Below are 144,179 nucleotides of genomic sequence, written 5' to 3' on the forward strand. Positions count from 1 at the left end.
GTTAGAATCTTGGTTCCTTGTGGGTTCCGACCCATCTTCAACCTGCAGCAGTTTGTGATGATTGGGATGCAGTTTAAAATCTACCTTCGCCACTGAAAACCCTAATAAGTTGACTGAACTAAATTAATGGAGTAAACTCGTTCCGTCAATTTAATTGAGTAATGGAGTCTCCCAAAACTTGCATATTTAAGTTTATTTAGTTACCAGTTTTGTAGACTATACTTAAATTGTTCAGTTTACCAAACTTAGTACTTAAGTAGATTATACTTAAATTGTTCAGTGCACCAAACTTAGTACTAAGTTACCAATACATTTTCCAAACATTCAGTTATCTGGACAATAAGGAAGTCCTTAGGCTGAGCTTAAAATGCAAGGTTTCCCAACTAGGACTTCACAATACAAACAGTTTGAAGTAGCTCCAAGTTACCATGCTTTCCCTCTACCACAACTGAATCTCTTCTTCATTCACCCGCTCACCTATTATACATTCCAGGTGTCTGATCAGCGCCCTCTAGTGCCCTGTAGATCCTAGTGTAATAATACACTATGAAAAAATGTTTAAATTAATTTTAAACGAAAAATAAGTAGCCATTTATTCACAGTATGATGAATAATTATACCTGAATTATACCTGAATTTATTATGATTTTGAGCTCACTGCACTTGAAATCTTAAGTTAATGCATTTTCATGGTACATAAGTTAAATTAACTCATATTTCTTAAGTGATAGGACCAAAATGCAAAATTTTAAGTGATGTTCAGTCAACTTCACTTAATTGTTTAAGTAAAGACAACATTAGGGTTTACAGTGTGCCACATTTCTAAATGATCAACTAGAAGTCAAGTTATTATTTGTTGCTCTTACAACTGGGATCGGTGACAAGACCTTTGTCAGGTAGTGTGTAACTCTTTTGTTACGGTTCGTTTTGGCTCCTAAACATCTTTGAGTTGCCATTGTTCTGTGGCAATTACACAATCAATGGGTGTTTTCTGAAACTCCGCCTTCTTTAATATGCATTTGTTTAATCATTTGTCAATCCTCGGATGTCAGAAAGGAGAGCAACATCCAAAACGACAACAGCAAGTTTTCAAGCTTCTTTTTCAAATGAAGAACGAAAAATAACTTTATTTAAAGTTAATCGTTGGTCTTAAAGGTTCAAGAAACCCTGGAGTACTTTTTTAAAAAATGTAATAGATTTAAGTTGAGCATCATTTAAGACAACGTTAGCACCTGTCAACTTTAATTGTGGACAAAACTGGATAATTTTGAGCTTTTGTCAGCTAATTTCATCTTAAATAAATTTTTGGTGCAGGATCAAAATCGGTGACATAGCATGAATCTGCTGGTGGAGTGATGATGCATCTGTTTCTCATTATTATTCATAGTGGAGTTTTCTAAGAAGACCCTGCTTCTTAATTATTCATGAGAGCATGTGCTTTCCAAAGGCAAGACAGACCAAGCTGTGCGACCCAATGACTGGGTGAGACCGGGTGTCTGCACACAACATGGGTCGTATGTACTTATTTTCATGACCCATGGGGTTTGTTGCATGTTTTTCCCTGCGATTCTGTCAGGGCCGATACAACAAATCTGTTGGTTAGCAGCAAGCATTTTTGTCAAGAGAGTTGTACGAGAATTGTAGAATGCCGGACTTTGTCTTTTATCAGTTGAGTTCGTTACCATTCAGACACATCGCCTATCAGTGCTTCTGTTTGCCCATGTTTAAAATCCTCCAGATTACTGGCAGGGCTAATGGCTGAAAGAGACCTGCTGCACTGCTATCCACTGTGTCTGCCTTCAGGCCCGGGCATTGAGGACAAGAGAAGTCCTCCTCATTTATAGTGTTTATATAAACACGATTATATTTATGATTATATAACAAATTGTGGTTCTGTAAAATTACGAATAACAAATGTAGCAGGACATTAAACTACTGTTTTTTTTTCTTTGCATTTTAACTTTGTAAGTTCTTTGTAAACTGTTAATTTTGGGTCTCCTCATGATTTGTGTCTGACAACAGTTGTTTGCTCCCCTCTTTTTCCCCTGCTCTGCCGGCCACACCCACTCCTCCCTCTGCTCGCAGATTCTTTGAAAAAATTCTGAGGTAGATTTGAACTGAAAGAGGGAGGTTTCATGGCTCTTTAATGGTGGGTAAACAAACTATCGATGAACTATCCCTTTAAGGGTCAAATTCAGACAGTCATCTGAGTGTCAGAATGTGACCCATCTCATATTCTAGCCTTCATAATGCATTTCATAAAAACCAATGCAGAATTGTTTATCATCTGCAATGTCATATTTAACAAAGACCAGCAGGAATATTTAACGTAAAGGATTTTAAATACAAGCGAGGTGTGCATCTGAGGGATTATTCAACGATCCTCATTTAGAACCAAATCAGTCCAATTAGGTTTGCTCCAAAGTGACTTTCCCAGTCATCCATCCAGGGAATTCTGCTGTTATCAATTAGAATTGTCGCTTCTAATCTGTGACAGCCTCCCAGACACTGGTCATTTCCCATTAGAGTCATTTTCCCCAAGATCCCGCTGGCCGATAGACATCTCTGACACTCAATAGAGGGGACGTAGAGGAGACAATAATTAAAGAGGTGGCATTTACTCCCAGTCAGGCTCTCTCAGAGATCTGAATCTGCAATTACCTTCCAGAAAATAGCATTGTCAGGACAGGGCCGGCGTTAATAATGGCTCCCATCTCAGGCTGGGATACTGGCCGCAATCGTTTCTACTGAAGCTGCACTTTGATTGTTTATCGCTTCACCCCAGGTTATCGTGCCACAGTACTGGAGTAAACGCTCCAAAAGAGAGAGCAAAAAAAAGGGACGAGGAGAACCTGTTTATTGCAGGATGCATATCGCACGTGTTATACCCCATATTTCTCGGAGCAAATACTAAAATGCTAGTAGTCTGGATAAAAAGTTCATTCTTTCCATTCTTATAAACTGTGTGAGAAAAGAGAGAGAGAGGGAGGGCGACTTCAGGCATGCCCAAGTTCCACGACACTTGATAAAATACAAAAGGAGCATTTGCACAGAAGGCAATTAAAAGCTTTAGTGCTTCCTGCAGGCAGAGCGGTGCTTTTGGAGCCCCAGTTGACACATGAGCCAGTACCTTATTGGAAAGGGCTGCCTTGTGCACTGAAATGGCACCAGTAATTTTCGCCAAAATAGGCTCCAGGTAGTAAATATGGGCCAAAAAGAAGGCATCTGCATTAATCAATATGAAATTAGCCCACATGTAATTTGCAGAGGGCACCCGTGCACCTGCCCATAAATGTGATAGGCTGGATGTGGAGAATGGCTTTCGGCGCAGGGCAAGACTTCACCTGGTAAAAACTTGATAGCACTGAAAGATAACTTGCTGAAAGTAAAATTTTGGAGCTGTTGCATTACATTTGTCCATTTTTGGATGAAATCATGTTTTTGTCTGTTTGTTAATGAGGACAACATTGATTTAGATTTGAAGGATCTAAGAAAATTTTTTGTTTTCAATCATTTAGATGCCACAGACCCCTAAATATGACCATCCACACACAAGGCACCACATCTTCAAAACTAAAAGGCATTGATATTGATGCTTGTTCTAAGATCTAACTCATACTGTAAAATAACATAAATGAATATAAAATATTACTATGGAATATATTTAGTTTCTATTAAGTCACATTGTTTTCAGTTTATTATAGCATTGAATTAATTAATTTACAATGAATTACTTATTTTACTTAATTGTTAGTATTTATTTTTAGCTTTTTTTATTGTTTAATTTTATCTATCTATCTATCTATCTATCTATCTATCTATCTATCTATCTATCTATCTATCTATCTATCTATCTATCTATCTAACTATCTATCTATCTATCTATCTATCTATCTATCTATCTGTCTATCTATCTATCTATCTATATATATTATCTATCTATCTATCTATCTATATATATATATTTATATATATACTCAGGGTTCCCAGACTCCTCACTGTTCATTTTGATGATTATTATGATGATTATTTTACCTGTTAACACTAAAATGGTCCACCAACAGACACTCTGTGACTATAAGTAACTTTGAATATGAATATTGTTATCCATTTCTCAGTGAATATAGGCAATGTATTTTAGTGCACTTAAACAAAACAGATTTATTAAACAGAAATATTTATTCAAATAATATTTTAGTCACCAAACATATTTAATAATTGAAAGAAAATACAATTAAATTCAAGCAAAAAATTGGAAAAACAATTACAACCTGCACAATTTTAATAAATTTTTCCTTTTTTTGCTTCTCTTGATTTTTCCTCTTTTTGAAATTTTAATTTAACATTTTTCTATAACATATAAACTTGGGGGTAGTTTTTGGACTGTTAACATAAGTTATTTTGTTAGATAAGCTCCAGATTTGGCTTCACTACTGGCTAATCTACTGTATATGCACAAATATAATATTGTATAGCTTCCTATTAAAAATATGAATTTAAAATAAAGATGTGTGAGGGCTGTACCTGTATATGCTGAGCACTGTACATGTCAGCTTATTGACCTTAACCTGACAGTCAGCTAATGCCCTTTTAACAGAGTTAGTGTGCATGTCAATTATAGTCAACAGATTGTCTAGAGGAAGACCATCACAATACAGTCTGTATTTATTATCTTTCAATATTATGCATACTCTCTAGTATATAATAGAATTCAAGTGTAGTTCAGCTGAGTCCTATTAAATATCTGATTTCTCTATCATTATTCAGTTACTCAACTAAAATTAAATTCATGCTCAAATGCATAAATTGACATAGAATAATTAATATTTTAGATGGAGTATTTTGCATTAATGGCACCTTTTTTTTAAATGAAGAGAAAGAGTTTTAAAGGATGATCTATTTTGCAAAAAATCAGATGATAGCCGAAGTAGGTGTTATCCACATGGGATGTTGCAAGCAGTAAAAGCACATTTTTCTTCAAAGGAACATCATCCCCCATTTATCTCTGTATATCAGGTCAAAGAGTTTTTGACTTCTACTCTAAGCCCATCCTTGATAAAAACAGCTATCCAGCGGAGATATATAGGGTTGTCCCTGAATGTCTGTACAGTATAAAGGCCGGATGATGAAGATGTAATGTGGATAATTGATTTGCATTGTCTCTTGATCATTACACTTGTTTGTTTGATTCACAAATGATCTCTGCTTGGCTTAAGCAAGCTTCATCCACACTATGATCATTAAACGCCACCAGCAGTTCTGTCTAGACAGTTGGTCATTACCACTAAATAAACACATACAGGATGATCAACATCCAAGTCAACAAATTTTATATCACTTTTTTGTGACAATGACAAGCTAACAGCACATTATTCCATCTGTGATCTGTAAATTACCATGATGAGGAAATAAATGTGGAAAATGGTTTTAGAATAAGGTGACACGGTAGCTCAGGTGTTAGCACTGTCGCCTCACAGCAAGAAGTTCGCTGGTTCGAGTCCCAGCTGGGTGAGTTCGCATTTATGTGTGGAGTTTTATATGTTCACCCCGTGCTGACTTGGGTTACGTCCGGGTGCTCCAGTTTCACCCACAGTCCAAAGATATGGGCTATGGGAGAATTGAATAAAATAGGCCATATTGTGTGTGTGTGTGTGTATGCAAGAGTGTGTGGGTGTTTCCCAGTGCTGGGTTGCAGCTGGAAAGGCATCTGCTGTGTAAAACATGTGCTGGATAAGTTGGCGATTCAATCCACTGTGGCGACTCCTGATTAATAAAAGGACTGAGCCAAAAAGAAAATGAATGAATGAGTTTTAGAATAATTGCACTATTTGAAGAGGAAACAGTTACTAGTGAATAGTTTTCAGCGTCTAACATCTTAAATGATCCTCCACCTCTGAAAGGGCCATGAGTTTGAATCATGTGTGCTTGAAAATTCAATAAATGCCAAAAAATACTTGCAAATTTGAAATTAGAAGCATTTATCAATCGGTTTTTCACTGTGATGCCATATTTTCCATTGAATTACAGAACCTTTGTTCCATGGTAATATAAAATGTAATGTTCCATGGACATTGAAAGTTTTTCAAGGATACCATTAAGGAACCTTGATTTTTAAAGTGTCTTAAAGTTAAACATTAAGGCCTCCCTTTAGTTTTCTGCCAAAATAAAAGCTCTGTGCATTACCGTTTATGAGCAAAGAATTGAAGACGAACATTAATGTAAGTATTTGAATTTTACTGTCGTAATGAATGTGTTATTTGTAGTATGACTATAATAATTTAAGAAATGTAATTCTTTATTGAATTGTTTGCTTTTTACTTGAAATAATGAAAAAATAAACATTATTGTTACGATTCACCGGGCGGATGGGAGACAAAAAGTGTCACAGAAGCCGCTGATAAAAGTGAAGAGTGATTTTATTTGGCACAAAGTGAAAAAAAAATCCAGCAAGCAGTAACAATAAAGAAAAACAAACTATACAATATTTACAAAGTATTTAAAGCCTTGTTCAGCTAAATCAAGAAAGAGATCTGAAAAAAATCTGCCAATAATACAATCTCTCTAATGATACCTACTCCTATGACTACCCACCAAGCAGCAACCTACCACTCTCCCTCGTGAAGCAAATACGGAAGTAACTGAAACTGCAATTCATCAAAATTCTGCTAGTCCTGGCTCCATATAGAGCTAATTTCTATTGAGCCTACTGTTAAAATGGCCAACTTTACAGCAGAAAAAATGGTGTTTACAGCCTGGTACAAAAAAACAGATTTTGGTTCTAATAGCTATTATTACCCTTCATGACAACTGTGAGGGAGGGTGAATTTTTTTCTCATCCGTTTCATTTATATTAAGCTATATTAAGTCTGCATAATTAAGGGCGTGGCCACTTGAGTGTAAGCTAGGTCTTGCTGATTGCCGTCACTTCACCTCAGTTGATTCCGCCTGGTTAGCCACTGAACTCGGCATATACATCGTATTTTTGTGTTGTTTTATGTGGCTTTACACAGTCAGTTGCTTTTTGGAATTATTTCTTACAATTATCAGATGATATGGCATGCTGTGTGTACTTAATTGTGCTCACAAACCATTCACGTGGCCTCCATTTCCCAGGTGAGTGAAATTATATACTTATATACCATTTCTATAAATGTATTTGTTTTATTTAAGATTATTTATAATTTGCTTTAGACCCATAAAGCACTCCAGAATCTGACAGCTTGATTAGCTGTAGGCTCTAGAACAGTCATCTGAAATGTTGTCATACAGTGTTATGACTGGATTTCATCAATAGTCTTGCATTTACTAACACAGACAATATTTGAAGTGTTTGGAAATAATTTGCGTTTTCCTCCTGTAGACAAACGTCATAGGAACAGTGTTTGGTGGCTCAGTGTATTACAACAGTGTTTTTAAAAGACTAAACACTTTATTGATATAATATACAACCAAGCACATGTGGTCAGAACACAAATGAGTTGCAGGTAATGAAGTATTAAGCATTTCTCTCAAAGAAAATCCTGTCTAAGCAAGATGCTATCAGGCGTCTGTAGCTCCGCTCACGCTCCCCCTCTTTGCCCTTGTTTGGTATCGGTGCGATGATGTCGGTGCGATGATGCGTGAACAAATGGCGCCGGTTGGACACACCTACTTGTAGCTTCTTTTGTGTTCTTTAGAAACCTATGGATACTACATCCATATCTTTTACAGTCTATGCTACCCACCCAGAGTGACGGTTTGGGGCCATTTTATATCATTGGCCCCGCCCATGGGTTATACCATTCTACTGTTTGTAGGGTAACCTGTAGACCAAAAAAAAAAAAAAAACAGAAGCCATTAAAAAAAACAGTATAAATGAATGCAGGTAAATCAATATGCATGCAAAACTCAAAATACAACACAACAAACAGCCAATACAAATATAAACAACAGAACAGTGATTTTTATCACTGACCAAGGGGTCGTGACCCTGATGATGTCATCCAAAATTGCCGCTCTGAAGTGAAGGTGGGAAAAGACTGTATAAATGCCTTTGTTTGAAATTTAAGGTCTGGTGTTGAGTAATGAAAACCAGTAAGTGTATGTAATCTGTCTCTGTTTTGTTAATAAATGATGTTTAAAAGAACAAGTCTGTGGTTAATTTAGTGTGTATGGGAAGATGATATGGGCTATTGTTTGACATGTTTTTTTAATTGAGATGTTACATAAACACAGCGTCAACCTTAGACAATAAAACAAGTTATTCAAATTACACATACTTGAACAGTACAGTGATAACACTACAAAGATCTGTGTATACATTTTGTTTGCCGGCAATCGGACCATGTTTAGATGTGTATGTATGAGTGTAATATGTGTATGTCAGTCACAGTGTCTTTTCGCAGTTCTACGCTGTGACAATTATTATTATGCTTATTATAATGTGTATATGAAAAATGTTTCCATGTTATTAATGAGAAAATGGGTATGTGAAATCCATAGTAAGTATACTAGTAAGTCAATGGCTGCTTTTATTTTACAAAATGTCCTCTATTGTGTTCAACAGAAGGAAGAAACTACAGAAAAAAAAAAATCAAGGGTTAGTAAATAGCGAGAGAATTTCTCCCTATCGCTTTTAAAGTCTGCACTTTGACAAGTAGAAAAATGTCTAGTCCACTCCAGTCCTTAAATTTGTATGGTATTCTTTTTATAATGCTTAAAAAAAATCTTGTGATAAGCAAACCCAAACTTTTATGTCCAAAATCTGTTGTTATTTCAGTTTGTCCTCAGAATAACTTTGTTTGCTTTAAAATGCCATTGGCCGGCGTGGTCTGCTATCAGGAGCGGGTGCAGTGTCTGACCTCTCTCTGCAGACAGTGTCCTCCAGATCCGTCTCCTGCGTTATTCAGCTCTGCAGTCGGCTCCTGCTCTTTATCACCCTCCAGCATCAGCAATCGCTCACTGACCACTCTCACATTAATGCAGGCCGTCTGAAGAGCTGTCCACGCTCCTCCCAAAGCGCTGGGAATACAATAGGAAAAGTCCAATACTGTAGCTGTTGTGAAAAGGGAGGAGGAATGTTTTATAAGAGACCGTCTTTCTCTGATAAGGCCAGTCCTCGGCAAATTCACTAAATGTGAATCTGGAATTGAAGGGTAATTTTTGAAAGCTAGCGGTTGAGAGCATTTCTAAAATGAATAGTTGTATTTATGGATGATGATTGTTAGATGCTGTATAAAAGCCATGCCTAAATGCAATATAAAAAAATGCAATATAAGAAAACAGCTGTTTACCATATCAGATAGACAATACTATTTGATGTTTTCCTAAAGAGAGTTTGATCAAACTGAAAAATTCCCTCACCCTAAAATGGTAAATCTTTGAGGGTTTTTTTTCTGTTCAAAACAGAATTCTACAATATAATGTGTATTTTTTTTTTTTAAAGCGCATTTATTGTGTATGCCCATACACCCAAAGCACTTTACATTCTTTGGGGGGAGGGGGCTCGCTCCACACCACCACCAGGATACTTTGCATTATATGCTATAGAAAAAAATACTACAGTATAAAAATACTATAATACTACTAAAAGTGTAATGATAATACCATAGTACTCTATAAAAATACACAAAATAATGTTTTTTTTTTAAAGAATTTGGGAAACTGGTAGGCATTGATTTACATGTATTGTATTTAGATATTTTTTAAGTGACAGCAATTGTAGGAAAAAAATACTATAGTATAAAAATACGATTATAGTAATAAAACTGTAAAAAAAATACTATGTTACTATAAAAATACACAAAATAATGTTGTTTTTAAACAAATTTCAGAAACTGGTAGGCATTGATTTACATATATTGTATTTAGATTTTTTTTAAAGCGACAGCCAGAAGTAAAAAATAGTATAGTATAAAAATACTATAATACTCATAAAAGCGTAAAAAATACCAAAGTATAAAAATACACGAAATAATGTTTTTTTAAAAGAATTAGGCATTGATTTACATATATAGTATTTTTTAAGCGACAGCCATTGAAGGAAAAAAATACTACAATACTAATAAAAGGGTAAAAAAAATACCATGGTAGTATAAAAATTTATAAAATAATGTTGTTTTTAAAGAATTTCAGAAACTGGTAGGCAATGATTTACACGTATTGTATTTGATTTTTTTTTATTTATTTTTTTATTTTTTTAAAGCGACAGCCATTGTAGGAAAAAATACTACATATTTTTATATATGTATAGAATTCTATAATAGTAACAAAACTAAAAAATATTCTATATTACTATTAAAATACACTAAATAATGTTTTTTTTTTTCCTTAAAAAATTGTGGAAACTATAGGCATTGATTTACCTGTATTTTTTACATATAAATTACATTCATTTTTTATATCTTTTTTAAGTGACAGCCATTGAAGGAAAAAATACTAAAGTATAAAAATACTATATTAGTAATAAAATTGTAAAAAAATACCACAGTACTATAAAATACACAAAGTAGAGTAGTTTTTTTTTTTAAAGAATTTGGGAAACTGGTAGGCGTTGACTTAAATATATGTAAATCAACGCCTACCAGCTTCCTAAATTCTTTAAAGAAAACAAAAACATTACTTTGTATTTCAGCGTATGAAAACCTATTTTGATCTGTTATAACTATTTTTTAAAAGATTTTTGAGACTCACCAAAGCTGCATTTAAACTACAAAAAAATCTGTGATATTGTGAAATATGACAATTACAGTATACAATATTATTACACATGCTTTGTTTAAAGGTGTAGTAGGTGATCTGCCAAAATGCTAACCGGTTAGCATAATATCTGAAACACAGTCCCACCCCTGCTGTACAAAGCCACGCCTCCTGAAATCACGAACGTGCACAACCCACTACTAGATCATATCATTTGTCAGTTAGAAAAATCTTACAGTACTTTATAATACTACAATTCTGAACGAAAAACTGTACTACATCTATCTCGTTTTCAGTTGTGTAGCAAGCAAATCTTGTCATAATGTGCAATATTTCATGCATGCATGGATCACTGGTCTCACTCTCTCATGCGCTTTGTCCTAAAGTGACTACTGTATGCTAGTGCTTGGCTGGCGGGGTGCAGGAATTACATGTTGTTTCAGACTGAATATTCAAAGTAGCATGATAAACAATATAGGGAGCGCGTCACAGGTTGTCATTGTTAAAAAATGAACCAATGTGATGTGAATATAAAATCAACTTCACCTCAGTAAAGGAGGCTATAAGTGGAATAGTGCTATTTACTTCTGTTTTGTTGTTAAACTAAACAAAAATCTACATTATCGATGTTGTAAAAGGCCTTATGAAATTGAATATAGTCACATCAATCTTTCACCGGAAGATTTCAGTGGCTGAACAACACTTCTGTGAATATAACCCATTCATAACAACAAAATCTACATAAGCTTTGTGTACCTGTCTGAAAGAAATACGTCAGCCATGTTGTCGTCCTTCCTCCAGTAAAACCTCCTCCAAAAGTAACTCCAGTAATCATTCAGGATTTTAAAAGATTTTGATATAGCATTTGTTTTTACCGGTTGCTTTCTCTTTCATGTGCACGCGCAAACGGCAGATCTGCGTGAACGGCTGCGCAGATGTACAAATCTACATGAGTTGACAGACAGTTGGGGCTACTTAACAGAATTATGGGAATTGTCAGCCTGACAAATTTTAATTGGATGAACTTCTTTTTTGTCTTATGCATAATATAAATACATATAAATCATTTAGTTTAATTATTACTATAGGAATGTGAAGATACTTTTAAACAGCACAACCAAAAATGTTTCTGAAGACAATCACCTACTGCACCTTTAAATATACATTTAATAGAGCAGGGGAGATCTACAGTAAGATGGAGGCTTAAGAACGGTCGCGTTTATCAGTGCATGCTTTGGCATTTAATTACTATTATTTTTGACTGAGGAGTTTATTATAATCTGTGTTACTTGCAGCACACTTTGAGTATAGATGCATACTTCTTGAAGCAATCAATCGACATGCTTCAACAGAACACTAAAAAAACGAACAAATCACAGAGAGAAAGTAACAATAATGAGTGACTATAATGTTACTATCACCTTGGATGCTAACACCAGTGTTCCCGAGTCTTTCGTGAGACAGGTTATTACGGAAATCACGGAAAACATTCAAAACATCCAAAATAATCGATGAAAAGTTGAGTCCACTGTCTCAACCAATGCAACACCAAAATGAAAAACTCGATGACTATGAAACATTTAATAGAGTAGAATTTATTTGAAATCAATCAAAATGTAATGCAAACTGGCTGATTAAAATGTTTGTATTTATTTGTTCACTGACCCCACCCCTGGAAATTATTTATTGAAAAAGAAAGGAACATTTAAAAAAAAGGAAAGTTGTAATATGTGTAATTTGTTCATTTATTTTCCATTTGTTTTGCTTATGAATTTTAGAATGCAGCACAAATTATTTTACTTAAACATTTAAAGGGTTTTAAGTCATAAAATGAAAGATTCAATGAAGAATCTACAAATAGCAACCACATTTGGTTTAAAAAAAAGTATATTCCATTTCCTTTCGTTATATTCTCTACCTTCATTTTTCTCCTCAAATCAAATTGAGGATAGAAGTGATTCTTACCTGCACAACATCGAAGAGCAGCAAATGATAAACAGTATTGTGGCACATACGGTACACTTTAAGCTACCCCTGTTCACCTCGCTCCAGGGTGGAAATACAGATTTAGACACAAATAAAATACAGGCACTGAGCTAACCTGTCATAGTGTGAGATTAGAGGCAGAGAGGAGCCGACAGGAGCTTGTCAGAGTGTAGTCAGCCTAGCAGAAAGCAGCTACATGAGTCAGGCCAGAAGAAAGGCGTGTTATCTCTCGCTTCCTCCTTAAGTAATAAGATGTACACCTGCCACGGCTCTGATTTACCATCTTCTCCTCTCCAACCGCTCCCATTCCTGATTCTGAAGAGCTAGTGTGTGACTCTCAATTTTCATTTTACTTTGGCGGGGTAACTACCTACCACCACAAGAGGAAATATTCCCATGTGAAACATTGAATTTCATGATTTAATTCTTTTTGAATTCATCAACAGGATGGTTGAATTTAATTCCAAACCGTAATAGAACTACATTCATGATGAACTAAGTATACCAATACCAAACGGTCAGAATTAGGTTCAATGAGGTTAGAATTCTGGTAATTCCAGTGTTAACAAAACCACAGTATTAAATTAAAAAAAATTAAAAGAGTGTGACAGAAGGTGCATCAAAGCAGACACATTTGCTGTCTTGCAAGTGTTTTCGTTTGTTTTGATTCATTTAATCGAGTCGTTTTACCACAGTGAGTTCAGGTACATTTTGTTTCCACTGATCATTCTTGAGATGTTCAGCAGCTTAATTGGAGATCACCTGTGGTAAATTCAGTTGATTGGACATGATTTGAAAAGACATACACCTGTCTATATAAGGTGATGTATATAAAAGGATGTGTTTTGGCAGCAGGAACTGGAAGACTAGTCAGGATAGAGGGAAAGATGAATGCAGCAATGTACAGAATGAAAACCTGCTTCAGAGTGCTCTTGACCTCAGACTGGGGCGACGGTTTATTTTCCAGCAGAACAATGACCCAAAGCACACCACCAAAATATCAATGGAGTGGCTTCACAACAACTCGGTGACTGTTCTTGAGTGGCCCAGCCAGAGCCCAGACCTAAATCCTATTGAACATCTCTGGAGAGATCTGAAAATGACTGTACAGAATGAGCAATGAGCAAAAAATCCCAAAGACAGGTGTGCCAAGCTTGTGGCATCACATGTGATTTAATTTTTATTTATTTTTTTCAGGTTTTTTAATTTTAATAAATATGCAACAATTTAAAAAAATTCACATTGTCATTATGGGTTAATTGTGTGTAGAATTTTGAGGAAATAAATGAATTTAATCCATTTTGGAATAAGGCTGTAACATAAAAAAATGTGGAAAAAGTGAAGCGATATGAATACTTTCCGGATGCACTGTAACTAGCACTACCACTAATACCATCTTTATTACAAATTTCATTGCATTTACTACCACTATCTAACATCATGCATACTAACTATTATCACAGACAATTAAAGGTGCCATAGATGCATTGATTCAATATGTTAAGCCATTCTCTGATATCTACATTTTAGGTATGAGGCTTAAGTAATTAAAAAATTCTTTAGAAATGGTTTTAAATGCTCATTTATAATCAAAGGAATTACCACAAGAATCAAAAGCTTCGTTTGACTATGTGAAACGTTCATGAATAATAATGCTCCCTGCTCATGTCGGCACACAAAGACACATACACACATGATGTACTCTGAAATATCCCTACTGAAAAATCCAGCTTAAACCAGCCTAGGCTGGTTGGCTGGTTTTAGCTGGTTGACCAGCCTGGTTTTAGAGGGGTTTTGGCCATTTCCAGGCTGGTTACCAGCCTTTTCCAGCCTGGTCGTAGCTGGTCAGGCTGGAAAATGACCAGCTAAAACCAGCTTGACCACCTAGCCAGGCTGGGAGCCCAGCCAAAACCAGCTATGTCCATCTTAAACCAGGCTGGTCAAGCTGGTTTTAGCTGGATTTAGCTGGTCATTTTCTAGCCTGACCAGCTAAGACCAGGCTGGAAAAGGCTGGTAACCAGCCTGGAAATGGCCAAAACCCCTCTAAAACCAGGCTGGTCAACCAGCTAAAACCAGCCAACCAGCCTAGGCTGGTTTAAGCTGGATTTTTCAGCAGGGATACTCGTGAAGTAAATGTAAATAATCATATTTCGGTCGTCAACAAAATATTTGAACAAATCGAGTAAATCCCTTGTTAAATCTTTGCAACTGTAGTAGTATTGAAGCTTATTTTAGCTCGAAGGAGTGAGTGAACTATGTTTAAGCCACCAGAGAAACCTAGCTTGCTTCTGAGTTCTGTTTTGGATAAAATATAGAGCAGAAAAGGGAAAAAAGAGGTGAATTTAGAGTTGTATTTTGAAACTTTAATGTATTTGAAAACAGAGGCATGAATAAATATCAGCTTCTGAATAAACAGCAAATTTCACAATATACTTTCTCTTCCTTAAAGCCTCTCTCGTTTTTAAAATAAGAGTCCCATTGTAAGTTTAACACAAGTAAACATTGTGGCCAATCAAATGCTGCCTGAGGCGTATTATTGATCCCATTTGCAACATAACAGTCTGTGTTTTATTCTAGTTAGCTTGTTTTTCATTTGTTCTGATTGGCTTGTTTTTCATTTGTAATTTCCATTTACTGAACTCTTATTATTCAACTATGCATATGTATATATGATTTTTGATTCAATGGCACCAGTGTAATTTAAAATCTGTTTGTGTAGATCTCACTGCCTTACCAAAAATCCTGTACTGAGCATTTGTAAATCAATTTTCATTCATTTAAACTAATTTGACAAAAAATGTGCAGATGAGTCTACTAAATATGGGTAAATGGTTTCAGAAGCACATCCTTCTCTGATATTATCATCTGGGAAAACAGTCTTTATTCTGCATTCTAGTAAAATTAGCAGCTAATTTCCATATGAAGCAGCTCTATTAATAATAGGGAGCAATATGTGCAATTTCTCTCATCATTCTATGGGAAATGAGCTATGAAGAATGATTGTAATTGTCAGTGGACATCTCATCGTGATAGAGCATCTGCTCCGGTTCTTCATGCTACATAATCAGCCCTGTTATAGCCCAAAAGAGCTAAAGGTTGACAGGGGAGAAATGCAGAAAAAAAGGTTTGTGACGCGCCAGCAGACAGCAAAATGTGTTTCACTATTTTTAAATGTAATAATATAAGCTTCTCTCCTAACATTTAATTTTACAGTTTAAACAATTGGGAAAATTGTCCTATTTCTGAAAGTTGCTGAATTTTTTTTCAGCAGTCTTTGCCCTAGTTTTCACAGTCACTCAATCCTTCAGAAATCAATAAATATTTTTATTATACATGTTGTATTATTGTACTGTTTTGGTGCTAACATTTTGGTGTAAACAAATACATTTTAATTCACAAATCCTAAAAATAATAACAATTAACAAGTTTTATTCATTATTAATAATATTTTACACAGTGTAAAATTATTGTAATGCATCCTTGCTCAATAAATGTATTTAAAACAATTGTGAAATGAAAGGACATACTGATTTCTTTTAATTAAAAATGTCTGTTTTTATGAAACTTTAGTAACACATTACAATAACAGTACATGAATGATGATGTGTTCATATGTAAACTAAACATTACTTTGTTATGAATTAATGATCAGTTAATGCATGCGCTAATCATGAACTAGCCTGAACTACAACATACGAGTCACATGAGTTCATGTGTGACTAATGACTACCTTAAATACCTGTTAGTACATGTGTGTACTAGTTGTTAGTTAATGTATTAATTTACATTTAAGTTTAAGCTAAATGTAACCAACACAAACTCATGAGCTGTAATGTATAATTATGTCATGACTTTACTTGGAGGGGCACATTACCATTAACTCATCCTTCATGAACTCCTGTGTTTAAACTGTTGATGTTGACAGAACACTTTTCTGCTATTCAGTGTAAACGCACTAGATGAAAGTGCATAAGGAGTTCATGAGTAGTTAAGATTGGGTTCATGATGTGCCTCTCCAAGTGAAGTCACAATATAATCATACATTAACATATTATGAGTTCATGATGGTTAAATTAAGCATTAACTAATGTGGTAATTAATTCATTAATTAACAAACAATTATGTACTAACAAGTACGGTAGCCGTTATTCACACATGAACTCATGTAACTCATGTTGTAGTTAAAGTTAGTTCATGATTAGTGCAACTCATCATTGGTTTATAATAAAGCATTGTTTAGTTTACTTATTAACACATCATTATTTATGTACTGTTGTAAAGTGTTTCCTTTAATATTGTATTAACATTTAATAAAAGCTATAAGACACTATGGATTTTGTGAAAATTTGCTTATATATACATATATATATATATATATATATATATATATATATATATATATATATAGAAGCAATATAGACACACACACATACACACATGCATACATACATACATACATACATACATACATACATATATATATATATATATATATATATATATATATATATATATATATATATATATATATATATATATATAACACATTCCATTTACATAGTATTATTATTGTATCTTTATTTTCTGCTTTTGAGTCAACAGATTTGTACCAGCAAGGAAATAAGCACTAAATGCATAATCCCTGCAACCCTTGTTTACATTGAAGTCAAATTCTTCTTTAACACACAACAGGATGAGGTGCAATATGTAAATTAATCCAGTCAAGTCAACATTTCAAGATTGGTGTACACGAAAGTGTGCATTTTTTGAGCCCATCACTTAAAATAGTGTCAAAATAATGTCTAATGTTTATTCTGTGGCTTAAACCGTTGATTTGGTGGAATCTGTAAATGTCTCTAATGCTGAGTTGGTCGGTGGATTAAGCAGAGAAGGAGCGCTCAGATGATCTGAACACTGGGCCAGTCTCTGCCGTGCTTCTACACAGCCAACACAGTTGTTAAAGAGATTAAAGGGGCTGCATGCACGGACTCTGGGAATGATAGATTTAGCAGGATCAAGCTCATTATACATGCAGAGAGCTGTTAGCGTGTGTGTGTGTGTGTGCGTGTGTGTGCGTGTGAAGCTCTGCTAACTCGGGTGTGAAATGTTCTGTGTGGCTCCCACTGATCCAGCTGTGCACATCACTGCCTGTCCACACTGAAAAGGAAACATATTGCTGCTTTATTTGCATATAATGATGGATGCACGGAGACTACGTCTAAATTAGATGTGTGTGTATTGGATAAATATATCAGCTGCCTCATTTTTTTTTGTCTCACCTCAGACAGAAGGCTATTTTTTTTATCTAGCCAAGACTGAACTGCATGTCCTTCATCTTTAGTCTTTCTTACCAAACTCCAATTGAATGCATTTCAATTAGATTCGACTTAGACTTTGAAAGGGACATTGCTGGATTGAGGGACAATTAAATGCTCCGTCCAATAAGAAGAACAACTCATTTTCCTGTAAGGTTACACTGTACCTGTCACAAAATCTGCAGTCTGGAGTCTGTTTTTACACAAATTTGTGAATTTTACTTCAAGAGAGCAAGACTGCAGTAGACACTATGGGTGTTTTAATGCATATCTCATAGGCATAATCTGGATGCAGCTTTGCATAAGCTGAGACTGCATATCTCAGACTTACGTTGTCAGACACAGTACACTCAATGGAGCTAGTGATGTCACTGTGAGGGGCAGGCATGGGCCGGTATAATATTCTGACGGTATGATAACCCTTGATAAAAATACTCCTTTATACAGTTTTCTCAGCTTTGGTGCATTTCTCACAACACTATTTACATTTGCACAACAGTTAATGCATTTATCAAAACACTTAGTCATTTGTGCACATCACAATAGCAGTTTCTCATTCCTTCCAACAAATTGCAAATGCTTTTGGACATCCATCATTTGCTTTCATACAACTCTCTGCTGTTTTATAACATTATCATTTTTTTATGTCATGTCAGTCAAAATTAACTAAACTTGTGAATGCTGAATAGTCATTCCATATAAAACTAATAGTCCTCATTTCATTACTTGAGTCATTACATACAAACATGTTGAACTAGTTGTCAAAATCTGTCTAGCAAATTTTATAAAACATTTTAAATCTTTATTTTCCTGAAAATGTCTTAAAAATGTAACAATTTCATGAATGATTTACAGACCTACTGTATGTATTTTGTAGGTTTAGTTCCAATATGTACAGCAATATTGTTAACAGTATGCACAGTTCTACCCAAAGGAAGTTTGTTTGTTGTAAATAAGGGTGTATTTATTCTTTTGCACAATGCTGTGAATAAATTAGAATTGCAAAGAGCAAATGCAGTAAAACTGTGAAACACATATTCAGTGTCTTGTACTCAGATACCTCACTAAATGCAGTGATGTCTAACTGTACTGTAGTTTTCAAACGGCTGTGCAAATAGTATATAGTGCTTTCTTGAGCATTTTCAGGAATTGTCATCAAAATCTGACTTTTTTTGCATTGGAAACAAATGTACAGAGTAAACTGTCATAATGAAAACAGGACAAATCCATTTGACTATCTTGCATAAACAATGGTGTCAGGACTTTTCATCTCGATGACACTGACACTTTCATTGACATGAATACTTGCTTTTGAGGAACGAGCTTTCCATTTTGAGCAAGTGATATGCTTTTGCAGGTTATCAGCTAGGTTTTACAGTTAGTACTAATTGTTTTGAGAAATGCATTAACTGTTGTGCAAATGTAAATAGTGTTGTGAGAAATGCATCAAAGCCACTGAGAAAAACTGTAAGATCTTAAGCAATTTTTTTCCACTTTGAACACAATGACTACATTTACATGGACATTAGTAATCAAATTATTTATCTTAATCTGATTAAAACAATAATTTGATTAAGGTGTTTACATGAGTTACTTTTTGAACAATCCTTCCATGATCCCGTTTTACATGTTATAGCAAATAATTTGATTAATGTCATTGCTATTCAAGTTTCCTCCGGAGTTTCATGTAAATTCAGTAATTTCATTTTTTTTTTTTTTACTTTAACTGCAATTTCACAGTTTCACTTTCATTCAGGAACATTTCATTCATGCCCCCGCGTAGTCATGGGAAATTCAGATCATTTTACTGAATTGGACCTTTGAGCCTCGTTCATCGAGATGAATTAATCTTTTTTTCGAGTCATTTCGTTCAGTTTGCCAAAATAACATTAAAATGTTACGAGATGGGCAACGCGGTGGTGCAGTGGGTAGCACTGTCACCTCACAGCAAGAAGGTTGCTGGTTCGAGCCTCGGCTGGGTCAGTTGGCGTTTCTATGTGGAGTTTGCATGTACTCCCTGTGTTTGCGTGGATTTCCTCTGGGTGCTTCGGTTTCTCCCACAAGTCCAAAGACATGCGGTATAGGTGAATTGGGTAAGCTAAAATTGTCCATAGTGTATGTGTGAATGACAGTGTATGTGTGTTTCCCAGTGATGGGTTGTGGCTGGAAGGGCATCCGCTGCGTAAAAAACATATTCTTTATATTCATATTCATAGTTGGCGGTTCATTCCACTGTGGCAACCCCAGATTAATATTCAATTCACCTTTATTTGTATAGCACTTTTACAATGTAGATTGTGTCAAAGCAGCTTCACATAGAAGATCATAGTAAATTGAAACAGTGTGAGTTCAGTTTGTAGTGTTTAAGTTCAATTCAGTTGAGCTCAGTTCAGTGTGGTTTAATAATCACTACTGAGAATCCAAACACTGAAGAGCAAATCCATCGATGCGCAGCTCTACAGATCCCAAACCATGCAAGCCAGTGGCGACAGCGGCGAGGAAAAAACTTCACCAATTGGCGAAAGTAAAGAATTAAAAAACGTCAAGAGAAACCAGACTCAGTTTGGCATGACCATTTCTCCACTGGCCAAACGTCTTGTGCAGAACTGCAGTCTAAGTGCCGGAGGCTGTAAGCTGGACCTCAGCGAAGACTCGTCTGTCCCTGGAGCATCACAGGAATTAGTCTCATGCTCTCCACTCCTCCATGACCACCACAGCAGCTGCTCAGGATACGGCCTGGTCCAGGATATGGATACCTTGGAATCATCTCATCACTGGTCTTGGATCGAATCAGTGGCGCTGCTTAGTCTGAGGGCCTCAGGAAGAGTATCCCCAAGTGGAAATAGAGAATAAAGAGAATAATTAGCATAGCTGCTGTTCATAGTGTATATAAACGAGATGCAGAATCCTGTGTGGAGCACGTTCATGTTTCATACAGCTAAGTGATGCATTGAGTGTATGCTTTACCAAAAAGATAGGTTACTGTGAGAGTGCGTCTGAGCCTCGGATATTATCAGGAAGGCTATTCCAGAGTTTAGGAGCCATAAATGAGAAGGCTCGACCTACTTTACTTGACTTTGCTGTTCGAGGTACTACCAGAAGCCCTAAGTTTAGAGACCTTAGAGAGCGAGTTGGATTGTAGCGAGACAGAAGATTGGTTAGATAAACAGGAGCTAGATTATTTAAAGCTTTATAGGTAAGAAGCACTATTTTAAAATCAATACAAAATTGAACAGGCAGCCATTGTAAGGAGGATAAAATTGGGGGGATGTGATCAAATTTTCTAGACCTGGTAAGTACTCTGGCAGCTGCATTTTGTACTAGTTTGTTTGTTAATAGAGGATGCTGGGCAGCCAGCAAACAGAGCATTACAGTTGTCCAGCCTAGAAGTCATAAAAGCATGGACTAGCTTTTTTGCATCTGAGTTGGATAGCATACTTTGTAACTTAGCAATATTTCTCAGATGAAAGAAAGCAGTTTTTGTGACATGGGATATATGATTTTCAAAAGTTAAATTGTTGTCTAATATGACACCCAGATCTTTTATAGTAGAGCTAACGCTAACTTTGTATCCCTCTAGGTCGAGTTGTGAGATCTGTTGTGTATAGGATTTAGGCCCAATAAGTAATAATTCTCGAGTTTAAGAGAAGAAAATTGCTGGTCATCCAGTCTTTAATAAACTCACTTAGCTTAGGCAGTTCAGACATCTCATCAGGTTTAGTTGAAATATACAATTGAGTATCATCTGCATAGTGAAAGCTGATCCCATGTCTTCTAATAATGTCTCCCAGGGGTAGCATGTATATTGTAAACAGCAAAGGGCCTAAAACTGATCCTTGAGGCACCCCATACTTTACTGGGCTGACTTGTGGAGGCTGACCATTAATATTCACAAACTGGTAGCGGTCAGCTAAGTATGACTTAAACCATTGTAGAGTCTGTCCCTGGACACCTGTAGAATTTAAGCGATTTATGAGGATATTGTGGTCAATGATGTCAAATGCGGCACTAAGATTGAGTAAAACTAATAGCGAGATGCACCCTTGGTCAGCAGCTAAGAGTAAATCGTTGGTTATTTTCACTAATGCAGTTTCTGTACTGTGTTGAGCTCTGAAACCTGACTGAAACACTTCAAAAACATTGTTCGTCTGCAGAAAGGAGTATAATTGGGCAGAAACAACTTTTTCTAGTATTTTAGACATAAATAGAAGATTTGAAATAGGCCTATAATTAGCTAAGATGCTGGAGTCTAGCTGTGGTTTCTTAATAATAGGCTTAATAACAGCTAGCTTGTAAGGATTTGGAACATGGCCTAAAGATAAAGAAGACTTGATAACACTAAGAAGAGGTTGTCCTATAACAGGTAGCAATTCTTTCAGTAATTTTGATGGAATTGGGTCCAACATACACATAGTTGGTTTAGAACTATTCATAGTTTTATCTAGCTCTTCCTGTTCTATGATTTTGAAGCACTGTAGGTTATTTTGATTCAGTGGAATGTTTACTGGATCTGAAGTATAAGGCGGTGCAGAAAGTTTAATATCTCCTATTTTCTGTCTAAAGCCTTCTATTTTATCACTGAAAAAATCATCAACTACTAATTTGCGGTGGAACATTTTGTTCTAAAGATGATCGATTATTTGTTAATTTAGCAATGGTGGTAAATAAAAATCTAGGATTGTTATGATTATTGCCTTCCAGTTTGCGTAGGTGCTCAAGCCTGGCAGATTTTAGAGCCCTCCTATAGCTGGACATACTGTCTTTGTACGCAATTCTAAAAACTTCTAAATTAGTTTTTTTCCATTTACGTTCCAGGGCATGGGTTGCTGTTTTGAGAGCGTGAGTATGACTATTATACCATGGTGTAGTTTTATTCTCTCTAGCCTTTTTTAATTTGATGGGTGCCACAGTATTTAGTGTGCTAGTAAAGATGGCATCCATACCAAGGCTAAATAATTCAAATGAATCCTTGACTTCTGCTGTCTTCATTAGTTTCAAAAACCCAGATTTCTTTACAATTTAAAACGGCATCTTTGGATATCTTTTCTACTGGAGATACTGCTGTCCTAAAAAAACTAAAGAAAAAAAAAACATACACATACAGTACAGGAATGTAGGATATAGGAATGGTATAGCAGAACATTTTGCCGGTTTTAAAACCTTGACTTTTCCAAACTCCAGTATCCCTTAAAAACGGTTATCGCCCCATGCCTAGTGAGGGGTAAGGTTAGGGGTGGGGTTAGGTGTGGGCATTAAAAGCATTGCATCTACAGTAGATGCAGATAAGTCTGCATATAGACCTCTCAAAATATTGAGAATACAATTAATGTGTTCGTGTTATCTTGTGTTCTAAGGTCTGATTCTGAATGATGAACATTGGATTGGGCATTTAAGAATGAATGAAGCAACATCAAAACTTGTGGCAAAAACAGTCAATTGTCATTCCCAGAAGATCCTGCATATCATATTTATGGACTATTAAATATTTATACAATATATAGTTTTAAAAAAATAAAGGAAATTTCCACACATAATATTCTAGGATTGGGAATGAAATATTTTAGTTTATGAATACAATATAATTTGTGGTGAAACACTGAAAAAAGAAATATCTATATATCATATTTATACTTTTTTTAAAGTAAAGAATTATATTTAAAAGATATATATAGTACAAACAGTAAATTTACATTAAAGTACCTCCATATAATACAGTTTGCAAATTGCTGGGTTATTGTAACTCAAAGTTGAGTGAAAATGGACAAAAATGGGATAAAAGTGTAGTTTATATTGAATTGAAGAAAAAAAAAGCACTTTACACTTTGTAACACTTCACAATATGGAACATAGGGTACCATTTTATTTTGATGGTCAATTTGGGTATAGTAGACTGTCTGTTCAATATCTGTTGATACTGCTCCTTCAACAGACATTTAACTGACTATAAGAAACTTTGTAACTACATCTCAATTTACACTAACCCTAACCCCCAACCCTAACCCCAACCTAACAGTCTATTTATAATCTAATGAGAATTAGTTGGCATGTAGATGCAATGTAACTTAATTCAACAAACGGTCCATCAAAATAAAGTATGACCAAACTGATGTATTTATTTACTAACATGAACAAATAATGAACACAACATTTATTACAGGGTTTATTTAACTGTGTTAATGAAAGTTAATGGAAATAGTAATACAGTTGTTGCATGTTAGTTCAACATTGGGTTACAGCAATCTAGAAAGCTTAAACTCTAAACTTTAGAGTGTACCATTAGATTTTTAAAAAAAATACAGGCAGATGAATTGATTTTTCTCTGTTTTGAATATAATTTAACACAATCGCATAATACTCTGGCTCATCCTGTTTTCTTTACCTTTAGGTAGTTGCCAAGCAAGTCTAAATTGCTCTGAATTATCCTGACTAAGGTCCAAACAGGTCAAGGCAAGAAAGACTGTCTAAATCAAAGCATTAGCTAAAATTACAGTATGTCTTTTTTTCTTTTTTTATGGCGGCTTTAATGAATAACATATTGATAGGGATAGGGACAGTATTGCTCACTGTGACTCACGGAGAAAGGACAAAGACGAAAACTGAGAAAGCAAGCATTCAGAATTCATCAATGTTCATTCACTTGGCTTAAAAAACTGATAGAAAGTCTGTGTTTTGCTGTCATCTGACGTCTGATTAGGTCAGTCCCGGGTCAGATGGCTCACAGTACTCTTGTTTTCCATGGTCATCATTACACATGTCCTGCCATTCAGCTTGAGGGAGCTTTTTGCTACATATCAAAAATAACAATAGCAATGTCTTTATAGCACTGATGCCTAGATGTGGCACAGATGGTAGATGCACTTTCTATATAGAGCTGTCATTCTATATATCTTTCAGTAAATGCTTTTCTGAGTGAGACTGACAGTCTGCCATACTGGTGAGTTTTGATAAATAGCTTATTTTATCAAGTAATTAATGAAATATTTAGATTTACACTGTAAATATATCAATTTAACAGTTTTGTGATTCGTATTTTTTTATTTATTTATTCATTTTTTTGCTTATGTATCCATGAAGAATTGCAATATGGAACTTTGATCTCTGTTTTAACCCTTTAACTCCAGCTAGAAAAAACTCTTAACTCCTAATGTCACTAGTTAAAACACTCAATGCATTTTTTCAACACATCCCATAATTTCTAAAATATCAACCTCGATTAAATGGTTGATATGTCGGTTCATGAAAAGTACCGCACTTAATACATATTTTATGAAAAATCTGAAAATATTAAGTGTAAGACCAATTAAATTTTAAAGATATTCAAAATAAAACATTTTTGAATACTAAATCACCTTTTTTAAGTATGCCATAAAATATTTCCGATTCTAATTTAACATGTTTTCTTGTGTTTTTATTTATATTTTACAATAAAACCTAATTCAAGTGTAGTAGTGTAACAGGGTTATGTTTGATTTTTGATTTTTTTTTTTTTTTTTGTAAACCAACAATGCTGTTTGTGTAAGCCATTATTTAAAACCGTCAACCGTTTGGTAGAGGGGCAGCCAAAGGGTTAATGTTGCAAAGTTTAACAAAGTGACTTTTTTAAAATAGCTATTTGTATTTTATATAATTTCTTATGTAACATAATTGTTTTAAACAAGTAAAAATATTGAAATATTCCATAAAAGTCACCTTAGTTAAACTATTGTTATTGTTCTACTTTACATAAAAAAGTTGACAGAACAAAGATAAAGTTCCCATAATAATAATAATAATAATAATAATAATAATAATAATAATAATAATAATAATAATAATAATAATAATAATAATAATGATAATAATAATAATAATAATAATAATAATAATAATAATGATTAATAATAATAATTAGAATAATAATGATAATGATAATAAAAATAATAATTAAAGCTGCAAGCAGAAATGAAAGGGACCTCGCACCCAGGTTCACTGCCATTCGGTGGCCTTGATGTGAGAGAAGAGTGGACAATAATTTAACAATATGAAAATATGAAAAAAAACTGAGAAAATCACTGATTTATTTCAAACTTCTTTCTGTCAGCAGGTGGCGCTATATCTGTAACTGTGTATTGGCATGTGGATGTCTTCAGGAGAGGAATCTCATTAAACCTGTGATTTTTCAGGCAGATCGGACATTGTTTGTCAGAATTATAAGTATTTTCTCACTGATTTACTGAACTTTGTTAATCCGCCACAGACACGCCCTTCTGCCAAAACTCTTCACAATTTCACATCACAAAGACCTTTGTATTAGAATGACAAAACATTAATTCGATCGGATAAAATTTCTTGTAGTAAAACATGTCATTTCCTGTTGACAGCAGGTGGCGCTATAACTGTAACAGGATATTGGCATGTAAACGTGTATACAGTAGTAGTAGTAGTAGTTGTTAAAGTAAAAAAAAAATTTGCTTTTAAAGTGATTAATGGACTTAAGACATATCTATTAAGCAAATCTTTCACAGCATTATAAATGTCTTGCCCTTACTCTGTAAATGTAATAGTCAGTTCTCAGAAAAATCTTAGTTTCTGGGTTTACCAATGTTTAGGTAAAATGTTTTTGAGAATTTTTTATTTCTTTACAAGGTCTGATGACATGTATTCCCAATTTTAGTAAGAAATAAATGTCATTTTGATTAGAGTTTTTTCCATAAAATGACAATTGGTCAATAGTTTTTGATCAGCATAATTTTGATAATTGATAATCAGGGCTATTATACCAAATTTTGCTTTCTTGACTCTTCAGAAGTTGGAAGATATATATATAGAAAGCAACCAAATCTGACCTCAAACTTTTAAAGCTTGCTTCCAATGTTGTACTAAATATAAATGTTTTAGAAACCTACATCCCACCTTAGTTGACCAGTAATCTGAATATTAGGGGGACATGTAGCCCTCCTGCTGAATGGTCCATTCAAAACCACAGTTAACTGTAGATAGCAGCTCCAGTACACAGATTACTTCCCTTGTCTTAGGCTATAATTACTATAGAACAAGTTTAAAGCAGCAGCCAAGAAAAATACACACAATTAGACACTTTGATGCCTGTCAAAATGTATAATGATCATTTAACTGTATTCACATCCATTGTGACCTTGGCCCTTGTCAGCAGCAGATCTTCGTTTCAAACTCCCGAGTGTTAAAAAAAAGAATGGCTGATCTGTGCAATTAAGACATTATTCTTCATCTCCATTGCTCTGATTTGCACTTGTTTTCAGTCTGCAACTTTACAGTATTTGTGAATATAGAGTAGCCATCATTCTGGAGGTGTTGATGAATGCAAAATGCTTTTCTCTACTCCATCTGTTGAGAATCATTTTAACTCACTGCGCAAAAAATAAATAAAAGATGTAACGTTAGTTAAGGTTCTGGTTTACACAAAGGCAACATGTACACAGGCAAAGCAAATGGCTAATGTGCTAATGTTTTAGATGAGAAAGCATAGTGCGGAATGAATTTTCAAAGACTTTGCTAGTAATTTTATTAAAGAACATTGTTCAGCATGTGATGAAACCAAGAACAGACGCCTCACTCAAAATGTAATGCCTTTACTATTCTCTGTTAACAAAGAAGTCAACCTCATGATCAAGCCATATTAACCGTGAAACACTAGCTCTGGAAACCATGGGGCCAATGTGAAAATGGTGTATCATTTCAGCAGTGCTGATGTGAATGGGAATTAGTTATCACAGGCCTCCAGGGTATAATCACAGCACATTGTTTCGGAGTGGCTTACCCAAAGCTCTTTTTTGTTTGTCAGGAGAATGACATGAGAGCAGTGCGGAGGACAGCGTGAGGGAAGAGTCATCTGCACTCAACTGCTGAAGCTCACTGCACAGGCTGCCACACAAGCACAGACTATAATCATGACGCTTGTTTTGCTTTTTAAAAAGATTGTAGGTGTTCTGAAGGACATTAAATAAAACTATTTATGTATCACAAAATATGTACAAACTAATGAAATAAATTCTAGTATAGTTATCGGGTAATTGCATAAGCATGGCTGATTTTAATGAGAGGCTGTATATTTTTTTTTCAAGGGAATAATATTTTTTCATAAACTGTCTCATGTTTAAGTGTTGTGCTACTAACGTTTTTACATTTTGATTAATTATTCATTCATTTGCTTTGGGTAGTCTCTGATTTATCACAGTGGAATGAACCGCCAACTATACCAGCATATGTTTTACACAGCGGATGCCCTTCCAGCCGCACCCCAGTACTGGGAAACTCTCATACATTCTCACATTCAAACACATACACTACTGCCAATTTTGTTTACCCAATTCACCTATAGTGCATGTCTTTGAATTGTGGGGGGAACCAGAGCACCCGGAGGAAACCCAAACACAGGGAGAACATGCTAAATCCACACTGAAATGCCAATTGACTCAGCCGGGACTCAAAATATCAACCTTCTTGCTGTGAGGCAACAGTGCTAACCACTAAGCCACCGTGCTGCCTCATATTAATTATTTTTGCATTATATTTGTTTAGCTTTTTTATACCTTGTTGTACATCAAAATGACAACTTCCACTAGTTGTGATTTACCCCACATGGCAATAACAACATACTGTGCCATTAAGGAATAAACACACATAGAATTATTATGCTACTTCTGTCAACTGAATTTAGTCTTCCTAAATGTATGTATTGGGGAAATAAGCCTTTCTTCTTCATTTTAAAGGCGGAAGTTCAAATAAACCGAAAAACAGCATTAGGTTTGTGAAATAATAAAGCTGTAGAATGTGCTAGTTTTCATTAAAATATATGAAGAGTTCAAAAAATGCAAAAAAAAGATGCAAAAAAAACTCTAGTCTACGGCATCTGAAATGTTCACCTAAAATGAGCATTTTATCAGCCTTCCATGTTTATGTTCAAGTATTTCACTTTAAACGCAATGAAAAGAACTTACTTGTCACTATAAAAGTTAAATTTCTGAGCCTACACACAAGTGGGAAAAAAAAGCTGATTGCAGAAGAAAATATCAAAAGCCACATAGAGGTTTTTGCATCTAGACTCTTCATATTTAATTTTTTCAATAATTTAATGAATCATTAAAATAATTTTTAAAACAATTTAATGTTATTTTTTATTTTTTAAACAATTAACATAATTAAAAATTTTAATTAAGAAAGTATGCTGTTAATACTCACCATCAGGTTTTCAAGATGTCTATTTTTCTTCAGGTGAGCTTTAAGATAAAAAAAAAAACAGTGGTCCTTGTTGATTTGCATAATGCAGTGTAAAAAAACAAATAGGGAAAAAAGACAACAAATACCCGTGAACTCCTGGCTACATTTACAGCATTATCCCTATAATTTGCGAGCCTGAATTGATAAAATGGATTAAGTAGATATGAATCGTAGCTGTGAAGAAGTGTTACATTTCTCAACGCTTGCCAGTTATGCCCAATCAAACTGGACCACTGGTAAGCGCTGATAGATTTCTAAACTGTACAAACGCTGCATTTTCTCATTATTTTAACATTAATTTTAGCGTTCATAATATTTAGTTACATGAGACAAATATGTAGACAATGCATTCGCAACGTCTTGCTCGCTATCTTGTAAATCCGTTTATCTTTAACCGACACAAATGTGTTGTTGGGCCGAGGCGCGCCCCCGGCCGGCGGGAACCCGTACAGCCGCGAGAACGTGTTGTGCTCGTTGATGTGTGGTCACGCTCCTGGATTTTCGCTTCCTTCATTGGCAGGATAAGCAGCACACACTGCAAGCTACTGTGATGGGCTGTTTTTGAAAAGACACAAATACACTTCAGTCTTAAATAGTGCCGATTAAACTTAGCACATCCACAAGGACCGTCCGAACCTTGACTTTAACATTATTGACAGAATGGCGAGGAAAGGTTTGTGCTTTAACTGATCTACTTTTGTCAGTGTTGAGGATATAGTTTAGCTTGCTAACCACATAGCCAACTAGCCGACAAGAATCTGACTAGCTCAAACAAAAGGCTTGAAACCTTTTTGTCCATATAAGACTAGGTGGTTTCACTTATATACCGGGCTTTTAGTTAATGATATTTATCCGAAATTAAACCATAGAAGACCGCAGATCTTTTAATTAGATTAGGTGTTTGCATCAAGGCTAACCAGATTCTTTTGCCATATTGACCAAGCCCAGAAAACAATCTGATCTAAACAAATGTACAAAACTCCGCAAAAGGATTTGGATTTAGTGTAGCAAATATTTTTATGTAAGTTACTTTAGTTGAATTGGTTGTCAGCTCTATTTTAGCGAGGTCAATCCGGATTTGAACTCGCTGAACTGAAGTTGAAATGTAAATAGCCTAATAGTGTTTATATGTAGTCTGGTACAACTCAATTAACGCTGTTCAGAAATCATACTAGTATATGTATTGTATTAAAAGTGTGGTATCAGTAATTATCAGACCGCATAATGCAATGCTGTTTTAATCTTATTTCAATTAATGACTGATTATTTAAGAGGACTGAAAGTTTATTGAATGAAATATATGTATTTATATTTGCAGGTTGGGATGAGAAGCCCTTGGATCATGCTGTAATGTCACAGTAAAACACAAGCTAGTTTCTTCAGTGTTTACCTGATACAGTGGCACCAAGAAATGAAAGTCGAGATATTTATTGAAGTTTAGGTGAGTTGCAGGCTGGTGTGCATCATCATTTTTACTCATATTTGCCTCTGTGAAGTCAAAGTAGTTGAGAGTGAAATGTTGTTGGGTGATTTTGTCTGTTGGTTTACCTAAATTCAACTAAATGTGCCCTTGACTACACCTTCTCAACAAGGGCAAGTTCAGACCTGCCTATCAGGCCTGTGCCAACAAGCCGTTTTAGTCACTACATCAGACTTAACTCGTTCTGGTGTGTTTTTGCCATCATCAAGCACAGCTATTTTTAGACCGACAGTTTCTTGTAAGCATTTTCATGGATTTGGAACACATTTTTGTGGTGATGTTTTGTCACACCACAGACTGGATTGTCATATTGCATGCTTCCGGTGTCACAGGTTTCATAAAGCTTATATTCTTTCATTTCCTTCCTCCACTTTGACACCTAAATGTGTTTTGATAGATTCTGTGCCCTGAGAAGGAGTTGGCGATGGCTCTCATTTGACCATAAAATGGCTTGCTGATGGCAAAGTCGAAGATTTGATATTTTCAGGTCAAGAGGAGAGGCAGAAATTGCTGCCGTTTATTTTTCTTATACGATGCCTTTGCTCTATGTTTCCATAAAGGTTAAGTGGTGAACGCTTTGGGACAGTCAGCGCTTCTGATAGTAAGGAGAGAGCTGGCGATGTCGGGGGTCCCAACCCCTCCTCCTCCAGGGGAGATGTCCAGCGGGCCTGTGGCTGAGAGCTGGTGCTATACCCAGGTGAGATGGACTGAAGCCACCGTTTGCAGACTTTGCTGAAGTGTTTGTGAAGAATTTAAATGTCAGTTCTCATCTGTTTGTTTACATATTTGCACAATGGAAACTGTATTAGCACATAGATTTAGTGATGTAGAAAAATTCTGATCCTAAACGGAAAATTCAGCACACACTTAGCCAAGAACTGAAACAATTTATTTTGAATTCATGTAACCATGACATTAATCAGATTTATTTATTTTTTGGTTGTTGTTATTCTGTTGTTCTGGTCGTTGTTGTTGTTGTGCAAAAAGTACCAGGGTGACAACATTGCTTATATGGTATGTCCAGTATACATTAGTAATACACATATTCATGTTATACAGTGCTCAGCGTATAGGAGTACAACCCCCACAAATCTCTCATTTAAATTAATATTTTCTATGCTTTACAATATTATATTTGTGCTATACATTAGTTTAGTCGGTACTGGAGCTAATCTAACAAAATAACTTAAAATATAATGGTTTAATAATTAGTTGCACAAATTTATATGTTAGGCAATATATTAATTAAAGTTCAAAAATAACAAAAATCAAGAGAAACAAAAAATATATAAAATTTGGTTGAAATGTTGTAGTTTGTAATTTTGTTTGCAATATTTTGCATGAATTTAAATGTATTCGTTCCATTTCTAAAGACTAAAATATTATTTTAATAAATATATCTGTTTAATAAATCTGTTTTGTTCAAATGCACCAATATATATTACCCATATTCACTGAGAAATGGATAAAAAATTTCAAAATGGGGTGTGCTCATATATGCTAAGCACTGTATATAGAATGTACTTTTTTAGTGTTTGTGAAGTCATTTGAAATGAATACCTGCTCGAGAGTATGCTCCTTTTGACACAACCAACATCTTTGTGGGTAATTTAGGGTTAAGCGATATATTGAAGGCAATTTTCATGCATATTTTGTCATGTGTTCAGATAGAGCAGCTTTTAATACACTGTAGAGTAAAAGTACATTGATAAACTACACAAAAATGGTTTTAGAATTTGATTTTATCTGTAGATAATGATGGAAATAATCATTCTTTGACAATTCTCAATGAACTACTGCTCTGTGTAGTAAATGCTGCATGTAAAAATTATCGCATAATAAACAATGGTTTTAGTCCAAATTCACATTTCACAAAGCTCCTTTGGCCTTCGGAGGAGATTTACTACAGAACACATCGTGCTTCCCTGACAAGATGTGCATGACAATCGCTGCTTTGCTCAATTGCATTTACAATTTGAATTTGATTAATTGCTCAGCCCTGGGGTAAATTAATAAAACATAGACTCAAATGAGTTGTTTGAAAAAGTTAAATGAAATGAAATGATTGAGAAGGAAAACAGAGCTGCTCTGACATGTACAAATGTTCTAGTCTCTCTTTTGTTTGTAATTATTTCTGTCGGCAAACAAAAAAGATAATAATATTTTTGATATGTAACTTAAACTTTGCACAGGTTCATCATGCAGTGAATGATTTTGTATTGTCATGATGTTTTTGTTCATTACACATTGTTTAACATTTAAAAGGTTGCACATTATGCCCTATATGTCATATGTCAACTTTTTAATAACGTAATAATGCCTATACTTATATTTGTTGACCACTGTGAAAAGCTTACTATTCTTAAACCAGATTTTTTATAAGTAAACAAAAAACTCTATAAATACTATATATACTAAATGCTATATTTTAGTGATGGGACGTTCGTATCTTTTCTGTGAGCCAGATCTTTTGGTTTAGTTCGTTTCAATAAACCGGTTAAAAAACAAAAAACAATCGCCTATTCTTTTATGCTACAACGTAATGATGGCATCTGCGTTTGGACTCAACATATTAAAAATATATAGACAGCAATCATAATTTCAGTCAATTATACATCACCATGATCTGAAAAGTTTCTTACAAGTAAGTTTTGCAACCCAAATGAACCATGATTCATTTACTATTCAAATTCCATTAAGATTTTCTGTTAAACTTAAGTTTTGGCAGATCCTCTTATTTAAGCCCCCTGTTTACCCGCAAGCAGCATTATTTTAGGATCATCAGAGCCTTATTTTACATCTTTTTAAAAGGAGCATTATACTGTAGGTCGCTTTTTAAGTTAATATATAATATACTGTATACATTTATTGGCATACATGGAGTAATATTCTGTATAGCATTTCCCAGTTCTTAGTTACTTGTTGTAAAATCTGAACTATTATCATCCAGCTCTAATATGGTAAATGTGACCTGTAAGGTTCACTGACAAGCTATGCAAATTTATATTCATAATCGCAGATGATTTAATCAGGAAATTATTCAATCAAAGAAAATACCACATTTGATTACATGTTTTTGCTCAACTAACTTAACTTGGAGTGTTTGAAATAAATCCTTTTGTGAAATGATTCCATAGCCGTATGATCAATAGTCACTCTGAATCAATGAAACCAGGTAAATCTACTGTTTATTCAAAAACTGCTATAGGGATTTCCTAGGTGTTTGGCTTTTATGTGTATGAGAGTGCCCTCTGGGCTTTGGATTACGATAACTACTGATCTCACAACCATGCTTTCCTGACAAGATGTGCATGACAATCACAGCTTTTGATTAATTGCAATTGGGATTTCATTTCAATTGATCATGTTTGGTCTTAAGACTTTAATGCCAATCATAACTTTTCGAGAGAAAAAAGTGGACAATGGAACTTTCATGTAAACGTCTTTCTAATGTTGTGTCACTGTTATCACCGGGTTGTGCCATATTTTCACAAAAAAAACTAAATCTGCTGCATGCTGCTCTGTGAAACTGCAAATGTTTTTCAGTTGTGGTTGAAAACTACTGAAATGTAGTATACTTTAAACGACTGCATTTTAAAACATTAATTTTGTGCTCACTATACGAACAATGCATGGAGATACTAAGGTATTTTAAACATTAACATCCTGATTTTCTGTAAAGCTGCTTGTTGAGAATGAAAAGAGATGAATTTTTATAAATATGAGTTGAATTTTGACTTATTTTAATTCATCTTTTTTTAATGTAGCTCAAGGAAATGATAAGTGTAGCTTGAGCAAATGCATATGTTTTGATCTTTTGCTTGTTACGGCACTGTGCACAGTTTGATCTAATGAAGGGTAATCAGAGCATTAAAGTAGATAGGGTGACACGTTATTGTGCAAGTGATAATGAAACTCAAGCAGTCATCATAATGTGGTCATGCTGGTTTATCAGATATGGTAAAATGATACTGAGACAAATTTCCGATGGGTAGGTTTTAACCCCAGGCAAACGCAATGCAAAATTGATCAGGAGCTGCTTGGTTGTTTAAGAAGTGAATTCAGATGTTGATAAAACTAGAGGAAGTGTGTGTTTTCAGACCGTTTGTTTTGTTGCTGACTAGGAATGACTGCATGTTATTGTGTGCTGGCAGTGATCAGCTTTCACTGATGGTAATCTTTGGTGATTTTATAGGTCAAGGTAGTGAAATTTTCCTACATGTGGACCATAAACAACTTCAGCTTCTGTCGAGAAGAGATGGGTGAAGTATTGAAGAGCTCTACCTTCTCCTCAGGGCCTAATGATAAGATGAAATGGTGAGCAGTCATATTCATATGTGTTATAATGCTTTTATGCTCATGAGCGATAAGGTGTTTTCATCTCTCTTCATCTTTAGGTGCCTGCGGGTAAATCCTAAAGGACTTGATGATGAAAGTAAAGATTATCTATCACTGTATTTGCTACTAGTTAGTTGTCCAAAAAGTGAAGTCAGAGCCAAGTTCAAATTTTCTTTACTGAACGCTAAACGGGAGGAGACTAAAGCTATGGGTAAGTCTAGGGAAATAAATCTTTATTTAGAATATATTTACATCTTTATCAGTGTTTTAAATTCTACGTTGGTTTGTAATGAGGAGTGTCTTGAACCAAAATCTTACTTAAACCCTTACTTCCCTTCCAAACATAGAAAGCCAAAGAGCCTATCGCTTTGTCCAAGGCAAAGACTGGGGCTTCAAAAAATTTATTAGGAGAGATTTTCTGCTTGATGAAGCAAATGGGCTGCTACCAGATGATAAACTCACGTTATTTTGTGAGGTGAGTATGCATTTACTTCATAATCTGCTCATTACCTCAGACTCTAACCTTCCACACATGACAGTATTGGTTTAAGTCAACTTCACTTGATTAATCATTCTAAAATTAGTTATTTCCCCTAAAATGAGCTTGTATTTGGTTATGCACTGTTATGTGCAGATTTTTTCTCAGTTTATTAGATTATTAATTCAAGATTCTGGCATAACATTATTTGAATATGCATCCTGTATGTTTAATTATTTCATAATAAAATGTATATGATAATACACGGATAATACAGCGACTTTATTAGGTCTATTTTTCCTACTGTATATCCATGGTGTGAATCTCCTGCACCACCACATCTCAAAGCTGCTATTCAATTAGGATATGGGTCCTCATGTATGCAAATTTGCACACATTTTATGTGAAAACTTTCACACAAGCACGCACAGTAGTTTTAAGATCTGTAAAATAAAATGTATGCCTGAATTTCCCTAAAGAAATACATGCATCAACACCTCTTCTAATTTCCAAAAAAACATATATGGACGTTATAACTAGTAGGTTTACATTGTGTAAACCTAATCTGCATATTGTTGTGTATGTATTCAGACTAGGTATAAGACAGCATATAGACTTTATTGGTTTGTGCCATGATTTTACATATTACATTGGTAAAACAGTTCAATATCTTAGTTTAGTTTTAGAAAAGTAATATCCTTACAAAATATATCCACCAAAATACATTTCTGAGAAAGTTTTCGGAGATCTCATTTAAACCAAAATGTAAGTGGTTTTGTTTTGAATCAGAAGTAGACAGTTTTGTTAGTTTAATGCACTTGTCTGACATTAGCACATCACTGACAGAACATTTAAAAAAAAAAATTCACACCAGCCCATCTGGCACCAGCAACCATGCCACCATGCCACGCTCAAAATCGCCTAAATCACCTTTTTTCTCTCTCCATTCTGATGCCTGGTTTGAATTTATCATATCATCACTAAGTCTGCATGCCTAAATATGTGGAGTTACTGTCATGTGATTGGCTAATTAGATATTTGCATTGTGTTGTGCACCCTCAGTTTTATTCTAGGTGCAAAGGTAGTATTTTACTTCAGTATTTTTCCTTTGTGCAGCACTTGCCATTTTAATCAAACAATTAATTTGAATGGAAGATGTTTTTTTCAATCATCAGCAAAGAGTTCATGGATTGAAATATTTCCTTCTAAATTAGGCTTCTTCCCTCTATGCAACACCTATTTGCAGGGCAAAGCTTTTGTCATTTGCTTGAGTCAAAGTTGCTGCTGTCCTTTAGTTACACTGACATGGTCATTGGGGTGATTTATTATTGATTTTTCCTACAAAACATGAAAATGTGGCACCTCTGAAATCAGTGACTTTCGACTTCTCTCCTGAAGTAGTCCGCAGATTGAATTTCCTGCACGTAGCACTGATCCATTTGTATGAATATGCTAGTAGCCGTTTGACAGATCACCCTTCTCTTCAGAACGTAGCAGGATAGAGACGTCACCTAGAGCGGCAAATGAAATGGGTTGTCAAATGAATTTACTGTAACACAATTATGAGTCTTGCTTGAAAAATAGCCTACATGCCTGTTGAGATCTGCTGCAGGGCTTAATATTTGCAGGGAAATTGGCAATATCACAAGGCAAAGTTGGAACTAAATGTAAATTGCAGATAATATGTTTTCCCTCATTAATTGGACAAGTTTTGTAGATGATTATTGCCAAAAAAACTATTAAACAACTGCAGGATGCTTTCATCAGCAGCGTTTCTGATAGCTGCATTTATTTTTCATTTTGCTTTTTTATTTTTTCTTGCATAGAAAACGAGCCAGATTGCTAGCACTCTAAATGAGTTTAGAGTCAACAGAACATATTAATAGTAGTGCTTAGCACTTACTTAATAATAGGACCTCTCTTTTCCCTTCCCAATCTTCATTGTTGTTTGAAACTGTTAAATAATTAATGGAATAGTTGCTTTAAAGAAGTTTTGTAGCATATGAGGTCATTCATGACATCATAGATTTAATTTGGTTGCATTCAAATTCAAATAGTCTTTAAATAAAAAGGATTTAAACACCCTCATGACCTTTTTCCTAAATGACAATGGTTTGCATGTATATCTATTAAAGCTTTGACAAGTACCTTCACAGCAGAACATTCAAATCTGAAATCACACTGACGCAGATACAGAGCATGTAGTTATGAAATGCCTTCAGTTTTCAGCAAATCAAAGCACGGAATGTTATTTTTGAATTTCAAAAGTTAAATTATCACAACTTCTAGGTTTAAAAATTTATATTTCAGTCATGAACACTGATGATAGTTTTTCAAAATGAAGTAAATCACCTTTTGAAAGTAATGTGATGCTTCACATTAGAAGTTTTATACTAGCTACATTGTGTTTTATGTCAATATGTGACAACAAGTTCAATTAGTACGTCATTGAAATGTAAATTGTAAAATGAACCTTTATGATCGGGTCATCAAATCATTTGCTAAGGTGATCTTTTTTTATTTTTTAAATGGACAGCACTGCAGCATTATCATTTTTTTTCTAATCAAAGTAAATTGCATAATTTTTTGTTGTTGTCTATTGACAATATTCTCTTGCTTTTATAAAAAATTATAAAAGTAACCAAATATTGCAAAGTACCATACATGAGAATTCTTAAAGTTCGCACAAACTTTTTTTTTTTACGTATTGTGGTGTAGTTCCTACAAAAACAGAATATTAAATGAGAAGATGGTGGGCGTTGCTTTTTTTCTACTGTAAGCTGATTAGATGTAGTAAAGTAGACATTTCATCTGTAAAGATTGGGAAAGGTTTTCAGGAGAGTTATTACAATCTAACAGACTGTCAAACTGACAGTTGGAGTGGTGTGGCTAAGTATATTAATCATGCCCAGTACCTCGGATGTAATCTGAGAATTTAACAGTGAATAAACAGAGTGCCATTTCAGATTTATTAAAGATTACAAGGGCAAACTATTTTAATGACATTTTGATGAATTTTGATGAATTTTTCACCTCAAAACTGTGTGAATTAACAAAATCAGTATGGTTAGTTTTAGTTTCATGTGTCCTTTATTGCTTGTTTCCACTGACTGGTACAGTACGGGTCGGTACGGTTCACCTTTATCAGCCTTGCGTTTCCACTGCTAAAAGGGTACCAATGGTACTCTTTTGGTGGGCGTGGTGTATGACAGTTTCAGTCAACGTCATTTTCGCTCAAGAAAATGTCTACAGTAAAGCTGTACAGGTCGTTCACATATCATATGAGAAACACTTCTCACAAAACAGATGCTTCATACACATTAATACTTCTGTATAAATGTTTATTACTAACTTTTCTATGAACATGAGTTGATTATAACTGCAGATCAATGAATGCGAAATGGCCTACTGTAACGTCTGTAATTATATAAAATAAATTAATAAATGAACATATATGAACACCTAAAGCCCCTTACAGTCTCCGATGTTACCACTTACAGAAAAACTACACACAGCATACGTTGAGTCCTTATTTAGGTTCAAAAATACACACAAAATGTAGCCCACAGTCAGAGCAGACCTCTCATCTGTGTCTGTAATCTTCAGCAGCACATGTAAGCTCTTGTTAGAGAATAATTCCATCATACCTAGTTTATAATAGTCCAAAAGGTGATGATAATAGTTAAACATGGCAGTTTGTTCACGTTTGCTTAAATAATGTGCTCCTTTTTCCGGCTTCTCCTTTGTTTTTTCACGTCACTCTCGCGTTTGTCAGTTTCTGACAGGTTCGGGTTTCAAAAACACGTCAATAATCAAGTGCACGTTATTATCATCAGCTTAAGAAGGTTATTTCAAATATAGACACTCTGTAAGTGCAAGCAGGAAAGCGAAACCGCTCGCGCTTCAGACTGGCTTGTAAAAAACTACGGGGCACAGGGTGAAATCTGCTTTTCTTCTTGGCTTTGTGCCTGTTCATCAAGACGACGACAAGGTTTGTTTGAGCCCAGGTCGACCATGGCTCGTTATTATATGTATAAAAAATTTGTTTTTATTCTGGCTTGTTGCGTGAGCGAATGACGTATATCTGTAAACCTATAGCGTTCAGCTGCGCGTCTAGCTTCACCTTTTGGTACCCTTTCGAAAGGGTGCTGAAAAAGTGGTGCTTTTGACAGTGGAAATGGCCATAAAAGCGTATCGGATCGTACCGTACCACTCAGTGGAAACCAGCCATTAAATGTATTACTAAATGCCAAATTTTCCTTATCCCCTTACTGCTCCATCAAGAATTTAAATTTTTTGGGGGATTTCATTTTTTAACTCACTAGTTAACACTCAATGCATTTTTTTCCATCACATCCCAGAATATCTAAAAAATCAGTCTCTACCAAATAGTACATATGTCAGTTTATGTACCGGAATTAATACACATATCATGAAAAACAGAAAAATATGAAGACCAATTTATTTGAAAAAATAATTAAAATAAATCAGGTAGCATGAAGCAAGAAGGTCGCTGGTTCGAGCCTCGGCTGGGTCAGGAGGCGTTTCTGTGTGGAGTTTGCATGTTCTCCGCGGGTTCGCGTGGGCTTCCTCCAGGTGCTCCGGTCTCCCCCACAGTCCAAAGACATGTGGTACAGATGAATTGAATAAGCTAAGTTGGCCATAGTGTATGTGTGTTAATGCAAGATTGTGTGGGTGTTTCCCAGTGTTGGGTTGCAGCTGGAAGGGCATCCGCTGCGTAAAACATATGCTGGATGAGTTGGCGGTTCATTCCGCTGTGGCGACCCTTGATTAATCAAGGGACTAAGCTGAAAAGAAAATGAATGAATTAGTGAGTATTCCATAAAATATTTCAGATTCTCATTTAACGTTTTCTTTTCTTTTTTTTTAACAATAAAACCAAAATCAAGGGTAGTGCAACACGATTATGTTTTTGAATTTTTTTTTTTTTGTAAATCAGAAATGTTGTGTGTGTAAACCATTATTTAAAATAGTCCTTATTTAAAACGGTCAAAATATGGTCAATCATTTGTTAGAGTAGGCAGTTAAAGGTTATTTTATTCATTATTATTACAACTTCAATGCTCATCATCGTTTCAGCCTAATATTGTCATCAACTAACTGTAAATGTTTTATTTTCTTAATATTGATGTTATTTCCACTAATTTCTCTACTTGAGTATGTATGCACTAAATGAATCCGCTTCATCTATATATACACTAGGCATGGGCCGGTATACGTCAGACAGTATGATAACCTTAGATGAAAATATCACGGTTTTACTGTATCACGGTATTGAGATTGCTGCTCTAAAATATTTTGGATCAGTAAACATGTCACATTTGTTTCAAAAACACTGATTGTTTTTACAACTTAAAACGGCATCTTTGGAGATGTTTTCTGCTGGAGATACTGCTGTCCTAAAAAACAAACAAAAAATGTAAATAAAAAATCTTACTCGTACCTTAGGAACGGTATAGCAGAAAATGTTGACGGTTTTAAAACCTTGACTCTTCCAAACCGCAGTATACCTTGAACACTTCTCCCATGCCTAATATACACACACACACATGGAGAACATTCTGATTTAAATATTCACATACATTAGTCCACGTGATGATTTGAAATGTTGAATAGGTGTGCAATACTATATTTATTATTTGCCAAATTTGGTCACATTCCACAACTGCATAAAAAAATGTTGCTATAATAAAAATACGACCATGTTTTGAAAGGTTTTCAGCATGTCACACTGCCTATCCAGACCTAGTGGTGGTTTGATTGGTGATTGATTTTCTTGTATGTTAATTAGGTAAGTGTTGTCCAAGACTCTGTGAACATCTCTGGGCAGTCCAACATGAACATGCTGAAGGTCCCGGAGTGCCAGCTGTCTGATGACCTGGGGAACCTGTGGGAATGTTCACGCTTCACGGACTGCTCTCTATATGTGGGGGGGCAGGAGTTCAAAGCCCACAAATCCATCCTGGCAGGTGAGTCTAATCCAGACCCCCAGCCCTGCTGACCACACCAGCTCCATGTCCTCCTCTCATCCCGGCGACGCAAGCTCAGCATCCACCGTTCTGAGAGCTTGTGTGTGTGCGAGCTTGTGTTTGTGTGTCTGTGTGTGTGGTGGGGGAGACAGTTTGTGTGACCTTGGCGGTAGTTTTGTTTTCGTTTTTCTTTCTGAGGTCGTAATTCTTCAATTTGACAGATCTAGATTCATCACTGGAAATCTGTAGTGTGATCCACCGCTAATGTCCTCTAAGGACGACTGGGTTTGATCAGGAGTGTGACACTTTTTCTTGTTTACCATTGTGGATTGGCTCATGGGTCAGGAATCATGTAATGAAAACTGGACACTTGTCATTTGCTTTTTGATTGTTTCCATGTATCCAGAGATGCTCATATGATGTGACTGACAGATTTATTGCTTTCTTGACAGCGAGATCTCCGGTCTTTAATGCCATGTTTGAACATGAAATGGAGGAGAGTAAAAAGGTATGCATTTGATGCTGTTTTTATATTGCAATATTGTTGCAGATATCTTTGCCGTTATAAACAACGCATGAGTTCATAAGCTGATTTCTTTTTTCATTGCAGAACCGAGTGGATATCAGTGATGTTGAACCAGAGGTTTTTAAAGAAATGATGGGCTTCATATACACAGGAAAAGCACCAAATTTAGAGAAAATGGCTGATAGTTTATTAGCCGCAGCTGACAAAGTAAGTCTGAAATTTTTTTAGTAAACTTAAAATAACGTTTTGTTTATTTTTTTTTGTAGAAGATACTTTTTTGCTATCTACACATACACTGTTCGTAAGTTTGGGTCTGTACGATTTTTCCAGAACAGCTACTTTTAAAATGTTGCTTAAGATTTTTATTTATTTATTTATTGCAAATTAATGCATTTTTTTGTCTTAATTTCTAAAATATTTTTTGTCTTTTCCACAAAAGTATTAAGCAGAATGTGTTTTCAACATGAAAATAAATGAGCATAAATAATGCATAATTCTTAAGCACCATATTAGAATGATTTCTGATTTGTCATTTAGTAATGGCTAGTGTAAAAAAAAAAAGTGCAGGGGGATGTCTCCATCAAAGCAGACTACCTGCTGCTTTCCGGACACCATTCAGGGATGTAATTGTAGACCTACCAAAGCTACTGTGTATATAACAGAATGATATTATATAGTCCTATAATGTGACAAAGCTGCTGACAATATGCAAGATCATAAAATCGCTTTGAATGCGTGCGCTGCTGTGCACTTTTTCCGGCTTTTTCCCACTTTTTGCATGTCACGACCATGTGCACTCTATGTACATTATAAATTCAGCTGCAGGGCGCACATTTGTTTTTATCCTTCGCAAGTCATTTGCCATTATGTCTTCATTAATTCAGTGCTACAGTCGGGCACCTCAAATTTAATACCTGACAGTGTCACAAGTTTAGATGATATTACAAATTTATAAAAATTAATTTTATAATTAATTAAAACTTGGCTATTAAAAACAGGGACTATGCCAAAGGAAAGGGAAAGTAAAAGTGATAAATTCTTATTATCGATGTATGATTTTTTTTTCAGGGTGGAATGGTAAAGTAAATTAGGCCACTCAATTCAACTGGACTTAATATTTTTACAGTTCGAATTGTTGACTGACTAGTAGTTTATCATGATGGAATAAAGAATCAACTAAATTACAGGGAAAGTTCTATTCTGTGGACACAAGAGAACTAGTTAGTGGCGCCATCTAGAAGTGGTGTGTGGATCTGTCCCAACATTGAGGTACAAAGTATAAACCTATTAAATATTACTTAGGTCACTATTAAACTGCTAAACATTAAAACTGATAAAGTTGTGTGGCCAATCACAAATATTTACATAAACAATATTATTTATTGTTGTTTTTAGAATTATTATTATATTTTTAGAATTGTATGGTATTAATTTATTTAAAAACACACATGCAAATGATGCTTTGAGCAGCTCTTTTTATAAAGATTTCATTAATTTAAATCCACTAATGTGATCAAGTATTTTTCTATGCCAGGGGTGTCCACACTCGGTCCTGGAGAGTTTAGCTCCAACCCTAATCAAACACACCTGAACCAGCTAATCAAGCTCTTACTAGATATACTAGAAACTTCCTGGCAGGTGTGTTGAAGCAAGTTGGAAATAAACTCAGCAGGACACCGGCCCTCCAGGACCGAGTTTGGACACCCCTGTTCTATGCAGTATACCTGCATAAATTATAATAAATAACTAGCAAAAATAAATAAACAGTGTTTTATGGTTTTCTGAAGAGTCCATCATATTCAAGTATAGAATTCGAACAGTCAAATATAAAATTACATGGTCATCGTTATATAAATAATAATAAAAATATATATTTGGTAATATCTTTATATAATATCTTTATATTTAATCTTAAATAATGTAATCCTGCGATTATTGCAGGTTCACACATTGCGATATTAATGCTCAAACGATATGGTGTTCAGCCCTAGTGCAAGACGCTTATTTAAAGGCCTTTTTAAAAAAATCTTACCAACCCCAAACTTCTGACAGTGTTTAATTACCTTTTTGGAAACTGCAGTAGAGTTACTGTTACTGAATGTTCACCCAAAACTGCAACTGTCATCATTTACTCACCCGTGTTTTGAACCTGTATGACTGACTTGTGGGAAGAAGCACTGATGAAGAGTTCACAATTTAAATCTTTACTACTTTCATTTAAATGTAACCTTTTCTTTATTGATATAGTCTGTCTTAGTGATGCTTTATCCTTTTTGAAGCTCAAAAGCTTAAGAAGATTGCCCAGTCAATGATTACTCAAGTATTATTTATGTTTTCATGGAGGAAAGCGCATCATACAGGTTTGGATAAACAATCGCTGACAGTCTTGTCATTTTTTTGTCCACACTAATGCTTTAAATGTGGTTTGAGTGTTGTTCAGTATGAGTCTTGTGTGTCTTTCTCTCAGTACGCTCTGGAGCGCTTAAAGGTCATGTGTGAGGAAGCCCTTTGCAACAGCCTCTCGGTGGAGAACGTTGCAGACACCCTCATCCTCGCCGACTTGCACAGCGCCGAGCAGCTCAAAGCACAGGCCATAGATTTTATCAACAGGCAAGCGCCGCCAAAGAAACTCTGCTTGATAAATTCCTGCTGCCATGGCTGTTTACCAGCCTGAGAATGAGAGTGTTTTTCTTCTATCTTATCCATAGGTGCAGTGTCCTCCGACAGCTGGGCTGTAAAGATGGGAAAAACTGGAATAGCAAGTATGTAATTAGCTGATATGTGTGACACAAGATTAATACCGAGCTCTTATCTGCTCTACTAGATGCATTAGAATTCATTGTTTTAGGTTCTGGGCAGCCCGAGCTGCTCGGCTGGTACCAGCGGTTTGCGCATCTCCTGATACTGGTTATTAATAGACTCTGACTGTCTGAAATGTCGAAGAAGGGAACATTTCTGCATTATAAACATATAAAAAAGTCTCTTATAGATCCCCGGCACCCTGCTGATCGTACTCTTCAGTACAGCATTAACTTCTGCATCAGTGCTGGCTCATTCAATGAAAATAGTCTTTCGTATAAATAGAATTGCTTAAATCTGTCAGAAGAAAACTCGCTACTGTATTTTTATTTTAAGAGTTAAATGGTGTTCTCAATGGTTTACATATGGTCAGACTTTAGCATGTGTCTTTATATTAACATTCCAGCAGATGGAGTTTAGGCTTTGTCCGGAAAACAGCCTTTTTGTTGTTTCCATCATTAGAATGGCTGCCTCCTGAAGCATCACATTACGTTTTCATCTGCATACAGGTTATAGTGTTTATTCTAGCCATGTGGGGTTTATGTCCTTGCTTATATTTGCTAAACGTCATGCTGTAAAAGTCAATATAGGCTATGAAAACAGGGTGAGGCTTGATTAAATGCTTTTGGATTTAGCAGTCTGAATAGTATGTGAGTACTGTACACATTCACTTCCAGATTTTTGTATCCTCGCATGTATGCTTTAAACACAAGACTTAAAAAACAGATGGAAGAACAGCAAACTGTTTATAAACACTTGTTTGGGGAATTTCACTTTCTAAATGTTAGTTAAATTAATACAAATACATTGGTTATTGCTAATCATACATTTTGGAGAAAAATAGAGATGATACTGGATCAGTTATGACCTATTGAATGCGTGTGTCGATTGCCTGCATTCACGTGTTATCAAATTCACATGAGTTTACTATGAAAGGCTGTGTACACGTATGCTAACATGCTTAAAATAAAGGGAACAAAAAGGATGCTCCGATCGATCAGCCGGAGATCGGTATCGGCTGATAATCACATTTTTTGACTCGATCGGTACTCGCCGATCTTATGAACCAATCATATGTGTTTGTTTACGAGTTTACACACAGAGTTGGAAAGCAGAATATTAGAATGGCCTTGCATGTGTTTTGGCCTTTTTACATGTATAAAGGTGTTTTTGACAGTATTGCAAGCTCACTAAAACCTGGCTTAACATTTTAATGAAATAAGAAACGTTCAAATTATTTTTTTAATATTTAATAATATACCTTTTGTAATATCCTGACGGCAATAAACAAATATTCATTTATAGGTGTGTATTTTAACTTCTTATGCATCAAATATACGCTCCAAACGTTTTCTTCATTGAGACCTGTTAAATTCTTCTTCCATCATTTTCATACCAATTTTTAATCTGTTTTATCTATTATTTTCTGTAAAGCTGCTTCTGGCCATGACATATTCACACATAATAGTTATAAGAGACCTGTTTAAGGGATTACATACAACATCCTTTATTTATTCTAGTAAGTAAGGAGAGATCTTCACTTAAGTATCATACTTGAAGGGAAAATGTGCTTAATGCATTATAAAGCTTGAAGCATCAGAATCGGTACTCCGTATCGGCCAAACACCATGACAAGGAATCGTTACTTTGTATCGGCTGCAAAAATCCAGATCGGAGCATACCTAGAAAAAAAACTTAGAGCTTGAGCACTTTTTCCCTGCTGCTCAATTGAATGAAACATTAGCATTTATAAAGACCATTGTACTTTATTCAAATGATAAATTCCTGATTTACCCTTGTAAAACATGGTCCAAACCGTGCACCACTTCATTCAAAATTAAGTTATGAGGTTTCAGGATTAAGATATAAGACCTAATCATGAGCTTTTTTTTGTTTCCATTGGCTATAAATGTGGAAAACCCACAGACATGCATAAAGACTGACTAATAGTATTGATTTCTTTTTTTTTTTTAAGTCCTAATCTGTAAATACAAGGTTTTAATCTGACAGTGATGACATTCACCATTGAATTGAGCTTCTCTTCTTTTATTTCTTGTAGCCATTAGACTGGATTAATCCACATTGTCATTATCGATTTTAATGTGTCTTGTGCTAATACTGAAACGTCTTCGCTCTTTCCTGACAGTCATGCCACGGACATAATGGAGACCGCGGGCTGGAAGTCAATGATCCAGTCTCATCCTCACTTAGTGGCGGAGGCCTTCCGTGCTCTGGCATCGGCGCAGTGTCCCCACTTCGGCCTGCCCAGGAAACGCCTAAAACAGTCGTGACGCCGTTCCTGCTGCTCTAATGGGCCTGTCCCTGGGCAAAAGCCAGAAAACTGCAGAGTTTGGGCTCTATCCCATTGTCATCCGACCCGACGGCACGTGACTGCGACAGGCTGACTAAACGGCAACCTTCTCGAGCGACGGGTTCGGCATCTGAGCTTTATTTTGCGAATCTTTCTGTCACTTCAAACAGCCTTAAACGATCTGCCATGACTCTTGTGTGGAGTATTTTGAATTCTCTCAGTTCTACTCTGTGCCTGCCTTGTCCCGTGAGACCAGGCCTCTTCCTTGTTGCACTAGTTCCCAAAGTCTCGCTGTTTTGATATGGAGCTCTCTAGGAATGCGCCAGGAGTTCCATCCACACAGGAAATACTAGATTATATTCCTAATGTTTAGTTGTGCGACTAGACATCAAATAAACATTAACACGATGAACGCAAGGTCATTTATTTACACTTTTTGAAAAGCTAGCTATGCCCCATATTGATGGCACGATTTTTATGTAAAGACACCGTTTAACCGTGTGGGCAGGTGAGAATACTAGTACTATTCCATATTGTGAAAATATGCATTTCAGATATTTGTATTGATGTACGTAACAAGAGGAGTTACTGTTTGTGTCCTGCCCCTTGACCTGTGAAAACACTTAAAAGTGTCATCTAGTCATGATTTTACAATGGTTTTTAGACCCAGTGTTCCCCTTGAATTGGTCTGAGATATACAGATGCTGTCTGGCCCATTAATGCATTTGTGTAACCTGATTGAACTAGTCAAGACAATCCATGTCCGAACACGCTGGAATATTTGGATGCTAAGCATGTCATGTGGATGGATTGATGAAAGTGTGATTGGGAGATACAGATGAACTGATTGTTTTGTTTTGTGCAACTGTGCTGTTTCAGTTGAACTGACGGTGATTTGGAGGAGTTTGTACATTGCGTCAATCTATACGGACTTGTTCTGTTAAAGGACATGTTTTGTGAAGATTCTGGAATTTGTTCCATCTTTAAAAAAAAAAAAAACCTATTGTCTCCGAGAATGCCCGCATTAACTCATTAAAACAGTTTTTCAGCACTCACTGGTGTTTTGTAAATGATTTGTTATATACTTTTAAAGGTTTGGGCTTGGTATAGTTTTTGGTTGCTTGGTTTTAACATTTTTAAATTGACTGCTTTTTTGCATATTTTTCATAAATTAAACTGTTTGGACATACAATTTCTAGTCAAATGTACATTTAAAGGGCACCTATGGTGAAAATCAACTTGGTACGCTGTTTGGACAGAACTGTGTGTAGGTATTAGGCAGGGACCAGTATAAGATTCTGACGATAACCTTGAATAAAAATGTCGCAGTTTCATGGTATTGTGATTACTACTCTAAAATGTATTCTTTTAAAATGTCTGTGGAAAAAACAAACAAAAAATTCACATTGAACATAATTTTATTTTGCGAAACATTTAAAATATTTTGGAACAGTAAACATCCTAGCAGGCACAGGACGTCAACATGATGTCAGATTGATGTTGTACACCAACATTGTGGGACATTGCATTTTGTTGTTGGAAATTGGGTTGATTGAGAACCCAACGTCAGGCCGACGTCAATGTCCAACGTCCAACCAAAAAATCAACAAAATATCAATGTCTAATGATGTGACAGCTTGGATGTTACCACTATGACGTCTATCAGACGTTGGATTTTGGTTGCCATACCTGACATATAAATGTCAGTATTTGATGTCAATATGACGTTGGTTTAAGATGTTGGCTCTTTGTTGGATTTTGGTCACTTTCCAACACAACCTAAAATCAATCAAATATCAGTATCATTTGATGTCGTTATTAGACATCAAATTAACATTGTGCTTAGATGCTGGCTAGACATTGAATTCTGGTCACCTGACGTCACGACCTACATCTAACCTAAGATTAACGTCTTATGATGTTGTGTGCCTGCTAGGATGTCAGGCGAAATAATTCAAATAAATTATTCAATCAATCATTCTGCTGTCTTCATTAGTTTCAAAAACACAGGTTTCTGTACAATTTAAAATGGAATCTTTGGATATCTTTTCTGCTGGAGATAAAGTAAATAAAAAAATCGTACAGATCCCGTAGGAATGGAATAACAAAAAATTATGGCGGTGTTAAAACCTTGACTTTTCCAAACCGCGTTATACCTTGAAAACGGTTATCGTCCCATGTCTAGTAGGTATTTTTATTTTACTTTCGGTCTCATTCACTTCCATTCATTTTCAGGCATTAAAGACAGCGCGTTGTGCTGATCGATGTTGCAAACTGATATTTTCTTATTATATAATTCTACTTTTTACGTATAGTCATGCACACACTTGGTTGTAGAGCAAGTAGTTTGACCGTTTCCTGCGGTTTATTATTCCTAGTCATTTCTCCCATAGGCAGCTGAATCAGAAGTTCTATAACAATCGCAAAAAAACTAGCGCACTTCCACATTGCAAAATAAGGTCAATAGTGTGTCCGCAGTCATATTGGAGTGCTATAAACCCAACAAGTCTCTTTTTAAAAAAAATTCCTGATGTAAAAAAAAGGACCCAAATCCCAGTGATTTTGAGGCCCACAGCAGGAGTGCGGTTTTCCCCGCCCACCGAATTGATTGGCAGGCCCCATGTTTCTATAATAATATGTATACACGTGTCCACAGAATTTTTTTTGCCATTAAACTGGGATTAAAATATATGTTCTAACTGTGATTAAAAAAAAATAATAAAGTTTAAAACATTTTTAAAACAGAGCATGTTTGTAATAAAGACAGTAAAATTGCTATGTAATTCTTAATTGCTATAATCCCCATGGCAGCCTGTTGTCAGTAAACGCGCACGTGTGTGTGTGTACTGCAAACAGTGTGTGTCTCATTTCAGAAAGGCTTGAATAATCTTCACCACAAATACATCAAATAAACTTACTTGGGATTTTTGACTAATAAGCTGTATTTCAGCTTCATCTGAGGCTGTCTCTATCACTGTGCTGTTTATCTGACATAACACATGACGTGAAGCAGACACGCACGTGGGAATGGTGAAAACCCTTCATAATCTCATATTGGTCTGGGTTCATTAGAGGTTTAAATTGTGAAAAGGTATGGTCGTTGCATAAATTTTTTTTATTACAAACGAATTTAAAGAGGTCTCATTTAAAATTCTGCACATTTTACCGTGTCAAACATTTTCTTTCCAGGTTAGAACACAGCCCGAAACTGCCTCATATCTTTTGGAATTGTCACTCTCAAAGAAACATGATACGAGATCTGTAACAAAAAAATAGAGAAGGAAACTTATTAATCTTTTGAGAATATAAACAAAGTACCATATTCACAGATGCAAATTTAGTAACCAAAAACCATTTTATCCTGCTATACTAAAAGAATTATACCAACATCATAAAGCAAAGCACTAATAAAAAAAAATCGTTTTTTGTAGATCCTGAAATCCCACAAAGCCCTTACCCTTTCCTGGTCTGTTTACTTGCACATATATTTGTTTGGCTTATTTATATTTCATTTTTTGTACAACCCCTGGCCTTTTTTTTTTCTTTTCTTTCTTTCTTTTGTATTGTTTCTGTACTTTATTCTTTAAGCATTAATTTAAAAAAAAAGTATTAAATGTGGGAACGGTGAATGCGGAGAACTAGCTCATTTTCATTTAAAGCCACAGGCTAAAACACCAAAATACGCAAATTGGAAGGCCATAATAAATAATCTGATGGTTATTTCGAGCTGAAACTTTACAGACACATTCTGGAGACACCAAAGGCTTATACATCTTGTAAAAGGAGTAAAATAGGTGCCCTTTAAAGGCCATCCATATAAAACAATGTTTTAATCATAAATGAAAATAATATCTATCAGAATTAACTAGAAATCTTTAAAATTTGAAATAATTTTTAAGACACTATTGTAAATGTATCGCATCTTTGCTAAATAAAATATCTCTCTGTGTTTGTATAACACCCACTGCCTAAGGACACACACGACTTTTGAAAGCTAGAGATCTTACATTATTACAGCAATATAGCTTTGTGATTAAGCCATTTCTTCACTGGCAGCAGCAGTTTCTTTCCGACAGTCAGCTAAACTGATTTTTCTTTTATGTTTATGTATAAGAAATAAGATTTCCGTCAATAAGGGCAGTCTATTATTTCATGTTCTCATCCTGAGCAGCTTGTTACAGTTATTATATTTAGCAGGAAGTGAAATGCCATCTGCAAAATGACTAATGTTTTGACATTTTGGTTTGGTTGTTTGCGAATAACCCTTTAAAAAGGTGAAAAGAGGTGATGCGGTGGCCAAAAAGAACAATATTAAGAAAACCAGGCATCGAGCTGAATTTAAGATTACAATTTGCTAAACATAATAGTTGTTTGTTTGGTCACACTTTATTTTGATGGTCCGTTTGTTGAACTAATTCCATTAGATTATATGTAGACTGTTAGGTTGGGGTTAGGGTGTAAATTGACATGTACTTGCAAAGTTTATTATAGTCAGTTAAATGTCTGTTGAAGGAGCAGTATCAACAGATATTAAGCAAACAGTCTACTAATACTCAAATGGACCATCAAAATAAAGGGTTACCATAGTTTTTATTTTTAACATTGCTAAATATTAAACAGCATTAACACAGTTAAAAGTTTTGGTGCCGTGACCACTGTGATTTCTGCAGCAGCTTCAGCGTATTGTTCTCGCACCCTACATAATGGGGAAATCAGGGCTAATTAAAGCGAACAGCATGCAGTCCGTAATCTGAGCTATCAAACACACATCTTTTTTTCCCGGTGCCAACATGCCGCTTCATGCCAAGCGCTTCCGCGGCTCCTAGGGAACTCAGCGATTACATCGCACTATTAGAAAACCTCTCCCCCACTCCTGTCTGTCTGGAAGACAATCTTTAAGTGCACCACTGAGCTAATGAGACGTTGCGGATTCATACACTTGTTTCTTTTTTCTGTCATAGGACAATTCGGTTTGTCTTTTGTTCCATTCATTTCTTTGCAAATCAGATGGTGGGAGGCCGTCTACTGTATGCTCAAAGTCAAAAACATGACAATCCTTTCTGAAAGAAACAACAAAGATGAACGCTTCGGTCGTTTCCATACGCATATAAACTAATGTAACACAGGTCTATACATCAGAAAGCTTTTTATTGAATATGCTCATGTTTTAGAGCTGGATGAAATGAAGCACATATCACAGGATGTAATGTTTTCATCCAGAGGTAATGTGATATTTTACTGATAGAAGAATCGGTGTTTTATGTGATCGTAAAAATGACGGAGGATATGCAGATGTTTCACTGCAAATCTCACACTGCCTATATTCTCTGGATATGTGTGTGTGTTTTTTTTCTTTGTGGCAGTCATATTGAGTAAAGATATAAATTAACCCTCTATGGTACAATTTCGCTATTTACTAGCATCTTTTTCAACAGAAACCAAACTGTTACACATATTCTTGTAATGTAATGCCCTATTTTTAATGTTTCAGACAACAATTTTCATCTGGAGAGACTTTTAATGAGATATTTTTAAATGTGAACCTTCTAAAATTGTAGTTTTTATCAAAAGCAAACTTTAAAAAATGTTTTAGATCTTATATATTATTATTATTATTTATGTATTCTTATCTTGTGTATTTATTGCTGTTGATGACTTTTAATGGTAACACTTTATTTTGATGGTCCATTTGAGTATTAGTAGACTGTCTGCTTAATATCTGTTGATACTGCTCCTTCAACAGACATTTAACTGACTATAAGAAACTTTGCAAGTACATGTCAATTTACACTAACCCTAACTCCAATCTAACAGTCTATATATAATCTAATGAGAATTAGTTGCAATGTAACTTAAGTTCAGCAAAGGAACCATCAAAATAAAGTGTGACCTTTTTAATTGTTAGAATATTTTTATAATTATAGAAGTGTTATTTATAAAATGTGGTAAACTTGATCCTTTTTTTTTTGCCATGATATAGCCATAGAAGAGAATAGGGCAATAAACTCAAAATTCTCTCTCTCTCTCTGCATCTTTTTATTCATCAGTCATTGTAAAGAAGTAGCCTGTTATAATGTTGGAAATAAAAGGACCTTTAAAAATTCACAACCAGTATTTTGAAAAAATAGGATTTGATTTGATTTGTTGAAATTAGTTAACTACATTAGTTAATGTAAATCGGCCATGAAAAACAGCATTTGTATGTTTATTTAGGGTTAGTTTCAGTATTTACTCATGTATTCAAATCCAGAGTTGTTTACATACAGTTGAATTCAGAATTATTAAACCCCCTTTGAATTTTTTTAAATATTTCCCAAACGATGTTTAACAGAGCAAGGAAATTTTCACAGTATGTCTGATAATATTTTTTTTTCTTCTGGAGAAAGTCTATTTGTGTTATTTTGGCTATAATAAAAGCAGTTTAAATTGTTTTAAACACCATTTTTAGGTCAAAATTATTAGCCCCTTTAAGCGATATTTTTTTTCGATAGTCTACAGAACAAACCATCGTTATACAATAACTTGCCTAATTACCCTAACCTGCCTAGTTAGGCTAATTAACCTAGTTATGTCTGTAAATGTCACTTTAAGCTGTATAGAAGTGTCTTGAAAAATATTTAGTGAGATATTATTCACTGTCATCATGCCAAAGATAAAATAAGTCAGTTATTACAGATGAGTTATTAAACCTATTATGTTTAGAAATGTGTTGAAAAAAGTCTTCTCTCCATTAAACAGAAACTGGGGGAAAAATTAACAGAGGGCTAATAATTCTGACTTCAACTGTATGTTAATGCACTGTGAAACACGTACAGTTTATTTTTTACTACTAATAAATGATGTTAAAAATGTATCAACTTAAGTAAAATGTTATCTGGAATTAATTCTGGTCACACTTTATTATTATGATTATAAGTAGACTGTTAGGTTAGGGTTAGGGTTAGTGTAAGTTGACATGTACTTGGAAAGTTTCTTATAGTCAGTTAAATGTCTGTTGAAGCAGCAGTATCAACAGATATTAAGCAGACAGTCTACTAATACTAATACCTACTGCCTATGTTAAGGGTCTCATTAAATAGTAAATTGAGGGGGGAAAGTAGATGTAATTTTGCTGGATATTTCTGTCATTAGTCAGATCTACGTAAATATTGTAAAATAATTCTCAAAAAGTATATTTTTTTATGTTAAACTGACGAACCTCTGGGCTTCAATTTGTATGCCTTGTGACCCGTAAACCCCACCTACTTTGATTTGATTGGTCATTTCAGATGCCTGAGGTAAACCAGCATTAACTAACTTGTTTTTATATTTAATAGTTTTTCTATTTTTAAATAATTTAGCCACATGACATTTTCTTTTCTCTCCAAAACTCAATTTCTCGGTGTTTTGTTGCTCTGTTTACTTAATCAATATAGGGTATATGCACAGCTACTGTTTTTCCCTTACTGTTAAACTTCTGGTGAATGGTTAATGTGACTTTCTTCAATCTTATACTGTTCGCTGTACAGCGTCGATGTTGTTATGTAAATAAAAAAAAATCGAATAAATAGACTTCAGCATTCATTTACTCTAGTTGTTTAAATGTAAAACGAGATGAAAAGTCGTTTACACGCTTGCACCCATCAGGATCAGCAGACTAGCACAGAAATTGAAAATACTAGAGTAAAATAAATGTTTCATATTTTAAAGACATGGCGTGGATCAATGTAATTTAGTGCAGTGCTTCTTTTACATTCAGACACCAACTTTATATCGTATATAGATCAGGCAGTGAAGATGGTTGATTTTTAAAGAAAATTGACCTTAGACATGCCGATTTTGTAACAGCATACAGTTCACCGGAAGCGCTTAACTCAGCTTACTGAAAATTAAAAGTCCTTCTGCATACTTCTGCATATACCCTATTATGAATTCATTTTAGAAAACATATCATCTTCAAACCATTTGTACTCACCACAAATCATTTCTTTCCAACTGAAATTCGTTTCATCCATCTATAATGCAAATATGTACTATAGAGGGTAAAAATACTGACTTGTTTTCTCCATGTTTTACAGATATTGAGGACAAACATAAAGCGTACAGTTTGAAACTGTGAAAAAATCAAACCATGACAAGTGATTCATTGTACATCTACTTGATTTAACTGGCAAACACCAAAAATGTAGAAATGTGTACGCTGTATTGAGAGGTTCAAGAAACTAAGTAATCCTTGAAAGGCAAAATACACACGGTTTTATAGTCACATTTATACACTATCCACAAAATTGCACACAGGATCATAAACTAATACAATTATAAACAGCTATCCTTGTGTCAACATGTACTTGATGATAATGCTTGTGTGTCGAGACAATCAGAGCAGTGTTTCCCAACCCTGTCCCTGGAGGCACACCAACAGTACATATTTTGGATGTCTCCCTTTTCTGACCCAGTAACTTCAGGTGTTGGAGTCTCTTCTGATGTTATGATAAGTTGATTCAGGTGTGTTTGATTAGGGAGAGGTTGAAAATGTGTACTGTTGGTGTGCCTTCAGGAACAGAGTTGGGAAACACTGAATTACAGTATCAGTACAATTAATTATCCACTTCGAGCAGAACTGTGATCCAAATCGCTTGCTCCTGATATGATAAGAATTAAATCAGTGGTCATAATCTGTTTGGCAATCACACACACACACACACACATGGAACCTGAGAATTCCAGTTCTGATTATCAGACTATGGCATTTCAACTGGTTCAACTGACACACTGACATACTATAAAATGTGCAAACAATAGTGAATCCTTCAGTTGATCTCTAGGTACAGTTTTTGCAGTACAACAAGTTCGACTCACACAATGTGCGTTTGCATAAACGTATATTTACTCCTGAAACATCTTTACTTTGCGAGCACACAAAAGAGTTTGATTCCACTCCAAAGTCACTGGCATGAATAGAGGTTTTGCTACATGACTGACATGCTAAATTTCAGTTTTTGGCTTCGGTCCCCTCTGTCATGGTTTGTAAGTGAAATTTCCCACTATAATTAATGTTAATTAGAGCCTGGAAATGTGGATCTCTGTGGCGAGACCATGACAAAGGGTTGTTAACCGGCTGCCAGATTCACTAAATCCACCTGTCCAATGAATTGTGCTCTCGTGAGACATCACAAATTACTCTTTGAAATTATACACAGATCTCAATTCACACATAGGGCTTTTGTGAAACGCGAGATGAGTCATTTGTGTGTGATGTCTTTGCCCGATGATTTAACCCATTCGCACTTATCTTGACAACTGCTCAGTAAAACACACACACTAACACACACATAAACCTTACAATAAAAAGGTGTTTCACATTTATATTCTATCCTCTGTAGGTCTCGGAATTTATTAGCTTGACAATTAGCGAAAAAGATGGAAAAATTCCCAGTCTAACTTCTTGGATGTGGGATGTTTAAAGCCACGAGAGAGAAAAAAAACGAACCCAAATCAGTTTTGCCATCAAACGAACGTCACGACTGCCGTATCGCAAAAGGCAAAGGCAGAGGTTGAAGCACATGCCAGTAGTGTAGCCTAATGCGAAACATCTGGATTTATTTTAATTGCTTCTAAATCAGATGAAACACATGGTGAAGATGAGATTAGGCGTTCTCACTGTTTTAACCTGTGGACGCGTACGGCGTGTCGCTGTGATAGTTGTAATCTGGACAGATTTTCTGCACCAGTTTATAGTCAGTGCTGTAGAAGGCGATGTAGATGCATATGACTTTGAAGGGCTTGGAGCACAGCCAGGACACGTGGCTTTGGGTGGACTCTTGGTAGCACACGTTGGACGGGTCGTAGCTGCAGTGTGAAGTCTTTTTGCTGCGGTCCGTCTTCTGGTACTCGATGCGGCAGTTGAACGATTTCGTGTCTTTCGTCTCTAGGGTGGACTGCTGGGCGATCTCAAACTCCACCACCTTGGAAGGTGGCACCAGACTGACCGAGACGTTGCCTAAGCCTGTGGAGTTGTGGCGGAAGTAAACGCTGAACGTGCCATTACCGTGGTCTACGATCTTGCCTGTTATGAGGAGATTCAGTTTGACAGTCTTGATGTTGGAGTTGAAGTCTCCCCAGCCGAACATTTTTTTAAACTTGCCCGTTTTCACGATGGGTCTGCGTTTAGTCCTGCTCTGCGTCTCTCGGACATCTGTCTGGTTAGATAACCAGTCCCAGGAGTCCTCGATGTTTTCTAAATATGTAATCTCCTCCTGTTGCTCTTGAACCCAGGGGATCCACGGGCGAATAGGCGCAGGGGGTTGAGAATGCGAGGACTGGCGCTTTTGGGGGAGGGGTGCTCCTCGTTTTCTGCCTCACCCCAGTCCACAAGACCCACCTCTGGAATATGGACCCGTCTGCATGTGACCTTCCAGCAACACTGGACAAAAACACAAATACACAAATATGAGAATTCCTAATATTGCTTGTTTATAAGTAATAATAACCTATAATTAAATAGTTCTATTCGATTATTTTTCAACAGCTGAGTCGGCTTTGATTTCAGCGGCCATTGTTTACTTTTCCACATTCGTTTTTCGAATATACGTTTAAGATTTTAACCAAAAAATTTAAATGACCTCATAGTTCAGTCACCCTCAAGCCATAATTGGTGTATATGACTTTCTTCTGTCAGACAAACACAGTCTGACCCATTTTGAATTTTATCCTGGCTCTTCCATGTTGTATTATGGTGTTTGGTAATGACCAAAAGCAAGTTTCCAAAAGCAAATAAATCCATCTTAAAACTAACCCTCCAGCTACCAGGCGGTTAACTCATGTCCTATGAAGAAGATTGAAGTGGATAATACGTCTTATGTCGAATCAGAGGTCAGCCAATAAGTTGTTGACAATGCGCATTCGGCAGCCACCGTAAGTCAATCTTTAAAAATGTAAAATATTTATGTTACAAAAACATTGATCCACTTAATGGCGGCGTATGTGATTTATGTGCTTTTGGGAGCTTCAAAAAGGAGCCAACACTATTATAGAACATGGATACAATTTTAAAATACTCAAACACACCAAGGTAAGTTAAGGGTGAGTAAATTATGGGGTAATTATCATTTTTGGTCAGCTTTTCATTAAACACGTTCACATTTGTAGTTCTGTTCTCTTGGTTTACTAGGTCCAGACCAAAAAAGAAAATGATACATTTGGTACAGATTCACACATTTTTGACATAATATCATTTTTAAAAAGGAACAAAAACAATAAACAAACAAAAAAGGATTTTAGTTTTAGCAAGAAATGTTTAGTGATGGAACTTCAAACATCAAACTATGCTGTATAGTATTTTTAACAGTTGAAAACTCTTATAAAGATCTTATAAAATGTGTAAAGGAGTCAAAACAGAACCAGATTTCTCCACCACATGCACACCACGTTTCCAAAACCAGTAGTGAACTAGTAATGTAATAGACAACATTACAACTATAACAAGATAAAATAAATATGTTTAAACATATCAATGTTTTTTTCTTGTAACTGAATTGTCTTTGATCTGAGTTTAACTCGTTTTTCAATCTGCTGAGTGTGAACACTAGTTTTAGTTTAAGAGGTATTATGAACCAACCAGCTACAATGTCAAAATACAATATCGCAATAAATAATATATATATATATATATATATATATATATATATATATATATATATATATATATATATATATATATATATATTAATAAAAATAAATAAATTAAAAGACCAGGAACTACAATCTTGTTAAGCATATCTAATGACATAACAAAAATGACTATATTTTATTTTATTATATCCCTGCAAAGGTCTTACGCCAGCTCCAGTTCTTGATATCTTAGTTTGGTTCAAATATTTTGCTTATGTCTGGTTTGTTTACCTGGTGAAGGTGTGGTTTATGACCTGTAGTGCATCCAGCCACCAGGGGGCGATCAAACGACTATATAGTAAGTAAAAATGAGTAAATAAAAAAGAAGCATGTCCTACTCAAACGAGTAAACGAGAAGTACAACTTCCAGCAAGATTCTGAAACGAGGATATAATGGATGTTTTACCACCCCATCCCATGAGATCCACAAGCATTTATGAACGGCAATGAAACGATGCAACTAAAGCTGGTATGTCAGCTGATAGGACTTCCCGTCTGTAGGCTATGTAGTTTATTTACAACATTCAAGTAATGATGTAAACACATTGGATTTATAGCAAATAATAAGTAAGGTCCATCCCTAAAGTTTACTACAATATTGAATTTTCAGTATTGTCACTGGCAGCAAAATCAATGTTATGGTTTATGCTCTTGTCAAAAGAGAAGGTGTACAGACCAATTAAAAAAATTAAGAATTTAACATGAAATATGACATATTTAAACAATAAACTCCACAGAAGTAAAAGAAAAAAAACTTTTAAATTAATAACAATAATAATAATAATAGGAACTTGAATATGTATGAAGACAGTTGTGCTTTGTCTACTAAAGAATGAAAATTGAATGATTAATGTTTAATACCAGCAAGATGTTGTATTGCTTTATGTTGGAAAAATGTTAATCGCTCCTCCATTGGACTTTGGTTCAGAAACCTTATAACATGTGGCTTTTGAAAAGCTCACATATATAATAAGGAAAAAAACCTCTGAATTTTGAGATATCTGGGAGGTGTTTTAGAACTTTGTGAAAAATGGAGATATTGAAGAAGCTTTGTAAGTCTGAAGTTGTGGAATGTGAATTGCTGCTTGATTAGATGTCTTTTTTTATTTTAATTAACTAATTAATTTTAATATTATTTTTTATTTTTTATTTGTATTTTTTTTTAATTAAGGATTATTATTTAATTTTTATTTCCCCTAAACCTGTCTGGGGTAAGATTTGGGTACTGTGCACTGATTTATTGTAAAACCTAAAAAAATAATAATAATAATAAAGACATGTTATACAAAAACTAATAATCATAATAATATCCCTCAAAATCCTGGAATCACAGAACCCTCCACCCCATATGAAAAATCTCAATTTAACCACTTGATAATGAAAACATGGTGAATATAGAAGATCGGGATAATATTCATAATTGGTCAAAAACACAGACTGATTTTGCAACACTCAGAAACATGATTGAATTTGGAATAGCAGGGATGCAGTTTTATCATGTGCTGTCTTTATTTGGCTAAACTATTATTCTAGCGTTTTCAATTCAGTCTCTGTCTGAGTCAGTAAGTCAATGAATCATTCAACCAGTTCACAGTAATTCAGAATTGAAACAAGCAGTCATCTTATGAGTGAGTCACTGAACCATTCATGATTTCTTCAGAAGCATTTCAAATATCCAGATATGCTTACATACTTTATAGAAAGCAAAACAGTATGTGAGCTGAGTAGCATGTCAGAATTCACATCATTTATAAAACAGTCAATAAAAAGTTCCTGATTAATCTGTTACTTTTGGTGAGATTGAAATGCAGATTCTGATGTCCACTTCACTATCCCACGAGGCTACAGATGATTAGATGTGATGTGAATGGCAGTAAACTAGTGTAACTCAAATTATAGGTCACTTAACTGTAAAAACATAGCAGATGCAGTACATCCAAATCATCATCAGTACATCTATATCATCGTCTGTACATCCAAATCGTTCATACTACACATTTGCACCCCATAGAAAATAAAAATCAGTTTAATACATGTTTCCTGTTGTTTGTGATCCATGAGTTTGATCTATTTATTTCTGCTCTTCAACTTGATGTTGAAAATTCAAAAATATTTTTAGTAGTTTGAAACTGTATATTGTCTGGGTTGGACATGGACATAAAAAAAACAGGTAACAAGATGCTGATACTTTTTGTACATATACTGTATATTGTGTTATATGTGTTAGGGTAATTAGGCAAGTCAATGTATAAACATGGTTTGTTCTGTAGACAATCTAAAATATATATTGCTTAATAAAATATATTGCTTAGAGTACTAATAATATTGACCTTATAATGCTTTTTTGGAATTTAAAGACGAAATAAAACAAATAAGACTTTCTCCTGAAGAAAAAAAATATTATAGGAAATACTGTGAAAAATTTATAGTCACAGGAGGGCGAACATAACACTTTTGAGGCTTTTTTAGGCAACAATATAATTGTTCAGATTGCAACTATGCAGTTTATTTATAAGGACAGTTCCTATTTGAATTATTCATTATTTCCGAGATTCAGCATGTTGGTGGCCAGCCTGCAATACTGAGCAGCAGAGCAAAGACAGTTGCCGTTCCATCATAAAATGGTGACAGAGACCGCAAAATAGGTCCTTAGGGGAGAAAATCAGCAATTTGTTCAGCATAAATTTCAAATTACCAGTGAACAAATCATCAGAACAGGTAAGTGACATTCTAAGTCGATCTTTCTTTATTGCATTTTGTATTGCTGTATTTATTCCACAGAAACTTGTAGTGTTTGCATTGGGCTTTTTCAGGCTTAATTACTGTGATCTCTCGACAGGTAAACAGATAAATACTGGGAAATCTCTGTAGACCGACGGCATTTCATGTCGTTCAGCCTTATAATCTTAAAATGTAAGCAAAATCACCTGTTTTGTCATCACTTTAGACATTATGCTAGAGAATCATTCAAATACTAGCTCTACAGTGACATTTGTGAATTAGGAATGGTTTCTGCTGTTCAGCTGCAAAAGTAAATGAGTGGTGGAAGAAAGTAGTTCCTCTTGCAAAAGGGTTTTTAAAGACTCTCTTATTTTGATTTTCTTTTTATTTACACGATTATGCCATCGAATTGTTGTATAAACGCAATATTACACTAGTAGCAGTGCTATATGGCTCTATATCATCACTAGTGGGACACTAAGGCACTCGGCCTGTGGCCTCGAGCCAGCGCAGTGCCGAAATACAGCTATATCGCACTGCTACTCATGTGATATTGCTCATATATATATATATATATATATATATATATATATATATATATATATATATATATAAGCTATATAAGCTATATATATATATAGCTTAAAGGGGCAAATAATTTTGACCCTAAAATGTATTTTTTTTTTTTTTTTATAAAAACCGGTTTTATTCTAGCTGAAATAAAACAAATAAGATTTTTTCCAGACAAAAAATATTATTGGACATACTATGCAAATTTCCTTGCTCTGTTAAACATCATTTGGGAAATATTTCAAAAAGAAAAAAAAATTAATAATTTAATAATTCTGATTTCCACTGTTTGTGTGTGTGTGTGTGTGTGTGTATATATATATATATATATATATATATATATATTATATATATATATATATATATATATATATATATATATATATATATATATATATATATATATATATATATATATAATTTAAAACAGAAACTTCAGAACAGACAGAAACATTCAACACCATTGCTGTAATTGCTCAGAATGTGAGTTCATTATGCTACCACTTTAATTTGAGAATGCTCTTGTTGACGAGTGAAAACAGACAATACAGCTGTCAGTATGTCTAAAACTCAATCTTAAACTGACACACTTTTTTAAACAGTTTTATAAATCAGCTATCACAATGTCATCTGTGCTGTTAGTACAAATATTAGCGCAGTTGTGATTTTCACAAATCACTCCAATTGCAAGGTATAATGTTAACAATCCTAAAATCTGTTGACTTGACTGTTAATTAATAATAAATCTGTTAATTAGATCCATGTGATAAAAAAAAAAAAAACATGCAAATGATCTGCAAAGGGTTTTTTAAAAGTGTAAACAACTATATTTCTGCATGCACTGCAGTGCTGATCCTGTGCGCCGAATAACCTTTTTGCTCCAGGATTGAGTTCTGGTCCACTTAAGATAAAGTCTTAATAATTTGTAGAAATAAGCCAAACTAGTTTGGCTGGTAATTAGCGCAGGCTGCCATCCTGAGGCACGGCTGAGAGGATCATTTGCTGAAGCAGATGTGAAAGTAGGGCTGTTTGAAATCGCACAGACGAGCAACCCTGTATTTTCCCTATAATTACTAATTTTGCTGTAAGCTTAACAGCAGCATATGAGTACTCACTCAGCAAAGGACTACATTCATGAAGACATTTCCATCTAAAACAGTCCACAGCGCATTAGCATTTCAGAGGCTTTTTTCAAATATGGTTAAAATCGCATGTAAACAAAAACCTTTTCAGATTGAGACTGGTGTAAATCGTTGTTGTCAAACAGCATAACAGCTCGAGAACATCATGCATAAAATAATAAATGATGCAAACAGTCAGTAATAGCCCAGTAATTTGAAAGTTCCCCGTATAATGTGAAATCAATGTGTCTCCCATGGATTGGAGGCTTTGTTCATTTATCATTCTTCACAAAACTTAATTAAGACGATACCTCCACGTAAAAACAGAGAGAGAGAAACGCAGTGTACATGTCCATAATGAATAAATGGTCTTTGAGGGGAAACTCTCCAGCATCTTCTGAAAGTCCACTGCGCATGATGGAAATGGGAAAAGAAATTGAGATTTTTGTCTGTGATGAAACATTTATTCACTTTTGCGTCCCCCTGGTCATGTACAGTGTTCAGTAAACTAGAGCGCTCGTATCTCTGTTCTGGTTTTGAGTCGCCTTCATTTCTCATTTCGCAGACCTCGATGACTTGACAAGGAAAGATGAATACCATTCACATTTGGAGAAAATGCGGTGAGAGACAACTTCAGGTGAAGCAGGAAGGAGATGATAATGCTAATGTGGAAGCAGTTAAAGGATGATGAACAACTGGGGAAATTGCTGTGACAAGTGGAGGGATCACAGGCAAAATAAAAAGCTTTACTGCCTTGAGAGGAAAACTTAAAAGGTTGTGCTGACAATCGCTCCCAATCCTTTCCCTCTCACTCTCTCCTACATGCAGGGTAGCAGTCGTTCTGCATGTTTTTTTTGATGATATGTTTGATGTGTAACTCAGGGCAAGGACTAAAACTGTGACTTTTGTAGAGGTAAAGGCACAGAAGTTTTGCTAAGAGGGAAGTCTAAGGACGTTAATTAAAACTTTAACTATAGTATTGCAGGCTTGAGTCAAACATTATAGCCAGATATTTACCTTCCATATTCTTTCACAAATAGCAGTTAAATACAGTATGGTAATTCTCCTTTCATATAGACCATTTTGAGGGATGTAAACAAAAACAAGATGGTCCCAGCATATTTTCTGTTTTACATTTTTAATTTCTATAGCTTTCGAGAATTCAAAAAGAGTTGCATATTGATGAATGATGATAGCGGTTTTAACATTAAGCTACAATTGAATTGCCTCTTGTTACAGTTATAGTTTGATAACAAGCAGGACATGTTCATGGGCCAATGACATGACCACATTGAAATGGCCTATAAGCGTCAGAATAATCAGTTCATCCCAGTCAAGTTTGACCACTGAAACTGTTCAGATGATATATTTGTCTTTATTTTTTTTTACTTTTCAGTCATTGCACTATATGTAAAATTTTAAACCTAAAACTTTTATTCGATACTTCTCTTTTACTCAATATATCACATAATTTCCTAAATTTATAAATCTCCTAAATAAAATGTATTGCAAATAATATAAAATATTTTAAATAACTGAAAAAGCTTCCAAAACCTGTGTAAATATACACTGCGAAATTAGTTCATTTTTATTTATTTTTAAAGTTTAATCAAGTTAACTAATCCTTTATCTTTAATTTTAAATGCAACTGACAAAATGTATTTTTTATTTAATTCACCTTATTTTAACAGTAAACAACTCTGTTAACAGACAGAACACTTCTGTGAGGTAAATATAAAAAAAAAACTGTAAATATAAAAATAAATCTAATATAAAAACAAATAGCACCTTAACTTAAAATACCCAGCAGGCCTCAGCTTACATATCTCACAGTTTGCTATGGCAATGCTGAAATCATCAACTTTATAATACCTCCAGACCCCGCCTCAAATATATATATTCAAGTTTCTGATCGAGTCTGAAACCACGTTATTGGGCCCGATTTCCGATAATGTGATCGGATCTGGACATCCCTAGTTAGTAATATTAACGTTTAAGGAATGATGTGAAATACTATTACTCATCGCTTTTATTACTAATACCGTTAATAATAATAATAATAATAATAATAATAATAATAATAATAATAATAATAATAATAATAATATTAATATTAATAACAAAAATAATAACAATAATAAATATTAGAGTGGTTTCTAAATGAACATGCTACTCTGAAGACTGGAGTAATGAAGCTGAAAATTCATCTTTAAAATCCCTGGAATAAAATATTAAATTAAATTATAAACTACTTTTGAACGGTTATTTCATAGTGCAAAAACATTTCACAATTAAACCATTATTACTGTATTTTTGATGAATAAATGCATCCTTGGTGAGCAGAATAAGCTTATTTTAAAACATTTAAAAATCCTACTGACCCCAAACTTTTGACCGGTACATTGAAACATCTTTGATCAACTGAACGTGTCTTTACAGAATTCTTAATTCTGATAAAATAATAAATTAAATAATACATTAATATATTATTAAAGTATTATTAATTTCTGTTCAAATAATCCTCACCTGAAATGTTTGTTTAGACATACACTGTAATCTTAGTCATCAAAGCAGACATTCTATTGTTTCAAATACCTGTCAAATACCTGTGATTTGATAACATTTTGTACAACATGTCAGTCACCCACACACCGAAACCTGATCCATTTTGGTCGTGACAGCGTCATAATATGACATCCACAAAGTGAGAGAAGAATCAGTCTAGACGTTCATCTGTAATGAGCATTATGGAGCAAGCTGTCTGCCAGTCCCTGGGGTGGACATATCTTTTACGGCTTGACATAAAGGTAATTGCTGTGGTGACCAGAACCAGCCCTCTAGAAAGTTATTAAGAAGTCAGGGACATCTCGGCGGCGGATCATGGATGAGGATGCTGTTAAAATGCATTTCTGCACCTCTGATGGCTGTGATGGCTCTCCAGCCCCGGGGCAGGAATCTGTTTGGATGTCAGACCTGCACCTTCTTGTCATTTTCCATCCATTTCTCTTTCTTCTGCTGTCGGCCTGTTTCTGCAGCCCCAGAGACTGTTTGTTCAGCATGGTGGCACAGCTGTGATCTGTACCTCATTTTGAGAATTTACCTGCTCGAGCTCGACATTTTGCCTTGGTTTACAGTGATGGTTCGCCTGAAAAGGCGAAAACTATCATTGCTTTGAGCTGAAATACACTTCATGACTTTTGGCCAGATTTGCTGTCTGGACAAATCAATGCTAGTTAACGAAAGTCAGACATTGAACAGATACTGGCCAGTCAAGAGGTTTTTGTTCCCTTCTTATAGCCTCAAGCTGTGAATCTGTCCAGTCAAAAGATTCGTTCTCAGCAAGAAAAATGTTTCTGTGTGAGTTTGCTGTGTTTGGGGACAGTTTGAAATGCAGGTAGTTTGTGATCCTCAGATTGTTTCCCGCAGTTTATTTGACCAATGGAGGCAAGATGCTGTAAAGATTACTATTTAGTAGTCTGCTATAGATGCTTTTTATATGACTGCATGATGCATTTAACGGTCATCAGCATCTTAAATCTTAAAATTAAAAGTTTTTGATAGATTTGTTAGGTTTTTTAAAAATGTATAAACAAACATGCGTATTAATGTATATATTATATCATCTTTGCATAAAATGTGTAAATATACACTGTAAAATGAGCTAATTATTATTTTTAAGTTTAATCAAGTAAACTAATCATTTGATCTTTATTTTTAAATGTAACAGACTTAAAATCAAATCAGGCTAAATCTTATTTAACTTTTAAAACAAGTGTAAATGTTGAAACAAGAATCCTAACAAACAATTGATTTGCTCTCAAATATATTAAATTGGATATTAGTAATATTAGGTTAAAAAGCTGTGTAGTTAGTAATATTAACATTTTAGGGAATAATGTGAAATACTATTACAAATGAAATGACAAATTTGACTCCAATCGTCAGTGTCACGTAATCAGAAATAATTCTAACACTGATTTGATGTTTAGTCAAAAATGTGATGCCATGTTTTATAAGACTGTTGTGATGCGCTTACCGGTGAACAGCATATTAAATCCTTTAAAGTTTTTAATAATTAGATTTTTAAATCAATGTATAAACATTTATACTTATTAATGTATCTATTATATCATCTTTGCATCAAATTACAAAAAACAAATAACCGCTTGTCCAAGGCATGCATTGTCTATAGGCGGGACTAGGGCTGCACGATATTGGAAAAATCTAACATTGCGATATTTTTTTACTTTGCTATATATAATGCCATATTTACATTTAGTCATTTAGTCGTTTAGCAGACGCTTTTATCCAAAGCGACTTACAAATAAGGACAAGGAAGCAATTTACACAACTGTAAGAGCAGCAGTGAACAAGTACTATAGACAAGTTTCAGGTGTGTAAAGTCTAAGAAGCAAAGCATTAGTAAAGTTTTTTTTTTTTTTTTTTTGAGAGTACAGTTAGTGGTATAGCCAGAGAGGCAGTTAAGATTAGGAAGGAAAGTGGAGACTAAACAGTTGCGTTTTTAGTCGTTTCTTGAAGACAGCAAGTGACTCTGCTGTTCTGATGTAGTAAGGGAGTTCATTCCACCAACTGGGCAGATTGAATGCGAGAGTTCGGGAAAGTGATTTCTTCCCTCTTAGGGATAGAACCACGAGGCGACGTTCATTCACAGAACGCAAGTTTCTGGAGGGCACATATATCTGCAGAAGTGAGAGCAGATAAGAAGGAGCAAAGCCAGAGGTCGCTTTGTAAGCAAACATCAGAGCTTTGAATTTGATGCGAGCAGCAACTGGCAGCCAGTGCAAACGGGTGAGTAGCGGAGTGACATGTGCTCTTTTGAGTTCATCAAAGACCACTCGTGCTGCAGCGTTCTGAAGCAGCTGAAGAGGTTTGATAGAATTAGCTGGAAGCCCGGCTAGTAGAGAGTTGCAATAATCCAGTTTGGAGAGAACAAGAGCTTGAACAATGAGTTGAGCTGCATGTTCAGCAGCTCATATGAATCCATATGAATCTAGTTTCACCATATGACCTTATATCTCTATTTGGAGAGAATCTTAGGGATGTTTCTGGGAGTGCATCTCCATAAAATCTAATAAACAACTATACATTTTTGGGCTCTGCCGACATATTTGCATTGTTGTCTATGCAACTTGCAGTGCATTTCTGTATTTGCATGTGTTGTTTGTATTTTCATGCACGTGTTTATAAATTCATGTTTACTATTTGCATTTTCATAAAATGTAATAAACAATCTATTAGGATTGGGAAAAAAAATGATCACGATATTATGTTTCATATCATTCTATATCCATAATTATTGAATATTATTTTAACAATACCTTTACGAATATTAGGATTTTAACCACCTTATTTTAATTTACCAACATTACTAAGGCAAATATGTTTAATAGTTAAAAACAAACATATTTAAACGAAATATCTCATCTCTTTATAAAAACAATTAACTTAAGTGATAAAGAGACTCTTAAACTTGACAAATAAAATGTTGTGAAGTTTCACAAACTAATTTCGAGAGGAGCATGTGATAGGATTGACTGCAGCTGGTCCCTATCACTAATCATTAGCTAGCCAATCAGATCATTCCAAATTTAACATACATCCCTTGCACTATTGCCCCACAGCAAGAATGCCATTGGTTCAAATACTAGCTGAGCCAGACCTTTCTGTGCGGAGATTTCATGTTCTTCCCAAGTTCGCATGGGTGTTCCCCTGGGTAATCTGGTTTCATTACAAATTGTGAAGTTGAATGACTAAATTACCCCCTATGCCAAAAAATCTTTCAGATGGGGTACAAGTGGCTGGGATGCACAAGAAAAGAAAACAAAAAAAAAAAAAAAAAAAAAAAAAAAAAATCGCTCTCATACGTGCATCATGCAAGCCGTGTGCCTCCATTGTAAATGACAAACTTACACCCTAAGCTTATTGGCACTGCTTCTAAGGCAGGGATGGGCAAACTCGATCCTGGAGGGCCGGTGTCCCTGCATAGTTTTGCTCCAACCCTAATCAAATACAACTGCTTGTAGCTTTCTAGTGATCTTAAAGACACTAATTAGGGTGTTCAGGTATGTCTGATTAGTGTTGGAGCAAAACTCTGCAGGGACACCGGCCCTCCAGGATCAAGTTTGCCCATGCCTGTTCTAAGGCATGCGCTCAGCAGCCACATTTTAATAAAACTACAGCGCTTCACACCGAAACTTCATACCAAATCATTTTTTTTATCGATATCGAAAATGGTGTTCGGTCAATAAATATCAATACCGATTTTATCGGCCAGCCCAACAATCTATAAACTTTTTGGGGTTCCTGACACATTTTCGTTGTGGTCTGTGCTATTTGCAGTGCATTTCTGTATTTGCATGTGTTGTGAGTATTTTCATGAATAACAATGCAGAAATACAATCTAGAAAAAGATGCAATTGAAATAAAGTGTTTTATCAGTTGCCAAAAATAATTCAATAAAATTGATCCAAAGTTAAGGTCACAAATGGTACAATTTCTTATACCTGACTGTTTTTAAAATCATTATGCAATCACAGGCATCAAAAACACATGCAAATTATAAATTCAAGAGTTCACACTTAGATATTGTTTGACAACTGTTAGCAAGTTTGGCATGCTGTCCCGGGAGAGAACCCTGAGCTCGGAGATAGGTGAGCCCAGGGCTCCCGCCTGGTCCATAGAGCATATGAGGGGAGTACGAGATCAGGTGGTTCTCGAGAGCTCCCCGTGGTAAAAGAAAAAGGAGGAGAAGGGGTGGATGGGGGGTTTCTTCGGAAAACGAAGATAAGAGAGTAGTTCTAGCTAGGCTACTTATAGTGAGTTGGGGTTAATCTGATTGGCTAACTAGTGAGTGTAGATGAGTGGCCAGCTGCAGTCAATCATATCACGTGCTCCTCTCGAAACTAGTTTGAAAACTTCACTTCAAGAGTTCACACTTAGATATTGTTTGACAACTGTTAGCAAGTTTGGCATGCTGTCCCGGGAGAGAACCCTGAGCTCGGAGATAGGTGAGCCCAGGGCTCCCGCCTGGTCCATAGAGCATATGAGGGGAGTACGAGATCAGGTGGTTCTCGAGAGCTCCCCAAATGCAGGAGACTCGGGACAGCAGCCGTGTATTCGAAGAAACTCCCCAAAAGGCTTGGAAGGCTATATCCGGCTGCTGGATATATAGGTTTTTCAGAAGGAAAGGAAAAGGGGGCTCCTGTGGGAGCAAAGGATGATACGGACTCCTGCGGGAGCCCGAGCAGGGTTGGCATGGGCTATGAATACTCCTGCGGGAGTAGATTCGGGGAGACCCCTGCGGGGGTTAGAGCCATGGGATGGACAGGAATCCTGCTGGGGTAGTTAAAAATGGGGAAGGGGACTTGAGGACTTCAGCTGGATAAGAGGGGGGTGAAGGGGGCTGGGGTGGGGCAGGGACTCCAAGGAGTGGATTGCTCAAGGAACACTCCTTGCGGAGATAGAGCTGGGAGGTGGCAGCGCTATATATAAATATATATGTATATATGAAAATATATATATATATAAATATATAATGGGGTAATCTAGTGCCTTGGGGGGGGGGCGATTTTTTGGACTCCTGCGGGAGTCGAAGCTCCTGGGCACTCCTGCGGGAGATAGAGCTGTATTTGCCATCTCCAGCTGGAGTCGGGAAGAGGAAGGGCAGGTGAATGCCCCAGCTGAAGGGTGAATGGCTGTTGGGCGATGACCCCTGCGGGGGTCGATGCTCGGGACCACTCCTGCGGGAGTTAGAGCTTGAGGGTGGCGGCACTATATATAAATGTATATTTATATGCGTGGGTGCATATATATATACATATATATAAATTAAATAAAATAAATGAAAGGTAAATGTGTAAAATAAATGTAGAAGAAAATAAAATAAGCTAGGGCCGGGGAGGGTCGGTGACGTGACTCGTGCTCGTGTCACAGCTCGGGGTTGGTTGAGCTATTTTGGCCAGCTCCAGTAGGAGTCGGGAGAGATGAGGGGGAGGTGAAGACTCCTGCTGGAGGGTGACGGGCAGAATTGGTGCTCTGGGGGTGTTCCTGCGGGAACAGAGCGTGATGGTGGCAGCGCTATATGTAAATTAATATTTATATGCGTGGGTGCATATAGATATGAATTTATATAAATAAAATCAAACAGAGAGAAAAATAAAAGGCAATATTATATGTCATTGATAAAATGACTTATAATATGTAAAAGCTAGGGTTGGGGGAGGGGCTGTGAGATGATTCCTGCGGGAACCGAAGCTCGGGGTAACACTCCTGCGGGAGTCAGAGCCATGTGGGGGGCAGGGTCCTACAGAAGTCAGGGAAAGGTGGAGGGGTGGTGAAGACTTCTGTGGCAGCGGCCAGGGGGGGGGGGGGGGGGGGGGGGGGGGTTGCGGAGTGACAGGGGGTGCCTGGGCGGGAAAAACTCCTGCTGGAGTTAGGTGGGTGAATATGGAGAGAAAGCTGAGTGCGACTCAGAGCCAGAAGGAAGAAAGGAGGGTTAGGTGGCTGGGTCGTGCCCGCGCCCTTGGGTGGCTGAGGAGCTCCTCAGCCCTTTGGGAGCTGGGATGGCTGTGTCTAGGCTTATCCCTGGATTGGGCTCGTGCCCTTGGCCGCTGGGTTTAGGGTGTCTGCTGGTGAGGGTCCTTTGGGCTTCCTTTAGATGGCTGTGGCTGAGCCGAATGTAGGATTTGAAGGCATCGGAAGACCACCTTCCTAGTGTTTATTTGTGTTGTTGAGATAGCCCTTTGTGTGCAGCTGTGGTGGCGGCTCCTATTCTGAATGAGTGACTGGAGTATGATCCTGGTGGGAAGCCTGAATGGTGGAGGACTGCTTTGATGTGTTTTTGGAACCAAAAGCGTGTCACTGGGTGGTGTGAGTCATCTGTGAAAAAAGGGGGGGGCAGGGGGACTTAAGCTTAGCATTTCTTATAGTGTATGTATGCTAGGAGTATTTGGAATGGCTTGTGGGGGAGGGAATATTGAATATGTAGATGCATTATCCTTTCTGGATTGATCTGTTTATCTTGATTGATAGTTTCCTCATCAATCAAAGTTAGATCTGTGATGGTGGGGTGGATGTTGGGATCAAATTAGATGTTACTGTAATTTCACAACATCTGAGAAACTCAAAAACAATAAACATTGCATCTAGAGTGTGGTCTGTATGCAAGGATAGGTATCCTTCTGGGGTTACTTCCTAAAATGTATTTATGGGTGTTGATGCAAATCATGTAAGTGGGAATGTCATCTTCAAAGGAGGGATGAGGTCAGGTGCGGCTCTGCTTCTGGTACCAGTTTCTAGAAACAAAAGCAAGAAAGGGAATCAGCAATTTCCTTATATAATTAGGAACATGTACAACAGTTGTGATAATGATAATGATAACGCCTTTGTTAGTGCAGTGGACAGCGGCTTCATTGTAACAGTAATTGAGAATTTTGGAGGCGGACTTAATTTCTCCGCGATATGGTCCGTTGGTAGCGCGTCGGCAGTCCTGATAACATCCCTCTAAGCCTACGCCGGGGGCGGCGTCTGTGTATTAAAGATATGAACTGAGTATGAAATTGGATCGTTTATGAATGAGTGGGCAGCAATTCCAGCGCTTAGGAAGGAAAGCATAAGCCGGTCGCACGCCTAAGCGCTGTTCGGTGACGTGCTGCGTTGCGCCATGCATTTAGGATTCTGAACATATGTTCTATCAGGGTGCGCGTCGGGGGCTGTCCGCAGTGCCTAGTCACAATTCAGGACTCTTTTCCCTTGTCATGTGCGCACCCCGTCGCCGCTCTGAGCGGTGTCTCCGGTGCGCGACGAGTGTTATGGCCGAGATCGGATAGAGATATATTCTCATCTAATCCGGGGACTGATGCTGCGAGTTGAAGGAGGTGAGTGACGAAAAGGCGTCCCTGCAGGATAATGCGCGTGTGAGTTTTGATGTCCTAAAATGGACAGTTTGTGCTTAGCGCAATCTTTTCTCTTTAAGAATATACAAGGGAACTAAATTTCAATATATATATTTAGGTATGCATGCATGTATGCAATTCTGCGAATCCAAATTGATGCTTAGGAATTTTATGAAGTGCTTGAGCCGGAGGTTCTTCCATGATGGAAATGCCAATATTAGAAAGACTTGTCACTAAATTTTCTTATATCTTCAGATATATTATATCTTCAGAACTTATGTCTCTGTCACTAAGAGATACGTGTAAGCATCTAATAGATGAACTACGTGCGAACGCCGTAGTTATTGGCGAGAATCCCGCAAATATATACTGAAGTATAAATGTGGTTACTTCTGCGTCCGAATGTTAGACAGACTGCGAAGTAGAATTGTATTGTCTGATTAATGCCAGAAATCAGAGATACCAGATATCAGGAATGACTTAAAAGGCGGGGGTGATGTCGACTGCGAGCCAAGCTTGCAGCAGATTAGATTAATTAAGGAGATTTCTTGGTTTATGGCGTGGTAATTAAGGCATCTTCGTTCGGCGTGGTGAATAGTGCTGAAAAAGGCGGAATTATGGGAAGATGAAAGATCCGTTATTAGACGTTTTTAGAAACGTTCTAATGCCCATTTCAGTAGGGCTAATGTGAATGTGCTTGAAGCAGCAAGAATGAGGGGATCGAACATGAATTTATTGTCGATCTCTTTCTCTATAATAGCTCTGTGATTTCTGGTTCAGCGTTGGTGAAGGGCTGGGAAGGGAGCGCCGAGATACCGGGCTTGGATCCATTATACAGACCTGGAATGAGAAATTCAGAAAAATTAGGTCAGGGTGCAAACGTAAATCAGTATAAAGATTTAAATGTTGACAAGTAATTTGTTTCTTTAGACTTGGCTGACGGCGTGCGTGTCGCCGCAGTAGTAGCAAGTGTGTAGAAGTGAGAGGAGGGAGAGCTGTGATATTGTCTTTAGCAGGGAAGATGGGCGGGTACGTAGCCGGTGGATCTTAGGGTGGAAAATTCTTATGAGCTAGTTAATGTAGGAGATTTGGCGAGGGTTCTCCTTGAAGAGGGTTTTGAGTGGTAAGGATTGCTGGAAGAGGAGGGCTGGAGTTTGCACTGGATTGGGGAGCTGCAGGCTAGAAGAGTTGCGTTATTGTCCGGGAGATTCCGAGATTGCTTTAGGGCTTTCTTTGGTGGCCTGGGGTGGCGCAGTGTTGTAGGCTGTAGTACGTAGTGTTTAGGGGGCGTGCAGGAGCGTGTGGTTGTAATGTCCTAGGGGGGCGGAGTCAGTGAAGACGTGGATTCGTAAGGTCTTTCCGGGTTTATTGCAGCAGTATGGAATTTGTGGTTCCGGCGTCTAGGAGTTTGGAGGAGTTCTGTGACTGTCGTTTGTTGGATACGAGAGACGTAGGATGACGCTGGAGAAGGTACGTGGCGGTTTGAAGTAGCGGGAGATGAGGATTGTATAAAACATTGTGCTCCGGCTGGAGTAGTTAGGCCTTTGGCCTCTTACTGGAGCCTCAGTCTCGGGCAGGCTTCCAGGCTGAGCTGGGTGTTGTTGAGATGGGGCTGATGTTTCGGGGAGCGCGGAGCTTTCTTTCTTGCCCGTTGCTGCGCTGTTGTGATCTCCGTCGCCTCCGTTGTTGTTGTTGTTGTTGTGGTTTTCGTTGTAGTTGACGACGATATGATGATGATGATGATGATGATGATGATGATGATGATTAAAAATAGTAGGAGGTTGGTTTGTCCGTGAGTAGCTTTCGGAAGAGCTGGAGCGGACTTGTCGTTAGTTTCTTCGGAAAACGAAGATAAGAGAGTAGTTCTAGCTAGGCTACTTATAGTGAGTTGGGGTTAATCTGATTGGCTAACTAGTGAGTGTAGATGAGTGGCCAGCTGCAGTCAATCATATCACGTGCTCCTCTCGAAACTAGTTTGAAAACTTCACTTATATTACAAACTCAACATTGCATATTCTCTGATGTGACTATTGCAAATAATCACATTGCAATATTGATGCTGAAATGTTGTATTGTGCCGCCCCAGGCTGGACAGTAAACTTGATGTTGTTCTCTCTGCTGGTTGCATTTATCAGTCTTACACAATTTTTCCCTTTTTCTGAAAGTATTGATAACACCATCATGGCAGTTTTCTTTAGATATTTCAGCAAATAGGATTGTAAAAAAAAAGTTGTTGTACTTGTTTGTGCGCTCTAAGTTTACCCAACTATGACGCTGCTGAGAAACCCAGAAATGTAAAAAGGGTCGACTGGGGTTGGAAGGTATCAGGTACTAGGGATGTCCATTACCACAAATTCCCATGATTGATTATCATTTAATTTAACAATCAATTAATAATTAACTTTAATGTGAGATGTGTCTGCTTTAGTGGCACATTGTCACAGATATGACAGGATGTATAAAGGACACTCAAAATGCAAGCATTCCCACCCAAAGAATATGGTATAACTGTTAATAAAAGGCTAGTAAGTTGGTGCAATAGCCTAGTGGTTAGCACACCAACATACTGTATAGTGCAGTAGCATGTCAGGGTGTCCTGAGTTCGAACCCTGGCTTGAGGACATTTCCCTACCTCTCTCTCTCTCTCTTCAACTTCGCTTTATGTCCTATCTAATAACGGCAAAAAATAAATAAAAGGCTAGTAATCTCATAATAAGAAGCAATGATTGCTTATTGAATATCATCATTTATGTTTAAATGCTATTACTAATCTACAATTGCGCCATCTCAGGTGCACAACTGCTGCATGTGTGTCCATGTGCAGTTTCAGTGCAGCTTCAAATGGCTCTACATGATCCAAGCCGAGGAATGAGAGTCTTACCTAACGAAACGATGGGCCACTTTCTAAAAATGCATTTGTTTATTTAACCGACTGATCATTTTTTCCCTCCTTGCTCCATTTCCTATATCACGCTATTTCAGCAAACTGCCTTAATAGATGCTAGTAAGCCAATATGCTTTTTACCTGCTCATTGCTGCTCCTTCGCTTCTGTTCAAACTGGGACTGGTGAGTTTTCTCACACAGACAACAGGGTTTTATGCAGCCCAACACACAATTCCAATAAGGAAACATAAACCGCACAGACTTGATTATGTAATGTCCGAAGCTGTGAATGTGTGTCTCACAGCACAGTTTAACATAGCCAATAATAATGCCAATAATAATCCAATAATAATAATAATCTCGCTCAATCGACAATGTCTACGAAATAATATAGTTATTGAAAATGAATTGATCATCAAGTAATTGTTTGCACCCCCAGTTTGTACAATATATTGATGTATATTGTTATAACCAATATGGGTTGAGGCAGTTTATATCAATATACAACAGTTTGATACAAATGAGTTTGAAAAAAATGGAGGACAGAGCGATATTTTGCAATGAAAGTGCATAATCCAATTTGCCTATAGATGAGTCATGCTTTATGTTAAGGGTTTCAAATGAACTGGTAATATATACCATTTACGTGGATAGTTTAAGGCACTCTGACAGATGCATGTGCTGCTGATAGACTGGCTACTGGCACTCTGATGTGTTTGAGATCAATGGTGTTTTCCTCAGTGTCTAACTTCTATAGCGCAGGTATCTTCTCCATCTGTAAATGTTAGAAACAATATTTCTATTTTACCGGATAATTTGTTTCTGTTGTCCTGTGCTCTGCTCTCCCCATGTCTCACTTCAGTTAATCCTCATGTCACCCCTGCTAGTTACGCCAGTCACTGTCTCCACCCCTTTTTAACCTGTTGTCTTGTTGACCCTTGTGAGTATTCAAGCCCCATGTTCTCAGACTTGGACTGCATCCGACATAGCATACTTTCCCACTATATTTTATGTCAGAAACAGTATGTAAGCCGAGTATTATGTCTGAATTCATAGTATTCATAAAAAAAGGTAGGCAAGAAGTGCCTGGATGACCTACTACTTCTGACGAGATTCTGTAGTGCACATTAAATGGATGCTATGCTATCCCATGATGCCACGTGGCAAAATGTGTGGCCAATCAAACATTGCTGGAGGTGTGCATATTAATGATTGTGAGAGATGCGTAACAGTTCTGATTGGTTTATGTTTCAATTATGCCTAGGTTTATACAGTTTTTCATTCTGTTGTACACAAATCATGGGTTTTTGCCTCACTTTCAAATGTACATTTCAGTACTCAGTAGTGCTGTCCAATATATCACTTGAGCATCGATATCGTAATGTGCGTATCCGCAATATTCGCATCGCAGGGTTAGTTTTTTTTTATTTTTATTAAAGATTAAAACATAAAGATAATTATAAAAATTCTTTTTTTTTATTATTTATAGAATGATGACCATGATATTTCATGTTTGATTGTTAAATTTTTGTACTTGAATACTGTTAGACGCTCCAGAAAACTATAAAGCACTGTTTTATAACTTTTATTTTTGCTGTCATATTTATATATGCTTGCAATTTATTTTATTTTATGATGCACTGCATTAAAAAAGACTTGATCAACCCAGTCGATCTAAATGAATGAAATCTTTCAAATAGAGCTATATTCAAATCATCTGGTGCAATTATATTCATATCGCAATATATATGGCAGTGAACAAAACATTGCAATGTCTGATTTTTCCAATATCGTGCAGCCCTAGTACTCACTTTCATATTTGGATCTTTATCTTTATCTTACCCATGTCACATGACTAGCATGTGTGTAACACACAGAGAGATGTTTCATAAGAAGAGGAGAGACGGGTTAAAATTGTCTTGTTAACATGTTTCTATTACTATTCTATTATCTAAAATTGTAGTAGAATATCTAGAGAGCATGGTGAGAATGTAGAAAAATGCTGTCACAACCAAAGTCAAGTCAATAAAAATGTCTTTCTGGGATATTTTGGTGTGTTCTTAAAGGAGTTTCTGAGTGCTGCTGTTCTATATAGTTACAATATGTGAAAAGCTATAGTTGGTCACGAAAAATGGGGAAAAAGCCTGTCACATGGCCAGAATATGACAGGAACATGCTTCAAACACCTGTTGTTTCAAAGTTAACAAGTGTATGAATCCTCACATTAAAGCCAGTGTTAAATTTATCAGTTTGTGTTCTGCAGCCTAAACATGTCATTTCATTCTATCTTGTGTGTTTAAAAGGAAAATTAAAGCCTTACCCTTATCATATCCTATATATATATATTTAGCCACTGCGGATCGGTGGAGATTTACACAAACATCATATTTACAAACTACAACTCCCAGCATGTGCCTCACACACACCGGTTCCTGTTTCACTTTGATTACACAAACACACACACACACAGCCGGAGGATGATTATGAACTACTTATATGATCTAGTTGAATGAAAAAAAAGCACAGACACACACACCAGTGCTGAGTCTTGTTTATCTGTTTAAGTGTACATTACGATGCGTTTCTCTTGCCTTGCCGTGTTTGACCCCTGCCTTGTCTGTTTGTTTACGCTACTTGCCACAGATACTGACTATTCGCTTGTTCTTTGACCAGGCCTCTGGATTCTCTATATGTATCTGTTTAACCCTGTTGATCATTGTCTGCCTGACCGTTTTTGTAATAAACCTGCATTTGGATCCTCAACTCCATTACACAGCTGAAATTTCAGATAGAACTTGCAAAGTCGCAGATTAGTAAATGAAAGAAAAAAAGATTTTGTGTCAAATATTTCTGTTATTCTTGAATGCATAGTGAAAAGGGATAACATTCATTGTTGGTCTCTAGTGTATAATGAAGAGCAGACAGAAAATGTAAATGGAGGAACAAAGAGGTAATGGGATTGGGAAATGACAAATCTGAATGATTCTTGTTTCTCATTGGCATCTGCATTAAACATGTGCAATATAAAATGTAATTAAATTAAATTAAATTAAGGACAAAGTCTTATTAAATACACAATATAAATTCAAGCCTAAAACATCTATTGTACAACAAACATTTGAGCATTTTTACTATACGCAAAGCTTTTGTTTTAGCCAAGTCACTCATGATTCAACCAAGGAGCAGTTTCTTGTTAAACAGCATTGAACGAGGCAGTAGCTGCCTCTCCATTACACCTGTCCGGCCCCCTGTTCCTCCCCAAAGTCTCTGTCGTTTTATTCCTATCTTTGTCTCTCTCTCCGTCTCCCCCGCTGTTTCTCCAGTGTGGTGTTACAGGGCATTTCATTTGTAATGATTCACACAAAGAACAGTTTCAAGAGAAGGCCCCAAAGGCCTGGAGGAGGCAGGTGGGGGCCCGAGTCCACACACGGCCGCAGAATAGATTGCTACCCTGATGGGTGAAACAGCCGCACACCCGAAAGCCATCACTCTTAATCAAGAGCCGAGCTGCTAACAAATGGCAGGTGTTCAGTGGAGAGGATCAAAGAAAGAAATCCTCACCCTCAGCCAGGCCCAGGTCTGATCGCTGCACTGTACGCTGGACTGCATGTCTAATGCCATATAATCCCCACTGTCATTAGCACCTGACCCTTACAGCGCCAGACGCCCATGCATGGCTGCTTCAGTCACCGGACCCTTAAATCATCCGGCCAGAACTGTAGCCAATCAGAGCTCTGGTCGCTTCCAATGACTTGCAATTAAAGTGATGTGAGGCCAATGAAATGCATGCTTAAACATTGGTATGGAGCTCTGCTCTTCAAATTTGAATTCGGAACATGTGAATGGTCTTCTTTATTGATAACGATCTGAATCACACATGTGCAATCATATCATTTCAGCACTTTTCTGCTTGATAATATGGTAAGGGCATTATGTTGCAATTATGCATCATAAATGATAACTAAAAAGTGCATTACACAGTTTTATTGCACACATTAAAGCCATATACAAATATATACAGCTACACTGTAAAAAATTAAGTCAGTACAACAAAAATAAAACATAATCCTTATGTCCTTTCACTTTTTCTTGTTCACTCAACTTTTGAAAACATCATCTCACTGACCTAAACTTATTTGTGAGTCAAACAAAAAACATTTAGTTGGGTTAACTTGAGATTATTAGTTTTCTGGAGAGGTGAACTACTCTGTAACAAAACTTTTTAGGCTGTGACAACTGAAATTTTTTTGTCTGCAGAACTGGAAAGCCTGAAGTTCAGTGAACAGAAAAACATAATCCTTATTTCCTTACATTTTTTTCTCATGTACTCAACATTTTTTCTTTTGAACAATCTATTTATTGAGATGTAATAAAAATATGACAATATAACATCCCAATCATTTTTACATCTTTGATTTCAATTTAGAGGAAAATTCAAAAATAATGAGAAAAAAAAGAATAAAAACAAAAGATTAAAAAAAAGGATTAAAAAGATGAATAAAAATGGAAAAAGGGGGGCACATGTTGCTTAAATTAGTAACAGATTATTTTAAAGAAAACATTAGGAAGATAAGGCGACGCAGTGGCGCAGTAGGTAGTGCTGTCGCCTCACAGCAAGAAGGTCGCTGGTTCGAGCCTTGGCGTTTCTGTGTGGAGTTTGCATGTTCTCCCTGCGTTCGTGTGGGTTTCCTCCGGGTGCTCCGGTTTCCCCCACAGTCCAAAGACATGCGCTATGGGTGAATTGGGTAGGCTAAATTGTCCGTAGTGAATGAGTGTGTATGGATGCTTCCCAGAGATGGGTCCCCGGACCCCGGATTAATAAAGGGACTAAGCCGAAAAGAAAATGAATGAATGAATTAGGAAGATACTGTTGAAAATACAAATCATCTATAGAAGGCATAGATCATAAATATGACAAAGGCTTGTTTAAACAAATCTTTGGAAATAGGAGGAATATGTAAAGAGGCTAAGTCAATGTCAGTTTATTTCGTCTTTTCCTGTTTCATTTAATAAATTGCTGAAATTTGAATTTGAAATAAGATATATAAAATACATATACATTTTCTCAAAGACTGTAAGTTTGCCTTTTAACATTTTAACATAAATCTTTTCCAAAACTAAACAGAAGGACATATTATTGATTAACTTTTTCACCTTTAAATGATAGGACAGTAGAGAGTTCAAAGAGGAGAGAGATCAGCAAAGGACCTCAAGGCAAGAATCAAACTCAGGTTGCCGTGAACACTGGAGTGCCATGTGTCAACGTACTAACCACTATACCATTGGCACCGACGAGTACTCAACTTTTGAAAACATCAGTTGCACTGACTTAAAATGGCTGAAGTTGAGTGAACAAAATGATCTTGTGGAAATTGGTACTAAGAAATACTACATTATCAGAACCAACAAACACAGTTCACTTGAAAAAAATAGGAAGGCCTGCTTCACATGTGAAGCATTACAAAGCATTTTCCCTGTTTGTCCTGCCATATTTTGATCCTTGTCTTGTTTACCGTTATTGTTGTTTTGCCTCCTGTCCTGTTTCTAATTCTGTGTCCAATAATGTTTTGTTAATATTTGTCTCTGTTTTAGTTTTTTGTTTACTCAAATATACCGCTATTTTAGGTCAGTGCAACTGATGTTTTCAAAAGTTGAGATATCTTAATAATAGACATGTAATAAGCCAGTAGTAAACGGTGTCATTTGATCCTGAAGCAAATGTGTTCCCTAATTTTTAAACAGACTCCTACCATAAATATTAGTGATGTGACGTTGTGCGCCGAAAAAAAAAGATACATCTCGCAGTGAAGCAGTGTGCCGGAGCTTGATTCGTTTTGCCATCATCACGTGATGGTGATGTCCGAAGCTTCATTTTCGCATATACCCACGTGACTGCTTCGAATTTTGATTCAAAGGTTTAAACACCCCCATGGGTTAGTAAAGTGAATAGCGAGAGATTAGGCGTTGATTACATACATTTCTACTGTTTAAAGCACCGGTCCCACACACCCGTAATTAAACTAAAATACAATAGTAATTTATAGTAAAAAGGTTTTGAAGCATACTAAAGTGTATTAGCGTATTTTCTACAACTATCTTTAAAGAAAACCATTGCATATCGTAGTATAGTGTTTAACGGAGACCAGCTGGCGAGTGCAGCCCGAAAGCCTCACTCACATAACCTCCTCCTTAGTGCATTCGCCTCCCATGCAGGAATCGCTGGTTCGATCCCCGCTTGGAACTAGTGTGTGGGTGAATGACTAATTGGAATAAGATGTAAATACTGTTGAATACCTTGGATTTTACTACAGTCATCTGTGGTGTAATGTAATATACCTTATGTGTAAAAACTACAGTAATTGAGTTATTTGTTTATATTACTGTTGTTGGATTACTACATGAATGAGTTGGTCAGTTGAGAACATTTGACATTATTGCAACACAGTGCTTTCCACACTTTAACCAGAAGAGGTCCTCATCGAGCTCTGATTTTGAAAGCTTCGAGTAACGAACATTTTTCCAATACAATTGAGTCGAGCGCTTCACTGGTTCAGAAAGCTTCATTTCACCATCACTAGTAAATATAATACACCACTTTTTCTGCATTTTGGGATTTGCTGACGTCAAGTGGTGGGTAGGGTTTTAGAGAGGGCATATGTGGTAACAGAATGAACTGATTATGATGTCAAATTACACCTTAACAGCTTTAAACATGTTTAATTAATTGCATGCATTAGCACTCATTTGACAGCTCTAAATATAAGTCAACGACTGTGGGATCAAGCTGCTGACAAACATGCGAAAACCATCAAGAGGCAACATGAAGGAAGTCAGACAAGGTGATATTGTATTTCAATTGACTGTACATCATAATCTGTTAATAAGGCCTTGAATATTGGGTGAGAAGTGATTTTTCTTTTTTTTTTCTTTTAATACCTATCCGTTCTTTGTTCTGCACTCTGCTAGTGTAACTATCATTCCATCAACACCTCTACAATCCCATTATACACATCTGTCTGATCTCTGCTCCAACAAATGTGTTTGACATTTTCTCAGCAAGTATAACAGCTATGATCACAAGTTTCACATGCAAAAACAATACAGCAGTGAAACAAATGCGAAAAAATGTGCAGAGCAGTTTAAATTTCCTGTTTGGGAGCACTTCTGATGTTTCATTTGCAACAGTACTTTGTTTAACTTATTAATTTGCCACTTTGCTTTGGACGGAGATCATACGAATATAAATGGCGAGAAGCACACGTGTGAAGCATATGCAGGCAGACCTTCCTGTCAGCTCAGCGCTAGAACTGACAGTACAGATGTCTCCGTTCTTTGATTAGAATGAATCCTAACTGTTTTTAGACATGCCAGTCCCTTCTGAAGACAATGAAGCAGCAGGAGCCAAAAAAAGATGATAGGCTGACATCATGACCACATCAGAGTGACAGAGTGAGAGAAAGGGATGAATTAAAAATGGTGTAATGGTGAAAAAGCTGAATGTTCAGAGATTCACTGAAATTGAAAATATCATGGAAAATGATTTGTATTTGGAATATTATTGTTATTATTTGCTTTAAAAAATAATAATATATACAGTTGAAGTCAGAATTATTAACAGCCATGCATATTGTCCCCCAATTTCTGTTTAATGGAAAGCAGATTTTTTTAAACATAATAGTTTTAATAACTAATTTTTGATTTCTTTCTTTGCCATGATGACAGTACATAATATTTTACCAGATATTTTTTAAGATTAGTATTCAGCTTAAAGTTCTATTTAAAGGCTTAACTAGGTTAATTATGTAAACAAGGTAAGTTAGGGTAATTAGGCAATTCATTGTGGTTTTGTAACAGTGGTTTGTTCTGTAGACAATTGAAAAAAAAATTGCTTAAGGGGGCTAACAATATTGACCTTAAAATGGTTTTAAAAAAATAAAACTGCTTTTATTCTAGCCAAAATAAAACAAATAAGACTTTATCCAGAAGAAAAAATATTATAGTAAATACTGTGAAAAACTTGCTCTGTTAAACATCATTTGGGAAATATTTGAAAGAGAAAATAATTTTGACTTCAACTATCTATCTATCTATCTATCTATCTATCTATCTATCTATCTATCTATCTATCTATCTATCTATCTATCTATCTATCTATCTATCTATCTATCTATCTATCTTAAATCTGCACACAGATGGAAAGTTAATCTAAAACATAATTCATTATAGCACAATCATTTTAAAGTCACTCATCTTTCTTTTATTTTATGGAGAAATCTGTTATCATACTTCCCTAAACCTAAAACTAGCAACATAAAACTAATTTAGTTTTGATTCTTGTAAGAATTTTAAATAATAAAATATTAATTCAGCTGGTTTTCAACAAACAAAATAATAATTTCATGTTATTTTCATTTAATTTCAAAGATCCTTTCATGTAATTTTCATTTAATTTCAAGGTTAAATTTATGTAATTTTCATTTCATTTCAAATTCATTCATTAATTTTCCTTCGGTTTAGTTCCTTATTTATCAGGGGTCACCACAGTGGAATGAACCACCAACTACTCTGATTCATAGTAATTCATGAGTAAACATAATTGGTAATGCATTCACAACAAGACAATATCATTAGTATTTGTTTCTTTTTAAATGTGTTTATTTCAGTTTCCCTTCTTATTTAAAGCAGTGTTTTGTTCCATTTACCTCTTCATATTCTCTTCGACATATGCAACAGAATTACATTTTTGTTCCAAGAATTAGAACAGAAAATGGCCGTAGGTCCTTTCAATACAAAGCTCCTATTGACTGGAATAATCTTTCTTCTTTTAGATCAATTAAGACATTTAGACTTCAGGACTAATTTATCTTCTTTTTTGGAAACAACTTGTAAATCTTATTAATATTGGTTACAATTTAAATTCTTATTATTGTTATTATTATTTTTTTTGTATGTCAAATTATTTATGTTTTGTTTGCTTATAGGCTTTAGATTGTTGGAAGTGTTTCAGGTGAAGTGTGCTGCTTGTTTGTTTTGTTTAGCTGTATGTTTGTTATGATGTATTGTACTCTGTTTGATTTATGTACTTCTTAGGGACCCCCTCGAAATGAGATGGTTCAGCTCAAGGGGCTATCCTATTTAATGAATTCAAATGTAGACAATTTAAAAATATCAATTACATGTTGCTAAATTAACTATATGCTACAAATTTAAGTATGTTTTTGTGTCTGTAGGTGACATTAATACAGTGTAACAAAGACATCTAAACAAGGAAATTAGTGAAGTAAATAAATGAGCACAGGCTGATAAGTACATGACCATAGTCATAAATAACCCACAAACACATCCAGCCCCTGTCGCACACACCGGGTCACAGAGATGCTCAACAGCACATCTATCACTTTGCACAGCCTGAAACACACAGGCCTGTCCTTCAGCTCAGGAACACTCCGAAATCACACTTTCCAGCCCATAAGTGGAAAAGCATTGATTTTATATCTCAGGTAATGGATGATGCTGGCATTACATCCACGACAAAAATAAAAGTCAGAACTTTGACAAATGACATGAACATAAACTGTCTGATGTGCGAGACACCTTTTAAGACTAAATATTAGACTTAGCTATTCAACTGACTGATGAATTAAACTTAAGATCTATTGGAATTATTTCCAAATTCCTAAAGTAAAATGAAATCTTATTTGTGAAGTTGAGTTTTTAATTTAAACATCATATTATAATTCCAAAGCCAAAGATTGCACTGCAGGCTAATTCTTGCAGCCTTAAAACGAAATAAATGAATTTAAATTATTGTTATTGTATATCATGCAACGTCATTCTGTTTGGTGAATATCATCTTACAAGAACTAAAATAAAAAATATTAAGATACATTATTAATAATATTAATAACAACTTTAGGACGTGGAAAAAGAATCACTTTGACTGGAAAAACCCTCTTTGATCAACGCTTCTCAACATCACCACGTTCTGTCTGGCAAATATGTCAATATTTATTCATAAAACATTTGTCTAAAATAAAAGTCAATAACTTTTAAAAACCAAGAGCAAACTATAAATGACAGGAACGCATAAATGGCGCCTGCTCTCGAGTGTGACGTTGGTTCCTTGTATTTTTTCACATAAAATTAACAAACATGCCAAAGCGCACACCGCCCAGCGTCCCTGCGTATGTCGGTAAATGTCACCGACAACATTGTTTATGAGGGATTACTGAGGCCAAGCTTCTGGAAAACAACAATGACCCCAATATAGACACAGATACACATCACTGGTGTATAAACCCAGCGCTGATAATGCCAATCTAGAGTGAAATGCTCATTTTTACAGACACGCTCGTCTCAAAGCCTCATGTAATCTCTCTCACAGGAATTTCTGGGTTACTGGACCTACAAACACATTTCAACACATTCTGGCACTCCTTTTTCCCTCTCATTTGGTGTCCTCGGCCCAATTCTGAGAGCCTGATGTACGTTCTCCCCTCACATGGCAAATCCAGCAAGGGCTTGATGTGAAGACTCGGGCTGCAGCAGGTTCTGAAGAATATAAACAGCGTTTTTATTGTCCGGAGGGACGGGTGTGTGAAAGAGACGAGGGCCTTATCACAGCCCAGCAGCTCTGTAATTCGCCTCCGTGATACAGCACCAGAGCGGAGAACCTTACACGGCTGGCACAATCCAAAGACGGATTAGTTTTTCTGACATAAGCTTCCTGAAAAACTAATCAATCAGGCCATGCGGCATTATCAGAGGCATAAGATTAAAGCGTGGCTCCTAATCCGAGCACTGTAAATTTTTTGTAAATTCTCAACCGCTAGTTTTCCTCCAGTAAATAAATAATGAAATCAAAGCTAATTGCGTACAAAGAGAGCTGGACGACCTCGCGATAGGGAATTTACTGTGAATCATTATTCTGGCTTTAAATTTCCTCTCTATAAACCATTAAAAGTCTGCGTATGCAACCGTGCTGAGATTTCAGTCGAGGAAGAGTTTCAGATGAAAGAACTAGTGCAGACTCCTATCAAAACCACACATTTCTCAGCTTATCATTTTCTCAATCACTTGTATAATGAACATCTGGGTGCTGCTGGAGTTGGTTATATGGACATTGCACGCCACCTTCCTAAATGACTCATCATTTCAATCAACGAATCGGCGCTTTGTACAAGCTTGAGCACAGATTGATGGCTGTTATGTTTCTTATGCATGAACAAGGGTACAGCAGAACGGCGGGCGCTCTAAAGAAAGCGGCGCTCTGGAAGAAAAGGCCAACCGTGCTGAACTTTCTCAGCCGTGCAGAGAACGATCATTACACAAAGATGAGGAATGAAAGGAAATGTGTCTAAACAAAAGAGTCGTGGGGTTGTGCTCGAGTGGATTTAGTGCTGATCACATTGTTCTCCGTCCTGCTCTCAGAGGTTGACTGCAGCAGATGTCATGGAATGAATAGTTATAGTGTGTAGGCTCTGACCCTCTTATCTGTCCCCAGGGTGCAGCACAGATGCTGGGCTGCTTCTCCAGTAGTTGAATCACTTTGTGTGTGTATGTGTGTGTGTGTGTGTATAAGAGAGAGAGGGAGAGAGAGATACTGTAGAGACTCTAATCCATTGGGACGCTGCCTTTGGAGGATTGTACCAAAGTGGATGTCCTCTTAGACAGAAGCCATTCCCACAGGTACCGTTCCTCAAGAGTGCAATGGACAGCCAAAAATTAAAAAGTGATTATGTGCAAGGCTATGCTTCCTCATTAATTACAACTGACTGAAAATGATGTTTGTGCTTTTTTTGGACACTTAAAGTGATTTAGATCTCCAGTCAAGAGTTGTGTTTTTAATGTTAATGCTTTTTTCTTCATTAACACACATGACTAGACATTTATTTACAATAAAAAACAATAAATAATACACACTTTTGTTTTAGCCTATCACTATAAGCAGAAAATACTAAATACTTCCTACATTTACCCTCAACTGAGTTTACCTGGAATATTAATAATATTTTGCTTTATCTGTTGTCTATCCAAGCTTGAATCAGGTACAGCTATTTAAAAAAAAACTTCGAATATTTGACCTCATTTTAGGTAACATAAACAGCACTTAAAAAGCACAATGAAGGGCAAGGTCCTAATGAAATGTGCTATATAAATAGACTTGACTTGCCTTGCCTTGCCTAATAAATTCAGCATTCCTAAAATCTGACATGCATAACTTCATTTAGTTACCATTATTCTTTGCAGTGGCATGCACTATTTTAATGATTGCATAAATAAAATCAAGTCTCGGGTGAAACAAATAGCTCTGTCAGTCTGAAGTCATTAACAGTATGCTGTTGTCTGATGTCAGCATCTGATTTGTAATGTGAGAGAAATAAAAAGTTGGTAAATCTCTAATGGCATTCTGCCAGTTAAAATAAATACAAAACGCACATAAAACAACTGATTATGATATATTTAAAGCAGGTAGCTTTATTAAAATACTTTAGCTCTAGCATATTTTTGTACTCTGAATTTACTTGACTATTATAACTGCTTACATTGGCACATCTGCATTCATTTTCATATATTTGAAAACAGAAATGTTATCACTCACCTTGTGCAAACAAAACAGAAGCAAAACGGCTGAAAGAATCTGCATCTTGATCACAGAAATTTGTCTTTTGAGTCTTACTTCAGGTGGGAGACGCAAATATCCAGATCACAGGTTTTATAACAAGGTGCCATTGCTCTCAACTACCTAAAAAATAACACGAAAATAAATGCGTTTGACAGCAAATTATAGTCTGGAGATTTGATGACATCAGATTCCATAAAGCAAAGTGTTTGCTTACCCTTGGCCAAAGGTGTTGATCATGTTGAAAAGTGACGGTAAGCAGCGGGGTTTATGACGGCACAGCTGGAGAAGGTCCCACAGGCACCTGTGATGTTAATAAATGTGTTCGGGACAGGACATGCAGCTTTTAGAATAGCATTATATTGGAAAGTAGAGTCCGAGTGACTGTTCGATAGTTCGACGGAACGCGCCGAGTCCAGTCAGTGCGAAGAAGTGAAGCCGCGCTGCATCTTGCGTGATTGATGCGACTCCTCGCTCGCGCCGTCCGCCGTGTGTCTTCCTGTTTATGGCAGTTTGTTCTGATTAAAGTTTTACACAGCTCCCAAGTAGAGTCGATCTGTTACCAAAAGCTCAATATCTGAGTTTGTCCGCCTGTGGTTTGATTTGTGAGCGTCTATGTGTGGTGATGTGAATCCTTCTTTGAAGTGCTCTTCAGATTTAGCGCCTGTGAGGGACTCGCAACTGAGAGACGTAACTGATTAACCCATTAGACACGAGTCTGGGCTGTCTTGTATTTTTATGAGGTTTGGGTTTCATGGAGACACCATAACAAAATGACAGCCTGTGTATTTGCCTATGTGTCATTTATTTATTTTTACTATTATTTGTTTTGGGTTTTTGAAAGATTTCGAGTACGCTTGCGTGATTTGAGGTGACTAACAAAGTGGCGCCCTGCTCACATAAACTGTCCACAAAACAATTAATGTAACCTTGTTGTGTTCTTTAATAGGTTTATTATGTAATGAATATGTCACCGAAGGCTACATAAGCTTAATTAATAGCATTAAAAAAGTAGAGTAGAGAAAGGGAGTCAGACCTACGTTTAAACCCAAATAAAATAAAGTGCATAATAACTGCATAATACTGTATTTTCACACCTCACCGTAATATTGCACTTTCATTACATAAACGGCATGTGTGCTAATTGCAATAAAGACTATACGAGAAGTCCCACTTCAATGCAGCGAACACTCTACCTCTTCACATGGATAAATGTGACACTTGCGCCACCACGTGTTTACATTTCTGTATTAGCCTATTCGTAGCAGACATTTTAAAAGTGGGGGGGAACGGACGGCTGTATGAGATCATACATTCATATAGTTATTATTCACCTGTTTGTTAATGTTCTGTCTCTAAAAGTGAGGGGGACGGATCCCCCCATCCCCCCCGGTTGCTACGCCCCTGAGCCTATTATAGGCTATCATTATCTAAAGCAGGGGTGCCCAAACTTTTTCTTATGAAGGACCAAAAACCAAACTTGATTATTCCATTAAATTTGCTATGGGGATTTCCTAATTTATTTAACATATAAAAAATAACTAGAAAACATTGCTTTATGTTACTTAATGCAGTTTATATCTTTTAATTTTATAATGAACTTATAACAGTTAAAAATAATCTCATTTCTTACAGATGTCTTCTGCATATTCCACTATCCATCGAGTGACAGTATTTTTGTATTTTTAAAAAACTGTATCATGTAATTGAATGAAAGATTTAATTACACTTTGCTTTTTGTAGCTCATCAATAAAACAAACAAAGAAAAAAAAGGTTACGTTGAATTAGAAATTACAATCTCTGTTAAAGGCATTCGCTCCAATCCTTCCCATCATTCTCACTCTCTTCTCAGATGGGATGGTGGGCTAAAATAAAGGTTAGCATGGGCCAACTTTGGTCCGCGGACCATAGTTTGTGCATCTCTGATCTAAAGTATATAATACGCCTAACATAATCTAAAGCAACTGTTTTTTCACTTCATTAAAAAACATGTTCTGAACATAAGAAATGCTTTGTTGTTGTAGTTTTCAATCTTTTAGATGTCATGCATAAATCGGGAAACATGATTGCCCTCATGCAAGGTACCGCCATCCGAAAAGACGCCAGTTGCAAAAAGTTGCTTGTGTAAAAACCTCAAATATCCTATGAAAAACTAGTATAAACCTAAAAATACTATACATTTAAACTGTTCATATTTTAAACAAAACGTAGTTTCTGTTTATAGTTCCAAAATTATTTGAATAAAAGTTTTGTTTGTTTGTTTGTACCTTTCATACTAAGGTGTTAAAATGTTTGCTTGTTTGTAAATGTTTTTTAATTTTTATTTCTACTGACATATCTTTTTGTACCCCTCTGGGGGTCCCTGGACCTCAGCTTGACAAACTTGTTGTAGTTAGTCATGCATCATAACCATAAATCTACCGTGGTTTTTGCGACACTAACCATACACTTAAAACACCAATTAATGCAATGTTGGAAGAGCGAAAATTATGTATTTTTATAGTTATTGGGTTTAGTTAAGATATTATGTTTAGCCATGACATCTGCAGTAAAACCGTTAAGCATTACTCCAAAACAAAACTTCTCATTTAATAAAACAATAATGTTTTTTGCAAAATGTCCAATTATTTAACCAAAAATTAACAAGTGTGAAATGAATGTTTCCACATTTAATTAAGGCTACTTATTATTCAAAAGTAAAAACTGAATACTCAGCTTCTGAAACTGCAAATAAAGTAATGGTTAAAATAAAATTACACATCTCCAGTGAAATAATCAATCTTGATATTAAAAAAAAAATCTGAATAAGGTCCTATTTTTTGGTTTTCAAATAGGCTTGGTTACAGTTTAGTGTGATCAGAGCTTAATGCCTTTTGTGGCACAACCTTATTGCAAATTCCTTCAAAAGATTTGGGTCCCCATTGCTGTGCAAGCATGACTGAGCACATTCGAAAGTGTGCAGATGGTCAAAGTGATTTGAAAAACTTGAGAAGCAGGTAACAGGTAAATGAGCTCAGACTGGAACTGAGGGAAAGGTTTAGCAGGTTCTGTCAACTTGACTAATGGAGTCAAATCAGCTCAAAGTTCACTCTGTGCCTCAAAAAGGGGTCTTTCTTTGAAGACTTAATAATTAACATTTAATATATAGACAAGAGAATGCTTAATTACTCTGCATGCTTTGCAGAAAAATGTGATTTTCTTTTTATTATTATCATCATCATTATTATTATTATTATTATTATTATTAAAGCCTTTTGGTTTAACATTTCATTTAGTGTATCAAAATGTATACTTAGGATCAAAACATGAAATGCCAACACCCGTAAAGTCAACATGGCTTAAATCTTAGCAAGATCCATCATGTGTGGTCTAAGAACACCTTTCAAGTTAGATAAAAGTAGTATTAGGACGCTTTATTCTTTGTTTAAAAAATAACAAAAATCTGAGTTACATTGAAGTACTGAAAATAAGCTGATTCATGAATAAAATCATACTGTCAAGTTATATCTAATTGTACAATTTGTTTTCATCTCGCAAACGAATAATTATCATTAACCTCATGGTTGATAAATGCTCTTTGGGGGAAAAAAGTCAAAGTTCATCTATATGTAAATGGGCTTTATCTTTGTTGTTTCATAGCTAATGAGCCAAAAAGGCACCACACCCGTGTTGAAAGTACACCTTTTTACCACTTTTGCCTCACTTTTTACACTGCTATATTGCCAACGTTATCATAATTTATGATATATTTGTCAAACCTGGTTTTCTACCTCAACCAATATAAATCATTAATTCTCTACAGATATTTTCTTGATCTCCTGTTAAATTTCTTGTTTTCTATTATTCCTGCTCACACCCCAATATTCTCATGGCATAGTTGTTGTTGTTTGCCATGATAGATACACATGCTAAGAATTTAAACAGATACCACAACAGTGATGAGAAAAGAACAGCTATTTTTGCAATAGTTTTGTAATCTATCAAGTTGCATCAACAAAAACAAATGGGAATATTACATATGAAATATGATTGGGAAAAATTCATGCTTACATTTATGCTTTCATTTTTAGACAACACTTTACACTGATCTAACACAATAACCAGGATTTTGTTTTGACTAATTGTTTATTTTCATTTTCTCGAATAACGTAAAAATAAAATGAATGAATAACCCTCAGGCAGACGGTTCCACCCACCAGCCGACAGATCAGGCTGATGAACATTTAACACACCTCACACAAACTCTTTCCATACCCCTCACTGCATACAATTAAGATGTAGCATGCACTGCACTTTAACCAATCCTTAGTTAAAACAATATTGCCTACAATAATTTTCCATCAACAGTCAGACTATGTGTACACCTTCTTTTTATTTAAATTTTTTTGAGCGTGTGCTTGTCTATCCGTGCCTATCTGGGTGTTTTTCTTAATGCATTTATTGTCTTTCACATATTTGTTGTCTTCTACGTATTACTGTCAACATTACTAACTGTATAGGGTTTTGTATTGTTTTGTTTTTTGGAGCATGTTGTGGTATTTTGCACTGTCTGGAGCCAGCACCTAATCTTTTCACTCATTGTACACATGCTGCTGATGATGTGACGATAAAAGTGATTTGATTTGATCTGATTTGAATGCTCTAAATTATATTATCTGTATTTATTTTAAAATTGGGAAGAAAAAATTGGGAAGAACTAATTGCTATAGCCTGTACATTCAGATTATTTAAATGTTGGCAAGGATCCTGTAATCCTGGAAATGATTAGGCTAGTCACATTGAGTATAGGCTACTGTATGAACAAAATGAGTTGTCTCTTGCAGTTTTCTAGCAATTCTGCTAACTGGAACATGCAGTTATTTCTTCCATGTGGCATGTGGGAGTATTGTTTAAAGTGGTTCTGAAGAGGTGGAGCCGTAAAGCACACGCACTTTTACATGATCGTCGTGGACCTCTGGCATGTGTTTTTAAGTCATTCAAGGATTTTCCTTCTTTTGTAGAATTCATGTGAATTACCCAATATCGGGACCTGAGGGTGTGGTTTTTTTCACAGAGATTACATTTTTTGATGCCCTGCCTTCTTTTCTTTTTTCTTGCATTCACTTGTGGGATAAAAGCCTCTGCAGGAAAGTACAAATTCAGAAGTTCCTTGCAGAATTTCACAAAAAACAATTCTTGTCAATACTACCAGCTCATAAGCTTTATTTTTTTTTTTTTGGTAATTTTGAATGATAGAACTTTTAGAATGGCTGCTTCTGTGTTGGTTCTGTGTCTTTTCTGCCTAGTATCAGCAGAAGCTGGGAATTTACTGGTAATTCCAGCACTTGGCAGCCACTGGACTGGCATGAGACCTTTGGTGGAGGAGCTTGGCCGTAGAGGAAACCAGGTGGTGGTCGTATTCCCGGAGGAAAATGTGAACATGGCTCCAGCAAAGCACACCAAGACTCTGACATATCCAGTGCCCTACACCAAAGCTCAGATACAGGAGGGTACAGATGCAGCTATCAGTAAATTGTTTAGTGCAGATGTGTCTTCAGATGTGGCCAGGTTTCAGAGTTTCTTCATCACCATGGATATGCTTAAAGTTATCATTTCCCGAAATGCTGAGGGTTTGCTCCTCAACAAGGATTTGCTGAAAAAACTGCAAGACTACAACTTCGATGCCATTCTCACAGATCCATTTGAGACTGTTGGAGTTATTGCTGCAGAATATCTTTCAATTCCAGCTATTTATATGCAAACAAGCCATCCTTGTGGTGCTGACGCTCTTGCCAGTCAATGCCCAGCTCCACCGTCTTATGTTCCAAAAGGTTTAACTCACTTTACTAACCGCATGAATCTCTGGCAAAGAAGTGTAAACTTTGTAAGGACTCTTGTTCAGCCCGTGGCTTGCAGTCGCATGTTTGCTCGTGCAGATGAAATCGCCTCACAGGTGCTGCAGAAAAAAACATCAGTGATTGAGATCATGAGCCGTGCAGCTCTCTGGTTTATGCATTTTGACTTTGCCTTTGAATTTCCTCGTCCAGTGATGCCGAACATGGTCATTATTGGAGGAGTGGACAACAAGAAAGCAGAACCGTTGTCTCAAGTAAGTCTTTCTAATAGCTATCAATTCACAACACTACTTATTTTCTATCTAGTGTGATTTTGTTAAGATCTCTGTAATCCTCAGTTTTGTTGAACATTCTTAAACAGTATGTGCCTCCATAAATGCATCCCCCATTTCTCACTCAATGTATCATTTTAATTAATAAATTTAATCAAGTGAATCATTTTATTATTTATACAGTTTATGCTGTAAATGTGCAGTGGAGTACTGTGTGTTATTTGCTTTTCCTTGTGCAAATTCATTATAAAACTGATGCAGTTTTTTTAAATTTCCTAGAGAGGGAACTCTCATTATTGAGCTAGGCATAGTTTTACAAATTGTCTTGACTGGCATCTCATTTCTATGGTTTATTGCAAAATGAAAAACGGCATCTATATCTTTAATCTCATATTTTTGTTTGAGTTATTAGAGTTATAAGTTACTTTGAAGATTGAACTCAAATGCAGTCAATGAAGTTGTGGTTCATATTGATAAATGTGTCAGTGTCGCCACCATGTGTCTAAAAACTGTTCTTTCAAATAATACATACAATAACAAATTATAAAAATAAATAAATACAAAAATGTTATATATATATATATATATATATATATATATATATATATATATATATATATATATATATATATATACATATAATTTTTTTTAATTTATTTTTTTTAAACGTCTAGCCAGAAATAAACTTTATTTACTTATTAACTGCTGGCCTGTTTTGCTTCAAACAACTCAAACATGTCTAAAAAAAATTAACTCTGTAGACCTTGATAGCAGGTTAATGTGTCTTTTTAATTATCAGAGCTACAGGAAAGTATCCCTCCAGGAACAGGTTTGGATATTATTGAAAACTCTCAAAGCATGCGTCCATGATCAAAATGGGGCCTCCGGTGGACAGTAGCAGACTCACATGAGGTTATTAATTAGCAAATGATATAAATATTCTGAAAGTAAACTTTAGGTGAGCAGGTTACATTGTAACCGCGTGTTCTAACAACAAGCTATGTTATGAGATACGTAGTGATGAACAATTTGACTGTTTGCATCAGAAGCAACACAAAAGAAATTTAAATACAGCCATTCAGAAGCACAGAATATGCACTCACTCACGAAATGGTAAGCTTTATAATGTAATTAATACATATCAAACCTTAGTCCAATCACTATGTGTGGGTTTTGAGTCACAGTTCTAAAGTTTAATTTCAAATAGTTTATTTTATTTTCAATATCTGCTGCTGCTTTCAGTAGTATGGTAATAAATTTCATGTAAAATGGCTTTCAAAGTCACATTATTAGCATTTAACACTGAAGAAATCATTAAAATCATAAGAAATCATAAAAATCTATTTTATTTATTACTTCAAAACTGTTGAAGTCCAAAGCAGCTACACTGTAAACAAGTTGAGTTTACTTAGAAAACATGTGGAACTGATTGCCTCAAATTAAGAAGCAAATCAGTTCACCAACTTTGAGTAGATACAACTATTACTTTTTGTAGGTAACTTGTTTACTTGCATTGGTTATTAAACAACATGAGTACTGATAACTCAAAATGATAAGTTAAATATAGTTCAGTTAACTTACAAATTGTAGTTATGCTTTGTACACCTATCTTACAGCAAAGCCGTTTTCTCAACTAGCTTACTTGTTCAAATTACTAAACAAAAGCATGGAAACTGATTGCCTCGAATTTAAGAAGCAAATTAGTTTACCAACTTGTGGATACATATAACTATTTATTTGTGTAACTTGTTTACTTGTATTAGTTAATAGACAACACAGTACTAGTAACTCAGTGTGCCTTAAATTTCTCTTGAACTCAAAAATAATTTTGACCTATATGTTAGAGAGTTCCACATAAATGAGTTTGCATTTAAGTAACAATATTTAAGTAAACTTATGCTAATTACACAGTTGATGCAATTATAATGAGTGGAGTCAATTTACCATTCTTGATTTAGTTTTAATGCAAGTTAATTAAGCTCATCTATTACTCAAGGTGTAATGTAAAGGTGTAATGTGTAAATGTCACCTTCAACCTAAAAATAATCCAGTTCCATTTTTTGGAATTTTCACATAATCCAGCATCATTTATTTCAGCAAACGATACTTGTACAAAATCTAAAGACTACACATATAGCTGACCATGCATCAGTTATTCAAAGAAAGAAAAATGTTAAAGAAAAGTAGCAGTAACTGAAACAAAAGTACAGCAACTGTTCAACATTACAAAGGAAGCATAACTCTAGCCTTTTGGTCTTGACATAAAAATACAATATTTACAGAAATAGTCTTTATAGGACCTGGACCTTGTCTGACAGATTATTTGCATCTAGCCCCATAAACTGTTTTTAAAATACTTCAAAAAAGTACCTCAGGTTTTGTGAGAATTCAAGTTCAATGCGTAAATCATGACCAGGATTTAAAAAACAAACATGCATTTGCCACATTGTCAAAGTATTTAGATGCCTTTGATGATTCTAACATCACCTTCACAACGGTCTATAACATCTGTCTCGTCATATATGATGAGATGGTTTCTCTGGGTAGTAATGCACATCAAATCTAGGACTTCATCCTGTTCAACATCCTAAGAACAAAGGAAAAGACAAAACAAAAACTATTAACAATACAATTACACAATACAATAAAATTATTTAAGTACATCATTTCATAATTTAAAATAACAAGATAATATACAGTAAAGTTTGAAGAAAAATTATTTATGAAATTGTTCATTTGTCCATATCACCCTAATTTCAATATATTTCAATAGTATGTAGAATTCATTTTAAGTTATACTATTTTAGTATGTAGAGCTACCAAATAACAGTAATGGAAATAATAATATAACAACACATAATAGAATAGAATAGAATAGAATAGAATAGAATAGAATAGAATAGAATAGAAAGGATATACTTACAACTTTGAATGACAGCGTTAGGTATACCCCTCTCCTGTTTTTAAAATAAGAGTCCCAAGTTCATAGTAAAATAAATATAAGCCCAGTTAAACTTAAAAATACAGAGGGGAATTATCATTGCTGTACTCTAACTAAGAAAAGCCGCGGTCAATAAACTGCAGTGTGGAGCATGCATATTAATGTTCCAGTGTGTGGATCTTTACAGTCTGCTTTGTTCTTATTTGCCTGTTTTTCACATGGATTTTACACTCATAGAATTTACATGAGAAGAGGTGTTTGAGGCTCGCAGTATGCATGTCATTTTTCATGAACTGAACAGTTATTATTCAGCCATGCCAGGTATATAGATTTTTATTATGTGGAATCTTTATTAACATCCAATTTTTATATCTTTTAAATATGCTGCAGTCTTAGATTAGCATCTTTTCAAAAAAAAAAAAAAAAAGACCATTTTTAGTGTTTGATTTATGATTTATTTTAAAACTAAGGCTGTGGTTCACTGCTAAATGAATACTGTAATCATTTCAGACTCAACTTTTGATTGGTTATTGTAACTCTACTTTTAGTATAAAAGGCTGTGCCAGGGACTTCAATGTTAGAAGTGCTTGGAGACTTTCAAGAGAGTCATCTTACCAGTATCAGTTCATTTGCTTATGATATTTAGTAGAGGATTAGTAGATTAGAATTGCTGCTTTTGTGTTGCCCTTGTATCTTTTCTGCCTGGGATCAGCAGAGGCTGGGAAGATTTTAGTAGTTCCTTCAGATGGCAGCCACTGGATGGGTATGAAGCCTTTGGTGGAGGAGCTTGGCCGTAGAGGAAACCAGGTGGTGGTCGTCATCCCAGAAGCAAGTCTGAGTATGGGTCCGTCTCAGCACACCACAACTCTGACTTATCCTGTGCCCTACACCAAAGCTCAAATACAGGAGATTGTGAAAGCCGGTGTTACAACTCTGATCAGTACTCATGTATCTACAGATCTGGCCAGGTTTCAGAGTTTCATCAACAGAATGGATCTGCTCAGTAATATTGTCATCCGTAGTGTTGAGGGTTTACTCTCCAACAAGAACTTGATGAAGAAACTACAAGACTATAACTTTGATGTCATTCTCACAGATCCATTTGAGCTTGTTGGAGTTTTTGCTGCAGAATATCTCTCAGTTCCTGCCATTTACATACAAACAAGTCATCCTTGTGGTGCTGACGTTCTTGCCAGTCAATGCCCAGCTCCACCGTCTTATGTTCCAAAAGGTCTGACTCACTTTTCTGACCGCATGAATCTCTGGCAAAGAAGTGTAAACTTTGTTAGAACTTTTTTTCAGCCCGTGGCCTGCAGACGCATGTTTGCTCGAGCAGATAAAATCGCTTCACGTGTTCTTCAGAGAAAAACATCTATAATGGAGATCATGAGCCGTGCAGCTCTCTGGTTTGTGCATTCTGACTTTGCTTTAAAATTTCCTCATCCATTAATGCCCAACATGATAATAATTGGAGGAATGGACAACAGGAAAGCAAAACCATTGTCACAAGTAAGTCATCAAATATTAAAGCTATTTGCTGTTAAAATAAAAATCACACCAAAAAGGCCCTTTTCATGTATAATCACACTTATAAATGAATCTGCAAAGAAAGCTCAGTTTCCTGTTCTTAGCTGACAGGAGTGGCACCCGGTGTGGTCTTCTGCTGCTGTAGCTTATCCGCCTGGGCTACAGCAGCAGATGTTCGACATGTTGCATTTGTGCTCACAGAACTGCCTCCCACTGGATTTTTTTTTTTCGAACCATTTTCTGTAAACCCTAGAGATGGTTGTGTGTAAAAATCCCAGTAGATCAGCAGTTTCTGAAATACTCAGAGCAGCCCATCTGGCACCACCAACCATGTCACATTCAAAGTCACTTAAATCACCTTTCTTCCCCATTGATGCTCGGTTTGAACTGCAGCCAATCATCTTGACCATGTCTACATGCCTAAATGCAACGAGTTGCAACTATGTGATTGGCTGATAAGAAATTTGCATTAACGAACAGTTTGAAAAGTGTACCTTATAAAGTGGCCGGTGTGTGTGTGTGTGTGTGTGTGTGTGTGTGTGTGTTTTGTTGGGTTGTTTGTTTGTTTGTTTGTTTGTTTTTTGTCTGATCATTTTCTTCAGCAATGTCTCATTCCAGAACATTTGTCTTGAAGTTCCTACAGAGGCTAGTCTCAGTGTTGGAAACTATTAGCCATGCATGGATTTTTTTGAACTGTTAGTTAAACGCATATCTTTGCCAGTCATGTCAAACGTCAAAACTGTATTCAAGATTAACTGTGAAAACTGTTTCTGTCTCTGTAAGCAGATTTAAGTGATAGGTTAGTGCAGGGAGCACTTGAAGGCAGGGTGTTTGAAACGCATATTTTAGATTTAAAAATAAATGTTTAAAAGAGCACAGTTTACATTAGTGAACATTTAATACAGTTCTTTAGATTAGATATTAAAATCCTAGAGTCTGTACTCCAATCAGGAAACACTTCAGCCAATAAACTGCAGTCTGGAGCTCGCAATGTGCATTATAACTGCCTGTTTTGTTCTGATTTGCCTGTTTTTCAAATGGATTTTACACTTAGCATTTACAAGAGAAAAGGATTTTGAGGCTCACTGTATCCATGTTATTTTCATGTAATGAACTCATTATTCAGCTATGTCTACGTAGATTTTCATTTTGTGCAACATTTAACACTGTCCCATTATAATATATTTTAAATATGCTGCAGTCTTAGATTAGCATCTTCTCCAAAAAAAAAAAAAGAAAAAAAGAATTTTCGATATTTGGTGTCGTACAGTTAAATTTATGGATATTTAAGTTTATAAATTCTATTGCATCATATCGGAAATGATTTTATGGCATGTAATTGTTTTTAATTGATATCATCATTTATGTGTGATTGTATTGACAATTATGTTGTTTATGTACAATACAAGTCAAAGGTTTTGGAATTAGTAAGATTTTAATGTTTTAAAATAAGCTAATTCCGTAACCCTTTTTAGTAACTACACACTATGAATCATTTATTAAGCATTAGTAAATAGTTAATTTATTATCTGTAAAGCATTAACTCTACATTAACAGATGTTAGTAAGTGGTTTATAAGAACAGCTACAAATTCTGTATTCTTGTCATATAAGCATATAATGTGCTTAATTATTGTATTTTCATACTTTGTTAATTATTATTTTTTTATTACAAAATTAAGTATCGCATCATTTACAAACCAGTTATTTGAGAGAAGTTGCTGGTTTTTAAAGATTATTCAGAATGCTCAAGTAAATGATTAATAAACTATTCAAATCAACATTTATACATCTTATTATTCAGGTATAGATTAATAGTTAATGTGTATTTTAATAAATGCTTTATTAACTCAACTTCATCAATTTTTTTAATTAATCTAAAGTGAGCACTATTTATGCTTTATAAATCCCTTATAAATGTTTAGTTCTATTCTAAATAGAAAAAAGAAAATAAATGACTTTATTAATTTCTATTAATTTCAAGATACACAAATTCAATTCAATTCACCTTTATTTGTATAGCGCTTTTACAATGTAGATTGTGTCAAAGCAGCTTCACATAAAAGATCACAGTAAATTGGAACAGTGTAGTTCAGTTTTTAGTGTTTAAGTTCAGTTCAGTTTAGTTCAGTTCAGTGTGGTTTAATAATCACTACTGAGAGTCCAAATATTGAAGAGCAAATCCAACGATGCTCAGCTCTACAGATCCCGAACCATGCAAGCCAGTGGCGACAGCGGAGAGGGAAAAAAAACTTCACAAATTGGCGAAAGTGAAGAAAAAAAAAACTTAAGAGAAACCAGGCTCAAAATGAATCGGTATCAAATGAAAAATAAATCTTTGCAATCTTAACTAAAATAAAACTACTGTACAGTTTAAACATTGTTAAATAATATTAAAATGTTGCATCTCTTATATTTTAAATTATTAAATTGTTTTGTCCAGTTTTATGTTATATTTTGTCACTCCTGTTATTCGGCAATGTTTATAGAAACTTTAAAATAATGTTACTTTTTAGATAAGATTGCAAAGATGTATTGTTCATTAGATACTAAGCTTTTAATTGTCATTTATTAGAGATTTATAAAGCATAAATAGTCCTCACTTTAGATTAGGTCACAAAACTGGATGAAGTTGAGTTAATAAAGCAATTAATAACATACAAATTAACTATTAGTATATGCCTGAACAGTAATATATAAATGTTGATTTAAATAGTTTATTAATCCTCTACTAACTCATTTTGAATGATTTTAAAAACCTCCAACTACTCTTAAACACAAATGATTTGTAAATAATGCAATACTTCATTTAGTTATGAAAATTTAATCAGTAACAAAGTATGAAAGAACAATTATTAAGCACATTTAAATGTGCTTGTAAGTCAAGAATACAGCATTTGCACCTGCAGTTATAAACGGCTAACTAATGTCTATTAATGCTGAGTTAAAGCTTAATTCATTATTTGTTAACTATTTGCTAATGCTTAACACATGATTTATAGTATAAAGTGTTACTGCTTATTCTGCTCACAAAAGCTGCATTTAATAAAAAAATACTGAAAACTGTGAAATTGTGAAATATCATTAGTTTTATATAACCTACATACTTGTGAAATTATCAAAGATCATAGCATGTATATTGCTACTCTGATGATTTAAAGGGCTTTTTTATTCTAAATTGTAAGTTGATTTGGATAAAAGTGTCTGCAAAATGATTAATGTAAATTAATTTTATCGTTAAAAATGGAGATAATTACGGAGGTGTATCCGTATTTGTGATGAACATTCTTATACAGTATGTGCCTTTATAAACACATTTCTCTCTCAATATACCATTGTTATTAATGCTTTTAATCATGCAGGGTATTTTATTATTTAAGTCATTTTAATCTGTTCAGCTGTTATCTGAATGCTCTAACAGTGGAATATACTATTTGCTTTTCCATGTTCAAATGCATTCTAATACATTTCTCTTAGATGCAGTTCTCTTAAAAGTTCCTAGAGAGGGAACTCTGTGTATTAGATTTGAGCTAGGCGTAGTTTTACATCATTTCCTTGACTTGAATTTCAATGTCTTTAGCAGGAAGGTTAATATAAAGCAGGGGTGCCCAAACTTTTTCTTATGAAGGGCAAAAACCAAACTTAATTAAGGCTAGTGGGCCGAAGGTAAATATAGTTGGCATTGGTAATTTCCTAATTTATTTAATAATATATTTTTTTAAATGACTAGAAAGCAATTAACTAATAAATAAATTACATTAATAATTTAATAATACAACATAATTGTTTTTACAATTTATAATTAACTTATTACAGTAAAAACAAAAACAATCTCATTTATGACAGAACACTAGTGAACACTTACTGTACACTAGTTTTTGCCTTAATTTGCTTCTGTCGTCTATCTATCTAGTGACAGTATTTACATTTTAAAAAATAAGATTTGTTTACTACATTTAATTGAAGCATAAAATTTAGTTTGCTTTTTTGTAGCTCAGAAATAAACAAACAACCAAAAAAGTTTATGTTAGATGGGATGGTGGGCCAAATGAAAGGTTACAATGGACCAACTTTGGCCCGCGGGCCCTACTTTGGGCATCTCTGTTATAAAACAACCCTTTGTTATTATTTTCTCAGTGTCCTGGCTAAGTAGATCTAAGCAGATGTTAAACATGCTTATATTTCTTAAGTTTTATTAAATACAATTCATTTATTGATGCTTTAATCCTGTTACTTAAACAGTTTAGCAGTTCAACAACTGAATTTTACCTCCTATCCAACTACTATACTGCTGAAACTACAGTCTTCTATTATTTATTTTTTTACCTGTTTACCTATTGCTGCAACCAAGAAATATCAGATACAAATGTATGTTCATAAAAATGATTAAGATCACTATATTTAATTTGAGTAAATTTGCAACATCATGTGTGTTGCTCACAGAGCATTGAAAGGTTGTGCCTTTTGTCAGAACACTGTGATTCAGAAGACTTTGTGTAGTCTGATTCCCTACTCCAGTGCAGCCATGTCAGAATGCTTGGTAAAAATGTTGATGCATTTATTTGTTCAGTGGAGTTGACTTAAGGACTCAAAAAGCTCAAAGTCTAACCCCTTTCTGGAAGTTTTTTTTAATAGTTTTATGAACACTTGTAAATAAAAAAAAACACACACTCAACTTTATATATCAGTCATGCAGACTAAGGATGAACATTTTGGTGAAGAAAAAAAGGAAATTTTTTAAAGGTTAAAATCTTTCAAATCTGAAAAGGGTTTAAAATATGTAGACATCTTATGTATGCAGAACTCACACTCTGTCTGACACACTCAGTTTGTCTCATAATTCATTGTCCGCATGCATGGTACCAAGCATATGTAGTTTCAGCATGCATACTGTAGCATCAAACTTTCAAGACTTACATGCCATGGTTTTATTGATTTATAAGGGTTTTTTTTTTTTTATTTCTCTGAAACTAAGGCCATGGTTTACTGCTAAATGAAGACTGTAATCATTTCAGAATCAACCTTTGATTGGTTGTTGAAACTCCCCTTTTACTTTAAAAGTCTGTGCCAGAAACTGCAAATCTACAAGTGCTTGCAGACTTTCAAAACAGTCATCTTACATGTACTACCAGTATATTTGCTTATGTTATTTGGTACAGGATTAGATACAATAGGTTAGAATGGCTGCTTTTGTGTTGCTCTTCTGTCTTTTCTGCCTGGCATCAGCAGAGGCTGGGAAGATTTTAGTAGTTCCTTCAGATGGCAGCCACTGGACGGGTATGAAGCCTTTGGTGGAGGAGCTTGGCCGTAGAGGAAACCAGGTGGTGGTTGTCATCCCAGAAGCAAGTCTGAGTATGGGTCCGTCTCAGCACACCACAACTCTGACTTATCCTGTGCCCTACACTAAAGCTCAGATACAGGAGATTGTGAAAGCCGGTGTTACGACTCTGATAAGTACTCATGTATCTACAGATCTGGCCAGGTTTCAGAGTTTCATCAACAGAATGGATTCGCTTAGTAATATTATAATCCGTAGTGCTGAGGGTTTACTCTCCAACAAGAACTTGATGAAGAAACTGCAAGACTATAACTTTGATGTCATTCTCACAGATCCATTTGAGCTTGTTGGAGTTTTTGCTGCAGAATATCTCTCAGTTCCTGCCATTTACATACAAACAAGTCATCCTTGTAACGTTGACGTTCTTGCCAGTCAATGCCCAGCTCCACCATCTTATGTTCCACATATTTTAACTCACTTTTCTGACCGCATGAATCTCTGGCAAAGAAGTGTAAACTTTGTAAGGACTCTTGTTCAGCCCGTGGCCTGCAGACGGTTGTTCGCTCGTGCAGATGAAATCGCTTCACGTGTTCTTCAGAGAAAAACATCTATAATGGAGATCATGAGCCGTGCAGCTCTCTGGTTTGTGCATTCTGATTTTGCTTTGGAATTCCCTCACCCATTAATGCCCAACATGATCATAGTTGGAGGAATGGACAACAGGAAAGCAGAACCTTTGTCAAAGGTAAGTCTACTAACAGCTGTTGTATCAAAACAGTTATTGGTAAACCAGCACTGTTTCTGTGATTCCCATCAAATATTAAGGGTATTTGCTATTGAAATGAAAATCACATCAAAAATAGCCTGTATAAACACACTCATAAATCAAACAGTTTTGGAACTATTTTGAGTAATTTGTTAAAATGGCACCTTCCACTGTGATCAAGTAGTTCGTGGGTCAAGATGTTGGTGGGAGCGGGACCCCAGTGAGCATTTTTATGTCTGTAAATAAATAAATGTAAAAAAAATATATATATATATATATATATATATATATATATATATATATATATATATATATATATATATATATATATATATATATATAATTCTCTAGTTTTATAATACAAATTCTATGAACTAGTTATTTGGGTTTTGTGTACAGGGGAAAAGGAGTAATACCTCCACTCCATCATCACAAACCTAATTCTGTCTTCACACTCTTGGTGTCACTGTATCTAATTTAAACCTCCCAGACTACAACTTTGATGATGCCATTCTTACATATCCATTTGATGCCTAGCTCTACCATCTTATGTTCCACGTGTTTTAACTCACTTTACTGACCGCAAAAATCTCTGGCAAACTGTAAAATTTGTAAGCACTCTAAATCAGGCCATGGGCTGCATACACATCTGCTCGTGCAGATGAAGTCACCTCAGAGATACTAAAGAAAAAAACATTTAGCAGCACATGAGCAGTAGGCTACACAAGAAAAGTGCATTCTCATTTTTGTTGAACTTTCCTTTACAGTATACCTCCATAAATGCTTTACCTATTTCTTACTCAATGTAAATTTTATAATTAATAATTTACAGACAATAAACAGGCCCTGGCTTTTAGACTTACTGCTGGTAACAGTCTGGATGATCCTTCTTTAGTCCAGAGCCTGTGGCATCCATTTTTCCCAAACAAATACCTAAAATACTGATTCATCTTACCATAGTATACGTTTTCACTGTGTGATGGTCCATCCCAGTTGCCTCTGATCAGAGAAGTCGATGGTGCTTCTGAACTGTTAACATAGTACAGTTTTAACTGGAATTTGTGGATGGAACTACGTATTGTGGTACTTGACAAAGGTTTGCCAAAGTAGTCCTGAGTCCATGTGGTGATATCACTTATCCCCTTAAAGCCCAAGGTGTTTTGTAACATGCATTTTTTTATTTCTCTTCGCTATTTGGGCTTATTGGAACCTAATTCGAATAAAAATTCTATCTTTGGATCAGATGTACTTTTAGAGAAAAATTATGTCCATATATGTAGACTTGTGGTCCAGATTTATATGAAACACTTTTTCTTGAATTTTTTTTTCAATGCATATTTATCATGGAATTTTTGTTTTTACTTGCTGTAACATGGGGAGTGACAGAGACAACTGAGGTTTAGGATCCACGTGCAGGTTTATTCAAACTCAGGGAGGCAATGGTCAACACAGGTGCAAACAGATGTATGAAGGCAGTCCAGAATCGTAATCAAACACAGGCGAGAGGTCGGAAGGCAGGCGGCAGACAAGGATAACTAGGTAAACAAGGCTAGGGTAAACACACGGAAAACCAAGACTAAGGAAACGCGTTGTAATGTCACTTTACAGTAAAACAAGACTCGGCAATGGAAGTGAGAGTGTGTGCTGTATAAATAGTGTGTGTAATCAGTCTTTGACAATCCTCAGCTGGTGCAAGTGTAATCAGTCAAAATGAGGAAGCATGTGTGTTTGTGAACGGAGTGCATGTATGAAAATGTAGTCCATGAATGGCGGATTTGTAGTCCATAGATTATTGTGAAGGTGAGTGCTTACCAGCGACCTCCGGTGGTTAGAGATCGCTGGTAATCATGACACTTGCTTTGACTATCAGAGAGTAAAAACAAAATTTTCCCCATTTTGGACAGTTAAAGAGGGTTTGAGAAATTTCATTTACCGCAAAACCAGATGACACTATGTCTGTAACAAAATATAAAGCATTCACTGTACTTTAAATAGCCACGCAAGAGCTAAAATGTGCTCTCCATGCATGTGGACACTCAAGCCCTAGCAGGTTATGGCCCGTTTCCACTGAGTGGTACGGTACGGTTCGGTTTGGTTTGGTATGCTTTTGTGGCCGTTTCCACTGTCAAAAAGCGTACCGAACCGAACCGTACCGTACCACTTTTTCGGCACCCTTTCGAAAGGGTACGAAAGACGAGAAAGGGTACCAAAAGGCGGAGCTAGACGTGCAACTGAACGCTATTGGTTTACAGAGATACGTCATTCGCCTACGCAACAAGCCAGAATGAAAACAAAAAACCCGCCATGTTTGAAATACACAGCCGACGAGCCGAGACAATACAGCGGAATGATTTATACATATAATAACGAGCCATGGTCGACCTGGGCTCAAACAAACCTTGTCGTCGTCTTGATAAACAGCCACAAAGGCAAGAAGAAGAGCAGATTTACCCTGAGCCCCGTAGTTTTTTACGAGGCAGTCTGAGGCGCGAGCGGTTTCGCTTTCTTGCTAGCGTTCGCGCGCGTCTCTAACATTATATCTGAAATAACAAACTTCTTGAGCTGATGATAATTACCTGCGCTTGATTATTGATGTGCTTTTAAAACCCGATCCTGTCAGACACTGACAAACGCGAGAGTGAAGCGTGAAGAAACAAAGGAGAAGCCGGAAAAAAAGGAGCACATTATTTTTTCAGCAAACATGAACAAAATGCCATGTATAACTAACTTATTATCTTCACATTTTGGACTATTATGAACTCAGATTGACGGAATTACTGACTAACAGAGGCTACGTGTGCTGCGGAAGATTACAGACACAGATGAGAGGTTTTCACTGACTAGGCTATAATTTGTATTGTTTTGAACCTAAATACGGACGAAAATGTCTGCTGTGTGTATTTCTTCTGTAGTTGGTAACATTTCGGAGACTGTAAGGGGCTGTATGCGTCTATATATGTTCATTTATTTAGTTATTTAATATAATTACAGACGTTACAGTAGGCTGTTTCGCACTATCATTGATCTGCAGTTATAATCAACTCATGTTCATAGAAAAATTACTAATAAACATTTCTACACAAGTATTTATGTGTATGAAGCATCTGTTTTGTGAGAAGTGCTTCTCATATGATATGAAAGTGACCTGTACAGCTTTATTGTAGACATTTCCTCGAGTGAGAATGACGTCGACTGAAACTGTCTGTCATACACCACGCCCACCAAAAGGGTACCCTTGTTAGTGGAAACGCAAGCCTGATAAAGGTGACCCGTACCAAACCGAACCAAACCGTACCGTACCGGTCAGTGGAAACGAGCCATTATAGAAGAATGAGGTTTCTTGGTGCAGTGACACCAGAGCGATCAGAGTTCACAATAGTTCAGCTTAGGCTTGCTTCTTTGTTCTTTACGCACTGAAATTCCTCCATATTCCTTAAATCTTTTAATTATGTTATGCACCATTAAAGAAGAAATATCCAAATGCCTATCTTTCTTTGAGGAACATTGTTTTTAAACGTTTCAACAATTTTCTCACGAATCTCTCTGGCAAACTGGCGATCCTTGGCCCATCTTTGCTCCTTAAGTACTGGACTTTTCTTGAATGGTGTTTTTATACCAAATCATAATTACAATCACCTGTTGACATCACCTGTTTCCAAATCACATCATCATTTAACCAGTTTGCCTGATTACTAGCCCTAAACTGCTCCTGTCCCAACCTTTTTGGAATGTGTTGCAGGTCTGAATGAAAGGAAATGCAATCGACCAGACAAAACATGAAATCTTTTGTTCATATTGTCTGCAATGAAATACAAGTCAAAGTAAACTTGTAAATCACTACTTTCTTTTTTTATTTGCGTGTTCTATACTGTCCCATCTTTTTCTGACTGGGGTTGTAGTATTTATAACTTTTAATCAGTTGAGTTCAGAATGTTCTAACTTTGCAGTGGAGTACAGTGTGTCATTTGCTTTTCCATGCGCAAAATGTGTTCTAAAACTGCTGCAGTTCCCTTAAAGTTCCTAGAGAGGGAACTATCATTATTAGTTTTGAGCTAGGCATAGTTTTACATCATTTTCCTTGACTGGCATCTTAATTTATAGTTTGTAGTGCAAAAACAGCTTTTATGTCTTTAATCTCTTATTTTTGCTTGAGTTTACTATTCTTTTCAAGCTCATTGTTTAGTCTTTGTTGAAGAATTTTTGCAGAAAAAACACTCTCTGTGTTACTGAGTTATATTAAAATACTCTAAGCATTGAAACACAAATGCAGTGAATGAAGTTCAAAGAACTTCAAAAGTGAAGTTTTTAAAAAAACATATTTTAAAGTAAATATATCCAGCAAGAAAACCACTGTCCTGTCCTGTTTTGTTCCAACCAGTTTAAACACACTTTGTTAGTCTGCAGACCTTGCTTGCATGTGTATTCATGTTTACTTTGGATCAGAGGTAAAGTCTGCAGAAAACAGCGCTACAGGAACAAATATGGACATCCCTATTACAAAGCAAGCACTTTATTGTCATTCTTTTCTCAGTGTCATAGCTAAGTGTCTAGTTAAATATGCTTACACTTCTTAACTTTTACTATACTGCTTTATTATTTTTTAATTATTACTTATTGCTACGAGAATACATGTTGTGTGAATATAATCAAGAAATCTTTTTAGAATTTCTTGTAGCATATTTTTCCAGCGTTGTCAGAGTATGAAAAGATCAGATAACCAAAATCTAAAATAGTTCAGACATTTTAGATTCCACACTCCAGTGCAGTCGTGACCGTTCACACACTGTAAGATATAATATGTAAGCTAGAGTGCAAACTAGTGTACTTTGTAAAAAAAAAATGTCGACGTGCTTGGTTGATAATTTGTTAAGTTGACTAAAGGACTCAAAAGAGCTCAAAGTCTACCCTCTGTCTGAAAAGGTTTATAATTAGACATGGGAAAAATCTTTAATTTTAAAATAAATATTTACATTACATTGCAATAGATGAATTACAATTACCATAAAGTGCTTCTATTAGCTTACATTTAGCAAATTATGATACTCTCTCTTGAATCTCTCTTGAATGATTCACCGCAAATAGTTGTCACATTATTTTAGTGTAACTTAAGAAGTTTATTAAATGAAATATCCAGCAGCTTGATTGATTTATGAGAGTTGGATTCTTTTCTTTCTCTGACATGAAGGCTGTGCCTCACTGATGAAGAATGGAGATTGTAATCTTTTCAGGCTCAACCTTTGGTTAGTTGTTGAAACTCCCCTTTTAGTATAAAAGCTTGTGCCAGAAACTGCAAGTGTATAAGTGCTTGCAGACACAAAGCAGTCCTTTTTTCTTTGGGATTGTTAAATGGCTGCTTCTGTATTGCTCTTCTGTCTTTTCTGCCTGGCATCAGCAGAGGCTGGGAAGATTTTAATAGTTCCTTCAGATGGCAGCCACTGGATGGGTATGAAGCCTTTGGTGGAGGAGCTTGGCCGTAGAGGAAACCAGGTGGTGGTCGTCATCCCAGAAGCAAGTCTGAGTATGGGTCCGTCTCAGCACACCACAACTCTGACTTATCCTGTGCCCTACACCAAAGCTCAGATACAGGAGCATATCAGTGCTAGTGTTGCTAATTTGATAAGTACTCATGTATCTACAGATCTTGCCAGGTTTCAGAGTTTCGTTAACACCATGGATCTGCTTAGTAATCTTATAACACGTAACGTTGAGGGTTTGCTCTTCAACAAGGACTTGATGAAGAAACTGCAAGACTATAACTTTGATGTCATTCTCACAGATCCATTTGAGACCGTCGGAGTCATTGCTGCAGAATATCTCTCAATTCCAACCATTTACATTCAAACAAGTCATCCTTGTGGGGTTGACGCTCTTGCCAGTCAATGCCCAGCTCCACCGTCTTATGTTCCACAACGTTTAACTCACTTTTCTGACCGCATGAATCTCTGGCAAAGAAGTGTAAACTTTGTAAGGACTCTTGTTCAGCCCGTGGCCTGCAGACGGATGTTCGCTCGTGCAGATGAAATCGCTTCACGTGTTCTTCAGAGAAAAACATCTATAATGGAGATCATGAGCCATGCAGCTCTCTGGTTTGTGCATTCTGATTTTGCTTTGGAATTCCCTCATCCATTAATGCCCAACATGATCATAGTCGGAGGATTGGACAACAGGAAATCAGAACCTTTGTCACAGGTATGTCTTCAGCTGTTGTTTCGCCATGGCTATTGATAAACCTTTCTCCCTTTAAATATAAAGAATATTTGCTGTTGAAATGAAAAGCACATCTAAAAGAGTCGTTTTATGTATAGACACACTAAAATATGCAACTGAACAAAAAGCTTGTAGTAGGTTTATTCGTGATTATCACCCAGCAGTGTTGGAAATCTTTTTATCCAGTGCGATCAAGTAGTTGTTGGATCAGTTTCTTGCGGGTAGGGACATCAGTAAGACTTTTCGTAGGTCTGCGAAAAAAATAGAGCTAAAACTTGTTCTTGGAATTTTGTCACTCTTTTATCACTACAAAACTCTACGAACCAGTTCTTTATTTACAGAGTGTTCTAGAGTGGCATGTTTGATGAAATATGCATTGAAATAAGCAGCATCACAAACCTAATTTTATTATCACACTTCAACATCACTAATGTTTTTCATTTTTAAAAATTGGTTTGGTGCCGTTTTCACAAACAGTTGGTACATTTTTTAAACTATTAAATAAGTATTTTTATCACTAACAGATCATAAAAACAAAAAAAGAAAGAAAACATTTCACAATATATTCAATTGTGTTAATATTATTTACATATTAATTCACAGTAGCTTTCATTCACAGTAACTGCATTTCTTAAAGCGAATACTATCAAACTTTGCATCACTTATCCATCAGTTTAATACGTTTGTCTACATTTAATTCAACCGATCTTAATGTTTAATCAGTGAACCATTTATTTTGTCCATACATTTTCAACTTGTCTTGATAGTTGATCATTTTAAGTTAGAAATTGCTGCAAGGGCTTTCAATCAAGAAACACTAATTACTACAGTAAATAGTTTTTTGCTTGCATATGTAAATGACTTGATAAGATCTTTGATCACATTGTCATATTGTATAAAATATTTTTAACATAGTTTTTTTTTTCAGTTTGTCTTAACATAAGTGTAACATTTGCTGAAATGTCTGTGTACAGATTTATATTACAGTAGTATTTATACAGCTCTGTGGGCAATATGAAACCTGTACCCTTGAATTGTTTGCTGTGAACTGATTGTTAAAATTACCATGGACCAAATTTTAAAAAGATCTTACTGTTGTGTTTTGGTAATTAAACCAAATGTTCACAATACATATCACAATGATCTTGCGTTTTGAAACAATGATTATGTGGAATGAAAATATGTGCAGCTACAATGAAATCATGACATCTGGTTTAGTTTTTACTAAGAGATTTGAAAATATACATTTTACCAATAGTAGCAAACTAATTTAAAAATGGTATAACATCCAATTTTATTATTATTTTTATTATTATTATTATTATTATTATTATTATTATTATTATTATCATTATTTGTAACTGTTATTAATAACATTTAAAACCATTTTTTGGTCAAATGTATTTTAGAAGCAGTGTCCTTTTCTAGAGCTGATGTATTTGCAAAGAGATTCCTACAGAGGGCAGTCTCATTGTTAGAAACCAAGCCATGCATAGTGCTGGACTGATTGGTATTGCACACCTTTGTCAGTTATTATGCAGAAATCATCACAATTAGCAGTCAAAACTGCATCTACCTCTTGTAGCACACATGTAGGTAACAAGCCAGTATTTGAAGTGTGTGTGTGTGTGTGTGTGTGTGTGTGTGTGTGTGTGTGTGTGTGTGTGCGTGTGTGCGTGTGTGTGTGTGTGTGTGTGTTTTGTAATGAAACCATAAACAATCCATTCTTATTTTCACAAAGAACATTTCTGTGAATGTACCATTTTTTTTTAGTGTGAAGGACATTTTAAAATATGAACATATTAAGGACATTGTAGCATATATGTTAAAGCATTCTTTATGGAGCCTACCATGCCAATAAAGAATCATCATTACTATATTAAACAAGTATTTCTAAAATAAATAATAAGTGTTTGAAAATGCACGTTTTACATTAGTTCTGTATCATTCCTCCTGACCACCAGAGACAGTGTTTACACAGTGAATAATCGCAGTGCCAGCTGGATAGGTCGAGGAACAAAATACCAACAAAGTCACATGGTGACGCGAACTGAGCTGAGGGATATAGTCCACTACAGCTCTGCGCCCTGCCTCTTTTTGCTTCTCGCCTTTGGATTTGGTCATTGAATTATTTTTGTCGTCAAGTGCAGCTCTTTGGTAGGAGCAGTGATGATTTTTTGACATCTACGGACTACGGTTGGTTTTCCTTTGCGCAATTACCGATCTAGAATCGTTCACTTCAATATATCATGGACTGCGGTTAAGTTTTTCGTCATTATCTTACATTTGGCTGTAATATATAAGTGTCAATTGCCTCGCGGTATTATCCAGGGGTTAGACGCTGTATTTTTGTAAGCATCTGAGTTATAAGCATATATCTCACGGTACTATCCAGAGTTTGAACACTGTGACACTGTCACTTTTATGTCCGAGTGGTATGCACCTCATGGTACTATCCGGAGGTTTTATACCGAACTGCGGTTAGTGTTTATGTGACAATTACCTCGCGGTGCTATCCAGAGGCTACTTTTTCTACCACTACAAAAACTCTGTGTTTTTTCATGGCTGTTATTGGGCATATGCTCCACTCTGTTCAGTGGTCCTAACCGTGGACAATTATCAATATATTTTTTGCTAGTGTTCATTTTTCTTGTTCTGTGTTTCTCTTGTTGCATCCGGAGACCCAGATTTCGATCGATGGTTAGCGTGATTTTCACTAATGGCTCATTTCCACTGACTGGTACAGTACGGTACGGTTCGGTTTGGTACGGGTCACCTTTATCAGGCTTGCGTTTCCACTAACACCTTTTGGTGGGCGTGGTGAATGACAAAGTTTCAGTTGACGTCATTCTCGCTCGAGGAAATGTCTACAATAAAGCTGTATGGGTCGTTCACATATCATATGAGAAGCACTTCTTACAAAACAGATGCTTTACACACATAAATACTTGTGTAGAAATGTTTATTACTAACTTTTCTTTGAACATGAGTTGATTATAACTGCAGATCAATGACAGTGCGAAACAGCCTACTGTAACGTCTGTAATTATATTAAATAACTAAATAAATGAACATATATGAACACATACAGCCCCTTACAGTCTCCGATATGTTACCAACTACAGTAGAACTACACACAGCAGACATTTTTGTCCGTATTTAGGTTCAAAACAACACAAAATATAGACTACAGTCAGTGAAAACCTCTTATCTATGTATGTAATCTTCAGCAGCACATGAAGCCATCTGTTAGAGAGTAATTCCGTCATTCCCAGTTCATATTAGTCCAAAATGTGAAGATAATAAGTTAGTTATACATGGCATTTTGTTCATGTTTGCTAAAAAATAATGTGCTCCTTTTTTCCGGCTTCTCCTTTGTTTCTTCGCGCTTCACTCTCGCGTTTGTCAGTGTCTGACAGGATCGGGTTTCAAAAGCACGTCAATAATCAAGTGCAGGTTATTATCATCAGCTCAAGAAGTTTGTTATTTCAGATATAATGTTAGACGCGTGCGAGCGCTAGCAAAAAAAGCGAAACCGCTCACGACTCAGACTGGCTCGTAAAAAACTACGGGGCACAGGGTAAATCTGCTCTTCTTCTTGGATTTGTGGCTGTTAATCAAGATGACGACAAGGTTTGTTTGAGCCCGGGTCGACCATGGCTCGTTATTATATATGTATATATCATTCCGCTGTAATGTCTCAGCTCGTCGGCTGTGTATTTCAAACATGGCGGGCTTTTTGTTTTCATTCTGGCTTGTTGCGTAAGCGAATGACGTTTCTCTGTAAAATAATAGTGTTCAGCTGCGCGTGTGGCTCCGCCTTTTGGTACCCTTTCTCGTGTTTGGTACCCTTTCGAAAGGGTGCCGACAGTGGAAACGGCCATAAAAGCGTACCAAACCAAACCGTACCGTACCACTCAGTGGAAACGGCCCATATCGTTAACGTTAGCCAATGGTCCTAGTCGTGATATTTGGTTGGTCAGTTCGATGCCTTCTCATGGCTTATCACGCCATTTCCACGGCTTTCCCAATGCCTTGCAAGCTCTGTCCTAACAAGCTTCTCCCGGATGACGGACACCTGTCATCCGGTGTTCAACATCTGGAAGACGCACTAACTGATCTATGCCCACATTGTAGTATGCTGTCCTTGTCAGACAGACGGGTGCGTTTGGCTGGGCTGAGCCACAATCAGGATGCTGTTGCTTTACCAGCAGGTCTAGCGTTGTCGAAAGAGGGGAAAAAACATTGTGCTTCATCAGCTTCTGGAGCTCCTTGTCCTCAGAAAACTAGCCTAAACATGAACAAATACGTCACTCATGTGCCAAACCTACTCCCCATCACCCTCCCTAAGGAGGTACTCATCAAATTACCAGTTTAGAGTTCTACTATTTGGTCTTGCACTAGCCCACCGTTTGTTTACGAGATGCATGAAAGCTGTCCTATCTCCCCTTTGGGCCCAGGGGGTACTTATCTTGCCATATCTTGTTGACTGGCTGCTGTGTGCTCAAACGAGGGCTCAATTGGTGCACAATACGCAGCTGCTGCTGGACCATGTGACCAGACTGGGTCTCTTAGTGAACCGAGTAAAGAGCTGCTTGTTTCCTGTACAGTCAATCACATTCATCGGGATGTCTATCGATTCAGTCTACCCTATCTCAGTCTCGGACGACAGACATCCTGAACCTCTTGAGTCAGTTTCGTTTGGGAATATCTCTACAGTATGGCGTGCTCCTGAGGTTGATCGAGATGCTAATGGCAGCCTCCTGTGTAATTCCCCTGGGATTGCTCCATCTGCGGCCCCTGCAGGTATGAAACAATCTTCTGCTGGACCCATCTTATCATCGGTATCAACGAATTCTTATTGCTCAGAGTTGCGTGCATGCCCTTCACAAATGGAAGTCCCAATCCTTTTTGACAGCCGGGGTACAGTTAGGGATTGTTCCCTCCTGCCGCAAGGTTATAACAACCGATGCATCCCTTATGGGTTGGGAGCAGTATGGATCCACAGAGGTATCAGTGGCAGATGGTCAAGAGACGAGTGCGGGCAGTTTTGCTGGCCCTGAGGCATTTTCTTCCCGTTTTAGGGGGTCGACATGTCCTAATCCGGTCGAACAACACATCAACGGTGTTCAATTTGAATCACCAAGGAGGTACAAGGTCCAAGAGTTTGTTGCATCTCACGCACATGATCCTCACGTGGTCTCTTCCTCGGTTTTGTCACTAAGGGCTGTTTATTTGCTAGGGGCAGTCAATCAGCCTGCAGATGCTCTGTCCATGAATCGGAGGGGAGTGGACACTTCATCCGGATGTAGTCCAGGATATTTGGACAGAGTTTGGCAGGGTGGAAGTAGACCTATTTGTGATGAGAGACACAACTCATTGCCCGTTGTGGTTTACTCAGACGAAAGGGTCCAGCCCATTAGGACAGGATGCATTGTCACACGACTGGCCAAACTGCCATCTTTACGCTTTTCCTCCAATACCTGTGGTATGGGAGACACTGCACAGGATTGCCCAGGGCAGACTCCATGTACTTATAATAGCAATGGTGGCTGTCCAAACCATAGTTTCCCTTGCTCCTAACATTGTTGGTGAACCAACGAGACAACTTCCAGGCTGGAGGGACCTGTTGTCTCAACTAGATGGTCATATTTGGCATCCGGATCCAGCACGTCTACAGTTATGGGTGTGATCCCTGGGACCAACCCTTTTTTAGTAGACTGTGAGCCTTCAGTCATCCACACAGTTCTTAACGCAAGGGCAGCTTCTACAAGGAAGCTTTATGCTTACCGATGGAAGTCATTCTGTTCATGGTGTGCGACTCAGAATCTTGATCCTGTGCAATGCAAAGTTTTGGTGGTTTTAACCTTCTTACAAGGGCTGTTGGAGAGTGGCAAGGCTGCATCCACACTAAAGGTCTACGTAGCAGCCATTTTGGCCCATCATGAATCTGTAAATGGTTCCTCTTTGGGGTCTGATAGCCTAGTTTGCAGTTTTTAGAAGGGTGCAAAATGTCTCAATGCAGCTCGTTCTCCGGTGTGGAACTTGCCTCTGGTTCTGGAGTCTCTCTGTCAGTCTCCGATTGTACCTTTGGAGGAAGTAGATCTAAAGTGAAAACCCTTAAAGATGGCTTACATCTTGGTTGTTGCTTCTACAAAGAGAGTGTGTGAGCTGCACGCTTGTCAGTGAGTCAGTTCTGTTTGAGATGGAAACCAAATGACTCTGGTGTTACCCTCTGGCCTAACCCATCTTTCCTCCCTAAAGTTTTGTTGCAGCAATTTATTAACCAGTCAATTGAATTGCAATCTTTTTAACTATCATCTTCTGACAAAGGTTCTCTGTTTTTATGCCCCGTGCGTGCCTTGAAATCTTATGTGGCAGCTACTGCAAAGTTAAGATAATCAGAACATCTGTTTGTCTGTTATGGAGAAGCTAGGAGAGGTGCACCTCTAAGCAAGCAAAGACTGTCACGATGGATTGTTGAAATCATTGTTTTGGCCTATAAGAGGGCTCAGCAGCCTATACCTGGTGCCATCACTTGCCACTCTACTAGAGCCATTTCCACCTCTTGGTCTGCTTTTAAGGGTGTTACTCTTGCAGAGATCTGTGCAGCAGCAATACGGTCTTCTCCATGTACATTTGCAGGATTTTACAATGTCAATGTGGCTGAATCTAGGGATGTGAGCTCAATTGTTCTCCGTAAGTGACTCTGTATGTCTTCTGGTGATTTTTTTCTTCCTCGTGACCTTTCTGGTATGGGTCATCCACTGTGTAAACACAGTCTCTGGTTGTCAGGAGGAATTCACAGAACTATGATTACATACGTAACCAATGTTTCTGTGTTTCGGTGTAAAATTAAAGAGCATCTTGGTTTTCTGTGAGTCAGTTTATTTATGCTTAAGTGCAGTATAAAAAATGTCAATATAGCCAAAATACCAACACATTTTTACAAAATACTATACTGTCAAAACATACTTCAATAACAAGACCTTACATTTCATTTAAACAAGTCCTTAAATTATATGTCATGCTTATCTTGAGTGTTCCAGTTTTCAAGAACATACATTGTCTATAAATGTTGCACAGTAATAAAATTTTACATCTTTTTACATTATTTCATTTTTTCATGTGTGTGGCTTAGCATATTTCTAGACTTTCACCCCAGTTGATTGCTTCATTGCCTTGTATAGATAAAGTCTCACCCCACTGCAAAGATCTCCCCCTCTTCTGAACATAAAGTAGGGTTGTTGTGAAATTTTTAAGCTTTACAAAACCTGCTTGTTTCGGGTTATCCACTGAGAAAGATTTTTTTCTTCACCTTTGATTAAATGGCTTGCTTGTGGTTGCTCGTGGGTCTGTTCCTCTTTGGTTCAGCTGAAGCTGGGAAACTGTTGGTTATTCCATCAGATGGCAGTCACTGGTTAGGAATGAAGCCTGTTGTGGAGGAACTGGGGAGAAGAGGAAACCAGGTGGTGGTCGTCATCCCAGAAGCAAGTCTGAGTATGGGTCCTTCAGAGAAAACCACCACCCTGACATATCCAGTGAACTACACCAAAGCCGAACTACATGTGTTATTAGAAGGCAACTTAACTGAAATTCTGAGTACTGACTTCTCCACTGACCTTTCCAAGTTTTTTGTTTTCTTCCTTGAACTGAAAATTCTTCAGAATTTCATCGTGAGGAACGCTGAAGCTCTGCTCTTCAACGAGGACTTGATGAAGAAGCTTCAAGGCTACAGCTTTGATGCAATTCTCACCGATCCGTTTGAGCCTGTTGGGGTTATTGCTAGTGAATATCTCTCCATTCCAGCTATTTATATGCAAGTAAACCTTCCTTGTGGTGTTGATACTTTTGCAAGCCAATGCCCAAGTCCACCCTCTTATGTTCCACAACGTAATACCCACTTTACTGACCAGATGAATATGTGGCAGAGGTGTATCAACCTGGTAAGGACTTTGCTGCAGCACATGGCTTGTAGATACATGTATGCTGAAGCAGATGAGATAGCCTCACGTTTACTGCAGAGAAGAGCATCTATAGTGGAGATCATGAGCCGTGCAACTCTCTGGCTAATGCGCTTTGACTTTGCCTTTGAATTTCCAAGACCACTGATGCCTAACATGGTCATGATTGGAGGAATGGCAACCAAGAAGCCAAAACCACTGTCAAAAGTAAGCTCCTATGATTACATTTGCATGCAAGTTCCTCTTCTAACTTTTCTCTCTTGCTACCTGTCATCATCACAGAATTTTAAAATGGATGAGCAAACCTAAAACCAGCACCTATTCAATAAAGGGAAATATTTGTTTTGTGAGAATCAATGCCTATAGTCTTTCTTGTTAAAGGTCTGTAAGTAGACAAAGCATAATCATTTCAGAAATGTATTAATGCTTCTTTTGAAACATCTCTACTTTAACCAAGATAGGATCATTTTAAAAACATATCTCTATTTACATTTCTGGAGATCGTGAATTATGTAGCCAGAAGTACTTATGGCTGCATTTCATTTTATAAATGAACACTATGGGCCAGTATGACGCCATTCCTTTTCGCACTTACCAGCTGACCGATTGTCTCGGTATGAACGGTTGTTACTAGTTTGTCCAGTTAGAAGCCAAAAAATAAAAATAAACAAGTAAATAACAGGGTGAAAATGTGGTAAAAAATCAGACAAGAGCTTTTTTTTCTCTGAATTGCTTTTTAAAACTGTCGGTTGGGTTTAACGAAATTGGTAGGTGGGTCTATCTGTGCCTTTTAAAATACTATTGGTTGGGTTTAGGTAAAGGGAAGGGTGGGTCAGTTGATTGGTCAGTCAGTCAGTCAGTCAGTCAGTCGACAGCGGCCTCTGGTGGATTTACGAGAGAACAGCAGGCATGAATGGCACTCGCTAGAGAAATTGGAGATCTGCAAAAGCGTACACAATGGCTTTGCGAAAACAAAAACTACAAAAAAATGTAGCTCCTGGGACGCATTTGATGGTCTCCAGAAATGTATTTAGTGTTACATGTATGTTTCCAGATTGAGCCTGGGTTGACTTTAATAATATATTTAAAAAGTTTATCAATGTCTGGGTACTGAGGCAAAGAACAAAGTTTGTTGAAGGTTGACTACTTCTCCTTGGTCCTTTCACAGAGAAATATGCTGGCAGTTATGCATGTTACAGTCTGACTGCAGGTTATCATGATAGCTGATTTATTTTATTATTTTTTTTATTATGATGAAGTACTGATTAACGGTGCCGCCTGTTTTATTATTAGCCGATTGCATTTTTTTTAGTTTTTTTATTATACCCCAATCATCTGTGAAATATTAACAAATGTTCCAACATGTGTAGAATCTATTTCTTCTTCATCTTGTCAGGGCTGGTTAGTGCTTGAATACAAATTTCAGTTTGTTTTGTATTGTTTTCCTGTTCACTTTCCTATTAGTATAAATTTTCATGGCTACTTGTTGTTTGCTTTGATCTCCCACATCTGCCTCTTGATTAAATCACTAGTTTGCTCAATCCACCATTGTGTTGTGCGCACTGTTTTGTTGCGCTTATTTGTATGGAATCTACTTTTTTGTTTAATTATGTAGCATGATGTAGCAGTGTACTTGCTGGACTTACAGCTTTGGCAGCCATTCAAGTCATTCACATTTTGCAGGGAGGATGATACTTTGAGGAGACGCAGAGGTTTTAGGATATCTTCCGCATAGAGTGAGGCTAGCCTCTGTGTGTTTTTTTTAGATATGACTGAATGCTTAAAATAAAGGCACATGCTTTGATATGGCCCAACAAGGAAATTAAGTAATTATATGTAGATAGGGTGCTATTGGTAAGAGAAAGAGGAATTGGGGACTGTTTCATATCAATTTATTAATCTTTCTTACTGTTCAATGAACACAAACTGGCGTAGTTTATTAAAGACGCAAACCCCTCGCTTCACGACAGCTGCACCTTCAGGAAACCTCCTAATACCTGCAGCAAGAGGACTTTTATGATTCTTTATGAGTGTCAAAAGTGGCTGATCCGTTTGGAAAATTATTTGACTGCATGTCACTGCATCCCAAACAACTAAAATGATGTAACTAAAGCAACCTCCACTGTGCTGAGCGAGAGCGCTTCTCTTTTGTTAAACTGAACAGCGCATCATCGATGACATAACATGCTCAAGCTCAGATGCAATGTGAGTGCAGGCCATCAGGGGAAAAGGGGGGGGGGGGGGGGGGGGGTTCAAGCATGCTTCGGCACGGTTCAAGGCAACTGTACCTAGTGAGAGTACACCCTTACACTACCAGCACCCACAGTCCACCTCACCCAAACTTTGAGATTTCTGGACCCAGAGCTGGTTGCTAAAGGGGGGAGCTGCCTTAATGGTAAGAGAATTGGACTAATTCAAAGGTTGCGTCCTAGCACCAGCAGAGGTTGTTGGTGGAAGTAAATAACCAGCATGCTCTTCCATCCTCAATACTATGGCTGAGGTGACGCCCTTGAACAAGGCACAGAACTCTAAACTTCTAACCAGGAAGCCCACTGCTCCGGGTTGTGTGATCATATTTGTGAGTTGCTTTGGATAAAAGCATTTGCTAAATGCTTAAAGGTAAAATGTTGAATGTAGACTGTGGTTTCTCGCCTACATTTCAGCATAATAGGTCTGGAGTGATTTTTAATTTTTAATTATTTTGCTGCATGGTTCCATCCTGCTTCAAGTCTTCTTCATTGTTTCTGGATTAATCAAGTTCTTTGTCACAACTAGTTAAGCCCAGTTCCAAGTCATTTATGTCACTGATTAGACTTTATAAGACTGACTGACTGATAAGCTCTTTTAGAATTTTTTAAGAGTTTAAAAGTTTCTCAAACAAACAGGATTGTTTAAGATTCAAGGTGTTTTCACATCTAGTTAACCCATTCAAATGCTCTTGTAGTGGTTCAGTGTATAAATGTGAATAAACCAAGTGATCTCAGACCACCCTAATCCTATCCCAAAGGTAATATAGTCATTTGTCGTTTGGTTTGTGATTCAATAATTTTGTGTTATGTGAAATTAATGAGATATCTGTCCATTTTGCTATTCTTTTTGACGTGTACCTGGAGGCTTGTACCTTGTACCTAGAGTAACTGCAGCAATCACTGCTGAAACAAAAGCCATAACATTATAGCTATAACAGCTACAAAACAGCTACAGCTACAAAACAAACGAGCTCTGCACTTATTGAAATTTGGAAAGGATTACATCAAACACCAGCATCCTCAACAGATAAAAACATAGGGATGTACGAATAAACCAAGAACTAGTTTAAAATTGCTTCAAATATGTTATGAATCATATCAGTTGAGATGGCAAACAAATTGCAGTTGACGTCTATGAATGCAGATTCCTTGTTTACAGCAGCGATTCCTTGTTTATAGTTTACACCTAGGCCTATAGTATATCACTGCAGTTCATATGTGAATCTGTTCATCTGCTCATCTGCTGTTTCCTTCACATTTTATAACAAGTTTTACAAAACTAATGTCAAAGCATTTGATTTTGTTTAATTTTTTTTTTTATTATACATTCTAGTAATTTAAATAAAAAATGCTTCATGCTTTGGATCCTGAATGAAACGCAGTGGTTGCCTCTAACTAGAGCACTGACAAAGCCTTACTTTGTTTATATTATGATATTTCTTTTATGCCATTTATTTGTTATATTTCACAAATAAACATGAAGTAATAGCCTAATAAAAGGATATACTTCATGTACTGTTTGCCATCAATCTCATTGTATTAAAATCAAAATCCACTGCTGCACAGATTACACAGAGTTCAGACTTCTCATTAGGGCTGCACAATATTGGAAAAATCTGATGTTGTAATATTTTATTTCTATGCAATAGATTTTTCAATACGAATACAGTTTCACAAGTTGGTTAAATAGCTCTATTTCATGGTTGTCTAAGGAGTCTAACAGTAATCAGATACAAAAATGAAATAATCACAATCAGGGTCGGCCCAAGCCTTCAGGGAGCCCTTAGCAGGATTTTATTTGGGGCCCCCTTGGTGCAAACAATATGACAAATTATCGTCGATCCTTCATTATTCGCACACTTTCAATTTAAAACATGCATTGTTGGTTTTATTTGCTTTAGCTGTGTTGCTTACATCATAAAATATATGTTTTAAGACAATTCTAAATAGTATACTGCAGAAACAACTGCCTATTGATCCCACTTTTTTTGTATGACTGCACAAAAACAGCTGGAAATAGCCAATAGCATACTTATATTATTATTATTTGGTCCCAAAACGCTGCCAAACAGTCAAAAATAGTGACAATAATTTTAAAATAATGGATAAATGTTAACACAGAAAAAAAAGTTGTATTTTGGAGTTCAAATATCTTTAAAAATCTTTCTTTTATTAACACATGTTCATAGAATTGCATCAATGTAACACAAGCGCACAGCTGCCAAACAAGCTTAAAAATGCTGATGTGCAGAGAGCAGTTTGTGACTGAAAAGAGCACATCCCTATCATAGCAGCAGAATCTCAATTTTGTGGAATATGCATTGAAGAAAACAGTCAAAATAGTAATTTATTGCTTTCTAGTTTTCTGTAAACTTAAAACACTTTACAAATTACAAAAAACAATTACAAATTGACCAACTTATTTTATGAAAACATTTTATGCCCAGCCCTGGTTTATTCTAATAAAAAATCCTGCATTCTCATCTAGATTAATATTTTTCTTAAACTGATCAGAATGCTCTGAGAAGTGAGCACAGACTCCTCTGAGCACGTATGATGCTTTCAGCAGTGGAGAACATTAGTCATTTATATTTAAGATTTTTTAATTCCCCTAATATTTTTTTTTTATTATTTTTTAGGGGTTTTCAACTTTATTGTATAGGACAGTAGAGAGTATTGACAGGAAAGCATGGGGAGCAGAGAAAGGGGAAGGATCAGCATAGGACCGCAAGGCGGGAATCGAACTCGGGTCGCCGTGAGCACCGGAGTGCATGTGTCGACGCACTAACCACTACACCACTGGCGCCGACAATTCCCCTAATATTTTTGCCAAAATATCTACGAGACTTTGCCAAGGTCTATAAGGGTTAAGAAAACATATTTCACATTATCCACAGAACAAGATTTTGGCTGCTGCATCTTTGAAACAGGCGTTTGGCATTGGCATGAGTGAGCAGTTGGCCATGTAAATTGACCCTGTGGAGGTCCCGACAAACAGTTTTGGTGGAAACAGGAAAGTTGAGGTATACGTTTAATTCTGTAGTCAGTCGGGCAGCTGTGGTTTTATGTTTTTTGGATACAATCGGTGTAAGGACCCGGACATCCCTTTCAAACAGCTTCCTCTTGCGTTCATAGTTACTTTGGTTGGATGTGGTTCTTATTCTTGGTAGTTTGCTGATATTACTCTGGATACCGTGGCTCTTGATACATTACGAAGACTTGCTGTTTTAGTCACAGATGTGCCAGCGAGACGCACACCAACATTTTATCCTCTTGTGAACTCTGATAAGTCACCATATGACTTAATGTTGTGTGCAAAACTGTGCTGTTACTCTGCAAATCAGACCTTCACACTCTGCTCTTTCTGGTGGTATGTGAAATCAATGACGATTGGCCACCAGCTGCTCAAATTTAGACATGAAACCTCCAACACTAAATTTGGCAGCGTTTCAGTGTCATTGATCAACCCCTGTACTTTTGCAATCCATATTAATTGTGTTTTGAAACCATAAATGTCATTTCCACCACATGCTGTCTTTTCCACTATGGTGGGCAGCGTGGTGGAAATGACATTTTACAGTTTATTGTTAAAAAGTTAGAGATAGCTTCACTGATTAGCTTTGAATTGATACTAGCCTTTCATGTATACAAAATACACTTATTTACCTTCATTTTGTTTGTTTTTTAAAATGCCTTTAAAGGTACAACATGTTTGGAAATGACGTAGAATAAATGTATTTACCTATCAAGCAATATTTATCTTGATTTTTCTTCAAGTGTTGTTGATGAAAATTTAAATTCCCTTCATCTTGAACATGTTCTCAGATGGCACTATTCATTTTCATAGAAACCACCTACATAATCTTTCACAAAAACATTTAAAGCGAAATTTCAGTGTTGTGGTGGAAATGACAGAGATACTGTGCGACAGCTATATTTTGTATAAAAAATAATATTAATAATAGTCTCACATTAATAACTATAAAATATTGAAATTATTTCACGAGTGCTTAATTATGACACATTAATAGTTACCAGATAAATAATATTTTGAAATATAATTTTTATGGTTGAAGTGTAAAACTCTGGGTGTGCAACAAGGCGAAAACAGTGATTTTGACCCCTAAAAGGAGGTTGAATAATATGAAAAAAATATAATAGAAAGCTAGTACATTTTTTAAAAGTAGGTTTTATTGCTAGTTTGACAAAGAAAAAGGAATTTGATCAAAATGATGTATATTTTTGGATATATGATCAAAGGACTTAAATGTGCCCGTAGTTGAAGAATTACCCATAAATACATTATTCAGATACAATTCTGTAGCTCCTGGTCAAGTTTAATTCAGATTCAAAAGTGCATATCTTGTGATGTAACTATTGTGGAGATGCACATTGCGATATCAATGTTGAAACAACATATTTTTGCATATTGCAGCCCTAGTTCTCATTAAGATGTGGTGTAAACAAAAAAGAATGTTTTCACACAACAACCACATGGAGTTCACTTAAAGGGAACCAGGAAGGAAACCAGTCATTAGTGATCTCAGTCTTTCTAGTGTTTACAATATAGGGGACTCAAAAAGAATGCAATCCTTTTTTCAGTTCTCTTCAGCAATAAAATGTGATCTCAGAATCTTTCTTGTTCTTGCATTGTTGTGCAGCAGTGGATTTTGGTTTAAACACAAGGCTGAAGACATTATACAATAAATAATAATGTATTTGTTTTTATTGGGCTAATGCTGCATGTTTCTTTGTGAAAATTAAATGTAACACAACTAAATTTAAAGTTTAAAATGAACTTCAAATCAAGTTATATGATTAATAGAAGAATATTCATAAAAACGATTTTTTTCTGTGTTCTTTCCATTAAACAAATAATTTATGAACACTTTAATATTGAAAATGCTTTAATATGTATAGTCCAGAGACAAAATGAACATGAATACCACAAATACTTTTCTAAAAACAATAATTTCCCCTAAGAGATTCATTCATAAGACCTCTTACTCCAACTGAATGTAATTCGTTTGGTTTTTCTACAGATCAGAATAGTCACATAATTTAATAGATTCATCCAGCTTGCGGTTCATCCTTATATTTTTATGTGTTGAGGATAACTAGTTTTTGATGCAATCCTCTTTCATAATCAAGGTGAGACGTTTTCTGTTGTTACTGCAATTACTGCAGGTACAGCAAACAGACCAGGATCTCATTGCTTTCACATATAAAGATATCAGACCACAAACGGACAACAAATGAACCATGCTCAGATCAGCTCTGGGGCGTTGGTGGGGTCTGAGGTCACTTGGTTTGTTCACATATACAAGCTGAACTGCTCTGAGAGCGTTTTAAAGGGCATCTAGGTTATCCCTTTTTTCAGATTTAATATAAGTGTTTTGCGTCTCCAGAATGTGTCTGTAAAGTTTCAGCTCAAAACACCCATCAGATTTTTTTATTATACCTTTTAATAAATTCCTATTTATACATTTTTTCACTAGGTGGCGGTTTTGGTGTACTGCTCCTTTAAGGCTAGTCGTCCCCGCCCACCGTTTCTACGTGCCTTTCTGCGTGCCTCAATCTCCTTCCTCGGCTGCGTCAGACAACAGACAGACTTAAAGGAAGCAGATCTCTCGTAGCGTTTGTGAGAAATACTCCAGTAAGAACTTTACCAATGAGTATTTGTTGTGCTGTTGCATCGATGAGTCACACAAAGTTCACACGCACACACACACACACACAGACACACAGAGAGAGAGACAGACGCGCCCGTCCCGCACTCTTTTTGCACGCATATGTGACAGGATACAGGTTAATCTCCACTGCTGTATGGATATCTGTTATGTTAATGTACACAATAAACCTGATTTAACGTCCACAAACCGGGATTGAAGCGTCCTTTATAATTGTTCTGACACGCGGCTGTGCTGATGAAGTAAAGTTAAGCTAAATCGCTGTAATTCATTACACATGCTCTGTTTTAAAACATTTTAAACATGTGAAACTTACTCTTGATCACATTTGATGATGATTGATGATCCTAGCAAACTGAACACACCTTTTATTCCCGTTTGCTTTGCACACGTCTGGTCTTGTTTATATGATTATACACATGACTACCAGGACATGTTAATATGCACAGCTGTCAATCAATTTGGTGGGCGAGGGGAACGCACTCAGTCGATCTGAAAACCGCTCCAATTGGTCCACTGTTTTTATGTTGCTAAATTGAAAAAAAAAAGGACTGGGTGTGTTTATATCACCCCAATATGATGATCTATACACCATACATGCACATATGTCTGTCCAAACAGCTTGAAAAGTAGATTTTTCACCATAGGTGCCCTTTAAGGGGTTAAACAAACTAGGTGTGAAAACACCCTCAAGATGTGCTTGTTGTGTCATTTCAATAAATACATAGGAATTATATACAGGGGCAGCACGATGGCTCAGTGGTAAGCATTGTGGCCGCACAGCAAAAAGGTCACTGGTTTGAGTCCCGGCTGGGCCAGCAGGCATTTCTATGTGGAGTTTGTATGTTCTCCCCATGTTCATATTCAGGTTTTCTCCCCACAGTCCAGAGACATGCATTATAAGTGAATTGAATTAACTAAATTGGCCGTAGTGTATGTGTGTGTGTGTGTGAATGTGAGAGCGTATGGGTGTTTCCCAGTACTGGATTGCAGTATGCACTGTGTAAAACATATGCCGTAGTAGTTGGCGATTCATCTGCTGTGGTGACTCCTGATAAATAAGGGATTATTTGTATTCAAGCATGCTTAAATATAAATTCTGTTTGTTTACGGATTGTAGATATTTTCCTTATGCAAGAAGGATTCAGCAGCAGACTTGTATGCAAAAAATGTGCTTCGTAATCTTTTTCTCAGAGCTTTCTTTCATTCAGAGTAATGTGTTCTCACTAAGCCCCTCGTGCCAGAGCCCTCTCCTATGTAAGAGTTCAAGTTCGTGCGTGACTGCCTTGTTTTGCTTTGTGTAAAGGGAGGAGCTGGGAAAAATGCCTGAAATTGTACAACATGAGGCAATACTACTACAATCCAACCATAGTGACTTGCAGAATTTACCTGAGTTTAAGTAACTATGCGAGTAACATTGTAAAGATCAAGGCATTGAGCTTAATCAAATGTATCTATTAATCAGACTCTTAAATACTAGAATGATATATGATTTTAAAAATAGTATGAGGAGAAAAACTTTTGGAAAATATTCAGGTATGGTTCAATCTACTGTCAGTGACCTGAGATATTAGTTTTTGTCTGATCAACTTCTAAACGCCATTTGTACTAACAGCGACTTGAATACACATTTTCTATGATGATCATGTGTTTATTTTTAAGTTAAATTTCAAAATGATATGTGCTGATTTATGTGTACATCCTCTGTTTATAAATGCTGTATATATAAATATCTATAAATATCTAATGCACTAACTAATGTTAACAAAACTAGTGTTACCAGTATACTAATCTGTTGCAGACATTTGTTCCTCATTACCTTTGTATAAAGAGCGATATCTCTAAATAACTATGTAATGTGCATGCACTCTTGAAATAATTAACCCAGAGCTACTTTTAACCCACTTGTTAGACTTTAAACTTCTGTGCAGAGACAAATCGTAATCATCTGAGCTTATTATTTGGGCTGAACACGCAACCGATGACCTATCAACCTTCACTCCCTCTTTGACAAGTTTTAACGCCCCTTAAATTCTAAAAGTCTTTTTAGAAGTGGCACATGCCTCTCTGCCCCACAATTTTTGGAGGGATGACGAGAACACTGTCTGTTCCTGCTCTGGGGCTTCTCGCCTTGCTGTGCTTGTTCTCTTCTGAGACTGTGCAAGCTGGAAAGGTGCTTGTCATGCCAGTGGATGGCAGCCATTGGTTAAGCATGAAGATCCTGGTGGAAGAGATGTCTAGTAGGGGTCATGAGATGGTGGTCCTCGTCCCTGAAACTAGTATTCTGATTGGGAAGTCTGGGAATTTCACCACCAAGTCTTTCCGTGTTCCCTACACCTTTGATGAGCTGAATGCTCACGTGGACCACATAAGGAAGACAGCAATTGAGAAAGCTCCAAGATTCATTGATATCGTGGGTGCTTTGGGAAATCTGATCCAGTTCACTAATATGCAGGTGAAAGCCTGTGAAGGACTGCTATATGACGAGCCCCTGATGAAGAGTCTTCGAGAAACGAAATTTGATGCTTTGCTCACTGATCCATTCCTGCCCTGTGGCTCTGTCATTGCTGATTACTTCTCAATTCCTGCTGTTTACTTCTTGCGTGGAATTCCTTGTCGTCTTGATGAAGCAGCTGCTCAGTGTCCTTCACCTCCATCATTTATCCCTCGCTTCTTTACTGGTTTCACAGATAAGATGACTTTCCCTCAGAGAATGATAAACACTCTTATGACAGTTTTCGAAAAGTATCTATGCTACCAACTTTTTGCCAGCTTTGATGAACTTGCCACTAGATATCTGAAGAAGGACACCACATATGCAGAGCTGTTAGGTCATGGTGCAGTTTGGCTTTTAAGGTACGACTTTGCCTTTGAGTACCCTAAACCCCAAATGCCAAACATGGTCCAAATTGGGGGCATCAACTGTGCAAAGAGGGCTCCACTGACCAAGGTAAGATGCTCATGAGCATTGTCAGTTGTTCTAATGTCTCAAAAAATGCAAACCATTCACACTACTTTTTACAATCAGTGAAAACTTGTGCAGACTTTGAGAGTGTACTTAAGGCATGTTGTAAAATATTATTCACTGAATCTTCAGAAACATGGAATAAATTATACTCAAGCCGTTATCTAATCCATGCCCTAAAGGTTTCTGAAAAATGCAAAAAGGCATACATTTTCAATGTGAGCTAGTGACACAGGGCATCTTGGGCGGTGTGGGCATCGAAGAGAGTTGGAATTAGGTAAACTTTATGGTAATACTTTATGGTAATACTTCTTTAAGGTAAAAATTATGCCGTTTTGTGGCAACCAATCAGAATGTAGATGTCCAGTATTAAACGCAGTCATGCAAACTTTGCTTCCATCCACTTTAGTTCCCTAACAAAATGAAGCAGAGGTTAAATATTGCTGTAGCAGGTTGTGCACAAATGAAAATTTATGCTGAAACCAAGGCTAGTAATTGTGTCCGCATGTTGAAATTAGACTAGGGCTTAAACACGAACACAAAAGCCTCACACATAAATGGATTTTAATGGGGCATGTGATTGTAAACATGTTTGATTGTTAGAGCATTATTGGTAGTATGGCCAGAGCAAATGACATTCTCATTGGTGAAGGTATAGGTCAGAGCTGTTTTTCCAGGTCACCATAACATGGTCCATGAAATTGTGAATTTAAGTGCAGTAATACGAGAGCATGTAATGTACGGTGTACATTGATGAATCATTTTTATTTTTTCTGGATCCCTGCTGTTAGATTATTGTTCTTTAAAGCTTTTTAATGTCAGGACAATCAATATCTAATTAGGATTACGGTAACTAATTTAAACAAGGTTTAGAACCCAGTGTAAAATTTAATTTGAAGTTCTTCGTTGCACATAAATATGAATAATCGACAAACAAGTGAATGACGGTGATTGCTATAATGCCATATTTGGCTGTGCACATGCTATCTGCATCTCCACCCATTTGAACCTAGTCCATACTGATTGTAAGATTGTACTTTAGCCTGTATGGTTACATTTACATGGGTATTTTCTTCTCCTGCCATTGCCACTGTTCTTCACATCACTGACAAATGGCTGGCTTGTGGTTGCTCGTGAGTCTGTTCCTCCTTGGTTCAGCTGAAGCTGGGAAACTGTTGGTTATTCCGACAGATGGCAGTCACTGGTTAGGGTTGAAGCCTATTGTTGAGGAGCTGGGGAGGAGAGGAAACCAGGTGGTGGTCGTCATCCCAGAAGCAAGCCTGAGTATGGGTCCTTCAGAGAACACCATCACTCTGACATATCCAGTGAACTACACCAAGGCTGAACTAGAAGCGGGATTAGCCACTGAATTAAATGCCATTCTGAGTATTGACATCTCTACAGACCTGGCCAAGTTCCAGTCATTCTTTTTCACACTTAATGTTCTGCAAACATTTATACTGAGGAACGCTGAGGGTTTGCTCTATAACAAGGACTTGATGAAGAAACTACAAGACTACAACTTTGATGCCATTCTCACCGATCCATTTGAGCCAGTTGGAGCTATTGCCGGTGAATATCTCTCAATTCCAGCCATTTACATGCAAATAAACCATCCGTGTAGTGTTGACACTCTTGCCAGTCAATGCCCAGCTCCACCGTCTTATGTTCCACAAACATTTACTCATTTTACTGACCGCATGAATCTCTGGCAAAGAAGTATAAACTTTGTAAGGGCTCTTCTTCAGCCCAAGGCTTGCAAACTTCTATTTGCTCGTGCAGATGAAATTGCTTCACATTTGCTTCAGAGAAAAACATCGATGGTTGAAATCTTCAGCCGCGCAGCTCTCTGGTTTTTGCGCTTTAACTTTGCATTGGAATTTCCACGCCCAGTGATGCCAAACATGGTGATGATTGGAGCAACAGTTAACCAGAAGCCAAAACCTTTAACGCATGTAAGTCTTCAATTCATTTTAGGCTTGCTGTTTAACAAGTAGAGCTGTGGATTAAATTTAATGGTTAATCTCTGTTGTCATCTTGAATTGAATTAAACAAATAATCAAGAAAACACAGATTTCTACTTTAAAGTAATACCGGATGAGTGTGGTAAAGAAATCTAATATGCATGCAAGGAACTTTTCAGTACATTTAAAATTATGTGATGCAATATAGTCCAAAAGCACGATGTTTTTTGGTTTTATTGTTAAGACCAAGGCTAGTTTAACCCACCGATCCTACTGCACCCAACCCCGGTCTGAGCTGGGATCGAACCAGTGATTCTTTGTATGGAACTTGGTTGCCCTAACAAGGAAGCTAAAGACCATGGCCTCTAGTGTCTGTCACCGTTTGAGGTCAAAGGAGTGAGGTTTACCTGCATAGCACTTCGCTAGCTGGCCTGCGTTACACTAGTAAATGGTTCTGTATGTTAAACTTGGAGAAGCACTTAAACCTGAATAGAAAAGGCTCAGCACACAAACAGATTTTAATTGGTTTATCTTGATAGAAACATTTTAAGGTTAATAAATTATACTCAAGCCGTATGTAGTCGGTAACACTTTACAATAGCAGTACATGAATAATGAAGTACTAATATGTGACTATACATAGATACACAGATATTAAAGCTGTTCAGTTGATGTAGCCTGAGCACTTTCTATTGCTTTCAACACACACCAGACAGATATGCGTAACTGTTACATTTAAACACAGCAGTTCATGATTATTTAACAATAAGTTAAGGATAATGCGCTCCTAGTAAAGTCATGACATAAAGATACATTAACTGGTCCTGAGTTCATGTTAGATATATTTAGCTAAAACGAATACGTTAATTAATACAATATATAATGTCTTGCAATTAGTTAAGGTAGCCTTTGTTTATACATGAACTCATGTGTATTATGTTGTGTTTAAAGTTAGTTCATGATTAGTTCATGCATACTTTATCTCACCATTAGTTCATAATGAAATGTAAATAATTTGTTTGTTGTAATATAGAAAAAGAGACTTGATGTTACAGTAACTGGGGTATGATTTCATTTTCGGATTGGCTTTAGACTAGGGCTGGCAAATATGGCAATAATGCAATCTTGATAATAATTTTCCATATTGAACGATAACGATATATATTTTGTATACAAGTTGTTAATGCTTCCAGATTTAAAATAGTACCCCAGCAACGATTAAAGCCACATAAATTAGTCCATTAAGTGGCATAACGTATTTTCGTCTGGCCAAAAATTCAGTACATCTCTAATATCAGCACACTTTTAGACTGCCATTGATGCACATTTCTGCTGTGTGATTGGCTTATGAAACAATATAGAGTAAAATAAGTCCAGAGCTTTTCATATTTATTGACAAATTTTAACATGATTCGATATAATATCCTTTATCATCCCAGCCCTACTTTAGACCTAGTTTTGTAGGGTAATTACTATAAATTCATTAAGAGTTTTGATCAAACATGTTTATATGCCTTTGGGTTGGTTAAATGTTTTTTTTCAATGAATAGCTTTTCAACAAGTTATTTTACTAATGAATCAAAGTAAGAATGATTAAGCAGCAAACTGGTCCTTGCGTGTAAAACATGTCTAGTAATCTTTCTCTCAGCTTTTTTTTTTCATTCAGAGTAGTTTGCTTTGGAATGACAAGCCCCTCTTGCCACAACCCTTTAGTAAGTGAGAGTTCATGTATTTGCATGACTTCCTAAGAGTTCCCATGTGAAATATGGAAGTTGCATAACAGGTATTCTTACTATTCTCCTCTATGAAACTGTAAGTTTTTTCCCCCTACAAAACTTTTTGGAAAGACTATAACTTATTTGCAAGACTTGGGTCATGACCCATTTTTTGACCAATTATTTATTTAACTGCAACTTATACATACAGGGTAGTACATCCCTTGTGTGATTATTAATTTACAAATTTTACAAAGTCAGAAATGTCTGGTCATAAATGTCATGAAGTTGACATTATATTCAAGGAAAAAGTGTCATTGTATACATTTACAAATTCTTAAAATTCTTAGTAAAAATGTAGTTAATCTTCCTTCTAACCCACATGGAAAGAACCTATATAAACATATATCTTTTAATAAAGGGTTTGTTATAGGTTTTTAATACATGTGACACATGTAAAACTACATTATCCTATTACATATAATATAGGAAAACGGACAATTTTATATGTCACATATATTAAAACCCTATACCAAACCCTATATTAAAACATATAGGTTCTTTCCGTGCGGGAATGGCATAATCTATTATTATTGTTTAGTCATTCAATCTGCATACAGACAACAAAAAACAGAAAATCTATTTAACCCTGCATATTTTTGACATATTGATGACAATTATATACTGTATATATGAAATGTAACCTGAAAAAATAGTGCTCATTGTTTGATACTTACTGCATGAACTAAATTTAAAATAAGACTGCTGACATGTTACAGACATTTGACCCACTTTATCTTTGTATCTAACTTATGACAGTCATTTTATGCTCGTATGTTCTTGAAATCATTAACCAAGAGCTACATTTAACCTACTATGGCAAGACTTTAAACTGCTGTGCAGTGACAAAGCACAAATGTCTGAGCTTATTAGTAGCGTCCTACAGCAAGATATCAACACTTCCCATGTGGCTGGGTAGGAAGCCACTCCTATTTTGAGAACATTACACTACTGTTCACATACTGTACTTCTGCTCTTTAACTACTGTATAAACATTGGAGAGATGAGGAGAACACTGTCTGTTCCTGCTCTGGGGCTTCTCGCCTTGCTGTGCTTGTTCTCTTCTGAGTCTGTGCAAGCTGGAAAGGTGCTTGTCATGCCAGTGGATGGCAGCCATTGGTTGAGCATGAAGATCCTGGTGGAAGAGCTGTCTAATAGGGGACATGAGATGATGGTTCTGGTCCCTGAAACTAGTATTCTGATCAAAAAGTCTGGGAAATACAGCACCAAGACTTATCCTGTATCCTTCACCCATGATGATCTGGAGGAAAATCTGAAAGACATAAAGAACAGTGCATTGGAAAGTCCACCGAAGTTAACTGATATTGTTGTCAGTTTCAGGAATCTATTGCAGTTCCTAACTATGCAGTCGAAAACATGTGAAGGACTGCTGTACAACGAGCCACTGATGAAGAGTCTAAGAGACATGGGATTTGATGCTTTGCTCACCGATCCTTTCCTACCCTGTGGCACTATCATTGCTGACTCCTTCTCGATTCCTGCCGTTTACTTCTTGCGTTTGATTCCTTGTCGACTTGATGAAACAGCTGCTCAGTGTCCTTCACCTCCTTCTTTCATGCCTCGCTACTCCAGTGGTTTCACTGATAAGATGACTTTCCCTCAGAGACTAGTAAACACACTTTTGACAGTTGTTGAAGGTTTCCTTTGCCGCAGTATGTATGAATCTGCAGATGAACTGGCCTCTAAATATCTGCAGAAGGACACTACATACGCAGAGCTGTTAGGTCATGGTGCAGTTTGGCTTTTAAGGTATGACTTTGCCTTTGAGTTCCCTAGACCGCAAATGCCCAATATGGTCCAGATAGGGGGAATCAACTGTGGAAAGAGGGCTCCACTGACCAAGGTAATGTTAAAATGAGCATACTATCTCTATTGTTCTGTTTTGTCTGCCGCAAAAAAACTAATTTCTTTGCTTGCTTCACTGACACTATTGTGACACTGACGCTTCAGAAATCTGGCAATGCCACTGTGTTTTGGAAATGCTCGTCATGTTTATTTATATTTGGCTCTAAATCATGTTACCTCGACTTGCTATGTTTCAACCTGAAGACCAAATTCGGCAGCTTTATTGTTTTATGTGGCCAGCAAGATCATATGATCACACCAAATGCGAATTTCAGTACATTAATATTACAATGTCATTGCAAATGTTTACCGCAAATGCGCAGAATTGATGTGGATCCAGCATTATTATAAAAATCAGTGCTGCTGTATATTGTCTATAAAAACTACATCTCCCATAATGCATTTGTTTTGCGATGCGCTAGACAGCAGTTTCCATACTAAGCAGGATTTATTTGACATTTATGAAATTCACTCATTACTACCTCAAAATTATTAGTTGTTCCATAGTTCTGCTTCTATCAAATGTGATAAAGTTTGGTATTTATTTGGTCAGACTTTATTTTGATGGTCCGTTTGTTGAATTTAAATTACATTGCATCTACATGCCAACTAAGTAGACTGTTAGGGTTATGGTTAGCGTAAGTTGACATGTACTTGCAAAGTTTCTTATAGTCAGTTAAATGTCTGTTGAATGAGCAGTATCAGCATATATTAAGCAGACAGTCTACTAATACTCAAATGGACCATCAAAATAAAGTGTTACCATTTATTTACTTAATATGGGTTTCTTAACCTGATAAAAATCTTCATGTTAAAGTAACTCAGAGAAGTAACACTATATCTAACTCTAACTCTAATTTCTATTGCATTTACACAAATACAAGAATATATTTGTTTTTTTTACTTTGTTATACAATACTTTACTATGAAAATCAAGAGACAATAATATAACAATATGTTAAGGAGTAGTAACATTTATAAAGTCTCAGTTATTTGAGTCCTTTGTGGGCTGCCATAATGCTAAAGTGGCCCTCAGTGGAAATTAATTTGGTACCCCTTCCCTGCTCTATATAATTTGTATCCTGCACAGGTTATAGCTGTTGCAAAAAAAAAAAATAGAAGGTGATAATCCAGGTCAGAGAATATATGCTGATGCTATTTTGATGTATTCTAAACCAATTGATTTTCATGAAGTATTTCCAGAACATGATGTTGGCTACTGTTTACTTTGAATGCTATGCTGTTTTTATCGCTCTGCCGTTTTACATCACACAATGTTCATTACATTATCAGTCTGACAATGAATGCATTTGTTGTACTCATCCTGCAAAATCATGATCAATGTTCAAATGTCTAATCTTCGATCAACTATAGGCTTTTGAAGACGTTTATAACTTGATTGTATGAAACAACTCCACAAGCAGTGGCAGCAGTATTTTTTTCCTTTCGACTTTGACCACTGTAATCTTTAAGAGACTTTTGTGTTAACAAAATGGACCACCATAGTAAAGGAGGCACTTTTGTAACTTTTGTGCACTGCTGAGTAAGAAAACAGGGCTAATTTTTTACCTGGACTTGTTTTTATTATTGGAGTATGCTGCATTTCTGAACATGCAGGTTCATGTAGACTGTATGTGTGTGCGACTGATATAAAGAGGGCAGTTAACAGTGAAAAACTTGCACCATTGTGTTTGTGAAATGTGATACATGTGTTCAGTGTGGCCATCTGTCCTCTGTGCAGGAACTGGAGGAGTTTGTGAATGGCTCTGGAGAGCACGGGTTTGTTGTCTTCACTCTGGGCTCCATGGTGTCACAGTTACCCGAAGCCAAAGCCAGAGAGTTCTTTGAGGCATTTAGACAGATACCTCAGAGAGTAGGTTACAATACATTAACTACAAGACTTTTCTAGTTTTAAATAAAGTTAAAATATAAAATTAATGTTACATTTCAGTTAAGGATGTTTTTGGTTCATGTGGGACAAAATATTTCCATGCAAAACAATGCTTGCTTAGGATTACATGAATGTGCAATGATAACTCTCCTAATTCTGATTCTCTTTTATTTGTAGGTGTTGTGGAGATACACTGGACCAGTCCCTGAAAATGCACCAAAGAATGTCAAATTAATGAAGTGGCTCCCACAGAATGACCTCTTGGGTATGTTTATGTTCTCCGTTTATTCTCCATCTTCAAATAGTCGACCTATTCTTATTCTGAACCCTGCTTGATTCCAACTAGACCGTAAAACACACTGACAACAGTAACATTTCTACTGTTTTCAGTGTAAAGTGACTAAACAAACACATATTTGCTTTGATTAAAAATATCTGAATTTAGGTAATAAGTCAGTAGTTAAGAGTAGGAACTGGTACTTAAACTAAAGTGTTATCAGCCAAATTATTGTGCTCTAACTCTGTGGTGGTGTTTTTTTTATGTTATAGGCCATCCTAAGGTTAGGGCTTTTGTTACACATGGTGGATCACATGGAATCTATGAAGGAATCTGTAATGGAGTGCCAATGGTGATGCTTCCTCTGTTTGGAGACCAAGGGGATAATGCTCAGCGTTTGGTGTCTCGAGGAGTCGCAGAAAGCCTGACCATCTATGATGTGACCTCCGAAAAACTGCTGGTTGCATTGAAGAAAGTCATCAATAATAAAAGGTAATCCTATTCAGTTTGATCATGAAATAATTTATGCAGTCATGCAATCTTTTTTGATTAAGAGGATTTTACTGAACTCAAAGTTATTATTCCATATATTGAAGAGGATTTTGCCATGTAATTTTTTCTTTAATAAATGTTTTTGGAATTTATATTACAAATAAAAACTATTTCATTATTTTTACTTTAGATTTCTTTCTTTCTGCACCCTTAGGAAAATGATTCTAAACAATACCAAATTGGGGTTCTTTACCTTTTTATAAGGTTCAATAAAGCAGTGTTTCCCAACCCTGTTCCTGGAGGCACACCAACAGTACATATTTTGGATGTCTCCGTTATCTGACCCATTAAATTCAGGTTTTGGAGTCTCTTCTGATGTTATGATAAGATGATTCAGGTGTGTTTGATTAGGGAGAGGTTGAAAATGTGGACTGTTGGTGTGCCTTCAGGAACAGGGTTGGGAAACACTGCAATAAAGAACCATGCTTTAAAAAAAATTGCTATATAAGACATTAAAATCATTTTAATTATATTCATTAAAAATGTGTATTAGTATAGGTAAGTACAAGTATTTATTTTATTAATATTAGAATTAGGCGACATGGTGCATGGCTCAGTGGTTAGCACTGTCACCTCACAGCAAGAAGGTCAGTGGTTCGAGTCCCGGATGAGTCAGTTGGCATTTCTATGTGGAGTTTGCATGTTCTCCTTGTGTTCACGTGGGTTTCCTCCAGGTGCTCCGGTTTCCCCCCACAGTCCAAAAATATGCGCTATAGGTGAATTTAATAAACTAAATTGGCCGTAGTGTATGTGTGTGAATGACTGTGTATGGATGTTTACCAGTACTGGGTTGCAGCTGGAAGGGCATGCGCTGTGTAAAACATATGCTGGATTAGTTGGCAGTTCCTTCTGCTGTGGTGACCCCTTAATGAATAAAGGAACTAAGCCAAAGGAAAATTAATGAATTACTGAATATTAGAATTACTAATATTAGATATTTATAATTTTTTTTTTATGCAGAAAGGTACACAAATTACATTGAATCACATACATGGAGAAAGAAAACAGAACGAAGATGAAAAATCAAACAAACAAACAAAAAACAGTCAGGTACAGGCCGGTGTGTGTGTGCGTGTGCGTGTGTGCATGTAAAGGTACTGGGTGGACAGGTCAAAGTACATAAATAAGAAAACGAAAAGTACATATGCAACATGCAAAAAAAGTATTATTAATATTGTTATTATTATTATTTGTCTGGTTTTAGACATTGGAGCATCCGTTAAGGTTTGCTTTTTTTTCTATAAAAACATTATCAAAAAAACAACAACACCAGCATGTTAGGTTAACAGTGTTTTTACCCTTGTTTATTGATGTGAACTTGTGGTAAAAACGACAGCACTCATACAACTCATACATAAGGTCAGGGGCCGTTCTAGTTGAAATGGCACTCTGGGCGAAACCACCCCAAACATCCCCCCTCCCCATCTCCCAACAAATAAAGACACTGTGGTTGACTTTATATATATTTTAAATATATACACTTAAAATAATGATTATAACAATGATTAAATATATTTATTTATTTTCAATAAATATAACAATCTGTTTATTATTATAATTATTATTGTTATACAATTATTATTCTAAATAAATAACAGAAATCAATTCTAAATGGAACTGAAAAACAATGTAAAGACATAACTGGAGTAATATTCTAAGACTTTTGCATGAATATTAATTATGACAGTTCTATAGAATATGAAAAAATGTAAGTTTTATAGAAATATCTGTTGTCTTAAACTCAACTCATGGCCGAGAATTAATGTTATTAATGTGATTATTCCTCCTTTCTGCTTATAGCCATGCTTAGTTAAAGTAACATCATATCAACATATTGCTCTATCTCTAAATCAACAGCTACAAGGAGAATATGATGAAGCTCTCGGCCGTTCACAGAGACCGTCCCATTGAGCCACTTGACCTGGCTGTGTTCTGGACTGAGTTCGTCATGAGACACAAAGGAGCAGAGCATCTCAGACCTGCAGCCCATGACCTGAACTGGATTCAGTATCACTCTCTGGACGTCATCGGCTTCCTTCTTCTCATTCTATTGACTGTTATTTTTGTGACCATCAAAATCTGCATGTTCTGTTTCAGGAAGTGCTTCAAGAAAACTCAGAAGAAGAAGAAGGCATAAAAATATGACGAAATGTGATTGTTTTGGGCCTTTTTGTGGGGTGATCATGCAGGGAACAGTTTAATTATTTAATTAAAATGGGTTTGGGCTCTATATGACCCCAGACCCTCTTCAAGTGGAAAACAAAAAGTAGTTGTTTTTTTCATGACTTTTCATAATTACATAAGAACTATGAAATTAAGATTTTAAAATGTGCTCGTTACCTGATTATAATGTTTCTGTGTTTTTACTACTTTAATGTCTCCATGACCTGGATAAATTACTTGAATAAAGCCTCACAAAAACTACTGAGTGTGTTGTTTAAACATTTACTTTTTTCTGCTGTAGTCCATGTTTAGACTTGGCTATGTTATTGATTTAATAGTGCACTGTAAAAAATAACGGGTGAAATATACGGTAAAATACCGGCAGCTGTGGTTGCCAGAAGTTTACCGTAAAATATAAGGTTGCAACGTGCAATGCTTTACAGAATACTTTTTGATGATCTGTAAATTTTACAGTTGAAAACTGCTGTATGTTTACAGTAAATTTCTGTTAAATAAAACAAATGTATTGTAAACATGTTTACAGTAAATTACTTTAAAAATAGCAGTCGTAAGTGTAAATTCCTTTACAGTAAACTACTGTGTATAATAAATATACTGTAAAACTAACTACATTCTATTTCCGTAATAAACATAAAACAACTGTATTAAATATAATAGTATTTTATTGTAAAGTTCAGTTTTACAGAAAATTACCGGCAGCTGTGGTTGCCAGAACTTTACCGTAAAAAACACGGTAAAACACAAAAGACATTACAGTTGTTTGCCACAGATTTTACAACAATCAATCAGGTTTTTGAAATTGCAAAATGAACTAGTAAATACAGTCTATAGCAACTGAAGGCACAAACTATAATTATTAGATTTTAATGAAACTACATACAGGGACTGTGTTAAAACAGTTTGAGCTGATCCAATAACTTGACCAGTGTACTCACAAAGGCGTGTTGATGTTGGAAATAAAATGTGTCCATATATAAAAGTAAGGATAATCAATGAAGACATATACTGTACATCCATCAGGGCTGCTTGCTCTGGTTGAACAATAGTATTGAGCCCACACTTGACGGAAGACACAGGACTGTGTATGTTCCAAACTTGAAATGTAGTACTGCTTGAAGTCTTGCATGTAGTCACTATTTCAATATGGACTGGCATGATCTCTCTGCAGAAAACAGACACAAAGACAAGTTAGTTCAAGAGAAATATGCTTGAACTGAAATAAACTCAGTCTTCTTTTCTTTAATTGATTACCAATGAACTGCACACAAGCAACACCATAGAATTTTGTAGGCCACTTTAATAATAAATACAATAATTAATAATCAATATTAGGGCAAAAAATTGAAATAGACACATCTCAGCACTGAGCTATCATAAGTATTTGCTTCACTCTGTCAGCTTGGAGCCTAAATTCAACAATTCACACAATTTGTACTCAATCATCAGATAGGAGTCATCAGATACAATCCTAGTCATTCTTACAAAAAAATACACTAAAGTTTTCTAGGTTGAGTAATTGCTATAACTATAAGAAAATAATTGTTTTTAAAAATATATATTTGTAGAAAAACTAGTTTAAATATAAAGTTGATAAAATATTTACATTGTGTGCCATTTTTGCTTTAAACTGCAATTAAAGATCTGTGTTGACAGTACATTTTTCAAAAGAGTATACAAACATCATTGTCTGCTATAAAGAGTCTTTTACTTTATCTTTTATTCCAAACCATTATTTTTAGTGTGTGGTCATAATTAAAGGGACAGTTGAACAAACAATGAAAATTTTGTCATTAATTACTCACCTTCATGTTGTTCTAAAACCTTAAGACTTCTGTCCATCTTCAGAACACAAATTATTATTATTTTTATTTAATCTAAGAGCTCTTTCTGATCCTCCCACAGATAGCAATGCTCCTTGTGTGAAGCAATGATAATACTTTTGGGAAACATTTTCAACAACACTTCTGATGTATAACATGGTACACTGGGAGCATTACCCAGTGTATATCATAACACCAGTTACATCATCATAACATTTTTATTTAACTACTGATTACATGTACTTATTAAGGGAGGATAAGAAAGTTCTTGGACTAAATATAAAATATATTTTTGTGTGTTTAAAAGATGAACAAAGGTCTTTCGTTTTTAGAACTACATGAACATAATAACAGAATTTTCTTTTTTAGATGAACCATTCCTTTAATGCATTATGCTAATATATTATTATAATCACAGTGTTGCAGGTATTGTTAATGCTGTTCTGTTGTCAACTATTGTTGTTTATTGATATAAAATTTGATGGTAAACACTATAATCTAAAGTTGTAAAATGATGTTAATAGACAAAAAAATCGATTAACTCGAGGAAATCATGTGGCAAAGTAAAAGTATTTATTAATATACTTTTTAGGGCGACATGGTAGCGCAGTGGGTAGCACGATCGCCTCACTGCAAGAAAGTCGCTGGTTTGAGTCCCGGCTGGGTCAGTTGGCATTTCTGTGTGGAGTTTGCATGTTCTCCCTACGTTTGCGTGGGTTTCCTCCGGGTGCTCCGGTTTCCCCCACAGTCCAAACACATGCGGTATAGGTGAATTGGGTAAGCTAAATTGTCCGTAGTGTATGAGTGTGTATGGGTGTTTCCCAGTGACGGGTTGCAGCTGGAAGGGCATCCGCTGCGTAAAACATATGCTGGATAAGTTGGCGGTTCATTCCGCTGTGGCGACCCACAATAAAGGGATTAATATAGGGACTAAGTTAAAAAGAAAATGAATGAATAAATATACTTTTTACGCTTTGATTAATTCACATTTTAAAACATGAATTAAATAAATAGTTTTACAATTGTCTATTTATTTGTCCATTTAAATGGTAATTTATATAAATTTTTATGCTTCAATTATTAAATTGATAATTTGCTTCTTCATTTTATTTCTGACCAGCACTCCTGCTCCTCTATATAAATACACCTACTGTAGCTAAAACATAAATGCACCATTTATTTAATTTGTGTATTTATACTGTGTATCTTTTTTTAATTACAAAAATGAAATGATGAAATAACAATTTTTATCACCCACGACTGCTTGAGTCTACCTAGCATTTGTTACACCATACTATAACACTGCTTACCATCAATTATCCTTAAGACTGGCGTCTGACTGGGTCCAGACTTGACTGAAGAGAGGTCTCTTACACACAGGATACAATGTTCAGAAAACCGGAACTTTTAGAAGGTCCTCTCTGTGAACAGGGGAAAAGAAACAAAAAAGGAACAATTCTAGCATTAATAGTTATTAAATAAATATAACTAATTTTAGCATTTACACAATAGCTACAGTAAATATTGCTGCAGTTTCGAAA

The 144,179-nt window shown here is 36.1% G+C and overlaps 8 protein-coding genes across 11 annotated transcripts in view; 6 read left to right on the forward strand and 2 right to left on the reverse strand.

Moving 5' to 3' along the window:
* The first annotated feature begins 29,730 nt into the window (after nt 1-29,730).
* spopla (speckle type BTB/POZ protein like a) lies at nt 29,731-48,190 on the forward strand. The gene is made up of 12 exons (XM_056465207.1): nt 29,731-29,886; nt 30,532-30,654; nt 31,254-31,390; nt 34,889-35,010; nt 35,091-35,242; nt 35,379-35,506; nt 41,322-41,499; nt 41,952-42,007; nt 42,110-42,232; nt 44,493-44,635; nt 44,734-44,787; nt 46,971-48,190. Exons 3-12 carry the CDS (start codon nt 31,313-31,315, stop codon nt 47,113-47,115), a joined length of 1,179 nt encoding a protein of 392 aa, XP_056321182.1. The 5' UTR covers nt 29,731-29,886; nt 30,532-30,654; nt 31,254-31,312; the 3' UTR covers nt 47,116-48,190.
* A 7,157-nt stretch (nt 48,191-55,347) lies between these two features.
* On the reverse strand, nt 55,348-89,279 carry nxph2a (neurexophilin 2a). The gene is given in 4 exon segments (XM_056465855.1): nt 55,348-57,369; nt 57,372-57,537; nt 88,596-88,739; nt 88,834-89,279. Coding segments are annotated over 3 exon segments (801 nt in total). The 5' UTR covers nt 88,641-88,739; nt 88,834-89,279; the 3' UTR covers nt 55,348-56,779.
* Nucleotides 89,280-93,727: 4,448 nt separating this feature from the next.
* Nucleotides 93,728-141,058, forward strand: LOC130234887 (UDP-glucuronosyltransferase-like). Of its 4 annotated transcripts, none has more exons than XM_056465213.1 (5): nt 93,728-94,705; nt 137,656-137,787; nt 137,983-138,070; nt 138,355-138,574; nt 140,492-141,058. In XM_056465213.1, exons 1-5 carry the CDS (start codon nt 93,863-93,865, stop codon nt 140,769-140,771), a joined length of 1,563 nt encoding a protein of 520 aa, XP_056321188.1. In that variant the 5' UTR covers nt 93,728-93,862; the 3' UTR covers nt 140,772-141,058. The 4 variants fall into 4 exon arrangements, with proteins under 4 accessions (XP_056321188.1, XP_056321190.1, XP_056321192.1 ...); XM_056465215.1 differs by lacking the exon at nt 93,728-94,705 and adding an exon at nt 129,315-130,294; XM_056465217.1 differs by lacking the exon at nt 93,728-94,705 and adding an exon at nt 131,390-132,264.
* LOC130234440 (UDP-glucuronosyltransferase 1A5-like) lies at nt 97,979-99,679 on the forward strand. The gene is given in 2 exon segments (XM_056464632.1): nt 97,979-97,985; nt 98,311-99,679. Coding segments are annotated over 2 exon segments (996 nt in total). The 3' UTR covers nt 99,300-99,679.
* Nucleotides 104,219-105,675, forward strand: LOC130234560 (UDP-glucuronosyltransferase 1A5-like). The gene is made up of 2 exons (XM_056464796.1): nt 104,219-105,294; nt 105,634-105,675. Exons 1-2 carry the CDS (start codon nt 104,371-104,373, stop codon nt 105,673-105,675), a joined length of 966 nt encoding a protein of 321 aa, XP_056320771.1. The 5' UTR covers nt 104,219-104,370.
* On the forward strand, nt 110,509-111,459 carry LOC130234889 (UDP-glucuronosyltransferase 1A5-like). The gene has a single exon (XM_056465219.1). It carries the CDS (start codon nt 110,581-110,583, stop codon nt 111,457-111,459), a length of 879 nt encoding a protein of 292 aa, XP_056321194.1. The 5' UTR covers nt 110,509-110,580.
* Nucleotides 118,743-119,714, forward strand: LOC130234888 (UDP-glucuronosyltransferase 1A5-like). Its single transcript, XM_056465218.1, has one exon. The coding sequence runs from the start codon at nt 118,770-118,772 to the stop codon at nt 119,712-119,714; it is 945 nt and encodes a 314-aa protein (XP_056321193.1). The 5' UTR covers nt 118,743-118,769.
* Nucleotides 141,059-141,495: 437 nt separating the features above from the next.
* LOC130234826 (uncharacterized) overlaps nt 141,496-144,179 on the reverse strand; it is a 9,284-nt gene continuing 6,600 nt past the window's right edge. Inside the window, exons 10-11 of the mRNA XM_056465143.1 lie at nt 143,949-144,059; nt 141,496-141,980 (exon numbers count right to left, since the gene is read on the reverse strand). The gene's annotated coding sequence lies outside the window, so the exon portion shown is untranslated. The remainder of the gene's footprint in view (nt 141,981-143,948; nt 144,060-144,179) is intronic.

Source organism: Danio aesculapii, chromosome 9, assembly GCF_903798145.1.
Source record: "Danio aesculapii chromosome 9, fDanAes4.1, whole genome shotgun sequence".
Lineage (NCBI taxonomy): Eukaryota > Metazoa > Chordata > Actinopteri > Cypriniformes > Danionidae > Danio > Danio aesculapii.

Coding starts and splice junctions, on each gene's coding strand:
- spopla (XM_056465207.1), top strand. CDS start 31,313: ATGTCGGGGGTCCCAACCCCTCCTCCTCCAGGGGAGATGTCCAGCGGG. Junction 35,243..35,378: donor GGAGGAGACTAAAGCTATGG/GTAAGTCTAGGG, acceptor TTCCAAACATAG/AAAGCCAAAGAGCCTATCGC. Junction 44,788..46,970: donor GGGAAAAACTGGAATAGCAA/GTATGTAATTAG, acceptor CTTTCCTGACAG/TCATGCCACGGACATAATGG.
- LOC130234560 (XM_056464796.1), top strand. CDS start 104,371: ATGGCTGCTTTTGTGTTGCTCTTCTGTCTTTTCTGCCTGGCATCAGCA. Junction 105,295..105,633: donor ATTCCCATCAAATATTAAGG/GTATTTGCTATT, acceptor TTTTGTGTACAG/GGGAAAAGGAGTAATACCTC.
- LOC130234889 (XM_056465219.1), top strand. CDS start 110,581: ATGGCTGCTTCTGTATTGCTCTTCTGTCTTTTCTGCCTGGCATCAGCA.
- LOC130234888 (XM_056465218.1), top strand. CDS start 118,770: ATGGCTTGCTTGTGGTTGCTCGTGGGTCTGTTCCTCTTTGGTTCAGCT.
- LOC130234887 (XM_056465215.1), top strand. CDS start 129,404: ATGCCTCTCTGCCCCACAATTTTTGGAGGGATGACGAGAACACTGTCT. Junction 137,788..137,982: donor TTAGACAGATACCTCAGAGA/GTAGGTTACAAT, acceptor TTTTATTTGTAG/GTGTTGTGGAGATACACTGG. Junction 138,575..140,491: donor AAAGTCATCAATAATAAAAG/GTAATCCTATTC, acceptor CTAAATCAACAG/CTACAAGGAGAATATGATGA.